The 134,455-nt window shown below is 46.9% G+C and overlaps 2 protein-coding genes across 4 annotated transcripts; one reads left to right on the top strand and one right to left on the bottom strand.

The window, feature by feature from the left end:
- Positions 1–7,725: 7,725 nt before the first annotated feature.
- On the top strand, positions 7,726–97,869 carry UNC5A (unc-5 netrin receptor A). Of its 3 annotated transcripts, none has more exons than XM_053377200.1 (16): positions 7,726–8,652; positions 80,930–81,151; positions 81,605–81,748; positions 82,009–82,112; positions 82,562–82,742; positions 83,644–83,811; positions 84,560–84,724; positions 86,793–86,981; positions 89,552–89,851; positions 90,417–90,504; positions 92,110–92,278; positions 93,505–93,738; positions 94,127–94,276; positions 94,630–94,794; positions 96,113–96,291; positions 96,753–97,869. In XM_053377200.1, the coding sequence occupies exons 1-16, from the start codon at positions 8,550–8,552 to the stop codon at positions 96,916–96,918; spliced, it is 2,727 nt and encodes a 908-aa protein (XP_053233175.1). In that variant the 5' UTR covers positions 7,726–8,549; the 3' UTR covers positions 96,919–97,869. The 3 variants fall into 3 exon arrangements, with proteins under 3 accessions (XP_053233175.1, XP_053233177.1, XP_053233176.1); XM_053377201.1 differs by lacking the exon at positions 7,726–8,652 and adding an exon at positions 78,344–78,753; XM_053377202.1 differs by lacking the exon at positions 83,644–83,811 and having other exon boundaries at positions 7,729–8,652.
- Positions 97,870–98,095: 226 nt separating this feature from the next.
- HK3 (hexokinase 3) lies at positions 98,096–121,613 on the bottom strand. The gene is made up of 17 exons (XM_053377198.1): positions 120,647–121,613; positions 118,591–118,739; positions 117,150–117,269; positions 115,314–115,412; positions 115,112–115,211; positions 114,528–114,711; positions 112,937–113,092; positions 111,759–111,992; positions 110,687–110,991; positions 110,011–110,159; positions 109,711–109,830; positions 108,943–109,038; positions 100,748–100,847; positions 100,166–100,349; positions 99,924–100,079; positions 98,903–99,133; positions 98,096–98,447 (listed from the first exon to the last, which is right to left on the bottom strand). Exons 1-17 carry the CDS (start codon positions 121,275–121,277, stop codon positions 98,324–98,326), a joined length of 3,138 nt encoding a protein of 1,045 aa, XP_053233173.1. The 5' UTR covers positions 121,278–121,613; the 3' UTR covers positions 98,096–98,323.
- Positions 121,614–134,455: the final 12,842 nt, after the last annotated feature.

Consider the following 134,455-nt stretch of genomic DNA (forward strand, 5'->3'; position numbering starts at 1 on the left):
GGTGGAGCAAGCTTGCTTTCTCCTGTTCTTAAGGGTAGAACCTGAACCAATGGCTCCAAGTTACAAGAAAGGAGATTCTGACTAAACACCAGGAAGAACTTTATGATAGTAAGACCTGTTCGACAGACTCCCATGAGACGTGGTGAACTCTTCTTCCTTGGAGGTTTTAAAGCAGAGGTTGGATGGTCATCTGTCATGTATGATTTAATTAAGATTCCTGCATCACAGGGGGTGGAGCTATATGACCCTCAGAATCCCTTCCAGCTCTACAGTTCTCTGATTCACGAAGATCAGATGAGGGGGGAAACAAATTTTCAGAGAAGTGTCTATTGAAGATACTAACAATTTCAATATGCAAAGAAGCAAAAACACTTTGTCAATAACTCCACAGTAAGACTGTTCTGGAATCAGGCAGTCTGTGTTTCCCATCGGCATCAGTGGGAGCTTTTCCTCTCAAGGCAAATTGCAGCAACATACCTATGCACATACCCAATCTGGATGGAGGTCCTCTCCTCCCCACATGCTACAGCTCCAGTCCCTTGCAGCTGCTATTTCAGAGAACAAAAACAGGCATGATGGGCCAGCGACATGATTTACATCCTCTCTAGCCTGGCCCTTAGTTTTGCCATTTTCGCTGTGTGCTAGAGCTTTAATATCCAATTGTCTGTGGCTTCAAGCTAAGTCTAGGTTGAAGTTTTAAAAAGAGTTTCCAGCATGAAGCTTGAAACAACTGGGGTCAGGATGCTGAAACTCAAAGGAGAGGCTGCGCAGAGGCTTTTTCAAGCTGGTTTTGGATGAGCAGCAGCTAGTCTGACCTGGAGATGGAGTACTAGGCAGACCTGTGATGGCACCAGATCCTCAGTGGGAAGGTCTAAGGTCCTCTGCTGGCGATGGAGGGGACCTGTATGGAGCATGTGTTATGATAGGGTGAAGGAAGGCAGCAGCTGGCCCAGGCCTTTTCTCGCCCACTTCAGCTTTTAAAGGCATCGGAGCATCTTGTTAATTGTTCATTTCCTGGAGCTACAAATGAAATTAGCTCTGCAGAGCATGCTGGCACATGGCAAGGAGGAGATCACCTCCCATCACAGACTGCAAGGCCTGCCTTTTCTCCTCTGCTGTCACCTGCTTCTCCTTTACCCTCTCAATTCACTGTTTCCCCCTTTTGCTGGCTTTTTGGCTTCCACCTGGCCCATATTGAACCAACAGTATGACCACTGGTCTTGCTTGCTAGGGATGATGGGAGTTGTAGTCCAAAAATAGCTGGAGACCCCAGTTTGGGAAACCCTGGTCTAGCCCCAACACTTTAACCGCTGTGCCACAGTGGCTCTTTCTCCTACTAACCCACAGTATGAGTTGCTCTCCAGCACTTGTGGCCCCAAGTAGACTCTGCTGCCCTAAATGAGCAAGAGAGATCTTCACTTGCCCTCCAACACACCAGTAATTCTAGACGGCAAGCAGATTCTCTTGAGCTACCTCAGCCTTAGCTCTGTTTCCACAGGAATCAGAGAAGCTGTTACATATTGAGTTCTTTTGGATCCAACTTCTTAGGACTCAGTTCTCTTGCTTGAGGTTTGAGACTTAATGCTATCATGGAGTCACTGCACCCAGAGTCGGCTGGTCTGCCACACTGCACTTCAAATAGAATTTATAGTGCAACATCAATACGTTTATTAAGGGAAGACATGAGGTAATCTGAGGTGGAAATGAGGTTTGTGCGAAACAAAATGGCTGTGCAGAAATAAAGTGCCAAACAATTTCTAATTTAAGATAGAGATTCCTAATTAATATTAATTTCTCAGAGATGCTCTAAGATTTCCTTGGGCGCCTTCTTGAGTTGCCTGCTGAAAGATCAACTCCTCATACTGCATGCAGTTCAGAGCTTGTTTTTGGTCCTTTGAGGATGCTCCATAAAATTCTTTGTTCTTTGCTAAAATTTGATAGGAAATCCCCCAAACGGGCTACGTCTTCATTCCATGGTCAACCACATCAGCCAGATGTGGTGAGAAACTGGTTGTACCTTAGAAGCTCTTTGAGAAGAGGAGATGCTCACTGCACAGGACCACGAGCAAGTCCCATGGTCACAACTGCTGCATCCACACACTCCCATTTGCCGACTGATGGAAGCCCTTAGGGACCACTGTTGGCCCACAAAGCCACTTGTTGCTGATTTCCACCTTAGACCCTCTATCAAAATCCTTCCTCTTTCCCCCCACAATAAATTGACAATCAGAGCCTAGTCTGATGGCGTATTAAACCAAACCATTGCCCCCCTCCCTGAAGCTAAGCAGGTCTGAGCCTGGTCAGTGCCTGGATGGGAGACCATCTGTACATTGCCCTGGGTTCTATGGTGGAATAAAAGTGGGATTTAACTATATGGAAATTTCAGTAATAAGAGGAACATAACAGAGCTTCTTTCACAGGCACTAAATGAGCTACTATAGCAAGATCAATTTTGATCAGAGAAAGGAAAACGTAAAAACTCCAGTTTCCAAAGAACCAGGCTGATACACCTCCCCTGCGGTGCATTGTGAAAACCCGTTAAAGTTTTTGACTGTGAGCTGTCAGATGAATTGCCTGCACCTATACTACCCTGGAATATTATGTTGTTATCAGAGTTTTGAGTCTGTTTTTATTTTTGTGATTCTGTTTCATTAATGACTCTATATGGTGATGGAGGGGTGATATACTTGTAGCTTTCATTGTTATAAACTACTTTGGATGGGCTTGCCTGGAAAAGTGGCACATAACTATTTTAAAAGAAAATATATTTTGAAAGAAGAAGGGGAGAGAGAGGAGGAGAGAGGGAGAGAGAGAGAATGAGGCGTGATTAATAAGCACTATCTTGCATATGACATCTTGGGATAGCTCAATTGGTACAAGACTCAAGGTTAATCTCAAGGTCATGGGTTTGGGTACCACATTGGGCAAAAAGCTTCCTGCCTCACAGGGGGCTGGACTAGATAACCCTCATGGTCCCTTCCAACTCTACGATTCTATTATTTTGACTGTCAAGTTGTTGTGACGGTATTCTGCACTGAATAAGTCCTCTTACCAGAGCTGAGAATGGGAGGCAACATGGAAGTGCCCCTTACATCTGCAGAAGCATTTCTACTGGGTCATCTGTTCTTCTGGTTCCCTCTCTGTTCTGGCAGCCAAGGCCTAAAACACAGCAAGTAGGGGAGAGGATAGTGTCATTGCTAATAGGGCACCTTGACTGCAATGTTAACTGTGTCCAGCAACTGGCTGGGACCACTCTGTTCTCCCGGGAAAGAGCTTGCCTAGGCAGCTGCATGACTGATAATAAGCCGAGCCAAGAAGGAGCAAGTGCTGCTGGGAAAGACAAGCCCAGATGTGGCATGAGCATCTCCTTTAGGACTATTTATCGGCTTCATGCAAATAGAAGAGGCTAATGAGTCTCCAACTTCACGCTGCCAAGTGGATGTAAATAAATATCCAAGGGACGGGACTAGTAAGTGGGAGCAAGTATGGCTTTGTCTCATTCTCTCGCTCTCTTGCCAGCCACCAAAGTGTTCCAGAACAGCAGGGACTGTGCCATGGCTGGGGCCTGCCACATTATTTGCAGGAGTTGATTCCTGGCAGGTATATGGCAAGGTCCCTGAGAAAGGCTTGGCAACTGTACATAATGTTGGAGGACAGGAGTGAATGGGCAGAGGAAGGGGGTTCTGGCAAACAGACACCCAGAGGGAAGACTCTGCAGCAGTTGTTGGCTAGGGAAACCCTTCTGGGGAAGAAGAGGGACTGTGGGTCCATCTGATGGTGTGTAAAGGTGTCATCTCAGTGCCCAGAATTACATGGAGACAAATTAGCACAGGAGACGCCTATCTCTGCAACCACGTTCTCTGCCAGCGTACCTCATGAAAGCCACTCTTGATCAATTGTGCCCTTGCAGCACACAGTTCCACTTTTCAACTGGTGACATCTGTGCTTATTCCAACAGTAGGGATTTGCAAAATTTGGAATAGTTTGGCAAAGAGTGGGACAGCAGAAAGGACAAAGCTAGAGGAAGGGTAAACCAGAGAGAGTAAAGCAGGCTTAAGGATAAGGGAGTAGGGTTTGATGGGGCAACACAACTAGTTTTTGAGAGCACAGAATCCCCATTTCATTCTGACCAGTGGGAGCCCTGGCCAAGGTTTCGTATATATTTTTTAAGGCAGAGCTTTGAAGCAGGCATAGTCACATCAGTTTTCACCCCTTGGGACCAAGGAAAGCTGGAGGCTTGCTCTACCATCCCCATCACACTCCCTTCAGACACACACACCAAGGTTCTCTGGAAGAAGTCAAATTCCATATCTGTGCTACTCAGTGTGGTGTGTGCACATATACGTGATGTGGGGGAAAGTGTTGCAGTCCATAATGGTTGAGCCATAGGTAGGCAAACTAGGGCCCGGGGGGCCGGATCTGGCCCAATTGGCTTCTAAATCTGGCCTGTGGATGGATCAGGAATCAATGTGTTTTTACATGAGTAGAATGCGTGCTTTTATTTAAAATGCATCTCTGGGTTATTTGTGGGGCATAGGAATTCGTTCATTTTTTCCTTCAAAATATAGTCCAGCTCTCCCACAAGGTCTGAGGGACAGTGGACCAGCCCCCTGCTGAAAAAGTTTGCTGACCCCTGGGTTGAGCCCACACTCTCTATCCTGGCAAAATAGTTTCAGAGGCCCTGACTTCCTTTCAGCCGCTAAACAGTTTTTATAAGCAACCCTCAGCCTAAGCTAAAAGATGTGTTTCCCCTAACCCTGGCCACTCTCACCTGACACCAGGCCTGTTCTGCCCAGTTGCTAGCTCAGCACAACAGTGAATGCCTGCTCCCCAAGTCTCTCTCTCTCTCTCTCTCTCTCTCTCTCTCTCTTTCTCTCTCTTTCTCGTGTGTGTGTCTCATCCTATATTTCCTAAACTGCCTCTAACATTATCAGAATGTGTTTGTGTGGGGGGTGTTATCTGTCACTCTTGGGGCCATTTGCTGTCACCTTTCACTGACATCAGAAGAGCAGCCAAGTAACCAGAACATGACCACAAGCAGGGATCAGTTGTGCATTCACATTTACTTGATACCGCTCAGTACCTGAAATTCCTCTCCTCGTCAAAACCATTCAGGGGATGATGAACACCTGCTGGCTCATGGCCAGATCTTCCCCTCAGCCTCCCATCAGCTCTGGTCAATCTGTGTTGAAAAGAGGGGGGTGTTTCTATGGAAACCCCAGTGCTGGGCAGTGATGTCACTACCAAGGCAATGCCTCATGGAAGGGGGGGGCTGTGGCTGCCAGGATGGGCATCCCCTCAGAGAGCATCACCCCTTTTTTCCCTCTGACATTTAAAGTGTTTGTGTGCTGCTGCATGCTCTTTGTAGGGTGCTGAGACCCGTGGTGGCAGAGGTCAGGCAGTACTGACAAAACAGAGCAGGCTCAGGCTGGGATCTGTGGTGGGGAAAGCACCCTCCAGCGAGACTCTGGGGGTAGGGCATGGGCCTGGCAAAAAAGCTCTCAAGATAAACACACACACAGCACAAGAGCATTCTGTAGGAGGCTGCAGCAGGAGCAGATTTATTCAAAGTTCTATAACAGACAATTCCATTCAAAAAGCCCAATGCATTCTGGGCCACAGGGGAGTTGTGTGTGTTAAGAAAATGCAATCTTTAAATAAGCAGAAGAAGGTTTTCTGTGTGTGTGTGTGTGTGTGTGTGTGTGTGTATTTAAAGGTTGTGAACTTCTTAACTTTGGCTAGATCTGCTCCTGCACCTACTTCCAAATTGCTCTTAGGCAGCCCACCCTGCTTGAGGAGCAGTCGAAGGGTGAGAAATTGGGGTGGGGAAGGGGTTACCCTCAGCCATGTGTTTTGCTTATTCCTTGGAGTGATGGGATGACTGTAATACTGGCAGCAATGCCTGGCTGGCACTTGGTGCTGCAGAGAAGCTAACTGTGGCCAGCAGTTTCCCTCTCCGCAAAGTCAGGGTAAAAGATGGAAGCCCTTATGCAGCTGCCAAAGAGATTCCCGGAGGCTGGATTTGGCCCCACTTCCCAGCGCCCACAAGACACACAGCAGTGCGTGTCTTGCAGATGAGGGATGGGAGACTCGGGCACAAAGCTCACTCGTGACCTTGGGCCAGTCCTTGCCCCGCAGTCTGACCTACCTCGCGGGGTTGTTGTGAGGACGGAATGGGGACGGGGAGAACCATGCAGAACACTTTGAGCTTGGAGAAAGTGTGGAACATAACCAAAGGGTGGTATTCAGCTCCGCCCTACTCAGAGTAGACCCATAATGAATCTATGCGAGTTCGGTCCAATTCATTCCAGTGAGACTACTCTGAGTAAAACTTAGTTGCAGAGGCCACCCTAAATAAACAAACAAAGTGTAAGGGGGAGGCTCCCGCGCCCTGCCCTCCTAGTACCATGTGGTGAGCGTGGGACCTGGTGTGTTGAGCTACGAGCCCCGCTCTGTACAAAGAGGCAGCGCTGCCTGTGAGGGTTGTCGCCCTTGCATCGCGCGCGAGAGAGAGTGCCCGGGGTCTGCTCCTGTTCCGTTTGGTCTTTCTGTGCGAATTGTCTGTTGTTCTTTGTGTTGCTTTGTCTCTCCGCCTCCCTCCTTCCCTCCCTCCCGCTCCCCTCCTCCTTCGGCGCGTCTCCGTTCGCCGTGTTCATATCCTGCGTTGTGTTGACATGCGATGTGCATGCATGCATGTGGCTTGCGGTGCAACTCTCCCCGCGATGCCATGTGCCCGCCGCCCTCCGTACGTGAGCCGGAGTCTGTCCGTATTGTTCCGAGCCTGTTTTGTCCCGTCTTTTGTGTCTCTTCCTGCGAGAGCGGCGTCTCTCTCCTCTCTCTCTCCCTGTGCCTCTCCTTGTGTTGCAAGAGGCGCGGGCTTCTTCCTCGCCAGCCCCCTCGCCTGACCCTGGCGCCCTCCTTCCCCGCCCCCTCGCCGGGCAGGGTTGCCCCGCGGGCTCCTTCACACCCTGCGCCCTTCCTTCTTCCGCCCGCCCGCCTCTGCTCCCCGCCCTGCTGCGGCAGAGACGGCACCGGGAGAGCGCGGGGGTCCCAGGCAGCTCCTCAGGGGACGTTTGTCCAGAATGCCGGTGATTGGCAGTCCCTGCTCCAGACAAGCCCAGGACTGGAGTCCGGACGAGGCGGCAGCCGGACGGGACTCTCTGGACCCCTTGGGAACGACGCCTTGCGCCCTCAGAGACGTTGTGGCCGCCGGAGGGGGGCGGGAGACTGGAGCCCTTTATGAGGGGAATGGTCCACTCTCCTGGAGCTGGGGGGGGGGGGCTTCTTCCTCCCTCCTCCCCTCCTCCCTCAGCCCTTCTCCCGCTCTTTCCCTCCTTCTGCGATGTGTGAATGCTGCTCGCTCGCCTCTCAGGAGTGCTGTGGAGGTGTGATGATGTCTCCCAGAAACAGCAGAGATGGCTAAGGGGGCGGCGGCAGCGGGATCGCTGCGGGGGGGGGGGCTGAGAGACCTTTGGCCCCGACCTGTGTGAAGAGGGGGCTGGGGGGCAGGCTGGCCGTCGGCTGGGGGGCGGAACTGGAGGCTTCCTTCGAGGAAGCCTGCTCGCCTCGCGCTGCTGCTGCTGCTGCCGCCTGTTGCTCCTCCGGGGGCGGGTAGGGAAGCCTCGGGCCCGCGGGGAGGGAAAGTGCTGTGAGGCCGGCCAGTCGAGAGGATTCAGCCTCCTGCCCCCCCCCCGCCGTCCCTACCACGCCATATAAAAAGAAGAGACTAGCAAGCGCCGGGCGCCGTTGGCCCCCGAGCCCACCTCCCTCTCCGAGCCGGCGGCGGGCTTTCCCTCCCTCCCTCCCTCGCCGGCGATGCCGAGCGAGCCCGGCGCGGGAGGTAGGTGTGCTGGGCTCCGCCTGGCGGCTGCGGCTCCCTCTCCCTCCCAGAGGAGGGCTTGTTTGCGTCTCCGGAGCTTGTCAGTCTGGAACCAGCTGTTGCTCCGTCCCTTCCCGTGGCGGAATCCAGTCCGGGTTTTGCAGCCCCTCGCTGGCTCTTTCTTCTTTCTCTTCTGCATTGCCGCGGACAAGGTGCTTGCAGCCAGCCCGGCGCTGCCTGGCAGTGAGTGGCAACGAGGGTGAGACAGGCAGAGAGAGAGGCAGAGAGAGATTGGCATACGCGCAGAGAGAGAGAGAGAGGCGCGCACACATACACACACACACGCAAGACGCACTGTCGCGCCGCCGCGACCGGCCGGCGAGGGGGTCTCTGCGGCTGCCCGGCACGGAGCTCCAGTGCTGGCTGCCGGATCGAGCCCCCTTCTCCTGCCGCCGCCCCCTGCCAGCTGCCCCTCGAAGCCCTGGCGGCGGGTCCGTCCGGCCATGAGCAGCAGATGGAGCGCGCAGGGAGCCCGCAGCGGGCTGGGGTGCTAAGTGCCCCCGGGGTGCCTTGAGGAGTTGTTGCGGCGGCGCGGAGCAGACTCCAGCTGGGACATCCCCCCTCCAGTGCTCCCTGGGACGTCCCCATCCCCTCCTCCTCTCTCCTTTCCTCTCTCCCTGGGCCGGATCCTGCCCCGTCCTCACACGACGACCCTCTCTCCTGCCGAAGGATGGCTTTATGGCAGCAGCTGGGAGCCGGTGCCCGCCTGGGCACAAGGCTATGGCATGTCCTGCTGGCTGGCACGATCCTCACTAGCCACATTCATCCCAACGGTGAGTCAGAGCGCTCTTTACGCGCGGTGGCGTCGGTCTGGTTGGAGCAGCGTGAGCGGCTCTCGCGCTCTGCTCGGGTGCCTTCCTTGACGGGTGGCAGCCTCGGGGACGGCGGGGGGGGGGGTGGCGGCGGCGTGAGGGGGCGGCTGGAGCGGAAGATGCATCTGAGTTCGGTTCGACGGGGAGTACGGTGGGCACTGGCGGAGGATGCGGCGCCGTGGCTTCAACCAAGAGGGCACTGGAGCCGCCAGGTGGCATCGTCGTAGGAGTGGGCACGAGGTGTGTGTTATGGGAGCCAGGGGCTCGGCAAGCGGGAGTGGGCGCGGGTCGTCGAGGTGCGCGGGAACCCTGGACTCGACAGGGAGCCACTCGGCATCACCAAGTGTAATCACAAACTTTCCAGCCCGACTGCACCCCCTGCTCTGTCTAAAGCAGCCATTGGGCTCGGTGCCATGTGCAACGCTGCCTCCGCCACCCGCTGCCCTGGCACTGCCAAAGTGTGTCTTGTGTCTGCAGCAGAAGGACCCTCTTTCCCGGGGCTCCGTCCTGATCTCTCAATGCTTGCGTTTCTGCCCATTGCTCCTGCCCTTTGATTGAGTTAAAACAAGAGCTGGGGAGCATGGGGGTGTCTGGCTGCATCTCTGCCCCCTCCCCACCCACCTCTTGCCAATCCTCTTGGCTTCAGTGGAGCTCACAGTCTTATTTGTCTTGCTTCTCAGATCTGGCAGGCAGCTCTTTTTTTTGCAAGGTGACCGAAAGGGTTTTGTAGGAAGGATTTGAAACAGAGACTGCTGGACTGCTCTGGCCTCAGCAGGATAACTGGGACCTCTCCGTACAGGAGGAATACTGGAAGTGGGACTTCCAACAACTACGGGGGCAGTTGTGCCTAGAGGTTGGCAGGGGAAGTTTGTGGTTGGGGTAAGGGGAGAAGATTATGGTACATATATTTAACCTGAAAAGCCCTGGGTCTGTGATGGGAACCCCAAGCTGAGGATTTGACGAAAGGCATGGGGCCTAGTGGTGCATCTGCGTTCAGTTTGCCCTGTGCCAAAGAGAGGAATATTGATGTGGGAAGGGGTGTGTGTGTGTGTGTGTGTTAATAGGATGACAAAGGGTGTCTTCAGAGGGTTGGCTAATTGTTTCACATTCCTCTCCAACAAAGACACCCATCTGCTCACCCAGAGTTCACTGTCCGGCTGGGCTCAGAGGCAGTTAGTTTCCTGATCAGAGCAGCAACCAAGGCTTGAACAAAAAACAACAACAGTGCATGAGGCCTGGCAGGGCTTTGATTCCCAAACTAAACTGTGGCGAACTGAGGCCCAGAGCCTTAGGGACATTGCCAAGGTCAGCCAGCAGGTCAGTAGCAGAGCGTGGAACCGAAGAAGGACAGCCATTCTCATTCCTACCACCCTCCTTCTCTAAGCAGGGTCTCGGGGAAGCTAACCTGGCATGCACAGGTGTGTCTCTGGAATTGCTTCTGGCGCCTCATCAGCAGAAGGATTTCCAAGCTACAACCCCAGCCACTCCGTCATAATGCACCAAAGATACACACACATGCACTCATGGACGCACGCTTTTCAGGATCTCTTGAGGATTAGAAGGGTCCTTTGCAAATTGTTTGCAGCTCCCACCGACCCCATACAGCAAGAGGTTTGAACATATGCTAGGCACTCATGTGCACGCACGACAAGCACAGACACAGACACATTCACAAATGCAAAAGATAGTGTGCACATACACAAACACACACACACACACACACACACACACACACACACACACACACAGAGGGTGATTGCATTGTCAGCAAACAACCACACAGTCACACAACTGCACACATGTTATGCTGCCTTTGATCATAACAACTCCTCTCTAGGCAACACGCCTCCTGGCCGCACACTTGTATGTCACAGAGCCCTTCAGTTACGCACCTAGCCAGAACACCTGGCAATGAGAAATACATGCCCTCTACAGAGCAGCCACTACCAACTGCACAAACAAGCTGCCTATTGTAGAGCTGCACAGTGATTCTTTGAAAACCCACACATGCCACAGGCTGCTTTGAAGGATGAGGACCTGGACCTGGCAGCAGAGAGGAGCATGAGTGGATACTGTTTTGTCTTTTCACTCCGCTCTTCCCACTGATCTCAGTGCCAGCCTGCAGGGAGACAGCCAACTTTCAAGCCAAGCAGGGGGTAAGTCTTCCCGTCTAGAGGCACAGTCACAAAAGGGGCCCACATAGAGGGGGGCCTCTTCCCTGCTGAAGATGGTGGGTGTTCCACCTGCCTGGAGGCTGCGGCTCATCCTGGCAGCATAGGAAGCCTTTTGCCTATGGATGAGGGCAATTTGACCCCTTTGCACAAAGCGGGCAGGCAATTCCAGAATGCAGACAGTTTGTTCTGTGCTTTTCCAAATCTACAAGAGCACAAGCCAATTGCATCACCCCACATGCCCCAAGTTATTGTGCTGTTCTGAGGACTCAGGGAGCCACGGCGGTATCAGCTGTAGCCAGGCACAGAGCTGAAACAAGCATTGAAAAACTGCTGGACTAATTGCCTCTCCCCCCTACCAATGCTCCATAATCCTGACTTTCTCAGCCCTCTCTCTTAGGATCACACAACTACCTTTTTCATCTCAGATTGTCTTTGTCCCTTAGCTCTCTTTTTGCTCCCATGCATTTCCCCCAAATTCATGTCTCTTGGTTTTCCTCACTGGCTTCTTAAGATGAATGGCCCTCAGTTCAGCTCTATGATCCTCCACTGCCTTGATGCCAATTTCCCTCCACAGTTGTGTTTGTGGGGAGTGAGCAAGGAGATCATATGGGGAGAGGTGATCCAATCACTATCAACACATAATACAATATCACCCCATCTTATACTGCTAGCCTATGGTTGGGTGCATTCCCTGCACAGCACCAAAGTGAACTAAAATCTCCTTTTCCTCCATTTCATTTCCTCCAGAACATGGAAGGGGTCCACCCATTGACTCTCTTGGGAAGTAGTATGGGGTAACTGATCTCTATTGAAATTGATCTTGTGACCCCAGCATGTGCTCCAATGGAGGGTTGATTGGAAAACTCACAGTGGACTAAGATGTCAGAAATCAACCGCTGTAGATGAAGGATGCCTCTGAGCTGTGCCTGGGGTGGGACATAAGGGGCCAGTGGATGTAAGTAGGAGGGATCTGAAGCCTGCATTTCTGTTGGTGTATTACTGAACTGCCTCTCCATTAGGCATCCAGGTCTGTGGTTTGCCCTGCCTATATGCCAGTGGTGAGATAAGACAAGGCATCATCTGTTTATTTTCACAACTTCATGGTGCCCCCAGAGTGCTCCTTGCCTAAGTTAAGCTACAAGTTAAGGAAGCATACAACCCCACTTCCTTTTGATAAGCAAAAGGAAAGGACAGGGTTGTCAGATCAAAATAAAAACAAAGGACACCCTGGAGATGTGCCTTGTGCTCCACAGAGTTATGCGGAGGTGAAATGTTCTTAGATAAAAGGGGTGACCTGTCTGCTTGGTGTTCTTGATTTGCTTGGATGTGAGGTGCAACCCTCTATAAAGCCTGAGATTTGGAACAAGTGAGCTAGTGACAAAAGACAACCCTGGGAGAATCCCATGGCAAATGTCATACGCTAGCGGGTCTGGCGTGAGAAGGTATGTTCTCTCATTCACTCACTAGAAGATGCTGTCTTCATAAGGACCTTTGAGTCTGGACTCTGCAAAGGTAGAGAGAAGGATGTAGGTGGGGGAATTCTCTTGGCAGAACTAGGAAGGTGAAGGATTGGCAAGGTAAAAGAAAAGACTGTGGCGCCAGGTCCCTATGTTCCCATAATTACATAATTAAATACTAATGCAGGGATGTGGAACCTGTGGACCTCCAGATGTTATTGTACTATAATTTCCATTATCCCTGATCACTGTTCATGCTGGCTGGGGCTGATGGGAGCTGGAGTCCACAGCAGCATCCCAACCCTGGTACAAACAGCACACAGTGGCCATGGGATGCTGATGGACTGTTGGAGGGAAGGAGAAAGAGCAACAACAAAAAAACAGGGGTAGGGAAATGGAATGGAGTAACCAGGGAGAGAGCAGGGCTCTAGTCAGCCAGCCAGCCATGAACAGGTGCACTCCATGCTGCAATATTTTATTGTCAATCTCTCCATGGGTCATTCTTATGGACATAGGGTGGTCATACTTAGAAGCTGAGTCATGAACCAAGGGCCCTACTGTATAAGTCCTCAGCAATCAGATGCTACCCCAGCCCAGCCAGAAAACCTCAGAGGCATGCTTTGTAGAAAGAAAGGGGGAGCCCAAGAAGATTCCTGATCTAGGGACTGGTCTCAGTGCACCAGCTGTCCCTCCACAGTCTTTCACATGCCTTATATAAGCACCTCTGAACTGCAGTGGTTTGCAGGATTTCCCAACCTAGCCCTCCAGGGAAGTCTTGGTTGGACCACGACTCTTGCTATCCTTGACCATTGGTTGAGCCAGCAAAGAATTATGGGAGTTGATACTCAAACATTTGGAGGGAACCAGATTGTGGATGCCAGAGCTGTTGTGCCCATGAATACCAGTTGCTGGCAACTGCAGGTGGGCAGAGTGCTGTTGTGCTCAAGTCCAGCTTTCAGGCTTCACCATCTGGTTGGCCATTGTGAGAACAGGAAATTGGACTAGTTGGCCCCTTTGGCTTGATCCGGCAGGGCTCTCTTCTTATGTGGAAGGCAGGGGCTTCAGGTGTGGCACAATATATTCATTTTCTCCATGCCACAGAAACAGGGGCAAGCTCCAGAAGGGCTGATTGCAGCCAGGAGCCATTTCTAACCACTATGGTGGTTTCCACAGTTTTGGAAGCCTTGGTTTTGATAATGTCAGTATAGCTTAGGTAGGACGGGGCAGCTATTGCAATGTGAGAATTGTCAAATTTGCACCTTTCTGGAGCAGGAGGGCGATAGCAGTCCAAAACCAGGGTGGGCTTTGAGAAGCCTTTCCTAGGCTGACTCCCTCCCATTGCCTAGATGAACCTCTATGGGTTTTTGTCACCTCCACCCCTTCTTCCAGCAGTCTTGGTGGATCACCAGCATATAACCTTTCTGCCCCCACAGCTCCAAATTAAAACCAGCCAGCCTACTCAGACTGACAGCTGAATGTCACCTTTCCCAGAGATGGAACTTGGTTGAGAGTTCTCTATGAGTCTCTCTGAGAAATACATATAAAGATAATTTAGGGGAGCTGTCATAAAGTAACACATTTTTATTCCCAATTAATCACAGTCACCAATGTGGATTAGCATCACCACTCTAGCTTTTAATGCAGACGTGAGGAAACTACCTCTGTCCAATGGCCACATTCCTTCCAAAGGGCCACATGCCGGTGGTTTGCGGGGCCAGGGGCAAAAGTGGGAGGAGCAAGGGATGTAAATTTTGCCTTTGCAGACCTGGACAATTTCTAAATACACTCACACACCCAGGCACCCAAGAGGCATGATCAAAGCTCAAGGACACATTCCAGCCAGGCACAAACATTCAAGGAGGGTGTGGAGCAGGGGAGAATCCTGAGGGCCATATAGAGGGGTTTGAAGGGCCTGAGGTTGCCCACCTCTGTTTTATTGTGTGTTCTCAAGATTACTTAATGTGTGTTTAGTCATCCTTTTGCTTTGCGTAATTGCAGAAGCTAAAGCATAGTAAGTTGATGGACTCCCACCTCCTTCTCATTCAGTGCATCTTCTGGGGAGGGTACTCCCAATTCCGTGCTAATCTGTGTTTTTGATTCTGGGTTAATTAACACAGAGTGTTCCTTTATAATCCTCAACAGGTAGTACAATCACCTTTCCATTCTTGGAACACTCTTTGGAAGAGAAAAGAGGGGTGGTCCACCTTTTTGCTAGTCTTCAAGCATTCTGGTTATAGAGTGGTTTTTCATGCGTTTTAAAGTGTGTGGAAGGTTAGCCTTATATTATCTTGTAAACAACCCCTTAAATAAGCAGGGGTCATTGCAGCAGGAATGGGAAGACGGTGACGTTACCTTTGTGTGAATCGTGAAGACGAACATTGCTAAAACCTGAGTCCTGAGCCCTGCTTATATTGCAGTTTTTTATTTTTTTTAAAAAACGTGTCAGTAAAAATGTGTTCATAAATCAGAGGAAGTAGGGAGAAGCTGTAAGAATAACTGGAGGGCAGGGAGCCCTGCCTACCAAAGCAGTTCGATCTGTTTAGTCTCTCCAAGAGAAGGGTAAAGGGTGACTTGATCACAATCTCTAAGTACCTACATGGTACGGAAGGAGATTTCTGACGGCAGGCGGCTCTTTAATGCAGCAGACAAAGGCAGAATGAGAGCCCCCGGCTGAAAGCTGAAGGCAGACAAATTCAGACAAGAAATTAGGTGCAGATAAGCTGCACCCTCTTAGCATGGGGAAGAAAGAAAGTAACCACTGGAACAATCTAGCTAGGGAATTGCCAGACTCGCCTTGCTGCTGCTGCTGCTTTTTGGGGCGGGGGAGCCCTCCTTCACAATAGCCCCTTACGGCAGAACGAGGTATGTGCAAGATCTTTCATTATCTCTGCGTTCCAAGCAATGTGAACACCAAACGCTTCCTGGTGACTTTGGGATGACATCAGCTGGGCAACTTGCACTGAGCCGTTTCATTTTGTTTCTTACCAGCTCATGCTGGGGTCAGGTGCGTTCAGCTCCTTCCTTCAATATTGCAGGAGAAGGAGACGGGAGGGGCACTTTCTTCTTTTCTTGAACCAGAGAGGCGTTCGTGTGAAGTGAGGCTAAATGCCACCCAACCTTTCCAGGAGCTATATGCCAAAGTCCCTTTGAATGTTTGGGTAAGAATCTCCGGCCCAGCAGGTGCAGAAACTCACAAAGGACACTTCCAATGTTCTGATATTGGGGTCAGAGCTCAGTGGTAAAGCTTTGCATACAGAAAACCCTGGGTTCAATCCCTGGTGTCTCCATGTAGGACTAGGAAAGACTCTGGAAAGCCACTTCCATTCAGGGTTTTCACAATATTGAGTTAGCTGGAGCAATTGTGTGGCTTGGAATAAGGCAGCTTCTAAGCTTATACCTATGTCCCTACAGTTTTCTACAGTTCCAGGGTTTGAGATCGAATGACTTTCATCCTACCTGCAGTTCCTTGAGAATGCTCGGATGAGGAGCTTCAAGTCTTTTTTGCCTGTTATGTAGTTCTCAGCTCCTGGTGAAAGGAGAGAGAGAGAAATGCAGGAATTAGTTCCCCGTGGTATGGTAGGGGGCCTCTGTATGTGTCCGTGTGTGTATGAGAGAGAGAGAAGCAATATCACAACTACGTGGACAGGACCAATCATGCATCTCTTTCCCATGATACTGAAACTGGCCTGCTACTGGAGTCATAAGCAATGGGGAAAGACCCAAACAATCAGCTCTACCTGCGTGCTTTTTCTTGCTGTTGGCATGGCTGGTCCACCCATGAGGCAAAATGAGACAACTGCCCCAGGTGGCAGGATCCACAGGGGTAGCAGATCCAGCCTCCAAGGAATGCATGTTGATTGATTGACCCACAACAGTAGGAACATGGGAACCCCAATAGATCAGACCACTATTGTCCACACCAAGGATGGCCACATTGGCTTTCCCAAAATTGTTGTTGGACTACTGCTCCTATAATCTTCAAGTATTGGTCATGCTGGCTGGGGCTTATGGGAGTTGGGAGTCCAAAAATATCTGGAGTGTTACAGTCTCCACCCTTGGTCTACCCTGACTGGCAGGAGATCTTCGGTGATTCAGGCAGCTATATCTAGAGAGACTGCAAATTGAACTTATGCAAGGGCTTTGTTTTTGCACACCAGGTTTTCCTTGTCCAGGTAGATAGAGGAAAACAATACTGAGTGAACAACCCCTGCAACAACTGCAGGCACTCGTGTTAATATAATCACACCAATATAAGAATAACAGAGATCCTGAAGTGCATCTAAATATGAGAATTTTGCCAGTGGTGTGACCCTCAGTCCCTGCCAGCATCTGCTAGTGTCTCCATTTAAGATTCCTCCTATTCAGGCCTTTCTTGTACTGCCACCCCAAGTCTGACCCCCCCCGGGGTTGTTCTGATTCTGCACACACCCCCAATAGCCTACTAATTAATTATCCATAGTTGTAGCTCCCCCACTTCTGCTGTACCCGAACTGAGCTTCAAATGTGACCACAAGAGCATAAGCAAAGACCCACTGTCCCTAACGCTGGAAACTCAAATGACCTTTGGATCATCACAGGCAGGTCATGATGAAGATTTGTTTGTCCCCAGCATGTGTTAATTAGAAGTAAACTGTTCCTGAATATAGAATTCCTTTATTCATTCTCATGGCTAAGACACATTGATCAAACTATCCACCATTAATTTGACTGATCCTCATGGCCTCCACCACATCTTGTGGCAATAAATTCCACATGCTAATGATGTACTGCATGGCTATATACTTAAGTATCCTGAGTCTGCTGCCAATCAATTTTTATTTGGATGATCCAGAGGTCCAGTATTTTGAGAGAGAAATCTCTCTATTCATCCTATTCACGCCATTCAAAATTTTATAAACCTCTATTATGTTCTTTCTAAGTCATCATTTTTCCTAAACTAAGAAGCATCTCCCTTTTTAGCATTTCCTTTTAGGGAAGATTCTCCAACTTCCTGATTTGTTCAGTTGACTTTTGCTGCATCTCCTCCAGCTGTGCTGAGGATGTCCCTCATCAAGTCCTCCCTATTTAGACCAAGTAGGCTGTCAGAAATTAGGGCATGTCCCCCCCCCCCTTGTAAGCAAATATTGATTAAGGACTTTTTTCACTCATGACTCAACAGTACATGTATGTTCAGATACACCGGAGTTTCCCAAACTTGGGTCTCCAGCTGTTTTTGGACTACAGTTCCCATCATTCCTGACCCCTGGCACTGCTAGCTAGGGATGATGGGAATAAAAGTCCAAAAATAGCTAGAGACCGTAGTTTGGGAAACCATGATATACACAGACACACAATGTATTCAAATGGGGGAAAGGCTCTTTCTGCAAAGTTAATTCTACCTCATACTCCCTCATAAGAGCAGCTCTACTGGATCAAACCAAAGGGCCATCTGGTCCAGCATCCTATCTTCACAGTTGCTGACCTGATGTCTATGGGAAGCCCACAACGAAGACCTTGTACCTACTGATAGCCTCATCCTCCATGAATTTGTCTAAGCCTCTTTTAAAGCCATTCCAGGTTGGTGGCTGTCACTGCCTCTTGTGGGAGAAAATTTCCAAGTTTGCCTCTGTGCTGTATGAAGAAGTACCTGTCCTGAACCTTCTAACATACTGTAATTGTTTGTATTTGTTTATTGCATTTATATACCACCTTTTCCTCCAAGGAGATCTAAGCGGCATGCATGTGAGGTAGGTTAGAATGAGAGGCAGTGACTGGCCCAAGGTCACCCAGTGACCTTTAGGGCCAGGTGGGGATTTGAACTCTGGACTCCAAGATTCTAGTCTGACCCCTCTTAACCACTACACCACACTGGTTCTCCATTAGGGACAGGTTGCCTTATACTGAGTCAGGCAATTAGCTCAGTGTTGTCCACACAGGTTGGCCACAGTTCTCTAGGGTTTCAGATGAGACTTTGTCCTGCTGTCCCAGCCCTACCTGAAGATGTAAAGGACTGAATCTGGAGCCTTTGCCATGGGCCAGGTGTCAGCTTTGCCTGCTGAAAAGCAGCCTGAAGGGGGAGAAAGGGGAGTGACTCCACCTGCATCTGATCAACCTTCAAGGACTTAAGAGGAGAATGTGCTGATGAGAACCAGCTGGCTTCAGCCTTCTTAAGCAGAGCTTCAAGCAGCAGGTGGATGCTGGTAGCAATGCTAGTAGCTCCTGGCCCTACCTTGCTGTTTCCTGCTTGTTGTGACCCTTGGCCCCGTGATCAACAGGTTCCCTGACCCATGAACCATCTGACCCCATGGATCATCCAGCTGTAGGACTGGACCTGACTTTGGATGCTGCCTCTGCCTCCAGGCAAGTACACTTCAGAGACTCTTCTTGTAAAAAGACCATGGCAACCTTCTGTAGGCAATACAGATTCTCCGTGGTGGAGCAAGGGCCATAACCTAAACATTCAGCTTCACTGATAGCCAGGGTTCTACTATTATGAGAAAATGAGAAAAGCTGCTCTCTATCTGCTTCTTCCACACCTTGCATAATTTTGTGTGCCTCTGTTATGTCTCCCCTAACTTACTTGCTCTCTACTCAAGTTTAGGAACAAAGGCAAATCATTCCACAAATACAAATGGTACTGGTCGCTTGGGACTGAACCACCACTTCAGAATGCAGGACAATATTGTGTTTCGATGCCCTCCACCCAACACGCAATCTCTTCTTGCACATAGAAAATGAGGAACATAAGCACATACAGAAGAGCCCTGCTAATTTAAATGGTGTTCTAACCTTTGGGAAAGACACAAGCAGAGCGTAAAAGCAGCAGCCCATTTTGTATCCCCCACAAGGAGTATTCAGGGGCTTCTGATCTGTACCATTCAGAGACTGAGGGGAAAGCTTGCGAGAATCCTCTCTGGCATCCCCCCCCACAGGCAAGAGATGCTTGGTGTTTTTTGTTTTGTTTTGATGATGTGGAGCTTTCCCTCCTATGAGCCCCTCACCTGCATTCCAAAGTGGTACACTCCTAGGACAGCAGCACCATGTGCTATTTCTGGAGGTGTAGTTCAGCTTGGAACTCTTTCCCGGTCTTTCTTAGGCTGGATCGATCTTACTGCCTGAGGGCCCTTTCAAGTGCTAATCCTGTCTGAGTCTTGGATTTTCCTTCATTTGTCCCTGTATTACAAAACTAGTCCCATGGGTTGTGGGGCTTTGCATAATAGGCGGCTATGGGGGGTCTCTATAGGAGAATATAGGAAGTCAGACCATTGGTCCACCTCACTCAGCATTGTCCCTGCTGACTGGCAGCAGATCTCCAGGGTTTCAGGCAGGGTTGCAAGGTGGTAAACGGTTATCTAATGCTTCCTGGGAGTGCCCTGGGAGCAGCAGAGCTCCTTTCTCGGACAACCTGACCATCGATCCTCATATAGACGTGGCAAGCCCAGCCCCAGGACAGACTGGGCTCCCAGGAGGGAACTCCTAGGCAGCTTGCCCTCTGATTTCTGGCTTCCATATGAGAAACCACAGATGTGCATGCAGGCCCAAATGTATTGAACAAGGCAAGTTGGTGTGTTTTGATGTGCATCAGAATAAGGGGTGTGTGTGTGTGTTTGTGTTGGTATGGTGCCTGGGGGTCTGTAGCAGCTTGTGCTTATATCTCTGAACTGGGCTATGGATTAGCTTGCGGTGCTGAACGTCAGCCCAGGAGCAGGGACTGAGAAATGGATACTGCTCCAGAAGGGGGGGCTCTATAATTTCCAGAAGATACACCTCCCTCAGTAGCTGACCCACACGGTAGCAACCTAGATGCCCCACAGCCTCTAGAGTAAACCTAAGCGGCCGTGAGAGAGTCCCACATCTATAGCTGTTCTCCGGGCAAGGTGGTTGGTTGTGCGCACATGTTTTTGAACTCCAGCTTGCGTCAGCCAACAGGGCCAACGTTCAGGGGTGATGAGCACTGTCATCTGACAGCAGGGTGGCTCGTCCCCCCCCCCCATCCCTGCTAAGTGTGCATGCATGGTGGAAGCAAGGGCCAGGGAGGAAGGATCAGTGACGTTTGAGAAAGTTTCCTGCGGCTGTAATTATGTGCTTGGGTCATCAGACAAGCGCTGGAGCCAACCCAGCCATTTCGTGGAACGAAGCAAGGAGACCCCCTACTGGGCAACTCTAGACTAACTGGCCTGGAGCTCTCTCTACTCAACCTTTAGGAGTTTCCCCCAAATGTCACTCAAAGCCATTATGCTGCTATTTGTGTGCACATGCGGGCACTGTTTATGCAGGCTTGAAAGCGAAAAAGAAGCATTAACACCCCCCAACAACATCTAAGTAGAAATTGCATTTGAATTCCAGAAGAGATAAATACGCACACATCAGATGTGTGAAAAGGGCCACAGAAGAGGCTGGCTGGCTTTTGCCCTGGAATGGAAAAGGAATTGTATGTTAGGTCCGTGGCTGGTCATGCCCGTGTCAGAGATCTATCAGAGCTTGACAAGCCCCAGCCACACATAATAGATCTGTATGGTTTTGCGTTTTTGTTACTGTGACAATCACTATGGCTCACAGAAGCGGCAGGGCTGGAGCAGACCACAGAGACAGAACAGCTGAGGAAGGTGCTAATTGTGCAAGGCCTTACCTGCCAACATTTCCCTACTTCACAAGTCTGCTTGCTAAATAATTGCCCCATCTCCACATGGATGCATTTTGTGAAGGAGGCCAGGAGACAGGAAATGTGTGAGGAGCTGGAAATCTCCCTATCTTGTGGGACACACCAGAGGCTGAACTGGGAGAGGGATTGCAGGGGGGATGGGTTTGTGGTGGTGGTGTGGGGGCACCACCACCTCTCAAAATTACATCTCTCCTTCCAGGCAGTGCAAGTTGCATTGCACCACACACAATTTGCCTCCAGGGAGGAATAGGCAGAGGCACTCTGTGCAGGGCGAGAAGAGCCAAAAGCCCTCTTCCCTCATTGCATGTTCCTTCTAATGTGGGGCAAGCTTGGGATCCCACTGCTGGGCACTGGCTGTGCGTATGTGGGGAGTATACAGTGGCTGCCTCTGCCTGCTGCATCGCCCCCTTCCTCCTCAAGGCCTCTGTCTCCTCCTCCACTCTGCAGCTGGAGGGACCAGGGCTCAGGGTGACCTTGAGGCTCCAGCAGGAACGTTATTGAATCCAAGCGTTTGATCCTCAGTTGCAATTAAAGGAGAGGCAAAGAATTTGCTTGGCCTCCTGGAGCCACCGTGACACTCCCTGCTGGAGCAGCTGCTGTATGTAGTCTTGCCCCGGAGGGTTGAGAGGAAAGGAGAGAAGGGGTTCACAGGAATTTTCAGTAGTGTGGTCCCTTCCTACCCAGAACCTCAGTTTCTCCTCCTCCCCCAGCCCGACAAATGCCCCACAGACCCCAGCAGGCACACCCCTATAGCTTCTCTTCTTCCACCTAGTCTTGCTTTCATCCTTCTGTCTGAACCTGGCCCTCTCCCGCTCTGCCACCACGGTGATTCCGACTCCGAGCTCCATCCCCCTCCTCATCTCCAACTCTGCAGCGGCCCCTAAATCTGGGACAGGTGGAAGTGGCTGTGGCAAGCGGTTGCTGAGGTGAGTGGTTGCTACGGCAGCACGGCTGATGCCTGACGACCGGGGAAGCATCTGCCATTAATCAGGGCAATAAGTGGGTCTCTCAAGGCAGGATGCTTGGTGCAGATCAGCAATTAGCAAGGGCAGCCTCCCTGTAATGAGCAATTGTGGTAACAAGGGGGTGGGTGGGGAGAGGCAGGAGAGAGGCAGCAGGAGGAGAGTACCCGGCAGCCCCTTTCCCTCCCCTCCACCACCCCATGAAATGCCTCTGTGCTGCAAGGGAGCTGTTAGCGGCTTCTGTGCTGAGCTGGTTGGAGCCCAGCTGCCTCTGCCCCAATTAGCCCAGTGCCCTTTCTGCTATAAGTCGATGTTACCAATGTCGGGTTTGTAGTCTGGCCTTTCAAAGAAGCCGCTTTAATGTATTCAGTGACAACTGGGGAGCTGTGTTAAGATATCGCTGTCAGAGCAGGAACGCAAGCTCTGGATCTTTGTTGACCTAGACACGGTCTTGCACCCCTGGCAAAATAGCAGAGAGGTGAGCTGGTGTGTGAGCGAGGCTGGCAGGCTTATAGATGCTCTTATCTGTTCATCCTTCCTTATGTCCAGGCTCCACTGCTTTCTGCTGCTATTCTTGATGCACACTCCCTCCAACATATGCTCTGCCCCAGGATTCAACAATGAGTTGGTCAGACTGTTGAAGTGCTGTCCATGTCCGAAATACTGCCAGGTTTCTGATCCTAATTTAACATGACATGTGTTAATTCTTGGGCCTCATTCTCTTCCTCAGTCAGGTGATAAATTTGTGTTTACTTCAGGCTTCCTCAACCTCAGCCCTCCAGATGTTTTGAGACTACAGTTCCCATCATCCCTGATCACTGGTCCTGCTAGCTAAGGATCATGGGAGTTGTAAGCCAAAAACATCTGGAGGGCCAAGGTTCAGGAAGCCTGGTCTACTTCAAACTGCAGGTGGGAACTTGAGCAACTGAGTGTCACTATTCCATACAAAATACTCCCTGCACATAGAAAACAAGCTGTCAAGTAGAGAAGTGTTCTAGCCTAGACTTTTCTGCCTGGCTTCCAGCCCCCCCCCTCTAATGTGCAGGCAATGTTAGGAAAACACTCCACAATTTAAGTTCCCCCCTGCAATTTGAAGTGGTATAGTCTAGGAACATGTTCACCATCTTGGTGAGAATTAGTCCTAAGAAAGGTTAGTAAGAAAAAATCAACAGAAAATGGAGTATGGCTGTTCCTTGGGCACAAGCATAGGAAGGAACGATGGGTTAAAAATGGGAAATGACGGCCTCTACTACCACAGCTGTGTCGCTTCAAAGTGTAGACCAGGGCTCCCACAATGAAATGCTATTCCACACAAACAAAAACTCCCTGTGTATAAAATGGTAGTATGTAAGGGAGATTCCTGTCCTTAGTAGACCTGTTGCCTCTGGCAAGCTGGCTGGCCCCAGTTGTGTGATTGGTTTTTTCCTTTGATAGCTTTTCTAGGATCCAGTTACTAGATCCACACCACTTGGGATGATCATATGGGACTTGGCTTCCCAAGATGCAGAACTAACTCAGTAATTCCTATAAGACAGGAGCTCAGTCATCGTCACCATCACATTCCATAATGATGCAGATGCATTGTTGGGCCCTAACTCTTGTTAGTATCAACCAGCATATCCAGTGCTTGGGGATGATGGAAGTTGTTGTCTTGGTCAAGATAGCAAATTTAATTTAAAAAAAAATTTAAACAACATTTGGAGGGCCACAGGTTTGCTACTCTTACGCCATACATACCCCCAGCAATGCATGTTCTCTTATTTTGCCCTGGTATTGGGGAATGGGGTGGGATCTGATTATGCTACAACACAAGCGTCAAGGATTTCTGAGCAATACACCCTCCATTTTGGGATTCTGGGTGGTCTTTGTAGCCCAGCCCTAGCCCTGGGGATGTGCTTGTTGGCTGGAGGGGCGGCAGCAGAGATCTTTGCAGCCTCTAGTGCTTTGCTAATTGCATGTAATGGGAGAAGTGTTATCAGCTGAAATACTTAATTAGCTAAATTCCATTGTGATGCAAAACCGCCACTGACAAATTCATTTATAACAATCACTGACTTAATCAGCACTTGGCCCTACCGTTTATTGCGAGTACAACATGAGGCTGGGAACTGGGAACCAACTTCAGTCTCATGAGCGCAACTCCGTTTGGCTTTCCAGCCGAGAGCCTGGCGGCAGGGAGTGTGCTAGAAGCTGTGTGTGAGAGAGAGGCACTGGCTGAGGAAGGAGCTCCTATCCTCCTCAGGTGGCATGGCAAACATTATACCTTTGAAACACATCCTTTCCCTCAGAGAATTCTGGGCACTGTAGTTTACCCTGCACAGAACCACAATTCCTGGCAACCTTAACAAACTCCAGTGCCCAGAATCCTTTGAGGGAAAGAACATCCTTTGAATGAGCTTCAAGAGGCATAGAATGTACAGAGCCAAAGTTACAGCATCCCAAATTATGACAGTTGGGTCTGGGGAAAAAATAATATAAGGCTGGTGGTAAGACAGAATCAGATACAGTTCTATGATGCTGGGTAAACCATGAACTGCTGGGTTTTTAACCATGGTTTTAGGGCAGTTTCCCCCAGCCTGGTGCCCTCCAGATGTATTTCGACTCCTAACTCACATCAACCTCAGCTAGCATAGATAGGTGTGATAGAAGCTAATGTTTAATAACATCTGGAGGACACTAGGCATGGGGAGGTAGATTTAAATGGGCATCTGGTGCCCACTGAGACTGGTATCGTGAAAGGCAGGGAGGCCAACAGCAGGTGGCACTAGAGTCAATGAGAGGCAGAGCCAACACCGTATTTTTCGCTCTATAAGACGCACCAGACCACAAGACGCACCTAGTTTTTGGGGGAGGAAAACAAGAAAAAAAAATTCTGAATCTCACAAGCCAGAACAGCAAGAGGGATCGCTGTGCAGTGAAATCAGCATCCCTCTTGCTGTTCTGGCTTCTGGGATAGCTGTGCAGCCTGTACTCACTCCATAAGACGCACACACATTTCCCCTTACTTTTTAGGAGGGAAAAAGTGAGTTTTATAGAGCAAAAAATACGGTAATTCCAGTAACTTCCTCTTCCCTGCTGAATTCTATAATAGCAACACTAATGGTTTACCCACACTTGCCCTACTCTTTCCAGACACAGGGCCACTCTTTAATGCTACATGCATTGAAGCATTTTCTTTTTTGCCCCAAACTTTCCCCGCAAAACCATACTCTTAAAGCTGAATCGGAGCAAAAGTCAGTTCAGGTTTTCCATGGATTGATATTTCCTCTGATTGAGCTTTAAAGAGCAGGTTTTTGGCAGGGAATGCTCTGGAGCAAACAAAAGGGTGCTTTAACACAGAGCTTTAAACCATGGACTATATCTGGAAAGAGCAGAGGAAAGGCAAGTGCAGTGGCACCTCAGGTTACAGACGCTTCAGGTTACAGACTCTGCTAACCCAGAAATAGTACCTCAGGTTAAGAACTTTGCTTCAGGATGAGAACAGAAATTGCGCGGCAGGAGGCCCCATTAGCTAAAGCGGTTCTTCAGGTTAAGAACAGTTTCAGGTTAAGAACGGACCTCCAGAATGAATTAAGTTCTTAACCCGAGGTACCACTGTATGGATAAGTCCTGAGACTAAGGAGGAAGCTGACAGCCAAGGCTACCCCCTGGATTGGATGCAAGAAACGCATAAGACTTTCCCAATCTGGGTTCCTTTAGAACAGGCATGGCCAAACTTGGCCCTCTAGCTGTTTTGGGACTACAACTCCCATCATCCCTAGCTAACAGGACCAGTGGTCAGGGATGATGGGAATTGTAGTCCCAAAACAGCTGGCGGGCCAAGTTTGGCCACGCCTGCTTTAGGAGGAAGCTAAGGACATAAAATCAGTAACAACAGCAGCAACAGCAACAATAATTATTTAAAAGGCAGGCAAGTGGAGGCTGCTTAGGGCAGATTGAGATTGCTGGGGCAAACCAGCCTCCATTGCTGATTTATGATATGACTCCCAAATATAGGCTGTAGCCGGGGTTAATTTATGTCAGGACCCAGCCCTCCCTCTCAATAAATGTTCAGCACCATGGTTGAATAATAAGCATTTCTTGAGCATGTGCAGAGTGCCTCCTCCCCATCTCTCTCACCCACCCCAAGGTGTAAAAGATAAGGAGCTGCTTCAGCCCCGACCTCTCTGTTTCCAGAAATGAAGCACCTGCTCTTGCCTGGTTCCATCCTGGGTGGGCCACGCTCACTCTTGACAAGCCCCTCATGGGAAGCTATATTTTGGAAATGGCACATCTTATCCTGTCAGTGATATTTCTGGCTTGATTTTGATAAGAGTGGGAACTCTGGCCTGTTTTGCATCCGACCTCTACTGTATGGCTGCTGCAAAGCCCCCCCTCTGCGGCTGCTTCTTACGAAGCATGGGTCACATGTCAAAGTGCCACTCAGTTGGACTGGCCCAGGCACCATAGGCACCACACGTGCCAGGAATCACCCCCTGATCAGGGCTGCAGGTGCCTGGGACTTTTACATATTTCTAAAAGATTTCAAGGACCAGCCACAAGGAAGCTGCTTTGTGATGGCAATCGCACCTCACAGGGACTTCCTGATGACAGTGACTGCAGCAGTGGGTCTTGGGTAACTCAGACACTGTCAGTTTTGGAGTTGTTTGGCACTGGGATTCTCAGGGATTCCTCCAGGCAGGAAAGAGGTGGAGGTGGGTGAGGGAGAGAGCAGCTTTCTGTAAACCTCTTCATGGCTGACATGTCCTCCCACCCCTTTGATGCTCCTGGCTTCAGCCTGGCTGGTGGGCACAGTTCCAGTTCCACCAGCCAGGACCTCCTGCCAGATCAGCTTGGCCCAGGTGTGGTGGATGGAGCTTGCTGCTCATGCAGAGCCAGTGACACAAGCAGTGCATGGATCTTGCAGAATGAGGTTCAGCCTGCCCAGTGCTCAGTGCGTAAAAGGACTTGGGGGAACCCAAAGGACCAGGAAGAGGCCCCAGAAGTAGAAAGATTTTAGATCTTTCTCAATTTTTTCAAAGGAAGACCTGTGTGTTTGTGTGTGTGTGTGTGTGTGTGTGTGTGTAACAGAAGCAAGGAACTTGTTGGGAGGTGCTCACGTCGGCAGCTGGGTAACCCCTGTAAGCAATGTCTTGCACCTCTCTGTTCTGTTTATGTCCAATTTTGCAGAGTGTTCGTCGCCTAAGTAAGTCTTTTAAAAAATAGTAATAGTCCAGATATTGTTTTTCAATCTCACCCAGTTATGACTTCCTAACCTACCTCTACTCATTGGGGTGGTGGCATCAAGTTGATGAAATCTTATGTAGAGAAGATCCACTTTTGCACAGAGCATGATTGCAACACTGTTTACAAAGAATTAGGAAATGAGTTATCAAGTTCTTTTCTTTTTGCAAAGGCATATAATAGCGTTTACAAATAGCATTAGAGAAACCAACTGTCCTAGAGGCTACCAGTTACCAACCAGTGCAAGCTCATCCCACTTCCACTTTATGGGACTGGAATATCCAGAAACCAGCTTGCCCTAATACTGCCCTGATATATCCCAACAGTGTCATCAGGTGTAGTCTCTTTAGCTCCAGTACATAAGGAACCAAGGACCTACCATCAATATCCTGTGTGAAATGAAAGCCTTGGAGATAGCAGAAATGTTGCCCGTGGACTGCTTCTCTCCTTTTGCATGAGGATCATGCCCAGTGCAGAGTCAGGTCCCCTCCTGGGTTCTCTCCTAGTTCTGGGAGTGTTTGTTCTGCAGAGATCAGTAACCTGGCTTTTGTTTGCTTCGTAAACCATCTAATGCCTTTCTCATTGATGTACAAACAAGAAATCAGTCTAGAGGTCAGCACAGTGGGGACTAGATGTCAGGACTCCTGGGTTCTTTCTCTGGACATGGATGGATGAAAATAAAGAGGGGAAGGTCTCTTTCTTACCTTTGGCCATTTTCTGTTATGTGGCTTACTTTCTTTGCTTAGGTTGGGAACGGGTTGTGCACTGGATCTAACTGTGTGTGATTTTGTGTGTGGCTTCTGACTCATTGTGGGGAGAGCATACATGTTTCTGGAGTTTTATAAAGCTGAACTTCTTGCTTTGGGGCACTTAATTTCCCTGATGTATCCAACTAAAAATCACTTGCCCAATGATTGGCTAAGATTTGTCTCAGTCAACAGGGAGGTTAACATTTTTATCGGGTAAGCCACAAAATGCTGAGATTTAGACATTAGTTTTAGGTCCTGTGGCTCCTGGCCAACTGGTGTCCTCTGATACTGCCCCTTCCCATGAGCAGGCACCTACTTTCATCTCAACCTCCCTCCCCAACTTGAGTTTCCTTCTCCAAAGGAGCACAGGTGATCCCACAAAGGTACCTCATTTCAAATAAATTCGTCCAGAGCCAACATGTCTCAGCAGTGAAAATTGCCAGTCCTTGTTGGCTGGCCCAGCTAGCCTTTCCTAACCTCACTTCCCAGTGGTCTAGAGACACCAGCCACAGCTTGCCAGGCCTAGCCTGTCTTTGGCTGCTAACTCACTGGAGCTCAGCCCAGGTAGAATTGGTGCTTGACAACTCCAGCTGGCATATCCCAGTTTTCTAGTATTTGCCCAGCTGGATAGCCATCAATATTGCATTCCAGTGTCATTAACAATAATGAATCGGACTTCCTTCCTGACAGTATGTATCTCAGGATATATCTTCTCAACTGTCGTGCAGATTTCACTCCAGGTGCTCTACAAATGATCTGTCTTGGGGTTGGTATTATTGTGGGGCGGTGTGGAATTGGCTGCATGAACGTGGAAAGGCATATATTGGCTAGTGACCATGTCATCATTAATGATTAGCAACACTACTCCATTCCTCATGCCATACAATAGTTGTAAGTACATTTAAACGCACCCTTTAGAGAAGGGATACTTACAATTGTATAGTAGCAGTGAAAAGCCCTCACTCTGGGCCTGTGAAGTGGCAAAGAGCAGCATGGCAAAAAAAACCAACAACCTAATTCCACATATACATTCACAGAGTCTGAACTGGTGGTGACTGAACAGGAAGGAGAACCAGGTTGTAGTGAATAGCTCAATGGCGATATTGTGCATCAGTGTGCATCAGCTGTGGAAAAAGTGAATTCTGTGCTAAAGGATCGTTAGGAAAGGGATTGCAAACACACACACACACACACACACACAATCTGCCAATATCATAATGCCTTTACTGTATACAAATCTCTGGTGTTACTGCACTTGCAATACCGTGAACAGTTCTGTTTGCCTAACCTCAAAAGGGATAGTGTAGAACTGGAAAAGGTTCAGAAGAGAGCAACCAAAATGATCAAAGGGATGGAGCAACTCCCCTTTGTAGAAAGGTAGATTTGGATCTTTCTACTTTAGAGTAAGAGGTGACATGATAGAGGTATGTAGAATCATGCATGGTGTGGACAAAGTGGACAGGGAGAAAGGAGAAGTTTTTTGCCATCGCTCCCAATACTATGACTTGGGGCCATCCAATGAAACTGAGTGGTGGAAGATTCAGGATAGACGAAAGAGTACTATGACCCACAAGAGAGCAATGGCCATAGACTTGGATGGTCGTTTTTTTTTTAAAGAAATATTTATTGAAGTTTTACAAAAACATAAATACAAGAACACATAATAAAAGAAAAAAGAAAAATAAAGATACAACATACAAAAGCAAAGAAAAAATAAGAAAAATTAAAAACAATTCCATTTTTCATAACTTAAAACTCATTTGCTTGTTTCTTTGACCTCCTCACACCTCCCCTTCTTGTATTCCCATTTAAATAATCAAATCAGCAAATCCTTACCCTCTTTCATTTATCTTAACTTTATATCTTAACATTTTATAACTCTATATTTTCATCCATTATCAATTCATTTTTGCATATTCTTATTAACTTTGTTGCTAGTTCCACTTATTTTTAATCCAACATCATTTTAACATTCACTAATTTTACAATGTTTCTGCAGATAATCTTTAAATTTCTTCCAATCTTCTTCCACCAACTCTTCTCCCAGGTCTCGGATTCTGCCAGTCATTTCCGCCAATTCCATAAAGTCCATCACTTTCATCTGCCACTTTTCCAGGGTGGGTAGATCTTGTGTCTTCCAATACTTTGCAATAAGTATTCTTGCTGCTGTTGTTGCATACATAAAGAACGTTCTATCCTTCTTTGGCACCAATTGGCCAACTATGCCCAGGAGAAAGGCCTCTGGCTTCTTCAGAAAGGTATATTTAAATACCTTTTTCATTTCATTATAGATCATCTCCCAGAAAGCCTTAATCTTTGGGCACGTCCACCAAAGGTGAAAGAATGTACCTTCATTCTCTTTACATTTCCAACATTTATTATCGGGCAGATGATATATTTTTGCAAGCTTGACTGGTGTCATGTACCACCTATATATCATTTTCATAATATTCTCTCTCAAGGCATTACATGCCGTAAATTTCATACCGGTGGTCCACAACTGTTCCCAGTCAGCAAACATAATGTTATGACCAATGTCTTGTGCCCATTTAATCATAGCAGATTTAACCGTTTCATCCTGCGTATTCCATTTTAACAGCAAGTTATACATTCTTGAAAGTATCTTAGTTTTGGGATCTAACAGTTCTGTTTCCAATTTTGATTTTTCCACCTGGAAGCCAATTTTTTTATCCAAGTTATAGGCCTCTCTTATTTGATAATAATGCAGCCAATCTCGCACTTTATCTTTTAATTTCTCAAAACTCTGCAATTTCAATTTGTCTCCATCTTGTTCCAATATTTCCCAATATTTCGGCCATTTGGCCTCCATATTGAGCTTTTTCTGAGCCTTGGCTTCCATTGGTGACAACCACCTTGGGGTTTTATTTTCCAGTAAGTCTTTGTATCTTATCCAGACATTAAACAATGCTTTCCTGACAATATGGTTTTTAAATGCTTTATGTGCTTTAACCTTGTCGTACCACAAATATGCATGCCACCCAAAAACATTGTTGAAACCTTCTAGGTCCAAAATGTCTGTGTTCTCAAGAAGGAGCCAGTCTTTCAACCAGCAGAATGCTGTTGATTCATAGTAAAGTTTAAAGTCTGGCAGGGCAAATCCACCTCTTTCCTTTGCATCAGTTAGTATTTTAAATTTTATTCTGGGCTTCTTGGCCTGCCAGACAAATCTAGAAATATCTTTCTGCCACTTCTTGAAACAGTCCATCTTGTCCAGAATTTGCAATGACTGAAACAGAAATAACATTTTTGGCAATACATTCATCTTTATAGCTGCAATTCGACCCAACAAGGAAAGCTTCAAATTTGACCATATTTCCAAATCTTTTTTCACTTCTGTCCAACATTTCTCATAATTATCTTTAAATAAATTTAAATTCTTAGCAGTCATATTAACCCCCAAGTATTTTACTTTCTTAACTAATGTTAAACCTGTCTCCTTCTGAAACCTCTCTTTCTCAATTGGTGTAAAATTTTTCTCTAAAACTTTGGTTTTTAGCTTATTCAACTTAAATCCTGCCACATGACCAAATTCTTGAATCAGTTCTAATACTCTTTTCGTACTAGATTCTGGCTCCTGTAACGTCAAAACTAGGTCATCTGCAAAAGCTTTCAATTTATATTGTTTGGCTCCGACCTGAATACCTTTAATCAGACGGTCCCTTCTAATCATATTTAGGAGAACCTCCAGGACCGAAATAAAAAGCAATGGGGAAATTGGGCAGCCTTGTCGTGTCCCTTTCTCTATCTTAAATTCCTCTGTCATCACATTATTGACTATTAACTTAACCTTTTGTTCTGAGTAAATTGCACTTATACCATTTTCAAACCCTTGACCCACCCCCATTCCCTGAAGATTTTTCTTCATAAAATTCCAAGAAATATTGTCAAAGGCTTTTTCCGCATCTATAAAAATTAAAACTGTTTTGGTATTAATGTTCACTTGCAACTTCTCCAAAATGTTAATTATATTCCTCGTGTTGTCAGACAAGTGTCTACCTGGGAGAAAGCCAGCTTGGTCCTTATGTATCTCTTCAACTAGTACCTTTTTTAATCTATTAGCCAAAATATCAGCAAAAATTTTGTAATCCACATTGAGCAGGGATATGGGGCGGTAGTTCCTAAATTGTGTCTTTTCAGGCTCAGTTTCATACTGACATAGACCAGTTTTTAAAAACAAATGGATTACAAAAAATCTCTCAAGAAAACAAGATAATGCTGAACCACAAAATTACAGAACAGGAGGTAGAAGGTGCCATTCAGAATATGCAGTTGGGTAAATCTCCAGGGCCGGATGGCTTAACCTCAAAATACTATAGATCTTTGAAAGATTGGTTAATTCAGCCACTAAAGGAGGTTTGTAATGAAATTTTGGAGGGGAAAAAGGCGCCAGAGTCGTGGAAGGAAGCTTACATTACACTTATACCGAAGACTTGGATGGTTTTAAAAGAGGATTAGACAAATTCATGGAGGACATCAAAAACAACTATCCACAATGGCTCTGTTCCACCTCCACTGTCAGAGGCAGCATGTCTCTGAGTACTAATTGTTGAGAATCACTAGTGCGGAGAACCCTGCTGCACTTTGGTCCTGCTTGTGGGCTTCCCATAGGCACCTGGTTGGGCACTGTGGGAACAGGTTGCTGCTGTGGGTCCTTCTCTTGATTCAGCAGGGCTGTTCATATGATCCAGATGGTACTACTCTTTCTTTCTGCACTCCAGTGATTCGGTTACTTGTTCTTTAGTAAGGTCCCGTCCCCCGCCATCTCCTTGATTATGTTAGAAAGGGATATGATGTGGTTGAGTCTGAATCGTAACAAGCCACAAACGTCCACTCAAAATGCAAAACTTTTAATTCTCTAGGTTTATAGATTGTTCACAAGAAAGCTCAAGGTATCCTTGTGTGCTGTTCTCTGTTTCTTACATACCGTACTCTAGATTTTGTGGGTAAGCCTTTGGGAGGTGGGAAATCAAGTGTGGATTTCTACCTCTATTAAAGGTAGGAAATGGGTGTATTTCTTGCCTCTTCCAGTCCTAGAATGCTATGCTTAATATAAATTATGCAAAGCAGTAATATGTATGCAATAATATGTATGCAAATACCTTTAATTAACATAACTTGCTCAATTGGCATATTTTCTTCTTAACCAAATATTTGAGTATTAGGAGAATTTACAGTTCTTTTGGCAGAGAGTGGTGGAATGGCTGGATGGAATGCATGCATGGGTGGCAATAGGAGAGCAAAGATGAAGGGCACAAAGGTGGACCAGGAGGCTAGGAAGAGCCACCCAAACTTGCTCCCCTAAGAAGTGTAGCCTTCTGGAGATAAGTGCTCCAACGCAGAAATTTATTATGGGTGCAGGAAACCTGGCACTCCCATGGGTTGGCATGTTCTCTTGAGCACATTGATCTTTTCTCTCTACTGAAATTAGTGGGGCAACCTGTGCTTATTCGAGTTCTCTGTGTGCATCATATCTCCAGGCTGTGGCTCAGTGGCAAAGCATCTGCTTTGCATGCAGAAGGTCCCAGGTTCAATCCCCAGCTTCTCAAGGTATAACTGGGAGAGACTTTCCACCTGAAATCCTGCAGAAGAGCCACTGCTCTGTAAGCAATACTGAGCTAGATTGACAATAGTCTGACTAGGTCTAAGGCAGCTTCTTGTGGTCTGGATGGGTATTTCTGGATATTCTCTATGAGAACTAGACACACGTTTTAGGGGGGGAAAGCTAAATTATGCACCTGATGCCATACATACTTCTGTCCATGCATAACTAATGATGTTGATGATGATGGAGTCATATTTATAGTGGATCACAAACTGCATGTGCCAGAAAGTGTCATGTGCGATTGCACTGACTGCTAGAGCACCAAGCCTTAGATAATATCACTTCACTTGGCACCGGATAGGTTGCAGCTGGAGGATGGTATGTCCAGTTTCAGTCACCAGATTTTAAGAATGCTGCAAAGAAACTGGAGGGAGTTCAAAGAAGGGTAGCTAAGATGATAAATGGTTTGGAATGCGAGACGTATGGGGAAAGGTTGAAGGAATTGGGGATGTTCAGCTTAGAGAAAAGAAGATTAAGAACATGATAACAGTCTTCAAATATTTAAAAGCCTGCTACAAAGAAAATGGGAAACAGTTGTTTTCCCTCACGACAGAGCAGGACAGCAGAAAATGGCTTTAAGATGCAGGGAGGAAGATTTGAGTCAAATAGTAGGGGAAATGTCTAAGTTGGGCAATTGAGTACTCCCGAGGAAATAACAGAACATTAAGTCCCTATGTAGGGAAGTCATGGAACTGCTTTCATTTGTGATTTATAGAAAGTGGCTAGATAAACACCAATCAAATATGATATATTGGATTTAGATTGCCAATTGTGGCTGATTTCCCCCCCAAGAATAACAACTAACACCCTTATTCTGAAAGATCACAGCTCCATTAAGCTTAATGGATGTGCCTTAAGTTATTCCAGAACACCTCTATGCATCTCTTAGGAAAGAAACCCAGAACTCCACATGCCTCCTCCTTTTTTAGACTCGCATCTGGCAAGTGTAAAATACGCTCTCCTTCGTTGTGACAGGTGGAGCATAGACTGAGTCAAACAGTAGGCTGATCCTTGAGGTTCTTTGCAGCCCATTGAGTCTGTGAAGCTGTATGTAGGAGCCCACCTCTCCCCAAAAGTGTTTGTGAAGCTGGTGGGGAGAAGGGAATCTCCAAGGCCTTCTTTCCTTGTCAGATCAGTTGTAGGGAAGGGGAAGCATAACACTTTCCATCTGGTATTGAAGGTGGTGCTGCAGTTTAGCAGATACCAAATGCTGGACCTCCCCTTCTCCAGCTTCATAGGTCACATAAGAGGTAATTTGTGTATTCAAGAGGAAAAGAAGGTTGGTCCATGTGCATTGCCTCAAAAAGATGGTCTATTTGTAACAGACTGTGCGAGGCCTGCCTCAAAATAAGGCTGCCTCATATGCCCCAATATTCATCATCTTTTCTAAAACATCTTCCAATGTGCTTATACTTAACCCCTCTAGGTTACCAGCTGATTAGAAAAAGGTTTGTTCTTGTACCTTCAGGAGCAGCTTGATCTGCAGAAATCAGGAGAAGCGAGGAGGTGCTTTTTGATGGTACAGAAATAAGCACCATCACCCTAATGCCTGTAGATGAAGCTGATGTTAAAGGCAGAGGAACACAGGATGGTAAAAAAAGTTGATAACCTTATCCCCCCACCATTGCCTATGGCTTTTCTACCTGCCACAGCAGGTGAGCACATCTCAGACAAGACTATTTCCCAGCCTTGGAAGTTTGCTTTGTTTCTTGATCCCTGCAGAAATATGTAAATCTGCAATATGTGCAGATATGGTGCCTCAATATAGCATTTTAATCACATCTGAGAAGACAATTGGGGATGGGGAAGAAAAGTGCAAAACACAGAGCTGCCTTTTTTGGCAGGGGATAACCTGCTGCAGCGTAAACACTGGATGCATCTTTAATTTGGCAGCAGTTAAATGAGTCAGTGGCTGGATGCAAGAGCAGAAGAAGCCCTTCAGAACAAACTCATGTCCAACTGTGTTTTTTCTTTAGGAAAGTAAGGTGAAGATATTTCCTAAGCATCCTCTTGGGGCTTCAGTGCTGAGGGATGACAGGAAAAAAGGTAAAGCATATGAGCTTGCTAGGTGAAGCCACTGAGTGACTGAAGCTTACAGGGGTCTCCTTGGGCCAATCTGTATTCCTTATCAGCCCAGCCTACCTCACAAGGTTGTTATGTGGATACAAAGAGAGTAACCACTAGGCCACCTTGAAGGAAGAGATGGCTCAAAATGGAATACATAAGTAAATAGAACAATAGAGCAACTTTTTGTTGTTGAGTCGTGTCCGACTCTTCGTGACCCCATGGACCAGAGCACGCCAGGCACTCCTGTCTTCACTGCCTCCCGCAGTTTGGTCAAACTCATGCTGGTAGCTTCGAGAACACTGTCCAACCACCTCGTCCTCTGTCGTCCCCTTCTCCTTGTGCCCTCCACCTTTCCCAACATCAGGGTCTTTTCCAGGGAGCCTTCTCTTCTCATGAGGTGGCCAAAGTACTGGAGCCTCAGCTTCAGGATCTGTCCTTCCAGTGAGCACTCAGAGCTGATTTCCTTAAGAATGGAGAGGTTTGATCTTCTTGCAGTCCATGGGACTCTCAAGCGTCTCATCCAGTACCATAATTCAAAAGCATCAATTCTTCAGCGATCAGCCTTTTTATGGTCCAGCTCTCACTTCCATACATCACTACTGGGAAACTTTAGTTAGGCCAAATTACCCGTCAGGAGTGGGGGCAGCAGGGCTTTCTTGTGATAGTCAAAATTTGGCATTTACTGTATTTTTTAAATATAATGTCACTTGCACACATCTTACACATTCATTTTAAACGCAATGTTTATAAAGGCAAGCTTTGGGCGGCGGGGGTGTGATATGCAGTTTGTCTCACATATAAAATAAAACGTATGCTGTAACACATACGTTGCTCAGACATCACTGTCATTCAAAATAGAACGGTTTTCGCGTAGATGGAAGAACACACACACATTGCACTTTTTAAAAATATAATCCTAGAGACTCGCGAGCCAGGTTAGGATCCCGCGGAGCCACCGTGGGGGCGGAGCCCTCGCATTTCCAACCTCCTCCCCTCCCGGGTGACTTGGCCAACCCCTTCCCCCACCCACAGCCTTTTCGCTCTGCAGGGTTAACACCAAAGTTTCCTCGTTTAGGAAGCGCCATCAGAAGCAATTATTGCTTTAATTACCTGCTGTCGGCGCGGGCCGGGGAGGTTGTAAAGTGCGCTAAAATCTTTCATTGTAATGGAGTGCCAGCCCCGCGGCGGGAACTCGATTTATAAGGCTCCAGATGGTATCTTTAACTCCGCCGTGAAAACCCGCAGATTCTTAAAGGGGCCCCCGGGAGTGGGCGGGCCCGATCCGGGGGGCGAGGAGGGAGGGAAGGTGGCGGGTCCGGCAGAGTTAGCCAGAGGCGTAGCTCGGGGCGGGGGGGTAGAGGCAGGGGGCGCTGGGCGCCACACCGCAGGGGATGGCGCTTACCTCGGGGCCTGCAGCGCGCCCCAGTCACGCGTCTCTCCTGGGAGTGACGCGGTGGCTCGGGCGCCTGTAGGCTCTACGTTGCCCGAAAAAGCAACGAGGGCCTGCAGACAGGGCGCCGGAGCGGAGCACGGCTCGGGTTCTGGGATTCTGGCGCGCCCTGCCCCGTCCCATCCCGCGGGCACCTTGCCCCACGTCCTGTGCGCGCCGAAGCGGCTACCAGCTACGCCGCTGGAGTTAGCGGCATCGGGGTAAGAAGAGCCAGGCTGGAGCTGGGGGTGGGGAGGGGATGGGAAAGCGGGAGGGAATCCCGTTGCATTACGCTGACCAATGCTTTAACTTCTAACCTAGAGAGAAGGCTGCTTCAAAGCCTTTCTCCGCAACCCCTAATAAAAGCCTGCAGCCTGGTTATTTATTGGTAAGGTAAATAAATGCACCGCAAGTTTTCAGAGTTGATTCCCCTGATTTATTCTTTCGCCGGTATCCATCCAAATAAAGGGTTATAAATGCTTGTGAATCTTGGTCTCAGTTATGCCCCATAGTCAGCGCTTCTTCTCCACCCAAACATGCCAAGCGCAGCCAGCTGTCAAAAGTAGGAAGGTGAGGTGCAGGCCCCAAAATGTTCACATTCAAGAGTGTGTGGAAAAGGCAGAGAGAGATTTCTAGAAGCCAGCCGTCGGGGAGCTTCTGCTGCCCAGAAATGGGAAGGAAGGGAAATGATCAAGGTCATACTGATCAAAGCAGGAGGGGTGCCAGAGAGAAGGAAGTTTGGGGTATTTGGCCAGGAAGAGGAGCACAGGCCCCATAAGTAAGTGTTGCTGTGAGGTGAGGAGGTGCACCTCCCCATCAAGGATGAAGGGGTGAATGAACTACACTGGGAACAAGGGTGCGAGGAAACCAGTAGTACTTCCTATTCAAAGAAGAGGCCGCTAGAGGTAGCAGTGAGGGGAACTGCTGAGGAGGAAGCAGATCCGGCCTCCAAGGAGTGCTGCTGCAGTTGCCAGTGCCACCTTGACAGCAGGAGCGGGTAATGCCTTCCATGGAGGCCAGATCTTCTGCCCCTGTGGATCCTGCCTCATCTTGACTTATGGGTGGGCAAGCCCTGGGTATAGCATCCAAGGTTCAGTCCCAAGCATCTCCAGGTGGGGCTGAGAGATCCATCTGATATTTTGTGGAGAGCTGCTGCCAATCATAGTCAACCTGTGGGTCCCCAGATGTTGTTGGACTAAAACTCCCATCATCCCTGAGCTCTGGCCTTGCTAGCTAGGGGCGATGGGAGTTGTAGTTCAACAACATCTGGGGACCCACAGGTTGAGAAAGGCTGGCTGAGCTAGATGGACCAATGGACTGATTCATTAAAGGCAGAACCTATACTCCTAATGTAGTTTATACTTCACTGAAGGCTCAAAAGGCACTCTGGGCTACTATTTCTGTGCTGGGAAACGCAAAAAAGGTGGCCTTTGTTCCTCCTAGGAGGTGGTAGGAACTGGGGGTGTGAGTGGAGTAGGACATGGGGTCACCCCAACAAGGAAACCTGTTACATTCCCTGCTTTCCATCCTTGGGCATAGCCAGGATTTTTCTAGGGGGCAGGCCTTTTGTTGGGGGGGGGCAGAACCTCAGTTAGCTATGGATTTCTGTTGATTTAGAGGGGGCAGCTGCCCCCCTGGCTATGCCCATGTTTCCATCCCCAGAGAGTCTCCCCACACCCATAGGGTTTCCTATCTGGTTACTGAGTGATGTGAGGTTGGAGGGGTGGTGAATAAGCCTGCCCACCACTTAAGGCCTTGGTGTGCTGCAAGGGAAGTCAGTGTTTTGTTACTCAAGTGGATCGGTCTCACTTTATATTAATGAACAAGACAGTCAGGCACTGGGTATAACTTCCTAAGATCACTAGGTAAATTGCACTACAGAAACAGCTAACCATTTTTTTCTACCTATGGCCTTTTGTAGAATAAACGAAGGGGGGTTTCAGGCCATTGCTGGACATATGAAAATGACCTTTGCAAATTTGGAAATGAACAGCTGAAATGCATTGTTTAAACTATGTGTCCAACTACAGGATACTCTTTTATTCTATGCTTTCTTGAACCAAAGCCATGAAACAGATAAAATGACACATATTAGTAGTCCAACATCTAGTCCAACACATCCTTTTGGAAGGACACATAATTCTTCCTCAAGCAGCTCCTTTCCTTTCCCATCTGAGTTTTGTGGTTGAATATTCTTACACTAATGAAACTTGATATGAACTGGATCTACTGGAAGAAAGGTACTGTATAGCTCAGCAGCTTGCATATTGCCACATCAACATACTGTAGAGTATTTTATGTGGCATCGATTCTGCATCTTATTCTCTGATTCTCTGAGACTAACAGAGCAATCAGCAACAATACCAGTCATAGTATTATGTCACCAGTAGCATAAACAACCACTTTGCATCATACTGTCAAGTTGTGAGTTGCACAGTTCAGGCTCTATGTTCTCTCTCCTGCCACCACATTTGGAGGCTGGCCCAGTGCCTATCTGGAATCTCGGCCATGGATCTTGGATTCTTTGGTGCATTCCATTGGAGGCACTATTGATTTATTGCTTGTGAATCACTATTGTCAAAGAACAATGGCATCTTATCTTATCCATTCTTTATAAACAGGTGTCCACAGATCTTTCTAGCTGTAAACTCCACTTACTGAGAAATCTTGGACTGTACTTCAAAGTCAGAGGCAATGTTATTTGTCTACCTTTAGATTTTAATTAATAACGAGCTGAACCCCTCAGGGCTGTTTCAAGCCTTATTTTTTGCCAGCAGAAAAGGACTTTGTGATGGAGGTGGAGGAGGTGGATGCTGAGAACATAAGTCTTCATAATGTCATAGTAGTAAGGCACGCATCTGAAAAAACGGATGTTTATGCGATGTGCAGGTTTTCTTTTTGTTTTTTAGTCATATGAATTTATTCTCTCTGCTGGAATTTTTTATTGCAAGTTGTTCTTTTATTATATTGGTATTTTATGACATTGTATTTTAATTGTATTTTCTCACTTTATGTTTGTGAGATACCCAGGGAACAATGTTATTGGGTGGTCTCTTATACATACAGTAAATAAATCAAATCAATTAAGCTGCAAGCCAGATCTGGGGTGCTTCTGTTTGTAGACCTACCTTACAGTGTTGTTGTGGAAGCAAGCAGGATAAAGACAGTATAGTGCTTGTGCAAACTAGAAGTCCTTAAATAGGAGCAGTGGCATAGGTCATTTGTTCGAACCACAGATTATATCTAAAGCAACAAGTTAATCTCCAGGAAACAATCATAATGTGTAATAACTAAAACTGCAGTTCCTTCCTTAAAGCTATTATACATCATAATGCTGAAACAATAAAAATGATAACCACAAATACAGTCAACAAAATTTAAACTGAAAGGCATCAAGTTACAATTTTCCACATACTGTGCCTTTGCTTTAGGTGCAGCAGCAAATGCCACCCAATAAACAATTTTCTGATCCACAGCAATAAGCAGCTACTTGATTATTTGAATCCCTGCCAGATGCTGCTTGCCTTTTTTTTAAAAAAAAACAAACCCAAACAACCAGCCTCCCAACTAAAACAGGAGTAGCAGGCTTTGTAAGATCTGCTAGTTCTATGTCAGTTTGACATTTAACTGCTTGAACATTACAAAATCTCATGCCCACTTTCCCCCATTCTCTATGTCCAGATGAGAGTGGGGAAAGCTACTAGCTGGAGAAATGGATATAGAAGTCCACATACCTGGTTGTTGTTTTTTAAATTAAAATGGTAGCAGCAGGGTATGACTGTACAATGCCTTACTCTAATAATAGATTGGCCTCAAGGCTTAATTTGTGCCAAGGCCAGAATCTATTTCTAACCCTAGGATCCAAGAATACACAAAACAATTAGAAAGCAGTCTGATTCTGAGCATGTGCAGTGCGCCAAACCCTAATCTGTCCTCACATTCTTAGGCTTGAGGACCAAGGTGGGGACTTTCTTTCCAAAAAGCAAGCACCCGCATCATAAGAGCCTAGGATAATTTTAAAATAAACCCACATTTAAAGTGAGGGAAGGCCTGGAAGACACTGGGATGGGGAGGACATCATCCTCTTCATACATTTTGCTTCGGTGTAGAGAAACTTCCTGGCATTCAGAGAGGCACGGGCCTCCAAAACCAGACTACAGCAATGGACATAATGACTCGAAGTACACTTGAAAGCGTTCACACGGCCTTCCAAAACCCAGCTCCAGTTTCCACGTAGAGAAGCGCGGTAGGAAGCAGGCCCGGCCCGGCAGGCCCCGTTCCCGGGCAGGGCGCCCTCGCTGGCTTCCCGCCCGGAGCAGGGCCGCGTTTTCCTGCCACTCCATCACCCTTCCGCAGCTCGACACTCCGGCGCGCTAAGAGATTCCCGCGCGCTTGTTAGGGGGCAATTAATTAAAAGCGTCTGGCCCGCGGGGCTGTCCCCGCGAGGGCGCTGGCGGGAGAGGAAGAAAGCGACCGGGGAAGGGCGGGAGGAGGGGGGTGGGCGCTGCGTGTCAGCTCCCCGCTTCTGGTCCCGCGGGAGGCTGCGGCTGCGCTAATGGGCTTCCCAGCTCCAATGTCTCCGCTTCCTTCTACCTGTCTGTGCGCATCGCATCAGCCCGTCTCCCCAGGTCACAGGGGTGGGGAGGGGAGGAGCGGCTGCTTTTCTTCTCTCCCCCCTCCCCTCGCTTCCTGCAGGTGGCAGCGGGATCTTGCTGAGCCTCCAGTTCCCGGCGTGACTCCGCCTCGCGAATGTTTTGGGAATGGACCTGGCCAGCAGGGGCCACCCTCTCAGTAATTCAGCAAAAGGGGGAGCCGGCAGAGAAGCCCCGGAAGCATCTTCGGAGCGAGTTTCTCCTCAGTTCGTGGCCCCCCCCCCACGTTCAGCGGCCACGGCCTGCATGAGGAGGGCTCGTCTTAGGGGTGACCCGGGTGTCAGGATGCATGCGAGAGGCCCCAGAGGAACCGAGTGGACCCGCCTGGGCAGGAAAGGAAAGGGGAAAGAGGAGCGTGAACGGCAGGCGGGCAGAAGCGCCTTCGCCCTCATCTCCTGAGCAGCAGGCTTTTCTCTCCGAAGCGGCGGCGGAGCTTAGAGTCTACGAACTGCAGGGACTGGGGAAGAGGCAGGCAGCTGCAGCGCGCGGCGGCTCCGGGGCCTCCCTCGTGGCTCACGCCGGAGAAAGCCACGTGCCAACATGGCGCTGAGCGGCCACGTGCGCGTCTAGACGGTGGGCCATTTGTTATCGGTGGTACAGAGGGAGGAAGAGCGAGTTAGGAAAGTGCGCCTGGTGGAAATCATTTGAACTAGATTCGGGCTCATCCTCCAGTGAAGGACGACTCTCCGTTTAAACGCAAGACGAGCTTGAGAGGGGAAGCGGGGCGATTCAAGGACGCCAGACAGGGCGAGCCTCAGGAGGACGCAGCCAGGCAATTGCTTCCACTTCAGAGGGGAGAAAAGAACTTATCTTCGGCCTTGTCAGTATGCTCACCTTAGTTACCCAATTAAGCTGTGCTGAATGTTGGGCCCAGGCAGAGCTGAGTGAACAGGAAAGGGCCAAGCAGCATATTTGAGCCCTACAACCAGAAATTTGTGAGCCACGGGGAGGACTTTGGAAATATGGAGCCCTGAACGAGGACAAAAATTGACGCCTTCCCAAAAATATGTATTATTTTCACAATAGTTCCTTTATTTTAGTATTTTGCGCTGCTTTAAATCCAGTGCTGGTGGCTGTCGGGGACTAGGTAGAAGTCTAGGGCAGCTTTTTCACTGTGGGGGAGCAAGTGCAAAGAGCTTTGCCAGTCCACTAGTATGGAGCAAAGAATCTGAGAGAGAGCCTGATGGGAGATGGAGCTGAGGAAACATTGGCAGACAGGAACAGAAAGGGATGATGTATCAGGAAAACAATCAAATTTGGGGGAGTAGGGGCACCAAAGGATTAGCTATCATTTATATCCCCATTTTATCCTCACTACAATTTTATAATATATAGTCCCTGAGCCACATCACCAAAATGACAAATTCTTACCATATGAGATGGAAAATACTGAATGTAATTTTGGTAAGGAAATAGGTAGTAGACTTAATCACAAATTATATACATCCATCCCATTTCCCCCCAGTATAAAAAGAAAGGTCAATGCTGTAGAGGCAAGTCAGTGACAGGAGAAGGAGATGGGAGGAATTCAGTAATCTGGGAGTGAAACCTCAAGCACCTCTCACTAAGACATGGGAACAGGAGCAAACTACAGTGGTACCTCAGGTTACATACGCTTCAGGTTACAGACTCCACTAACCCAGAAATCATGCTTCAGGTTAAGAACTTTGCTTCAGAATGAGAACAGAAATTGTGCTCCGGCAGCAGCAGAAGGCCCCATTAGCTAAAGTGGTGCTTCAGGTTAAGAACAGTTTCAGGTTAAGAACAGACCTCCGGAACGAATTAAGTACTTAACCCGAGGTACCACTGTAGTCTCTTGCAGGAAACAACTGTCTGGGTATGGCTGTGGGAACATCATCAGGGCTCACAGAGCCTGGTGAGGTGACCCAAGGAGTCCAGTGGTTCCAGGAAGTAGTACACAGAATAGATTTTAACATTTCAGCTTGGTGAAACTTAAGACTGGTGCCAACCTCAAACCTTGCATAACCATTAAGTTTCCTCTAGTGCTAAGATCCTGTCTGTATTCCACAGAATAAAAGTAAGAGTTTTTGTTTGTTCAGGCACGCTAGTACATGCTTTAGTACTTTCCAAGTAGAGAGCAGGAGTCAAGATTTATCTTGCCTGAGGTGCCTATAGGACAAAGAATATGATTGTAACCACCACTCTATGTAAGACTTAAGTGGCTAATGCACTTGCCTACTTGATAATGTTTTGTGTTACGACAGCCATGTGTGTAATTCATGCTTCACTTGGCAGTTAGCTGGAATTTGTTTACCTGTTCCCTGTCTCCCAGAATCTTTTTGTCACACACCCATATATTCTTGGTTTCCCCTAGCTCTCCTTGTGTCCTCGCTGTTCCCCTATTAATATCTAACTTGGTGGTCTTTTATGCTGTTCTACATCCTTCTGAGACATCCTTGTGGCTTTCCCAATTCTCCCTCTCAAACATTAGGTGTACTAGTATTGAGGGGACTCTAATCAAGATCTCTGTAACAGAATACTCTATAGCCCATTTATTAGTTTCCTTCTTGTTACAGAAGCACAGCTTTGGATTGGAGTGGTTACACAAGAACATAGCAAGTGGTTATGCTGAATCAGACCATTGTCCATCTAGCTCAGTATTGCCTACACGGAATGGCAGCAGCTCCCCACGGTATCAAGCTGAGAATATCTACCTGGAGATGTTGGGGATTTATTCTGGGACCTTCACCATACAAATCAAATGTTCTGCCACTGAGCTATGGCTGTTTTGTCAACAGCCAGCTCGTTTCATCAAAAATTTTCAGAGTTTTTCAGACAGTTTAGATGCCATACATCATTGGTTCACGGTCTTGCTTCCTTCCACCTCACCTGCTCTCTGGTTTGGCCAGGCAATGTGCAGTCCACCAGGGGAACCCATTTCAGGAAGATCAACACAGATGGTGAACCTCACCTGTGGACAGCTCACTTCATCCATCCACTGTTGGCTGCTAGTAACTGGTGTTTGCTTGGTTCTGTGTTTTAGTGATGAACTGCAAACAGCTTGAACCAAGCTCCATAGAGGCATGGCTTGGAAGCCTCTTTTTCTGCTGCTCAGCCAGCATGCCTGAGCCATAACCTAGAGGGACATCCCCTCTGTGTGTTCTTGGCTGGGCTTACTGTGTATGTCCAGTTGGCTGCTTCCTTTGTCACTGGAGCTGTCATGTGCTGGGGATCTAGAGGTCTCAGCAAGCCACTTAGAGGACAATGGCCCAATCACATAGATACAGTGTGGAGCCTGAACACTGCCAGACCATATGTGCCTGTTGGGGACAATAGCCCTCCAGTTAATATCCCTGCCAGACGGGCCTCTCCTTTCAGAGAAAATGTTTCATCTCCCTTTATCAACAAATTCAGAGCATAACTGAAAGGGCTGGAGTCTAAAATAAAGATTGCACCAAAGAGAGCACACTTGGAATGTGGCAGCTGGCTTCTCCGCCAGCTGAGACTTCACTTGTGTGGGCAGAGGCCAAAAGAGCCCCAGTTAAATGCACCATGAGCCAGCGACCCATAGCTAGAGTAATGAGAGCCATATCAGCACCATGGACAGGTCAGTATGCAATTCCTAGTTTAAAGCAGCTTTCTATGAACAAGAGTCTGGGCATGCGAAATCCCTAGGCCAGGGGAAGGCAGAAGGTAGATAGAAACTGACTGGTAAAACTCTGGATGGTCTGAAGTAGATTGGCAAGGCTTTCAAACTCCCAATTTATTACACTGCTTAAATTAAGGAAGCCTGGGAAGGGGTTTGCCAGGAGTAGAATTTGTGTGTGTGGAAGTACCATAAGCTCAGTTCAATTCTGGTATTCAAAACCAATCACTTCGGCTCGGATTTAATTTTTTTCTAAGTGAATATATCTCTGGTTGGTGGATCTTGAGTTTCTAGAACACAGCAAAATAGATCTTCCCTTTTTCTAGGTGGAATAGGCGGCTTCCTAGGAAAATACAAGGATTCAGTGCTGAGTGCAGTCAGGGTTCAAAGCTGGTGCAGCTCGCCTGAAATTCACTGAAAACTAGAGGGCTGGCAGTAAGGCACCCTAGAAACCTTATTGAGCTCTTCGAAAGGAACTGTACTCTGTGAACACTTTCACACTCCACTGCCCATGGCAAGAGAGTGCCAAAAACCCTTTCCCCTGACTGGGGAAATCATAATCTTAAGCAGTCAAGGGTGATTTTGAGAGAGAGAACCAAGTGTTGCAGGATGTGTCATGAATGAAGTGTGAGAGTGAGCTGCTTCAAGCAAGGATTCCGGAAATGTTTTTTGGAAAAGAAGTCCAGTGGCCCAGGACACTCTTCTGTTCTGCATCTGCATGACCCCACTTTACATGGACAGAAATTTGGTGTTTGGTACACTAAATAGCATCCAGAGAATCTCTGTTTATATTTTAAAAGCATGTTTCTAGTCCTTAACAGACAAGAGATTTGCAAGTGTGGGAGTTATTTCGGAACCCTCAGAAATCAAGGGCTTTGTAGAATTCCCAGTCATCAGAATGCAAGGCCTTTCCATAGCTCCTTGGGATGGATAGAAACAAATAAATTATGCAAAGTAAGCAAATTGGTGCAGATTTGCTCAGCTTGCAAAACTGATATAGGATGCAAAAGTCAGCTTTACTTGACACAGAATTGGGGGCAATTTGGCACTGAATGTTGAACCCTTCTAATATACACAACCTTACCTATGAACTATATGGTAGAGTGATGAACCTTTTCTCCGTTTTGGCTGCAGTGTGTTACTACTTGGAAAACCTCCTGGGAAATTAAGAATAGCTACTGCTTTGCTTAGATGGCCTTGTGACACGGGCAATGTCCTTTCTTCCTGGGCTTGAGTGATGTCAGCTTGGGCACAAGAGAATAATAGGTTCCATTTGAGGGTTGAAGCTTTTCTCCACCCCCTCCATTCAGCTCCTCCAACCCATCCCAAAACAGGCTCCCAAGGCAGGGCTTCCTAGCATCTCCTTTTACCCAGCACATCAAAAGTGGCGTAAGAGGAGCTGTCTGTCCATTCATAAATGGAACATTCCCGCAGTGCTTAATTAGGCTCAGCAGCCGAGGCGAGCAGTGTGTTCCAGGCCTGATCTTTTGTTAACAAAGTCTGAGGGGACAGTAACTGTGGAGTGAGTGATGGCCACATGCCTTCAGACAGCGGAATTTAGAGATGCTGCAACTGCTGTCTACATCAGGGACAGGCTTTGGAGGGGCTAGAGAGGCAATTTGCTTTGGAACAGGTAAAGCGCCAGATTTGTAATTTTGCCTTTCTTTTAATGTCTCTGACTCCTCCTCAATGGACACACACAGAGAAATAGTCCTTAGCAAGCATGGTAACTGCAAACTGACTTGGGAAGTGGATAGGATTGGCTTCATAAATCTCTTCTGCCGATGATGCTATAAAAGGATGCATCACATGTTCAGGTCCCTCCCCCCCTCCCCACACACATGCACGCCAGTAGCTCCACAGCACTGGCAGAAGAAACAAAACACCACTCTGCTGTCTCGGCCACATCATAGTCCTATACTGAGCAATATTACCAGGGTCTTGCTTGCAGCAGAAAGGGCTTGATAAATGGTCTGTGTCAGAGTCGCTCAGCTCTGTGCGCTAACATTGTCACTGGAGTGGACACATTGGGCTCGTATGCTGATCTAACCCATCAGAGTAAAGCCCAACATGGTGTCAAGGCCTGTCTGCTCCCAGAAGCCTCACATGGCAAGATCCTCCCTCCCTGCTGGAGAAGTAGGAGGCTTGTTAGTCCATTGTTTAAGTGAAATCCCAGGAAGCTTGTTCTTGGTGAGCTCTGGCCACACATACTAAAACCCCTTTTGTGTTCTCAGACCAGAGGTAACAAGTTTGTTCACATTTTGCTGCATTTATAACTCTTTGGAGTTTCATTTCTGGCTTCTCCCTGGATGAACACTACCTGAGTTCTGGGCTCATGGGGAGAGGGAAGGAGTGAGGGACACATTCTGCTTGTTACAAGTTCCTTGCAGGTGAACTGGGACAGTCTTTTCATTCTCTACTGCTACTCCCCCTTAGATGAGAGGACAGGGCAGTACACTCTCCTGCTCTTTCTCAGATCAGTGGGAGAGTTGCTGCCTTGACTCCTCATGGCTTTTTTCTTTGTCTTGGTGGTGCTGGGCCCCTAGCCGAATAGTGTCCTGTAGCCCATGAGCATTATGCAGGTGGGACATACCTTTTGGGGCAAATCATCGTGCTTGCTGTGCCTACCGTAGTGGTCTTTGGAAAGTAAAGAGAACAACAGCTAGATTTTCAGTGCAGACTTTTATCAGGAGAGATCTGTTGACAACACTGGATGATGGATGGTGGGTTTATAGTAGTAAGGGATGAAACCCTCCCAGAATTCCACTTCTTAGGCACTCAGATGTGCCTCTGGAGTAACGGTATGTGTGCAGTATTTCAACCCTTGTTGCTAAAGATTATTTTCAGTTCTGGAGCACATGTTAACATAATAGCCCTGCTGGATGAGGTCAGTGATCTATCCAGTCCAGCATCCTTTTCTCAGTGGCCAACCGGATGCACCAGCAGGACCCAAGCGCATATCCTGCCCTCTTGCAGTTTTCATCCATTGGTATTCAGAAGTATCCTTCCTCTGACTGTAGGAGCAGAGTATAGCTATCATGGGTAGCAGCCTTACCCACCATGAATTTGTCTAATCCATGGGATCTGGAGAAGGGGATAGAGCGGTTGTAGTATCGTGGTTAAGAGCCTGAGCTGTGAACCAGGAAATCTCACCTATGGCAAACCACTCTAGCCCTTTTCATGCATTACTTGCAGGTAGAGGCATTACCACGATTACTCTAGAGTGGGTTTGTGCTTTTAGCCCTCCCTTGGTCAGTGTTGCCCATGGTTGTGAAAGTCTACCATGTGAGATCTTGCTCAAGTATGGGGCTCTGTTGATGTAAGGGTTGCTGAGGCAAATATATCTGAAGTGCTTTGGACTCTCCCAAGCACAAGCTGGTTGGTGCAGAGGAACTTTGTGGTGCCACTATTGGAAAGGTCCAACCACACAGGGGCAGCTGTGACACAAATGGGTATATGAAGAGTGAGTTGTAGATGGTTCTATTCTGCCCTATGCTGACAGCAGAAGGTCCTATCTTGAAAAGGCTTCCCTTCTCCAGGGATCAATGGGCTGCACATCTTCTTTAAGGGGCAGAGGACATTGTTCTGGGCTGTAGTGACTACTGTGTCAGGTTAATGTGCTTCTGGTTTGTTAAATCTCATGAGTACAGCTTGGTGGGATCCAGCTGGTGTAGAGTAATAAGCCAAAGCAGCCGCTGGGTCTGGAGCGCACACATTCATCACCCTTATCCATCCTCCCCCCCAACCCCTGGTCTCTTCCAAATGCTCAGCAGCTCTTTGAAAATTGGCTGCTGCACTGGCTGCAAGCGGGATGTTTCTGAGGATCTGTGGCATTGTGCCTCTTGTCAGAACTGTTGCTATGCGCTACCTTGATTCTGTCAGATCCCTCATTATTGTGACTGACAGCAAGCGATTGGCCTCTCCTGTCTTTCATTTGCCCCACTGCAGGGGGAGACATACACATGCCTACAAAAGCAGCGGCCACTCACCTGAAGGTGGGGTTAGTTCCAGAGGGTCTCAGTCTCTTTCTGCCATGATAGCTGCAGTTCTTTTGCTTTGCTAGCCAAAGCCTCTACGCTTCTATCAGATTAAGAATGTGTGTGTGTGTGCACATGTGTGCGTAAATGTTTGCTTAAGTGTGTGTGCGCCTGGCAGGACCCTCCCGCAGTGTGTAGCTGCAGATAATATTTGTGCCTCTCTCACAATGCATCCATTTCCCTAAATGAGCTCACACTCTGGATGGCAGTTCTCTCCCCCTGTCAGGGCTGTAATAATAACTAACTGGGCTGGGAAGAGGTGAGCTTTTTGATGCTTGTCTCCCTTGCTCAGATACATACATTACCATAGCCAGAAATAGCCATGTTAAGCAGCCCCTGAAGTGGCAGGATCTCCAGCAGTCTCTGGGGGTTCAATTCCTGAGCCATCAGGAGGGCATAGCAGAGGCCTGTTGAACCCAGATGTGCTTGGACAGTGTCTCTCCTGATTCTGAGACTGAAATTGCATCTTAGATGAGCATTACTACTACTACTACCACCCTATTATTATTATTTTCACTCATGAATCATTTCCCATGAGACAACCTGAAGCAATTTGATATATCTGTTAAAGCAACTGCATATATAAATACAATTTAAAAAGACATATATAAACGACAACACATACATAAAATCAATTCAAATCAGAAACAGATACCAATTGGGATAAATATCTCCATTCAGAAGGCTGGTTGAAAGAGGAACGTCCTTAGCAGTTGAGAAGGTACCTGTCTGATTTATAATGGGAAGGACACACTAAAGGCTTGATTCTGACATCATGTGGGACAGAACTGAAAGGATGGGTCATAGCCTCAGCGTAGGGCCACAATGCCCGTGGCTTGTTCTTTTCCTCCTAGAATTGGTGTGTTTGTGTGTGTTGGAGCAGCTTTATTGGCACCATGACATTAGGCTGTCAAACTTGAGATGATCTGGTTCAGATCTGAGCTGGGTCTTAACTGTAGCATGAGAGAGGCAAACAAGTCGGTCCTTTCTATGCCCCTGCAATGCAGCCGTCTACTTTCCAAAGTATCTGAGAGGCTGGCACAGATGCCTTGTCTTTCCCATTGTGCAATGGTGTGCAAAGGGGAGGGGGTGATGGATGATGCAAGTAGGATGGCAAGGATGGCAGACAATGGTGCATGCCTGATTGGATCCTGCCACCATCAATCCAGATTTTGTTCTGGAGCTAATCAGTGGGTCACCAGGCTACTAACCTAGGAACATGCACCAGGTCAACTGGTCTCTAAATACAGTGGTACCTTGGTTTATGAACTTAATCCATTCCGGAAGTCTGTTCTTAAACCAAAGTGTTCTTAAACCAAGGCATGCTTTCCCATAGCAGCGGGGGACTCACTTTACAAATGGAACACACTCAGCAGGAAGCGGAACATGTTCTGCTTCCAAGGCAGTGTTCACAAACCAATACACCTACTTCTGGGTTTGCAGCGTTCTTAATCCAAGTTGTTCATAAACTAAGCTGTTCTTAAACCAAGGTACCACTGTATCTCTACCACCAGAGCACCTGCATATAAGAAAGAGTCCCCACCACCACCACCACAAAGCTTTCTATCTGCACTATGCATTTAAAGTATCATACCACTTTAAATAGTCATGGCTTCCCCCCAAGAGTGCTGGGAACTGTGTTAAGGGTGCTGAGAGTTCTTAGGACATGCCTTTCCCCTTCAGAGTTACAATTCGCAGAGCTCCCCATAAAGAGGGATTGTCTATTAAACCATATTTGTAGCTCCGTGAGGGGAATCAGGGTACCAAGTACCAAGGCAAACAATGTACCATAAGGGTGGGCGGCAGAGAGCAGTCTTTGAGGGTGCAGAGCTGCAGTGAGCACTCTCTTCACTCATGATTTAAAAACAACAACATGAAAATTAATGTTTTCTTGGACTTGAAGTCTGGTGGGGAGGCATATGATTAAGCGACACCCCCCCCCCAGTTTTGTCCCAAACAGTGAGGGCCAGAAACCTCTTTTCTGCTGGAAGTGATGAGCACATTCAGGGGATGCCAAGAGCTAGCATCCTACAAATAACAAATGCCAGTCAGCATCTCCATGAAGTTGCCAGAAGAGGCAGCTGTGAGACTCTCAGACACCCACCCGCTTCACTGGGCTCAGCACCCTGGAACCATCAGCAGTAAACGCATTTGGGCCATGCTGTTCCCCTTGCTCACCGCTACAAAACGCATAAATGAAATGGGCTGAATACAGAGCAAACAGCAGTGTTGACGCTACACTCCTGGTGCTCATCAAAGTGCTATAAGTGGAATCATGTGCTTTCCTAGGGAAGGTTTGTTTGGGGGAAATGAGTTCTTTAAGAGCAGGGATAGTCAACAAGGTGCCCTTGAGATGTTATTGAACTCTAGTTCCTATCAGCCCCAGCCAGCAGCAAATCATCAAAGGCGTTGTAGTCCAGAAACCAGTGGTGATGGGACCATATTGGCTGCCTCTGAATTAGGGCAACTGGTCGCCATTTGCAAGGTGTTTTTGTTCTAAAGTACAAATACCTGAGTGCAAAATAGATGCATATCTGCATGTTCTGTTTATTGTTTTCATATTGTATAATGCTTAGAATTTTTTGAAATATTAAGTGGTTTATAAATGCTTTTTAAGTTAAATAAAACATGTGTTTTAGGACCATCCCAAGCATTTTTGGCACTTTCAAAGGACCCAACCTTTCTGTAGCTCATTATTCACAATCCTTTATGGTGCCTCAGATTATTGCCAAAGGAGTAGGGGCTTGTGCTGTATTGGATCTGTTGTGTTGGCTGCTTGCTGAAGGTAGGCGCTGCTATTGCATCCCGGCTTGCGTTGTAGGCCCTGTGGCTTGCTTTTGAGATGATGCAAATTGAACTAAGTTGGCCAAAGCAGATGTCAAAATGGAAGATTGCTCAAAATGGCTGATTGTGGGAGCTCTGTGAGAGAGAAACTCCGATCAGAGGCAATGCTGAAGGGTGACGCAAGCAAGAGAGACATAAAGGAAGGACAGACACCTGCTTAAGCTGGGAATTTTGCCCAGTCAGTTGTGGTTAGATTGTGGTAAGATGTTCTGAACTTTGCTATTTGGAGAGATTGCAAAATATATTAGTGGTTTGGCTGTAAAACAAAGGCCCTCTACGAGGACACTTTGAGATGGTGTGGACTTTGACGGGAATAAGGGTGGCCCCTCTCTTGGCAGAAGGACCGCCTCAAGATAAGGTAGCATAATGATGGTTTGGCCTATGTAAGTGTTTCTGTGTTTTATTCTCATCTTTTGGCTGTTTCCCCCCCCCTGCCTAAAAGAACCGTATATTTGTATAGCTGCTCCCAAACCACACTGTTCTCTGGTAACCGGAGCAACTTCAAGAGGTGATGAACTTGTACCAAGGAAGTAGAGATGGGGAGATGTGCTTACCCAAAATTTGCATGTTAATTGAGACTTACTTCAGCGAGATTTGTAAGAACCGGTGTCATCAATTATGGAGGAAGGAGCTATCAAGTGCTCCAAGCCCTAATGAGGGATCTTTACACTCAAAAGGCTGTCTGAGAGGACCCTTAATGGGAAAGTTAGCCCCTCTCCACCCTTCCTGCCCCCTCCTCAACACCCTGCCTCTAATATCTACTTATACAAAAGAAGCAGCCTGTTAGCAGATGTGCTTACGTAAAATTTGCATATTAATTTGAGTTGTGGTTCTTGAGGTAATTAGTTTTAATATCCACCTGACCCTGTGCCAAGATTAGCTCACGAAGGAAGACGCCTTCTAGTGAGTTGGGCAATTGGTCCCTCTGGCTCAGAATTGTCCCCACTGGCTCTCTGGAGTCCCCCCAGCCCCACCTGGAGATTCTGGGGAGTGAACCTGGGCCCTTCTGCATGCAGAACACATATTCTACTACTGAGAAGCACAGTTTATGGAGCCACCGCCATAAGCTCTGCATGCACTGCCTTTAAAAAGAAATGGTTTTCATAATATTGTAGTATGAGTTTGTCAGTGATCTTCGACCTATGTGAGCGTGTATATATATATATATATATATATATATATATATATATATACACACAGTACTTGTCTAATCCTGTTCCTGACACAACTAAGCACGTCTGCTGCGCTTGGCGTAGCAGCCCAAATCTAGCTAGGGTAGGTTTCATCATCAGTAGATATATTTTGTTTGTTGGCTTGTTTTCTTCTCATCCTAGTATATATGTGTAGTGAACTGCTCTCTATTGTGCCTGCATCTGGTAAAATTCAAACATTCCGACCTTCTCTGAAATCTCATTTAATTGCTGGCTTCTGCGATAGGCAGGAAGCTCCAAACCCCCTGGTGGCTATGGCTAGTGGTGCAGCAGTAAAACTGCTAGCACATTTGCAAAGCTAAGCAAATTGGATGGGGAACGGTTTGTTGAGATTCTTGCATTGCAGGAGGTTGGACTAGATGACGCTTGGGGTCCCTTCCAACTCTACAATTCTAAGATGAGCTTCTCTTGATATGCCCACATCCCCAGCTCTCTTTTACAGGTCTCTTACCAGCCAATGTATTTGTAATAATAATAAAAGCTGTTGTACCATAAGCGTTAATCAAAATTATGATGCAGCAATAATATTTATTATTTATAATCATTATGATTTGCATTTCTTTGCCACTTTGTTTTTTTTTTAATAAATATTTATTGAAATTTTCAAAAAATAAAGAAAAAACAAAAAAACAATTAAAAACACATAAAATTTACATTTCTTACTGTCAATGACCAATTTCCTTGACTTCCCCACACCTCCCCTTCTTGTATTCCAATTCCAATTTTTAGCTCAGCAAGTTCTTGTCCCCAAACTTTACCTTATTTTCTTTAATTCATTTTAGTTAACCAATTTTAACTTATAAACCTCAATCTTTATACATCAATACTTATTCTTAAAAATCTTTTTCTAAGGTCGGCCCCAATTCCCTTCCCCGAATTCCCCATTTTTATGTTAGTGGCAAAACAAAATTAAATGAAACAGAATATAATTGTACACCCTTTGGATTCCCAAAGCCCCACCCACCCCTTTCCCGGTTTCGAACCCCAACAAAAGTCCCTCAGTCCATCTGCTGTCAGCCTGGCGACCTCACGTCCGAGGCTCTTAATTCTCTCTCCATTCCTCTCTGCCGGTTTTTTTGATAGTCCTTTATATTGAACACCAAATCTCGAAGAAGCTCTGTCCCGATAAGGTCCATGTTTCTTGCAGCCAGGCCTCCATATTTAAAAGTGGAGCCAAAATCTTGTTTCTTGCTTCTCTTAAGTCCAAATGTCCCAAAAGCTCCAGTTTCCACTTTAGCCAGGTTTGTATTCCATAGGTCTTCAGATCTCCACATAGGGGGATCTCTCCATTCTCCATTCTTCAATTCAAACCAGATTTTCATCATCCTGATCTTATTTTCCTTTATATCCATCTTAACCGGCCTCTGGCTCTCCTCAATCATCTGTGGCATTATAGCTCCTCCTTCTTTTTCCTTCAAATCATCATGTTCCTCTTTCATCACATTCTCAGATTTCTCAGATTTCTTTTCTTGTTCAGCTGCAAAAATTTTTAGTTCAACTGCAAAACTTTCCTGTTCAGCTGCAAAGACTTGAGTCAAGTCCCTCCCAGGCTCAGTAACTTTATTTACTGTTCCATTCAATATTGTAACATTTGTAGCCAAAACATCACTCTGTTCCTGCAACTTTCCCAAGAGAAAAAAAGTCCTCTCCAGTTCAGCCAGTGTTTTTCCACTTACAGCCATTTTTGTAATGTCCTAAACCCCCTCTAGAGGGATTCTGGTTTCTTAGTATCTTCCAGTTCCAACCCAAAAGTCAAGTTAGCCTTTTCTTCTTTATTTTTAACAATTTGTTACCAAATTGTAACGAATATAACCAGCAAAGACAACAGAAACAAAGTTCTCCTTTTTTCCCAACTTTGACAGCTAGTTTGACAGCTGTCAATGTCTTTATGTCTCTTCCGCAGGCTCTCTCACCGATCGCTCCCGGGTCTTGGGGGAGGGGTGAATTCCGCTCTCAATGTTAGCTCTTATCCTCCAGCACAATCACTTATATTGCCAAAACGTGGAGTTGATTGCTTTTATCCACAAAAAAGAAAGGTATTCTCTCAACCTTAGTTATAAAATCCTTGCTTTAAGATGTTTACAAGGCGGGTAGGCGGACTTCCTCTTTACACCTTACCCAGTCGTGCCTAATTCCCAAAAAAAATTCCCTTTTAAGTCCAATTTCCGTATTACTCACGGGTTGTTACTTTTAGTCCAAATGTTCAGAGAAAGAAGTCAGCGCTCTCCGTCCATGGCATGCGGCTTCACTCAGTAGGGGAAGCAGTCGACTCACAGCACCGCACCGCTCTCCGTCCCCCGTTCCGGAGCCTTTAAAAAGGCTCCTTCGCGGGTCGGGGGGCGCAAATGGTGCCCGCCGAGTCACCAGGTCCACAGGCTTCAGCGCCTGTGGTTTCTGAGGGTCCCCGCGTCGCCGCCGCGGCAGGACCCGACCCCTACTAAGCCGATTCCCTCCAGAGCTCGGAGGGAATCCGCCATTAGGCGATGGCGCTAACCCGGAAGTCCTCTGCATTTGTTTGCCACTTTGAAGCAACTTAACAGAAAGAAGAAATACAAAACAGGTAAAATCAATGAAAAACTTAGTAAGAAAAGGAAAACAATGTACAATACAAAATTCCTAAAATGCCCATCTGACAATACAGTATGAAGGAAATGTTCCATCCCATGCATTCTGCAATGGCATGCCTGATTTTGCCACTGTGGGAAACAGAATGCTGGACTAGATGAAGCTTTGACACTGGGCCTCAAATGGTAGCTGGCTATAATTTTGGTTGGTTCAAGGAAGAATAGGTATGAAATTAGGAATTCCTGGGTACCAAGATCCAGGTTTGGAGTAAGTACTCTTTGGTGAGAAAACCCAAGCAGAGATTTAAAATCACAAAACATGCAGTAAAGTAGTGTGTGGAAATATAGCCTGTTAGACCTTTAAAATATGCCCTTCTGAGTTTCCTCGAAAGTTTCCCTCTTCCCTCAGCACAGGAAAAGACCACACATTTGGTAAATTAAAAATTGGTTTACTTACAAACTCCTCAAAGGTCTGGTTCATGTGCTTTTCCATATATCTGAACAGAAAGGTTGCACAGGCAGTAAAAGTTTGGCAAACGTTCCTAAATTATTGGTATAGGAACTTGAGTGGTTTGTGAGAGGCATGTGGCTAAGCCGAAGCAACCAGCTTTAGTCTCTTCACACTCTGAGCTTCTGGAGGGGAATAATGACTTGATGACCTAGTCACTCCCAAGGTGAGCTAAGCCTGGCAGGACAGCTTACTATAGAGTCTATAGTATTAACCCAGGCATAGGCAAACTTGGCCCTCCAGATGTTTTGGGACTACAACTCCCATCATCCCTGACCACTTGTCCTGTTAGCTAGGGATGATTGGAGTTGTAGTCCCAAAACATCTGGAGGGCCAAGTTTGCCTATGCCTGTATTAACCCCTTCATGTATCAATTAGACTTAAGTGTATTGCTTATATGAGGCTGGTAAGCACACAGTCTTTTTCTCACCACTGACCCTGACCCTTGTGGCATAATTTCTGATCACCTTCAGGCCCTAGAGCAGGGGTGTTTCCCATGGGCATCTGGTTAGCCACTGAGCGAAAGGGATGCAGGACTAGATGGAACTTTGGCCTGACCCAACAAAGCTTTGGCCCTTTGCCCGATGTTATGCCACTTTTATGGCCGACTTTCAAAGTCCCTTTGCAAACCACCAGTTTCAATCTTCGGCAAGAGCATTCTCTTTCTTCCTTGGCAGCCCACTAAGCAGGCATGGGGGAAAACCTCTGGCCCCCAGATGTTGCTGAGCTACAACTCCCATCACTCCTAGCCATTGGCCATGCTTGCTAAGTCTGATGGGAGTTTTAGTTCCATAAAATCCAGAAGGTTAGAAAGGTTCTCCCCACACACACCTGCACCAGAGGAAGAGGAAAAGCGAGGGGGAGAGAAAGAAGGGAAGGAGGTGTCAGGAAGAGAAAGGGCAGAGAGAGAGAGAGAGAGAGGGAAGGGGTGGCTGGCTTTGGACCTGAACGCAGTCAGTACGCAGCCACCAACGGGGTACCCCTAAGGGAATGGGGCATTGACAGGAAAAAGAGAAAAGGTTGGTCTAGTGCAGCCTTTCTCAGCCGGTGGGTCCCCAGGTGTTGTTGAACTACAACTCCCATCACCCCTAGCTAGCACAGCCAGAGCTCAGGGATGATGGGAGTTGTAGTCCAACAACATCTGGGAACCCACAGGTTGAGAACCGCTAGTCTAGTGCAATTGCAAGGGCAAGCTCTGATTCTCCCTACCCTGCAAATCCAAGCTGGGTAAGAGCATCAGGGACCCTTCCTGCTGCACTGAGGGAGTTGCACAAAGCAGTAAAATGCCTCTCTGCTTTCTGAGTGGCTCCCTGTGTCAGATGAGGGAGACTTCCCCATTCTCCTCCTGAGCCTAGAGGAGGGCAGCAGAGTTTATTGAAGCCCATGCTGGGTTTGGGAAGGCTCGTAAAGGGCTGAGACCCCTCTCTGCTTTCCTGTCCATTCTCAAACCAGCACTAGGTCCATGAGGTCCGTTATCTTTCTCCAGGCTTGCGAGAAGGAGCAAGGAAAAATGTGCTCACCAGCAGTGGCAGGTGAGTGAGCTCATTTGTGGGGTGCTTGACTTTTTATCTAAGAGGACCCTATTCAGTTTCTTACATTGGTATGGACCAGAGTGCGATGGGTAAGAATCCTCCCTCCTCTGCAGCCTAGTAAGCTGAAGCGAAATGATACATTTCCCAGGTGATTGTGTGTCTTGGGTTTTTCCTTTTCTTTTAGAAATAGCTGTGGGGGCTTGATCCAGATCACTAAAATAGTACCTCAGGAGAAGGGATTTACCCCTGAAGGTGACATTTCCTTCAATAGCACCTTTGAGCCAAATTATAGTTTCAGGGGGATTATTTTTTTTGGGGGGGCTGCATTTACTGCAGCTCCAATCCATTCCACCCCCTCCTGCCCATGGCTATTTCTGAAAGAAAAACAAGCCTGGAATAAATGATCACATGCCAAGCGTATTGTCTAGTCCAGGACTTAAATTTCCCTGTGGGTTGAAAAGATTTTAATCTTTCTCTCTCTCGTACAGATTTGCTCACTGATAATTTCTGAATTATAACACACCTGTCTTCCATATCAATATATCTGTACGCTTGCTATCTTTGGAGATAATTAGTTGGATTCAGACTCAGGTAGGTAGCCAAATTGAGGCCCAGTTGAAATCTGTTTGGAAAGTTAATAATGACTCATTATGTCCAATGGACTTCAGTGAGATCTAACTAACTTAGTCTCGATCCAACCCAATATCTCTTCCTGATTGTGAAACCTCCTTAATAAGTGATTCCCATTCCAGAGCTGGTCTTCTACCAGAACACGGCTGTAGGAACAAAAGCAAATGAGAGAACATCTATACCTTACTATTGTTTTTGGTAAGGGAGATGTCCTCTGGAACCACCAGTTTTATCACCAAGGCCTTCATGACCAGTTGTGATAGCGAGTTTGTCGGACAGCATTTCTCCACACAACTGATTCTAGTTGTGCACAGCCCCTCTTCTCCCTTCATTCACCAGACAAGGGTGTACAAGTTGCAAATTCTGGAGCATCCTGGGAGATAATGGAAGCCAATGTCTGGCAGGTGGCAATAAATAACCATTTGGAAGAGTGGAGTCGTATGTGTGAGTTGCACAGTCAATACCCTAGGAGAGTAATAGTCTACACCAGGCATGGCCAAACCTGGCCCTCCAGCTGTTTTGGGACTACAACTCCCATCATCCCTAGCTAGCAGGACCCAGTGGTCAAGGATGATGGGAATTATAGTCCCAAAACAGCTGGAGGGCCAAGTTTGGCCATGCCTGGTCTACACAGACTCCATGTTAACTTTGAGAATTCCCAGCTTGTTGGGCTGATGGGAGTTGTAGTCCAAACTAGCGCTATTCAGATAACCAGTCCTGTCTCTGCCTCCCTCCCTCCCTCCCTCACCCTGGAACATAGGTCTCTCTCAGAATTACAAAAGCAAAGATGAAATGTTTGAGAATTGGTGTGTCGTGGTTAAAGTGGTAGAGTAGGACTTGAGAGACCAGGGTTCGAATCCCCACACAATCATGAAGCGCGGTTAGGTGCTTCATGGGTCATTGACTGAACCTCAGCCTATCCTATCATGCAGGATTGGATTTGAGGATAAAATGGGGAGTGGGGTGAGAATTGCCTGCCCTGAACTCCTTGAAGGAAAGGACAAATACACATGTAAAATGAAAATAGCTTGCATGCATCATGGTGATTAAAACAATTAATTGGAAAGTCCAAGAGGACATGGGGGTGATGCCCTAATGCAAAGCAAGACAGCAGGGCATGGATTTTGCTAACAACTTCCTCCCATCTGGGAAGAGAGTCAGAATGAGTGCAGTGGACATCAATATCCGTGAAGGTGAGGAGGAAGAACAATTGGTGTTGCTTTATGGATTAGTGTCTGGTGACTACTGGGGATAAGCTTGGTCCTAGTGCAGAGAAACCCAGCAAACGTAACCTCAGTCATATAGTGTCTCATCTGCACAATATATGCAGCCTCTATGAGGACTGGATGCTATCCATTTATGGCATGCTGAGCAGAGCCTGATATCAAAATGGAAAGGCTGACGCCCAGCTGGAAGTTACACCAGCTGACCTTGAAACCTCTCCATCTCTGTTCGCGGGCTGATTATGGGCTTGTTCAGTGGTGAGAGGAAGGCTCTCTATACATGCTCAAAAGCACACTCTCATTTCAGGAGTTTCCATCTTCCTGGCTCTAGAGGCAAGCAGTATATTGGACTACTAAAATAAACAATCCAGTTTTCACAGCCTGATCAAGTTGCTGGTCTGCCACTGAGGCTGCTCCCCCAGCTTTTACCACCACCCCTGCCCTTGAATGCCTGCCTCACTGGCAATATCCCTGTTCTTGTGTTCCTGGGGAAAGTTCTTGCCCTTGGGCTGCTCCCTCCCTCGTTCCACCTGAGGCTTGGGGCAAGAACAGCCAGAACTCTCTCTGCCCGCACCCCACCCTGCAACACTTAAAGGCATCACTTTCTCTATTCAACACTGCTGGGAGGGATAATTGATACTAAAGCCCTAGTTAATGCACTGGCTTTGCTGGGGGATTTATCGCTGCCGATAGCGTCTCCTGCTCCCAATTACCCATTTAGCTGCTGAGATAACAGGCTGCTCAATCAGCCCCATCCCCATGGTTATATACTGCAGCTCGATGCTCATAAATACTGTCCAAGCACAGCTGCAGGCACCTCCTTGCAGGGTCATGGTAGGAGCTGCTGGCATCCATTCTGCAGAGTCTTGCCTCCCTTCCACCTGGCTCAGCCCTTGCCCTCCCCCAAGGCCTCACCTCCCTTTCCTGCTCCTTGTCTGGGAAATGTGGCTCAGATCCATCACCTAGGTGACTTCAAAAGCATTGAGCCTGTTTCCATGACAATCCTGATGCAGGTGAGCAGGGCAGCAAAGGCAAGAGGGCAATCTGAGCCTGCCTCCCACTGCTCCCAGGGGTGCAGGCCTCCATTGAGGGTGCCAACCCTCTGTCCTGGGAAGTCTGGGGCACTGTCTCAACTTGGCAGAGGCTGCAGTGCTGGAGCAAGTCTGTTATAATGCTACTTTGATGTTGCAGGGTTCCCTCCCTGTTTAACACCCCCCTGAACACCACTGGCACAGTCTCAACCCCATCATCTGTAAAATGGGGATGATTGCACTGATCCCCCCTTGAATGATCTAATAAACAAATACAAAGGTTTTCTTAAACACCACAGGAAATGCTGCACAAAAGCAAGGGCATAAAATTATTGCTGAAACACTGCCTGCCCCGAATTAAAACTGGAGGTACCCTTCAATCTTATAGCCAAATATATTTATTTTTAAAGTGTGGAAGTGTAAGCATTGCTCACCTGCTGAAGCCTACATCTCATGTAGGAAACTACGGTACTGTACCTTCAACCAGGTCTGGCTATTTGCTTATCTAGCTCAGTATTGTCTCCTCCGATTACCAGCCGATCTGCAGAGTCTCGGGGCACAGGCTTTTGCCCCATTGCATGCTCCTGATTGTTTTCAAACCGAAAATGGCAAGAGAAGAACCCGGGACCTCCAGCACACAAACGTGGGAAGTGCTATGGAACGGTGGTCCCCTTCCTCTCTGTTTCTGCATGAGTCACTAGGATGAGAGCGACTCCTGGTGGGATGAAAGCACAGGAGCTGAGGGCAGTCACGCAGACAGCTTCTTCTGAGAGCAGGTAACTCTGCTGAGTCTCTGCATCAGGAGCGATTGGATGAACCAGTCACATGCGATGCCAAACTATACCCCTGCCCTGCCAGTGGAGAATGATCGAAATGAGGTGTGACTGGAGCAGTAAATTGTTGCAAGATGCGGCAGGTAACGAATGAATGAAGGCTTTGGGCTCACAAGTGACTGTATTTCCCATGGTACATTGTTTGGGGATCACAATGCTAAGGATAGTGGGTTATATCCAATGCCAGTCCTACTCAGAGTAGACCCATTGAAATGAATGGGTATGACTATCTTGGGCCTATTCATTTCAACTGGTCTGTTTTTAGGAGAACTTGGCTGGATGCTGCCCAGTGACAACAGCTACTGTATACCTGCTACCCAGTTCCTTGCAGCATGTTGTCCCACAGAGCTAATTCAGGGGCCTTTTCCCCTCATGGCAACGAGTCTTTCCTGCTGCCCCAGCAAATGCCAGCTCACCCAAAATGGCAGGCTCCTCTGCAGCAGAAGGGCTTGGATTTTGCATGTTTCCCTGCCATGTGTTCGTCGCTGTGTCAAGTGGTACAAAAGGAGGAGTTCACTATTACAACCATTAGTGTAATGAAAGGTGGCAGCCCCTTGATGTTGCAGCAGCCTGGCATAAGGAAGGGATTCGCTGAGCTCCCACTCTCTGCCTCCACAATCTGTGCCCCCAACAACACACACACATACACACAGCCACACGGCCACATCCCCAGCTATTAAAGGGGCTGGGAAGATAATGAGCTGACAGGGAAACACAAAATCAAGGCAGCCCCCAAGCTCCCGTTGTGCTCATAGAAAGAAACAAGATTGTAATTACAGGGACAGCGGGCAATTAAGTGGGTTGAGGGCTAATTAGTACCATCAGGTGGAGGCCTGCCACAAGGGACTTTCCCCACCAGCTCTGCAGGGATATCTGTGATCAGGGCAGTTTACTAGGGGCAGGAGGGGAGGCAGGGGGCTGCACTCCGGCTTGTGCTCAAGAGCCAGCCCCAGAGAGGTCCCTATCCCAGCCCTATTGCTGCAAGAATAAGCCAAGGTCATAGAATCTTTGAATTTGTAGAGTTGGATAGGGCCACAAGGGTCATGTAGTCCAACCCTTTGCATGGCAGAAATATTATGCCCTACGTGGGGCTTGAACACATGACCCTGGGATTAAGAGTCTCATGCTCTCCTGACTGAGTCATACAAATCTTTTGCCAAGTTAATATCAGGGTGTAGGTATGGACCCAGTCATTAGAGCTCCTATATGCAGGTGTACCCTACACGGGTGGCGGGACGTGGGTGGCACTGTGGGTTAAACCACAGAGCCTAGGAATTGCTGATCAGAAGGTTGGCGGTTCGAATCCCCGCGACGGGGTGAGCTCCCGTTGCTCAGTCCCTGTTCCTGCCAACCTAGCAGTTTGAAAGCATGTCAAAGTGCAAGTAGATAAATAGGTATCACTCTGGTGGGAAGGTAAACGGGGTTACCGTGCGCTGCTCTGGTTTGCCAGAAGCGGCTTAGTCATGCTGGCCACATGACCCGGAAGCTGTACGCCGGCTCCCTCGGCCAACAAAGCGAGATGAGCGCCACAACCCCAGAGTCGGTCACAACTGGACCTAATGGTCAGAGGTCCCTTTACCTTTATGCAGGTGTACCCTAGGTCTCTCTGTGTGTGTATATGTGTATGCACTAGATCCACATTTGTTGTCACTGAGGATTCTGTTTCCATGCTGGGGACAAGCTATTCATTGACATTTGAGGCACAACCTTTATGAATTCAAACCTTTAGGATGAATGTAAAGTTACTACATATGCATTCTGCCTCCTTTCCCCTAAAGACTTCAGTGTAGCAGCAACAACGCCCCTCCCCATTTTATCCTCACAAGAACCATGCAGGATAGATCAGGTTGAATGCTGTGACCTGCCCAAATCCATCCAGTAAGCTTTGTGGCTCAGTGGAGATTTAAACCTGGGTCTCCCTGGTCCTAGTCTGGCGCTCACACTCTGCTGCATTGACTATCAATGATCTGAACACAGACCTCCCCATTCTTAATCGGCCGCTCAAACTAGTACACTGCAGGTAGCCTAGCATTGTCCTGATTCCTGCCTAAAGAGCATTGGGAATGGGCCCAGAAGAACACAACTTGTTCCAAGCCAACATCCCAGTCTTACATCTGTGTTGGAATTGTGGGTTTGGCATGGATTCCTACCGGGAAATGATTGAGGAACAAAAGAAGATCCTCACAGTTAACATGAGGAGGTGTGAAGGGTGCTTGTGGAAACCTGCCGTTCTATTCATTAATAGTTTGGGGGCATGTCACTGAAATCAGGAATCCGACAGGTGTTTATACTGCAGTATCAGGTGCAAAAGTTCTGGTGGTTAAGGTCCAACTCTGCTAAAACGAAGGGTTATGAACAACCAATGTATGGTAGCATTGTCACTTGTAGGAGGCTGTCCCTAATTTCTGTACTGAAATCCTGAATTCTGCAATTGAAATGAAATCTGTGAATCCAGATCCATATATGCATATGCATGTGCATATCTGATTTTAGGCAGCTGTCCTAATCCCACTTACCTGGGAGTAAGCCCCATTGAATTCAATATGACTTACTTTTGAGCAGGCATAGTATCATGCTGTTAGTCATTGAGCTACTCTAAAAACAAACAAACTATAACTATGCAGTGTGCATCATCCTCTCCACCCAACCAGAAGTATGCCATAAGATCTGTTTAGCTGGCCAAGGGTTTCTGTGAAAAGATTTCCCGGTCTCAAAGTCCATCTGCACTGTTTTGCTGCTCCGTACCTCCTCCATTAAAACATGACTGTTGCTGCTGTCTTGTTACATTTATACCCCACCTTTCCTCCAAGGAGCTATATGGTTCTGCCTTTCCCCATGTTATCTTCACAACGACCCTGTGAGGTAGGTTAGGCAGAGAAACAGTGTCTGGCCCAAGGTCACCCAGAGAGCTCCATCTCTGGCCCAAGGTCACCCCATCTCCCAGTCCAGCACTCTGGCTCACTCAGGGTGGTCACACACAGTCTCCCTTTCAATACTATTTGTACCTGCAAAGTTTTGGGAGTGACCACATTGCTTCATTTCCAGTCAATGCATTTCCTGTAGCTTCTTGCAGAAATCCCATAACTTTTTATACCACAAATGTTCTGGTTTATTTTTGTCCAGCTTTTGGTGCGCTATAGCCCCTCTGGACAGCAATAACATGGTTGCGTTGGGGAAGCACTGCAGAACCAACCCAAGTGGGATAAATCCACTGCTATGCATTATTATTGTGTCCAGTGCTTTTTTTCTGGGGATACACAGGGGTACGCATGCCCCTAAAGACTTTGTGAATCTAATGGGAGAAGAAGCTAAGTTTCTTCTCTAGCGCGGTGAATCTTCAGTTCTGTTGAATAGCATGGTGAATCGTCAGTTTCGTTGTTACCACCTCTGATGGCGGCTTCATTTCCTTTCCCAGTGATTTTCTTGAGTCAAAATGAGAAGACCCCTAAACATTTTTAAGAAAAAAAGCACTTATTGTGTCTATAACATGTTGCAGAGGACACCTGCAATGAAACATCTGTCTTGGGGGGGGCAAGTCCCTCTCCAGGCCATGCCCCCCGCTCTCCTTAAGAACTTTCCCCTGACTCTTACTAGCCTGGATGTGCAGAGGGGTGTAGCGGGTGTGGGTGTACAAGCTGTTGACTGTGTGACTGAAGTGCAGACTAGATAATTGTAAGAATCACCTCCCTTGCTATGCCCTCTTTGGCATCTGGCCCTGCTTGTCATTGGCATGTGGCACCTGCAGGGGTGCCAACTTGAATAACATATTTTGAGGGGCAGGTAATCCCGACCCCACATAATTAATCATAAGATGCAGCACACACACACTGCATTTGAATGGCAACGCCCATTAACTTTTGGGCCCCGGCTCCCTCAAATACTTTCTTGGGGGGACTGAAGGGACCTTGGCCCCTAGGAGTTGGCTCCTATGGGTGCCTGGGAAGTCCACCACAAGAGGATGCTCCCTTGGGCTGGGAAAAGGTTTGCCACACCTGACGTAGCCCGTCGTATGTGGGAATGGTTAGCGAATTAGTCACCGAAGTACTCATCCTAGAAATTGACTAATATGTTTGAAAACATTTGATACTCTGTTTCTGTAACAGCTCAGGAGGTTGGATCTAGGATATTATCATCTTGTTAATGAAAAGGAATGGGGTGGGAACACTTCTATTATGCTTAAGAATCTCAGAGCCTTTTCAGATCATAAAAATATGGAGGATTACCTGTAGCGCTCTCTTTGCAATAGTCCTGATCCGGTGCCAGTTGCACAATCATTCACCCCCACATAATGGAGGAGGGCAGTCGTTTTGTGGCTGTTTGCCATTTGTTTTTGCTAAGTAGAAGGCTGGGCGATCACTCCAGGGCTGGCTTTGCACAGCAGGGGAGCACACAAGCAGCAAGAAAACGGGAAAAAATAGCTTCCACGCAAAGGTTCCTGAAATGGCAGTGAAAGGAGGGGGCCGTAGGGGCAGATGTCAGCTTTTGGGATGTTAAAAACAACCAAGCGAGTGCTGGATGAGCTGTTACATCAGGGCTTACTTTGTGCATTGGGGAAACACGTAGCCATCAGCAAGATAAATTATTATCTTTTAAAACAAGAAGTGCCTAAAATAGAAGTTGGCAGAAGGATCCAATCACGAGGCAGAGGAGCAGGGCATTTATTGTTCAGCACTGGCACTGGCAGAGACAGGATGACAGAAGGCAGGTTTGTAAGTAGCCACTCACCTGGTTGCCTGTGGTGAAGGCCAAAATGGATGTGGCAATAATTTACACACTTCAGAACATAATACTCGCACAAAACCAGAAAACATCACAGACAATTGGTACTAGCCTCATCAATGCATATTTTATTCCGAGCCTCCAGATTTGCACAAACCCAGAAAATACACAAGCAACTTTGCAATTCTCTGGCTGTGTGTTTTTGCACAATTCTTGGTGGTGGAGGTTGTTGTTTTAAAGTAGGGTGCATGTAGCTACACATGCCCTACTGGTACTTAATTGGCATAACAGAATCAAGAAATTAGAAGGCAGCGACACACACAAAATGGAATGCCTACTGGTATGAACAGCAAAAACAAATCAAGTATATGCAATATACAAATTCATGTGGGTGCAGACTATTCTTTTCTAGTTCAAATGGAGAAGCCCATAGTTGTATGTGGGCTCAGCCCTACTATTTGTCCCTCATTGACTGCTCAAGATTGCTTGGGAGGTCACAGTGCTGCAGAGACCATTGAAGCCATGACTGTCAGAGTACCCTGTTAGGGTTTAGAATCCACATCTAGTACCCTGAAGCTCAGGTGTGAGGAACCTGTGGACCTCCAGATGCTGCTGAGCTACAGCTCTCATAATCCTTGGCCACCAGCCATGCTTTCTGGGGCTGATGGGGCTGATCTGGAGGGCCAAAAGCCCCACACATCAGTTGTCCTCTCTTGGCCTCCTTGGTCCAGAGTCCCTATATCTCCTTCCTGCTTCCTTAACACCAACAGTGTTCAGTCCCAGTCCTGCTTTCTCCTTTCTTCTACTTGTTTGTCTTCAGCACCCTGTGGCACCCAATGTCTATGTTTGCCTTCCTTGTCTCTTCAAGGGCCTAGTCAGCCCCTTGGTTCTGCTTTCACTGCTTAGGGGCTCCCTGCACCTTAGCTTTTCGATATCTTTTCTTGTACCTCTTGATTCCCAGCCAAAGTGACGGCTTTCCTTTCCTTCGTAGAAAATGGATTGCAAATTGTTTAGTTCCCCGAGCAGGTAAGCAAACATTCTGAGTAATCTTACCCGCTCAACCAATGAGCGCCAGGTGCTTCTCCATCACAAGTGCAATTCAGTATCGATGTGTTAGTTGAAGGGGAAATGCCGTTTTCCTACAGGCAAAATGCATGCTCCGCAGTTTGGCTAGAGCAATTCTGTTTTCTGGAGCGCCGCCATTCCTAACTTCTGCGGCACATTGTTACCCCGACTTCCTCTCCCTGCCGCCTTCACCTCTGCTAACACCAGACCCGTTCCTGATCTTTCTGCACCTTTTCCTAATCCCAGGTTTGTGTTCCCATATGCACAGCACTGCAGATATTCCCCACCTTTACCCCCATCTTGCAATCCTTCCAAATGAGGATATATGGGCAATGTTTAGTGCTGCCAATGCACCTACTACCAGACAGCAGCAAACTGGTGGCTTGTATCTGGGCTCCCTCTTATTCTGCCTCACCTGCTTCCCTCCTTCTGCACTCTCCCCCCTTCCACCGTCAGCTTCTGCTAGCACCCTCAATCTTCTACCTCCACACCTCTAAACCTCCCATTTAGAGCTCCCTCTCAACAGGGACCGTTGCTTGCGCTACTTTGCTAGATTGTGTGCATTAGTTTTTGTGACAAAGCTGAATGCCCAATTTTAGAGGCTGCTAAATTCACTTCACCTGGTGGGATTAAAAGCGCAGGGCTCTGCAGCAGCAGCAGCAGCCCTCTTGCATTGCCAGGTGCTCTTTCCCTGTGCCAGGCCCAAGAGGCCTTTGGCTGGGGACGGAGAGGAGAAGAAAAGGGCACATTGCACTTTATTGCCATAATGTGGCTTAATGAGGAGTAAATGGAATAAATAAAGTGGTTTCCAATAAGATGATGTTTCTGGCCGTAGGTGGCTTGCCTGGCAATAGATGAATTGGGCAGATGCACAGGATATGTTTGTGTAAGACCATAGGAGGCTGCATAATCCAGGATTACAACCAGAGTATTTGATATGTGAGTGGAGTGGCTGTCTGGCAAACTGATGTGTATATTTTAAGACACATTTTTGAGCATCTCATGTGCATCTTGCAGAGCAGTTGCATGGCAATTGCATTTTATTTCACAAGCCTCTCACTGGCATGTATACACAGTGCTGTGTTTGTCGGTGCATAGATTCTGGGTACCATTTTTTGAGTTTGCTGCAGCTAAATGGGTATGAAGGAAGGATGCAATGGGTACTTGATGTATTTTCTGTGTGCCTCTACAAGTGCATTTGCCTGCAGGTACAGCGGCATGCTTGCTGCATGTGTACATTTTATGGCACATCTGCCTGACAGGCTTAAGTGTGCACAGTTCCTTGCACATGCAGACATACCTGTGCTAGTGTTTCTTGGACCCAGATGCCCCCCTGCTTGAGCTGCAGGCAGCTAGGCTAGGGAGTGGGGTGGGGGGTTGAGAGTTGTTAAATCAGTGAGTTATGAAATGCCTTTATATCCAGGACAGGGGTTTTAATTAAATTAATTGCCAGCAACGCCGTAAAAGTGCTGAGGGGTAATAACCGGAGCGTTATGGCGCCGTTTATCTTCCCCACGTAAATTAGCTGCTGCACCTTACTACTCTCGGCAGCCAGACGTGAGCAGGGTGCAATGCCTGGCAGGTTGAGTCTCTGGGAGCCAAGGGCAGGGAGGGGGAGTTCTCCTGCCCCCGGCTCCTCTTCCCCAGCTGCAGTAAGTGGTCTGTGCCATCGCACATCTGGCTGACATGGGGCCAGTTGTGGCGGGAGGGGGGTGCGTGTTTGACTCAGCAAAGGCATTCTCTCCGCACCAGTCCATACTGCCCTCTTCTGGCTTGCTGGGAGGCTGCAGGGCACAGAGCATCCTTCAGGCTCTCTGTGCCAGCCTGACCGAGGGGAGAAGTGGGTGAAAGGAATGCTGTTTAGACAGCGCCTGTTCACCGGCTGCTATGCCTGGGATGGGGCTTGTAGGGCTTGGTGCAGGAGCAGGTGGAAAGGGCCTTGGGACACTTTGCTCAGTAACAACAGGGGCAAGGGAGGAAAGAGGTCTCCTCAGTGTTGCAGGCAGGGCAGGAGGCCAGGGACCCCAAAGGCATGGAGCCAAGGTCCAGGGGGCATGAATGAGGCTGCCAATTGGCCTAAGACTGGACTTGGTAAAAAAAATAGGGTGGTACACCATTTTTCAGGGCTGGTAGCTGCATTCCCTTGGGTGGGGAGTAATCTAGGGCTGCATACCAGCAGTGGGGAGAGCCAAATCCAAAAACTAGCTTTCCTTATCTGTCTGTCTCCTCCATTCATGTATCATCTTATGTATTCTCTCTCTCTCTCTCTCTCTCTCTCTCTCTCTCTCTCTCTCTCTCTCTCTCTCTCTCGTACTCACACTGTTAACTTGCACCCATTTTTACACAGGCTCCCCTCACCCTGCAAGCTTGGCTCCCTCCTTCTGGGACCCTCAGCTTTCACTCACTCCTAGCCTCTCACCCATTCATTCATTCATTCATTCACTCATTCATTCTCCATCCATCCTCTCTCCACCCCGCCTCACACACACAGGTTCCCCCCTGCCCACCAGCCTCCATCCCTGCCAGGTAGGAGGAAGAAAGTAATGTTGGGCACTTTTTTGCCACAGAAAACTGTTGCTACTGAAACTCGCTAGCTTGCTGCCCCCAGATCTCAGAGGCTGGATCATTCCCAACTGCCAAGTCACCTCTAGCCTCAAACTCCACAAGGGAGGTTGATGGGGAAAGTGCAGAGCTGCTGCTCTGACTGCCTTCCCTGTGGGCAAGAGGGTTTCCTCATTGCCTTGCCCTCCATTTTGGGCGTCGTAGTTCTGATACACAGATGAGAAATCTCAGGTTAAATGTAGCCCTTAGGCCTCTTTATCTGACCCTGGGGTCTCTCTGAAGCCAACAGCCTTTCCCAAGACATGCCCCGTACAGTAGCCCTGCTTTCCACCCCCTCAGACTGTTTTTGCCTATCTGGTTTTGCTCTGCTAATGCCTCCTGTCTGACTGGATGGAGGACAGGCAGGCCCCATCCACTGCCAGCATGTGGCCCCCAGAAGGTTGCTCAATGGGGAATGTGGCTCCCAGACTGAAAATGATTCTCCACTCCTGCCGTAAAAGCATTATTTACAACAGAGTGTGAGGGCACCACAGGGGTGGAAGCTGAGGCAGCTCTGCTCTTGTGGGAGCTGGTCAAAAGGGGAAGGCCTGGGCCCTGCCCTGCCCGTGTCCCGGCCCCTTGCCTTGTCCTCCATTGTGTTCTGGGCTTGATGAAGCACTGGTGGCGGCAGGGGGCTGCGGTGGTGGGGCTGCATGCAGCTCCCTGCCATGGAAAACAAAGCCAGCGCTTGATTTGAGATGGAATTTGCCCCTTGTATATTATTCCAGCAGTTCAGAAATAATTTCCACTTACTCACAGATGATGATTCTATATTTAATCTCTCCTCTCTCGGATGAACATAAAATGCCAGTTTCTACATCTCTGCAATTTCTCTCTGTTTAGTCAGCCAGTCTTTCGGTGGCAGCGAAAGAGACTTCCTTGCCTTAGCCATGATGTTTTTTTTTCTGCTGTCAAAAGGTTTAATAAACAATTCTTACCCTCTTGGCATGCATCACTCAAATAAGCCAGAGCTTCTTATCTGCACATTTGACGGAAGGTTTTGTTGTTATATTTCCATTGTGAGTCAGACCCTCCCCCTCCAAAGCTCTAACGTTTAGCTCTTCCTCCAATGGACGGGGTTCTCTGTCTTCTTTCTAGCTCACGCTAGACTAGGGGGTTGCAAGACTTTCTCTCATTCCCTCTAGCTGGAATTCTAGGGGTTGCCAGAAGATTCTGGAAAATCTCTTACCTTTGCAGAGCCCAAGTGAGGGTGAGTTTGAGCTGACAGTTCAGTGGGATCCATGGGGCTCAGCTGTGCGGTAGGAGCTTATTTCTAGACAATGAGCTTCTTTCTTTCCCTCCAAGGGAATAACTGTTTGCTGGGGGCCACAGTTATAACTGTGTGCTACTTCCAAAATCACCATCCTCTGGATTCAGTCTCACAAAGCCATCTTTTCTTCTTTTTCTTCTTTTTCAGCCAGAAGAACTGTTAGCATATGTCAGTGGATCTGCTAATTTTGACATTATTCTGCCATTTAGATATGGATTTTCGAAGTCTACATAGAAGTTTGGTTTTGAATGCAATGCAGTGGAATGGGGGAAGTCCATGGTGATGGAGACAAAATGGTGGGAGAGGCAAGGGCTAATGAATCATGTTCATCTGAGCCATGCTGTTCTATCGTGCAAAATGGAGACAGGGCCCATCTTTGGGGGGCTTTAGTATGGCCTGGTCACTGATGGTGGACAAATGGGAAGTAACCATCAGTTTGTCTCAAAGCCCTTTGTTCCAAGCACCTGAAATGTACCTGGAGTTAGATCTTCAGCAGAAACTAGTTTTAACCTGGTAGAGTGTGTGTGAAGGAAGACCTGGCGGGGTCACCTTGTGTTTTAAGACTGACGTTGCTTTCACTTTGGGACTGGTACTACTTGCACTATGGACTTGCTTCTGCGGCCCTGTAATACCCATTCAGCCTTTACGGATTAGTAAATAAAAAATAATGATTACAACATCACAAGTCTCTGGGGCTCTTTTCTTCAAAAGAAGCTGCCTATGTAAAAGCTGCCCTGAGCATTTTTAGACAAAGAATGCTGGACTAGATAGACCTCAGTCTGATAATAGCAGGCTGGTTAAGAACCTGAGGACAAGTACAAATATTATATTTTTGTGGCGGCTTCCCTCTTTATAGCTGTCTTCAGATTGTTTATAGCTCTCTTCAGTCTCATCATTATGCTTGGGGTAGATTCCCATTTACATCTAGTTAGTTGCTTCTAGCAACAGTTTAGCTGCCTATTAATTTTTTTATATCCTACCTTTCCTCCAAAGAGCTCCAAGTGACATATTTGGTTCTCTTCCCCTCCACCGCCTTCCCCTGAGGCTAAGCTGAGCAAGAGTATCTGGCCTAAGATTACCCTGTGAGCTTCCTGGCAAATGAGGATGTGAGCCAGGGTCTTCCCAGTCCTAGCCCAACCTTTTAGCCCAGGGGTACTGGAGGAGATATCGGTATCTCCCCAACCCCTCTCTGGCCAAGTTGGACAGACGGGAAGAATCACCTATCAGTGATGGCAGGTAACCTTTTTTGCCTACAGGGGTCTTCAGAAGTCCCCATCAAAGCACTCTCTCAAGCTGCACTTTGAAAGAGCTTCAGGACATCTGACAACCAGCTGATTGTTGAGTCTCCAGAAGCTGCTTTTGAAGGGACGGGCACTTTGAAACGGACTTCTGAAGAACTGAGAAGTCAATCTAGTCTAGCACATATTTTGGTGTGGCAGTCCTAAGGAATAGCCACATGATCATTAAGGGGATCCAACAAATGCCAGAAGTAATGCCTGCAAGGTATGCAAGAGTTGGAGGTGACTTGGGGGGCATGGGGGTGTCATATGAAGGCATATAGTGAATGTGTGCGCATTCTGAAATTTGCAGGTGAGAACAGGACATAAAAGAAATGCAAGCACAACAGTTGTGTCTGCGAAGGATGTACTGGTTTAATTTGCATTTATGGCCCACCTTCCTTCTGTTCCATGATGGAAACCAAGGTGGCATACTTTGGGTTCCCAAGAGGAGTCTCCCTTCCAGGCACTGATCAAAGCCAGAACCGCTTAGCTGCAGCAAGGTGCTCACCTCATGTGCTTTTAGGCCGAATGCCAGGAGTCTGAGAGATGCTTGGGGTGGCGCATGAAGGGAGCTCAGGAAGTCATGAGCCACTGTGAGACAGGTAAGCGAGTCCAGGGATATTTGCATTGCACATGTGAAAAGTCTGGCAAGGAGAACCTGTAGGAAGCATGTAGGTGGATCGAAAATCTTGGAAGCCTGACAGGAGTGTGAGGGAAATCACTCTACTGTCAGGCTTCCAATCCCTTCCGGCACAAGTGGGCTTTCTGGCATGAGGGGTGCATGTGGGAAGCCCACAGACGAGGACTGGATATGTGGGGCGCTTTGTGGGAGGCAAACGGGTGGGTGTGGAGCATGTGGGGAAGGGGTATATGTGGGGAGCAGGTGGAAAGTGTGCAGGTGGGCGGGGAGCAGGCGGGGAGCAGGCTCGGCGTTAATTCCCCTGCATTCCATTCTGTTTAATTGCTTATTAAATTCTAAGCAGCCAATTATCAGCAGCAATTACAGCTCCGCGCAGTGACACAATCGCCGCTTTAGCATTTGTTAATCAAATGCTTATTTAGGAGTCCGCTTTATTAGCTGTTGTTGGAAGGAGAGCCCAGTCCCTGAGGCTGGGGGAAGGGAGCTTCAAGGCTCCCCCCTCCCCACATTCTCTTGCCTTCCATGATGCGCCTTGACTCTTCTCTCCCTTGGGGTTTCAAATGCCTCTTCTCCTGAGATGTGCCAGATAGGCAGGCCAATCATCCAGAGTGTGTAGAAACCAAAGCAGCAGCTGCCATTTGGTGCCTCTCCATGAAGGCATCGGTTCAGGACACTGGGAATGAAGTGTTCATGCACCCATCACTGGGGACCGTGACTTAGTGGCAGAGTCCATGTTTTGTACATAGAAGAACCCAGTTTCAATCCAGGTGGAAGAATCCGCCATGCAGCAGACTGAAGCAAGCTGATTCTGGAGGCCAAGCAGGGAGTGGGAGGAATAAATGCGGCAGGAATTTAATGTCTGCGTAGCACGACTTTTAAAAAGTGATGGCTAGGGCATCCTTTGGCATCTGCTTCAGTTAAAGTCTTGGTCGAGTGGTGAAGATCCGGTAGCAGGTGATGGGGAAAGCCATTCCTTGGAAAGCTGATGCCAGTCAATGAACAAAGAGTCTGACTTGGTATAATCCAGTTTCCTATATTCCTATGATATGGAGTAACGCACATGTGAAACTCTGCTTTATACAGCCGGAAGAAAGGGCCTCGGGGATCCCGACAGAAAACAACAACCCCTGCCCCCAGTCTAGCCAATGGCATTATTGAACATTCACTTTGAGTGCTGTAGCTGCATTGCCTTGGGGAAGGGCGCTGCCTCATTTCAGCCACATCCAGGTAGCCATAGCCAATCAGGGACAAGGAGATTGTCCCCAGTCAAGAGGCAGGAGGATGAGATAGGCAGCTACTGGCAACTAATTGGCTCCCTTTTTGCAATAACGGTACATGTTTTATGCATCTGGGCATGAAAAGAACCATTCCAGATATGAACAGGGAGATGGGCGAAATGTGCAAAGAGGTCATCCTGTGGTATAGAAATTGAGTGCATTATTTGATGGTATGTCTGTTCCAGGTCAGCATTGAAACATGTGTGTGTGGACTGAAATGTGTGTGTTCCCATGTGATTCATTTGTTTTATAATCAGAGTGATTAAATAGACTCTCACGTGAACAAAATGTCAATCTAGGAGCCTCTTAAGGGCAAGTGAAGGAAGTATATCGCTTCTTTTAAACATGCAGGAAATTTCAGTTCAATAAACAAAACTACTGCTATGTATAATTAGAGGGGAAATGTATTTCTCTTCAGTTTGGCTTGTCTGCCAAGTAATAATCCCTATGACAGCAACAACCTACAGCCAACGTGGCTTTGGAGGGGGAATTCAAGTCTCATCCATGCTAAAGACCCAAATTTTAGGAATGCATTGGCACTGATATTAGCTGATCACTACCATTTTTTGTGATTACAGTGGTACCTTGGTACTCACACTTAATCTGTTCTGGGAGTCCGTTTGACTCCTGAAACTGTTTGAAAACCGAGGCACGGCTTCTGATTGGCTGCAGCAGCTTCCTACACTCAAGCAGAAGCCACGACAGACGTTCAGTTTCCGAAAAGTGTTCACAAACCGAAACACTTACTTCCAAGTTTGCGGTGTTTGGGAGCCAATTTTTTCGACAACTAAACCATTTGAAAACCAAGGTACCACTGTACTATTAGCACTAGGTCAGGGGTGCCCAAACTTTTTTCAAAGAGGGCAGATTTGATGAAGTGAACATGCGTGAGGGCCGACTGAAATTGTTGAGCTTTTTTTTAGATTTAACCCCAAAGTTGTTGAGTTTTTTTGGATTTTACCCCAAGACATATACTGCCACAGGGGCCAGATTAAATCGACCGGCGGGCCAAATTAGGCCCCTGAAATGGACATGCCTGCACTAGGTGGAAAGGCATAGCTATGGAGGTTTTACCCTGAAACGCTAGTTTTGGATACGGACTGGAAGAATTTATTTATAAAACTTATACCCCACCATAGGAAATCAAGTCAGCTAATGAAATCAAGCAAACAAATATCATACACACCCTCGTTCAAAACAGCAAGAATAATAAACCCCGTGTTAATATAATGAGCCAAAAATAATGACTGTCATTATGTGACCGATGAATAACGTAGAATAAAAAAAATATTCTGGGAACAGCAGTCAAACTGCAAGTAGCAATATCAATTAAATCGCATAGTATTTATGAAGATCCAAGTTTCACCAACTGCTGAAAACATTATTATAGCACCTTGGGGGCCTTGGCAGAGAGGTAGTAAATAATTGCAAAAAAACAAACAAATAAGAGTGCCAGGGCCTGACTGATCTCAGCTGGCAGGGCGTTCTACAGGGTGAGTGTCACTGAAGAAAAAGCCCCATGTGCGGCAGCTAAGCTGTTTGCTTCACAGAGTCAATGAATCTGGAGCAGTGTGTCAGGTGATGACCAGAGCATGCAGGGAGAACCATATGGAAGGAGGTTGGTCCTTCAGAAAAAAACATATTGAAGGTTCTTTTTAATCAGCTTTGCTGCAGGGAGAAAGGAGTTAGTATGCTGATGTGGCTGTGTAGTGCATGTGCACTTTGCAGGTTTTCATTCAGAGATGAAGACTGTGAAACTATCCACACCCCAAGAGGGGGTGCAGCAATTGAGCCAGCATCATTCCTGTTCTACTACTCCCTTTTCACCTCCCTCTCTTCTGCTTGGCGGGGGGGCAGAAAGATCCCTGCTTCCATGTCAATAGGAAAGGAGGCTGCATCTCTCAGCCCCACCAATTAATGTTAATCTTCAATTAAAGCTTTTGTTTATTGATCAATTGATCATATTGATTTAAGCTTGCAGAACTAGATAGTGTATTGGACTGAGAGGCCTGAGGTGTGTTAGGGTCCCTCTCAGCTGCAGATTCTCTCTCTCTCTCTCTTCAGTCATAAGCAAGCTTCCCTCAGTTTATGATCTGTCCAATGGAAATTTTAAAAAATGACTACCTCACAAGGTTCTTGGATGCATAATGACCAAAAAGATTCTTGTTAGTTTTGCTTATTATGGATTTATTCCACCCTTTTAAACCAGGAATTCAGGGTGCCATACGCAGGTTCTCACAACAACCCTGTGAGGTAGGTTAGGCCGAGAGATAAAAACTTGTCCAGGTCAGCCAGTAAGCTTAGTGTCTACATAGGGATTTGGACCTGGGCCTCTCTGGTCTAAAGGTCAAAGAAGATGTGATAGCAGAAAGACCTTGGTCAGATTTCTAGCGGTCCCATCCCCCCCTTTAAGGGGGACTGATTCTGAAAAGATGATCCTCTCTTGGAATTACTACTCTCATACATACAAAACATACAAAAGTACCGTATTTTTCGCTCTATAACACGCACCTGACCATAACACGCACGTAGTTTTTAGAGGAGGAAAATCCGTAGGCATGCCATCCATAGGCATTCCCTCCATAACACGCACAGACATTTCCCCTTACTTTTTAGGAGGAAAAAAGTGAGTGTTATGGTGCAAAAAATACGGTAACATATGGTGATCAGGTGTATGAGTGCAGAATTGGGAATATTATTGCTTTATTATTTTGTTTGCTAGTTGACTAATGCCAAATGGTCTTTAGGTGACTCACAACAATTCTAAAGCTTGCAGAATTTTAGAACAACAAAGATAAAGCAACGTTATAACATTTCACCTACCCCACCCCACAACCAACAGCTCACTCCGATTTGAAATAATTATGGCGCAGGAACTGGCACATCACATGCCTGGGAAAAGAGCAGTGTGGGAGCACTGTTCCTATCCCATGTGGTGTGTGGATGATAGGTAGCAAAGGGTAGGTCAATTAAAGCGTGGGAACTACCTACATATTAGAAATAAATCTCTAGCATAGAGACACTAGGAAGCTTAGGAGGTAGTGGTGGTGGTAGATGTTGATCATGCCGCTGCAGATCCTTAAGGCCTGAGTTGGACCAGGGGAGGAGGAAAGCAGCAGACTGGCCTGGGGCCATGCAGTAGAGAAGCAAGTGGGGAGAGAGTGAATCTAAGGGTGGATCCACAACATATATTCAATGAGCATTTAAAGAACACAAGTCCCCCATGAGAATCCTGGGAACCACAGTTTGTTTGCAAAGTTTTAAAATAATTATTTCATTTTATAATATATATAAAACAAGAGAGAACAGTTATAACAACAGACAGAAATTAAAAGATGAAAGACAAAACTATAAAAAAGAAAAGTAGAAGGTGACCAGTTGCACGTGGGTTAAAATCACAAAGTCCAAGTAAAGACTATGGGGAATCGTAGTTTGTTAAGGTTGCTTAGAACGGTAGCTCGGTGAGGAGGGAAACTACCGTCCTTAGGCTTTTTGGGGGGAAGTCATGTGCTGTAAATGTGCACTGGGTGTGCTTTAAATGTACAGCAACGGGTGGGGCGGAAAGATGAGTAAGGGGAGCAGTCAAGTGCCGAGGAGGACAGGGCACTCCTGTGCCCGTCTGCAGTGGTGGTGTACAAGACGGCACTTGGGCGGCTGCAGCTTATCTCACTATTGTAGTGCTGCAGGAGTGAAAATCCGCTCTTGTTGCGCGCAAACCTGAGAGGTGCGGGAGCCTGCGCTGCGCTAAACCGGCCCTTCCTGCTGAGAAAGGGAGCAGCAGCAGCAGCAACAATGGCAGAGCTTCCGAGGGGGCTGTTGAAATAGGATGCAGAAGGGAGCGGCGGGGCAGGCGAGAAAGGAGGCCAGCTGCGAGGAAGGAGGCCTGTCCGAAAGGGGCGCGCGTGTTGCGGCTAGAGAAGCGGCCACGCGAAGTCCCCGCGTATTTTGCTCAGGCTCGCCACAATCCTGCTCCCGCCAAAGGAGCAGCGCGGGGCCTCCCTTTCGCCGCGGCCGGTTTGCCTCGACGAGCAGGCCTTGGCCGGCCTCCCCGCACGGGCCGCGGGGCCGGAGCTGGAGGCCTCGGGGTTGCCTGCGGTGGCGCTGCCCTTGCGGAGAGAGGCGCCTGGAGGCCCGGCGAAAGCGCGGCTGGGAGGCGGAGGGGAGGGAGCGGGATCAGCTCAGCGTGGCATGACGAGACGAGGCCCCCGGAGAAGTGAGCTATGTCCCTTATTGGTCACACTACATTTCTTTTTCATTAGCAGTTAAATGCAGACATGAGGGATCGGCGCAGGTTCACTGGGCGCGCGCCGTGCGGCATTTCCGGCCGTGATGGATTAGCCCCGGTGGAGGCGGCGGCGGCGGGGACGAGGGCGGGAGGGGGGAGAGCCTGCTGTCAACAGCCCCAGCTGTGGACGCCTGTCATGGGGGGAGGTTGGGGGGGGACACCGTGACACACGTCTCGGCAAATAGGAAGGACAGGGAGAAGAACCAGGGCCTCGCATTAGGGTCCAGGGATGAGGGCACAGTGGCGGATGAAGTGGGACAGGTTGGGCGGGGAGTAGGTTGGTTGTATATATCACAGGCAAGTGTACCTATTGCTATTGGCATTTCCTCGTTGTGTCTGCTAGTTGCCAGCACATTCTCCCCATGTATGTGTTCGGCTGGTGAGCACAACTGGCTTTCTTGTTTTGTGAATGAGTCTGGAACCGTCCTCAGCATACACTTGTGCTTCAGAAATTCTGGAATTGTAGCATCCAGGCACGTGGGTGAAGCAGAAGAAAATGTGGTGCTTTAAGCATTTGCATATACGTTTTAGATGATAGGGCAATTGACATTTTGAAGTGAAAGATTCCAGAATCCTTAAGTGTCAGTCAAACTGTGTGCTGACCCCCACACTGAAGTGGATTGTAATCTCTATGTTAGCATTTATGTATTCTTTTTTTTAAAAAGTGTTATCAGCATCTAGCCCACCCCATTCCCAGGACAGCCAGCAATGTGCTATTTTACTGCAAAATCGCATCGCTTTAACTTCATTTGTGCTATCCCAGCTCAACACAGGCCAGTGACAAATGGGAAGCAGTGCAAACATTGCAAAGATTTTTACCTAACACATATTGGAGGATATGTGGGTTGACTCTAGTGAGACAGAAGGCGGAGGGTTCTAGCTCTCCATATCTGGAGCAATGTGAGTTACATCTAATAGCTGGTTTTATCTGAGCCGATCATCAGATGGGGCTTCCTGTTCCTCAGGTGTAGGAAGCTGAATTTAAGGCACAAAGGAGGGAATTTAAACCTGAGCACTGTTCCTATCCATACATCACAGGCTGCCCGCTTGTCCCAGTAAGAAACTAAAAGGGTATTTTTAGACTTAAGTTTGAAGAAGGAACCCCAAGTTCATCCAGGAACAGTATTAACAAAGCAGTGATATTGGGGGGGGGGTGATTGTAGGTTAAAGCCAAAGGGCATTGCCAGTATTTTGCTTTGAAACATACAGGCAAGTATCACAATTGTTAGTAGCATCAGGCATAACCAAAAGTTATTCCATATTGTGAACAGTCAGGAGGTAAAACAAACCTACACACAATCAATGAGCATCTGCTTCGCATGCAGAAGGCCGTGGGTTCAGTCGCGGGCATCTCTACCTAGGGCTGGGAGAGTGTAAGCAGTTTTTAACTAGATGACCCAGTGGTCAGACTCAGTATAAGGCAGCTTACCACACCATCTGTAAGTGTGCATTCCTGTTGAAGGCAGTATCTAGAACTATCGCCTCTGATTATCCCTGTTAATACACAAGCGTGGGATGATGTATCGTGTGGCATTGTAATGCTCTTAACTTACTCCTCTGAAAGTGTTTTCTGACATCTCTCACCAGCCTCCTAAAATCTTAAAAGAGTTACTGGTAAATGTCAAATGATGGTGAGTTTTTGACACTTGCATACTTAATAAAGAGGAAGTACCTAGGGGGGGCTTTCTGTTGGCCCTTACCCCCAGTGGTGTTTGGTTGGATGCAGCAGGACTGAGAACATGGCCATCTGAGTTGGCTGTGGGGACAGCAGCATGGCTGAGAGCTCTTGCTGCAGTTGCTTTCATTAATGTTACAGACCAATTAACTGTGTAATTAGCCAAGATCCCCAAAGAGCTGCTGCTGCTCTGATTACAGTGAAGGAGAGTTGAAGCCTTGCCCTTTAACTGAAGAAGTTTGATCTTAGAGGACTGCGGGGTTTGGTGGCCAGCAGAGCAAAGGCGTTTTGCATGTACTGATTTAACCTTGAGGTTTGGAATGAAATCCACCTACGCAAGGCCCATGGTGGAAACCTGACTCTTCATGGCCTCTGTGAATGTTGTGGTTGCTAGTGTGCCAGTTTCTAGCCCCTCTCCTCTCTGCCCAGGTGCCCAGCAGAGTGCCACAGTGCCCATCCCTGTGCCTGGCTCTTCCTCCGACCTGCTCCCTCACTTCCTGCTGGAACCGGAGGATGTTTACATTGTCAAGAACAAACCGGTGACACTGGCCTGCAAGGCCACGCCTGCCACCCAGATCTACTTCAAGTGCAATGGCGAGTGGGTGCACCAGGGCGACCACATCATACAGCGCAGCATGAACAAAACCACGGGTGAGTGCTGGAAGGGGTGGGGCATCAAAGGGCAGCAGAGGAATCTTGTTTTGATAGCTGCAGGGCCGACACTCAGCTCCTGTCCCACTGCTGACCTGGAGTTAGGAGGCCTCATATTTATACTGTTAGCATGGCTTTTGTGCTTCTTTGGCTGCTGTGGTTTCCTGAGATTTCACTATTACTTTTAAAAGTTTTTTAAAAAGATTTCTCACATGCTTCTGAGCATATATTTGCAAGAATGAGAGCCAGAGACATGTTTGGGTCTCCTCCCCCCCCCCCACTTTTCTCATGATACTTGAGGTTCTCTGGAAACTGAACACAGCAGTGTTCTGCACACTTACTGCACTTCCACAGGATTGTGACACCCATTCATGTAGAGCTCCTCCACCCACTGATCTCTCCCCCCTTCCCTGCTTTCCACCCTTGCCTCTTTGCCCCCTGGTGTTTTGGCAGGCCTGCCCCTCATGGAAGTGCGGATCGACATCTCGCGGCAACAGGTGGAGAAGATCTTTGGTTTGGAAGAGTACTGGTGCCAGTGTGTCGCCTGGAGCACGTCTGGCACCACCAAGAGTCAAAAGGCCTACGTGCGCATTGCTTGTGAGTGGCGCCCTGCTTACCATCCTGTCTGCTCAGGGGACCCCTCTAGGACTTCAAACCACCCATCATCCCTCTCCTAGAGCCTCATTGTCATTCCCCCCACCTACAGCTGAAAATCAGAGCCTGTTCTTTCATGTCTGAATCGACTACGATCAATTGGCTGCTCAGGTTGGCAGGCAGCAGACAAGGCTGTGGCCTAGTATGACCTGGGGGGTCTTCGATGTCATCTTGACACCGCTCTAAGCCTCTCTTCTTTCTAGATCTGCGAAAGAATTTCGAGCAGGAGCCCCTGGCCAAAGAGGTCTCAATTGAGCAGGGAATTGTGCTGCCTTGCCGCCCTCCAGAGGGGATCCCACCAGCTGAAGTGAGTACAGGCCCTGCATGCTTAATCCTGGGCAGAACTGAGGGGGCCATTGGGGAGAATGGTTGAGGAAGCCCACCAGTAGCACAAAACCAAACCAAACCACTTCATGGGGACCACCCGACATTGGAACCCGCATCTCACCAGCGTTGGCTTTGCCACCCTGCAGTTCCTGCAGACGATCTAGGTTGGGTTCGTGGTAGCCCATTCGCCCTCACCCTCATTGCAGCCACTTGATTGACGCCGGCCTGTCTCTCTGCAGAGCTCATTAACGCACATTTCGGAGCCTCCCTGGGCTGCCCTGGTGCTGAGTGGCCTGTCAATCTCTGTCCCTCACTAGGTCAGTGCCAGAATGTGTTTTCTTCTGAGACAAGTTGCAGTCGCAGTGTCCTTAAAGGCTACGCGGCCTGACCCAATCCTCCTGCCCTATGTGTGGCTTGTGTCTCCCCAAGGTCGAGTGGCTGCATAACGAAGACCTCGTGGACCCAGCACTGGACCCCAACTTCTACATCACGCTGGAGCACAGCCTGGTGGTGAAACAGGCCCGCCTGGCGGACACGGGCAACTATACCTGCGTGGCCAAAAACATTGTGGCCCGTCGCCGCAGCTCCCCTGCTGCTGTCACTGTCTATGGTAGGGCCCCACCAGGCGATGGGATGGGTGGTCCCCAAGAAAAGGGGACCAATGGGTGAATAGCAGGTCTCTCCATAAGTCTTCAGGGTTGGGGGCAAGGGCAGGAATCTGGTTTCTTTGGAGGCTTGGCTGTAGCTCAGAGGGGAAGATGGAGCAGTGACAGGGCCGGCTCTACCATTAGGCAGAGTGAGGGAGTCGTCTCAGGCAGCAGATGCTGGTGCAGAGGGGAGGAGTGGCAGCCTCATGTTAGGGAACAAAGCTGGGTGTGCCTCTAAGATCACTTGCTGCCCTCAGATGGGGTGGGGGATGCTATCCCACTGCCAGCACTGAAGGAAGATTTGAACTGCCGGAGCCAGCCAGCTTTCGTAAAAGGAAACGGGAAGAATTGTGTGGATGTCAGCTTGTCCTTCCCTTTGGGCAGCACTGTTTCTTGGGCTGGCCCAACTGTTTTGGGGTGTGATGAAGAGGGGACTTTGCTAAGTACATGCACCTCAAAATGGGGGAAATATCCATCCTGGAGGGAGAGAGGGGGTGGGCGGGGGAGCCAGGCTGTGTCAACGCGACGTCGAGAAAGCGATGCTCCTGCAGAATCTCACAGGAGAAAGCGGCATGACCCCCCACCCCACCCCCTCCTCCAAGTGTCCGCCCCTCTGCTTGTGACTCCTCCTGCATCCCCCCATGTTTTCCTGTGTATTCTCCCCAAGCTGTACACACATACCAAAAGCAAGAGGGAAGCTGGCACCCCAGAGCCGGCCGTTTTGCCCCAGGAGAACCCTGGAAGCGCTCGGCTCCTTCTCTGGGCCCAGGGAGAGAGCCCCACCTCCCTCCCTGCTGCCAACGACTGGCCCTCCCAGGGTGCACCGTCTTGGGAGCTCTAGCTGATGCTGTCCCTTCCCCCCAGTGAATGGCGGCTGGTCGACGTGGACGGACTGGTCAGCCTGCAGCACCAGCTGTGGACGGGGCTGGCAGAAGCGGAGCCGGAGCTGCACCAACCCAGCACCACTCAACGGGGGGGCCTTCTGTGAGGGCCAGAATGTGCAGAAAAGTTCTTGCGCCACCCTGTGCCCAGGTACTGCCCTGCCACTGCTGCGCACCTGCTCCGGCGGCTCTCTTTTGCTGTGCTCACTCGCACCCTTGGCCCCCGCCCCACCACCCACAGCAGCGGGAAAAGACTCGAAATCTAACACATAGGAAGCCCAGAGCAGGCTGAGCCACACACGTCTCCCACTCTCAGTCCACTCCAAGCCCCCCTTTTTCTGTTTCAGCCCAGAGTTCGCTGCTCACACAGCTTTGCCTATGCACTATCCCATCACTGTTTGGTTGCCCCTTTCCCCAAAGCGACCTCGAGCCCAGAATGGTGCTGCATGTTCCTGGGACTTGTTTTTTCAGTGCCTTCAGCTCTGTTTGAGCTACTGGTCCCAAGAGAGCAGCTGGCCTTTGCCTCGCCTTCCCCTCTTTGCTCTACCTGTCTTCCCCAACCCATCCATGTGTCTGTGTTTGTCCCTTCCCATCTCTGAGCCCCTTCCAAGGCATGTTACAAATATGGGAGGGCCCCCCTTGCCCCATTAGGAGTGTCTTCTGTGGTGGCCAGCAATGGGTCAGCCCTGAGCTACTTCAGCCCGGTCCCTCCTCTCTGTAGCTGACATCGCCCAACAGTGTCCTCTCGACCCACCAAGCTGCTGCAAGCATCCGGCTAGTGAGATATCTGCTTGGGCTTGGCGGGGTGGGGAGGTAGAATTTATGCTGAGGATGAGAAACCGTTTGAGATTTGGGATTTTGGTCCCTAAGCCTCTGTACTGCCTCCTCCTGTCTGGCAGTGCCTGGCGGTTGGTCAACCTGGAGCATGTGGTCAGTGTGCGGTGCAGACTGTACACACTGGCGAAGCCGTGAATGCTCGGATCCGGCGCCCCGGAATGGTGGGGACGAGTGCCAGGGGCCTGAACTGGAGACCCGCAACTGCACCAGCGAGTTGTGCACTCATGGTGAGTTCCTGCTGCTTTTGGGGAAATATAAGACTCATGCTGTGGGTGGAGATGGAGGGGAGAGGTGCAGGTGGTGGCATGAATTTGACGAGCATCTTCTGGCACAGGCGTGCCTCTCCGGGGTGCCCGTGCACATAGGCAACTGGTGCTGCCTCCTGTTGCGTAGCTTCTTTTGAGCGACCTTCCGTTGCAGGCTGATTGAGATGTAAGGGCATTGAGGCCTGTCAGTTCTGGTCTGCCTATCTGTCCACGTAGGAACTAGCAGCCGTCTGCCCAGCACAGATGGAATCTCTGCTGCCTGGTTTAGCGTTGCCTCATAGCCACAGGCTAGAAGGCAGAAACCCACCTGGTCAGCGGCACCCCCTGGCCCATGCGTCCCGCCACAGGCTCCATCCCTTAATGAGGAGGCCCCAGAGCTCTCTCCTGAAAGATCACAACTGGTGCGCACTGGCCCAGCAAGCAGGCTGTGTGCCACCCCCACCCCAAGGCAGGAGAGCTCTGCGCTGGCCCTGCCAGGGTGGAAGAGTGAGTGACAGGCCCCATCCTGGCTCATTAACTATCCTAGCTTGTTAGGCCTCCTAGGGGTTTTCTCTTCCTTTTACATCAAATTAACCATTCTCACAGCTGAAATGAAGCAATGGCCCCCTGCCCTCCCCAGGGGGACTCAGGCTGACGGTTTGACCCAGCTGGCAGTGGGGGTGGGGAGGAGGTGCGTGAGGGATTCAGAGGGACAGCAGGGCAAAGTGCTGGTTCAAAACACACACACACACACACACACACAGCTGGTTCATTCTTCCTCCCTTACATACAATTCCCTGTACATATGTTGCCTCATAAACCAGACTAATGCTTGCTTCTGTTAACACAGAAGCCTTGTTTGTTCTCTCTCACACACCCACACCAGGCCTGCATTCTTTCTTTCCCCCTTCCCCCTTCAGCCCCCACCAACCTGCCTTCTTCTGTACAGAGGCTTCATACAAAGGACAACACACGCTCACACTCTTCTGCACAGCTGGGATTTTGGCCATGGAGCTTTGAAGGTTTCTACTTACTCAACCTTCAGAGATCATAAGCAAGATCCCAATTCTCCCAATTAAAGACTGTCTGCCTTTACTTAGAAATTATGAGACAGGAGCAGAAGGGCTCCTTTTAACCCAAGCTGCAGCCTTACTAACCCTGCCCAAACCAACCTCTGCCACAAAACTTTTCCTGCAGAAGCACCCTTTGTGTCTAGTCTGTGTCTAGTCCTCCCGGAACCACATTTCAGATCCCCTTCTGAATTATTATTTCTATGAACATAAAGATTTTTTTGATAACACACTGGTTCGACAGACAGGGTTATTGTTCTTATGAACAATTAAATGGGCTTGTGTCCCAGGCATGATCTCACACTTATGAGACCCCTTTTCTGTTTCAGTCCTGGGTTCACCATTCACCCAGCTTTGCCTGTGCCTCAGCACCCACTGTTCCCCAGAGCAGCCCTTTTCTTTGATAACATGCTGGTAACATGGCTGTAGTTATTATAAAAGGGAACCACAACAGATGCTCATAAAATACGCTGCTTGTTTTGAATGTCACCTTGCATTTATCTAAAAATGGGTTGAGAATCTTATGCTGCCACCACCACCCCGCCTAATTCAGACCCTGATTCCCAAAGGAATCTCTCATGCTTTCCACCCATTCCTCTCCAATATGGATTTTGCATCATTTTTAAGACCAGGACTTGAAGAAGGCTGCGAGTTTAATACTCTGCTCAAAAAGGAGGAGGTTGGAAATGTGACTTTGCACTGAAAGACAGGGAAAGGGCAGGGGTTTGGGGCGGGGTTTTTTAAGGGATCACAGGATTTGGTTATCAATTCCTTGATGACCCTCATTGCAAGAAGGCCAATGACATTTCATTCAGTGTCTCTTCCTTCCCTAGAGATATTGGCGGACTTCCATAGATAATTGCGCACCATGCAGATGAGCAGTGCGCTCCTTCTCCAGAAAGGGATGCCATTATTTTATACAGGGCAACAACTGGCTCAGAATTGCACACCTCTCTGTTCTCTTCTGCTTCCCCTTTTAGGAACGAATGGCTCTGAGGATGTGGCTCTGTATGTGGGCTTGATCGCTGTCGCTGTCTGCCTGGTGCTGCTGCTCCTAGTGGTAACCCTTGTCTACTGCCGCAAGAAGGAAGGGCTGGATTCTGACGTGGCTGATTCTTCTATTCTCACTGCTGGCTTCCAGCCGGTCAGCATCAAGCCAACCAAAGCAGGTGAGCATCACGCATCCCGGGGATTTTTGGAGTCCTTTGCATTGAGTGCAAGCAGCCTTCCTGGAGCCACGGTTAGCTGCCAGGTCTCGATGTGGAGACGGTGTTTGTCTCTTCCACGACTGCAGAAAGGTTAGGTAAGATACAGCTGCAGTGTGTCTTACCTTGTAGCAAAATAGGATGGTGTCTGCCACTTTAAGAGTCCCGTGACTACTGTGCCAACTCTTAATGTGTTCTTCGGGTTTCCTCCCCTACTCTGTTTCTCCTTCCTGCTGTTACAAGTGCTACAAAAAATAAATACAAAATTGTAGTATTCAACACGTACTAGCTCAAGGGGATTTCCCATCCCTCTATTCCATCTGCAATATTCTCAAATTTATTCCAGAGGGTTGGGGGAAACCCCAGAACAGATATAGAGGGTGGGGGAGAATGTTTCATTGCACACACACACACACACACATCATTTGACTGAGAGAACATTCATTGTAGTGCTACGTTGAACAAAAACCACAGATCTTAAAAGCACAATGGAACCTGGTGACAACTAAAAACAGTGGTTTAAAGAGATTCGTTGTTTAAAAAATGGCTTCCTGGAATAAGCTCAGAATAAGCTCAGCTGGTTAGAGCATGGTGCTAATAACGCCAAGACTGCAGGTTCTGTCCCCATAAGAGACAACTGCATATTCCTTCATTGCAGGGGGTTCGACTATATATGATCCTCAGGGTCCATCCCAACTCTATGATTCAATTCAAGTCAAGTGAGCAAATGGGAAAATTTCTGATAACAGAAGACTAAAACTGTTTAAACACCTGAAGGCTTCCTACAGTAGGCAGCGTAAGCAGAGGATATCTGCAGAGGACTACGTAGGAAAAACCACAGACCAAAAATCTCTTACAAAATACCGTAATTATAGCCAGAGACTCACCTCTAGCCATGCATCTCTACATCACTGAGCATTGCCTTTGCCAAAGAAAGATGCAACACCAGAGGGTTAGAAACAGGCCATCTGCATATTTTGTGAGAACCTGCTAAATTACCTTTCCAGTTACAAGGCCTTAATGCTTCCTGCCAGCCCTCACTGGGCTACAGGACGCCAACCAGTAAGGGCAGCCCAGCACTGGTCAGAACAGGAGCCTGTACAAGAAGGGTTTTCTAATCATCCCACCCCCAGCTCATCTGCCAGGCATTCTTCAAGTATTTCTGAACTAGTTAATTAAAGTTGGTTCCCCACTAATCAAGAAACATGAACTTCTAGAGGAAAAGTAGTTGCTGGAATGGAAGATGCAAGAGCTTGCTGGCACATCTCTGTCACAATGACTGTCACAGCCCCAGGAAGTTAAAAACGTAGGGAACCTATTATGTAATGTAGAAGAAGTCAGTAAAATCAAATGGCCTTGAAGTCATCATAGGCAGTTGTATAGTAAAATGACACTTGTGGATAAGCACATCTTTCATCCTAACCAATCCATTTCTGTCATTTTGGAACCGGTTTACAAAGACCCACTAGCCTGGTTGGCAAAGCCATGGCCCAAAGGTTTTAGGCCCTAAAACAGACCATGGTTTATTTTGAACACAGAGCCATGGTCTAAAATGGCTGATCATGAATGAGCAGAGTGCTAGAGTGTGCTGCTCTTCCTGCTTGCCCCCTTCCTTCCATGTGCTGCTTAGGAGCTGAAAGAAACCAGATCCCTGGCCTCATATTGCATGCAAACCAGCACTTGTGGTTTTGTTTTTCTCCAAACAAACCATGAGCAGTAACCGATGTTTTTTCTTAGCTTACTGTTTGTGGTTTGCTGGGAGGGAAACAAACCACAACTGTTAATTTGCATGTAAGACTAAGCCAATGCTCTGGTTTATTTCTACTGCAAGGCAGCCCAGGGAGGAGAGAGGGAGGCACAAAGAGCAAGGGCTGGTCTGTTTTAAACAATAGCTTCACATACACGTGGACTGGGTCATTTATGAGCATCTAGGTGTGGGTGGAAGAAGTATCCTACCATCATTCCATCAGCCGCTTAACTTTCTCATCACCTCATGATGCGACCTTTGGCCTTTGAGGCTCACCTCTTTGCACCCTGACAAGTGGTGGGGCGTTAAAACGACAACTGTGTCATGCGGCCAGCTCCCTTAGTCATTCTGCATTTGGATATCCTGCCCGGATAGGTTGTATGAATTAGTCCGGACTCCTGGGCTCTGCAAGGGAGACTGTACTGCATCTTTAGGAAGCTGTCTCTGGGAAATAAAATGCATAACCTTATTAATACAAAAAGTGATGGTTTGAACAGGGATCTTTGTTTCTCGGGTCATTGCAGCAGTCTGTTACCCCTGCTGGTTAATGTATTTTGTGCAACATTGTCTGATGAGATGATGTTTTGTGATTAGGCTGCTATCTACCTGAGGTGACTGAAAATATCTGCATTTGCATCTGTAAGCAATATAGGTCTGTATATTGTGCTAAGAATGAACTCTCTTTTCCATTCTGCCTAGAGAAGAGCTTTCAATACGTTCAAACAGCACATGTATTTTGACCGGCTCAGTTTGTTGGGTTATTGACATAAATCTCTCTCCTTTGCAGATAACTCCCACTTGCTTACTATCCAGCCTGACCTGAGCACCACCACCATGACCTACCAGGGCTCGCTCTGCCCACGCCAGGATGGACCCAGCAAGTTCCAGATTGGCAATGGGCACCTGCTGAGCCCCCTGGGCAGTGGGCGCCACACCCTGCACCACAGCTCACCCAGTGCGGACCCTGTGGACTTTGTCTCTCGGTTCTCCACCCAGAGCTTCTTCCGCTCCTTGCCCAGGGGTGGTGCCAACATGGCTTATGGAACCTTCAACTTCCTGGGTGGACGTTTAATGATCCCCAACACAGGTGAGATGGGCAGAGAAGGAAGGCTGGGGATTTGGGAGGCTGAGCTAGGTAGGGAAATGTGTAGGTTCTTTATGATGCTCGTAGTTCCCTTCTGGACCAGCATTCAAGCATACACATGCAAGAGACTGAGGCTTCCTGTTTAGCCTGTATAGGAATACGATAAGTGATCGTTTTGTGGATAAATTCCAGATATAAACTGCATATACCATTTCCCCACTTTACGGGGAAATTGTCCTGATCCTGAGCAGCCCCTTATTAATGCCCAAGGGTCAGCATGCCCAAGAGAACACGGAATGTTTCTTTCAAGCCTGGACCCATAGGAAGGTCTGACAAGGGCTAGTCCACCCACGAGGCGACTGCCCCTGGTGTCAGGATTCGCAGGGGCAGCAGATCCTGATATTGATCTTCCCCCCTTGTTCCTGGAGCTGGCTCTTCCCTCACATCTTCTTCTCTGTTGGGGAGCGGGACATCATTTTGGGGTCTGCCTAAGGTTCAAAAATGTCTTGGGCCATCCATGGACACTGTATATTGCACCCCCTTGAGCAATAATGTCTGTGTCCTTTAGGTGTCAGCTTGCTCATCCCACCTGATGCCATCCCACGAGGAAAGATCTATGAAATTTACCTGACGCTGCACAAGCAGGAAGATGTGAGGTACCCCTCTTACCCCTGAAATCCTTCAACTACCCCGTTAGTGGTCAGTGGGACCCCTAATTTCTCATATACCAATTTGACTCCAGTCCACTGTATGCCTGCCCCATCACCTGTGGCACATAAGGGCTCTCCTACAGGTTCCTGTAGAATCCACACGGAGTTCTTGGACAACTGCATCCCTGTAGACCTTGTCATGCAGATGGGCTGCAGAAATTTGCCTCCACTCATGAGGTGGAGGGAGCAGCATGAATTGAATGTCACTGTGGAAGGTCAGCTACAGCATCCAGGAAGAAAACAAAGTCTTGGCATACACATTACTCCTCTTGCTGGAAAATTCTCAGTGTAATTCTATCCCTTCAAGATCCACAACTCCAGATTATCCCATTCAACATTTCAATCTCTTACCAGGCACACACTTGCCTGAAGGAAACAAAACTGATTGGAAATAGGCAATAGGACTCATGTTCTACATGTTCTACATGTACAGAGGCTACAGGGCCAGCAGCACCCCAACCCTGAGCATTTTACATCAAAGCTCTAGTAATACCAGTCTAGCGCTTCCCACGTCATGCTCGTAAGATTGAACTATATAATCAACAGAGATCACCCGCCATTTCTAGGCAGATTTCTCTGTCGCAATCTTAACTACATCCTAAAATGCTACCGAGCATGTTTCTGATTTAATGTTTTTGTGCTGGCCCTTGACAGCCCACTCTTGCCCGCATCCCTCTGCTCACAGCTGCATCAACAGCAAATGGAGAAAGCATGCTTCTGTCATGGCACATTTAGTGTCAAGAATCCCTTTGGTGCTGGTTGAGGATTGAGGTGGGAGATTTGATTAGGACATCTAAAGCAATGTGGCCTGGAGCATGAAGGATAAGTCATGTTAGCTAAGCGGGTGAGATCTGCCAGCCAGAAAGGACCTTGCCAGGCTGCTCAATGGAGCATCACCCTCTGGCTAGTCATCCTCTAAGGAACTTGACTGCTGCACACTTGTACAATTCCTGCCCCCGCCCTGTCCCTGCTCCCTTCCAAAGAAGGATACCTAATGCAACTTATTCATCGTGCATATATTCTCAGAAACATTTTTGGAGTTCCCGCTTTGCAGATAGCTCCAATAACAGCTGTCTGCCATAACTGAGGCATTTCCACTTTTCCCATGAGCCTTATGCCAATTCACACATCTAGCTCAGCACTCAGAGTCCCATCTAGCTCAGCACTGACTACACTGATGGGCAGCAGTTCCTGGATTACCCAGAGATGCCGGGGATTGAACCTGGGACTTTCTGCAAACAGACACTGTGCTATTGAGCCATGATCCTTCCCCATTCCCTTATGTCAGCATCCATTTCCGATGCACTTACTGAAGACTGCCAGCTCCAATTCTCTGCTTGGATTGCCAGTAGTACATGCTGACTATAACCCCACCCAATTTCTCCACTCTGCTTCCACCACCCAGTGGAGAAAATGCAGATCCTGTTTGCTTTCTGTGCCCATTGGAATGATAACCAAGGGAAACTAGCTCATGGCAATAGTCAGAAGCGTCTGTGCTTGGCTTTGTATGCCCCTTCTCTTTCCAACTCATGGTTTTCTCTCTTTTTTGAGGCTGCCCCTGGCTGGCTGTCAGACCCTGCTGAGTCCCATTGTCAGCTGTGGGCCCCCTGGGGTGCTGCTCACCAGACCTGTCATCCTAGCTATGGACCACTGTGTGGAGCCAAACCCGGAGACCTGGAGTCTCCGCCTCAAGAAGCAGTCGTGTGAGGGCACATGGGAGGTGAGTGCTTGGCCTCAGGCAGTCACAAACCAACCCAAAGGCTTTAAACAAGGCTGTATTGTACTTTTTGCTTTACAAAACAAACAACCTTCCGGGCCAAAGTAACCTAAATTCTGAAACCTGCTTAAATTATGCAAATCAGTCATATTGTTCATAGTTTTTTTTTTGCTTGCTTTGCAAACTCTATACTGTTTCTGCTACTTCTGAGAAAGAGGAGGAACTATGCGTGATGCTGAAGTCTCATCCTTGGGAAACAACGGAAGTCTTATTCAGCTATCCCTGTAGCTTTCTCAGGGCTTCGCCATATACTCTCAAGCATATCTTTGCATCCAAATGTTATAGAAACATGCTTTGTAATATATATATGAAAGCTGGATTCTGCCTCCAGTATTACAATCTTACATTTCCCCCCAGAACTGTAGAATATACACTGCCCTATTTTCAACATTAGCAGAATCTGATGGACTGTTTACTGCCCAGCACTGGCACATTTGATTCTGATTTGTGTTCTACAGTGGAGGCTGTGATGGATCCCTCAGACTAGCTGAAGATAGCTCAGTCAGTAGAGCATAAGACTCTCAATCTCAGGGTTGTGGGTTTGAACCCCATGTTGGGCAAACAATTCCTGCATTGCAGGGGGTTGGACTAGATGGCCCTTGTGGTTCCTTCCAACTCTACCATTCTATGATTCCAGCTTGAATGTAGTGCAAATGTTCCTATATATGCCTAAAGAGCAACAGTCCTCCTACCCTCTCAAGCTCAGTACTTCATCCTTGGTCCTATATACCAGCTGTTTCCTGCTGATACCCCACCCATGCAGATTCATTCTCCTTGTGTGTTGGCCAGCCATTCTTGCATAATTTTTTTTCAGAATTCATAAACTGCTCTGGATTCAAGGAAATACCCAAGCACTGTACTTCTAGCGTATTAGTCAGCCTTCTCCTTCTGACACCTGTTTGTTTGCCAACAGACCTTTGCAGCTGCTTAATTTTTGATTAGCCGGTCACCTTAATGATTATTTGTTCTTTTAAAATGCAATTTAATTTTTTTAATTGATGCTTTTGCAGTGTACACCACCTTGTACGGTACAGAAATGCTTCTAAAAATAAGCCATAATCTGCACTGGCTCCCTTGTGCTGCTTCTGTGCTCATTGTGCCAGTAACTGTTGATCAGGGCGGTTTTTATCTCTCTGCCCACCCCTCCACCGCCTTTCCCGTTTCCTCAGGATGTGCTGCATCTGGGTGAGCCCGTGCCCTCGGAACTCTTCCACTGCCAGCTGGAACCCCAGGCTTGCTACATCTTCACAGAACAACTAGGCCGCTTTGCTTTGGTGGGGGAATCGCTCAGCATGGCGGCTTCAAAGCGCCTCAAATTGGTCCTTTTCGCACCCACTACCTGTACTGGGCTGGAATATGATGTCCGCGTGTATTGCCTCAGCGACACCCGTGATGCACTCAAGGTATTACCCCACAAGGCCAAAATACTGCCCTGGAAATGCCCCAAACACACACACCTTCAGCCTCTTTCCCACAAATTCCCCACCTGCTCCAGTCTCAATAGCTCATTATTTGCTCAAGAATCACGGCTGACCAGCCTTAATGCTCTAGTAGTACGGCCTATGTGTTGCTTCAGGGACACTGACCACATGCCCAGTATGTTGCTCTATAGTTTCAGGGTGTCCGGCCTCACCTAGGCCTCTCCCTTCCCCACCATCCAATGATTTTGTCACAACCCGGATCAGTCCCTTGCAACTCCACACTGTGCCTCCGCAGAAGGCGGAAGACACCAGGAAATGGGTGTTGATGGGTTCTAGTCACTCAGCCTCTGCTTTGTCCATGCAATTCCAGGAAGTGGTACAAGTAGAGAAACAGATGGGGGGGCAGCTGATTGGCGTGCCGCGGATCCTGCACTTCAAGGACAGTTACCACAACCTGCGCCTCTCCATCCATGATGTGCCCAGCTCCCTGTGGAAGAGCAAGCTTCTTGTCAGCTATCAGGCAAGTGGCCCATGGGCTCTGGGAGTGTTCTGTATCCAGAGTAGGCTCCTTCTTCTTCTGCCTGCTGTCATCGCGCTATGTCACCTCCCTTTTTCATCTCTTATTTACTGGGATTCAGTGCAAAGCCCCATCTGAAAGATGCTAAGCTCTTATGAAGCTCCACCCACTAGCTGTAGTTGTGGGAGGGGGGGCAGGTATTTATCAGTCTGCTTTTATAGTTTGTCTAGTTCCTAATTCTACTAGCAGTTGCTGACACCATGGGCCTGATCATCATGCTCCTAGGAGCCTCATTCCTTACCACTGAGGAAATCCACACCCCCCCCAACCCAAGACTGCTCTCTTTCTCTCTCCAGGAGATTCCCTTCTATCACCTTTGGAGTGGTCTGCAGCCTTACCTGCACTGCACCTTCACATTGGAGCGACTTAGCACCAGCACTTGCCAGTTGGCTTGCAAAATCTGGATCTGGCAGGTGGAGGGTGATGGGCAGAGCTTCAATATTGACTTCAACATTGCCAAGGTGAGGGCAAGGACATGGCCATGGGAGGGCTGGCCAAATGACCTCTGCAGTACCCTCCTTTTGGGTGGGAACCTATCTAGCTTTTGAACGGGTTTTTAATGCTTTATGCGCACTTGCAGTTATTGTGCCGAGCACTGTTTCATGGAATTCCCATGGAACAGAGTCAAAAGTGGAAATGCAAGGCAGGGCGGCGTCAATAGGTCTTTCCATCCTAACATGAGCATAGAAAACTATCGCAGGCTGGAATTGTGTGCATGTTCAGAAAAAGCATAGAATGGGCCAGTTCGGACATGGCTTTGTAACAAACCATAGTTTATGAAGCCAGGTGGAGTGTTGGCTCTGCATGTCCCCATCCCATTCACCTTTCCTTCCCTTGCACACAAGCTTTGGTGCAGGGGTTCTAGAACTAGGGCTGCCCGTGCCATTTGAAATTGGGGTTTACAATTGTCCTTTTTATTCTTATTGCACCCTGTCCTGGGACTTTTTGTGAAGGGCAGGTAACAGGTATTCATAATAAATAAATACTAACTAGAATATTAACCAGGGTCAGAGCTTGCTTTAATTATCCTGGTTAACAAACCAACACTAGTCCACCTCCCCATTTGAGACGTTATTAGGGAACTCTTAACTCTGATCTGTGCATCAACACCAACATGCAATGGGAGGAGGAGAGTGGCAAGGAAGAAGCATGTGGGCCCATTGCTCTGCCATGGCTTATGAGACTACATGTGAAGCAGCCCAGTGTTATGTGAGGTGTGAAATTTAACATCTTAATAACCTTCTTTCATAAAAGCAGGTTTTTTAGTTACTTTAGGGCTGTGAAAGTGTGGCCAGTGATTACTGGAATCTCAGAAGCCGGAGACGTGGCTAACTAGCAATTATGCTCAATTTCCATAATCTGTAGAAGTCACAGGATCCCATTTTTTCTCAGTGCAAAATACAGCCGGCCCTGCGCATCGCTGCTCTTTACGTCAACAAAAGCCTCCTTTCCCCCGCAGCACTGAGCCTACCCTTTAACTTTTTGTTCCCCTTCACTCCTCCTTTCCCAGTCAAGCGGGAGATATTCTTTGTGATCTTTAGGTATCCTCCTTCGCTAAACCTGTCAAGTAGACAGAATTACCCTTCTGGGGAATATCTGGGAGAAAATCATATTGTGTCAGGGAGGCCTCTCCACCTTACTTAAAGCAGTATCAAACTGAGAGAGAATATAAAGCAGAAACAGCCTTGTCTTCACGGGCACTCTCTCCTCCATTGCCTCCTCTCACCATGAAGACTTTGTTCGCCTTATAGGTCCTAATAGCTGCTCTCCTTTTCCCAGGATGCACGGTTCTCAGACTGGCTGCCCCCAGACAATGAGGCTGGCTCCCCTGCCCTCGTGGGCCCCAGTGCCTTCAAGATCCCCTTCCTCATCCGCCAGAAGATCATAAGCAGCCTGGATGCACCAGGGGCCCGTGGGGCTGACTGGAGAGCATTAGCCCAGAAACTGCACCTCGACAGGTAAAACACTATACCAGGAGAAACAAGCTGCAGCTGGCACAGACCCTACCAGGTGGATGAATCTTGCTTTAGCAGGAACAAGTGACTAAGGTGGGAGGAGGGGTTTCTGTATGGCGGGCCAGCAGGAACAGATGCAGTCACATTGTTTTTTCCTGTGACATAGTGGGGGCAAGGAAGGAGAGGAAAACTGGGGGCTCATCTGGACTTCTTTTTGTGCTGTGAAAACCCGCTCTTTACTGCTGAATTGGAGCAAACAGCAATCTGCAGAAATCCAAAATTGCCATTTGTTCTAATTCAGCATTAAAGAGTGGGGGTTTTGCTAGGGCAAAACAAAAACGCTCAGACAGAGTTTTAAAGAGCAGGCCTGTGCCTAGAAAGCATGGGGCAAAAGGTGGGTGTGAATAAGTGCTGCCTTGGGGGCTCTTTCTCCTGGGTAGTAATGGCCTCTCCTCTTTCCACAGCCATCTAAGCTTCTTTGCTTCGAAACCCAGCCCAACGGCCATGATGTTGAACTTATGGGAAGCCCGTCACTTCCCCAACGGGAACCTCAACCAGCTGGCGGCTGCTGTGGCAGAGGTGGGCAAGCAGGACAGCTCCCTCTTCATGGTGTCGGAGGCTGAGTGCTAAGGCACTTGGTAGGGGCAGCACAGGCCTTTGCTGGGGGATGGCAGAGGGCATCTCCGCTTGAAGGAGGCAGTGTTCCCACACTTGTCCTGCTTTGAATACGCCTGCGTGCTCCGTCGGAGGCATCCTAGCCTCACGCCCTCTGTTCCTTGTGCCAAATACAACTAGAAGGCAAGCACACCGGGCTCAGTCTCTAGTAGCCATGGGGTGGTGGGGGAAACTACTGAATGCCTGCCCTGCCACTGCCATGGAAGCTCTGGGACTAGCCGAGGGAGGCTTGCCCCATATTTTGCAGTAGGCTGGCAATGGATTCTGATGTACTTCTGTTGGGCTTAGTCATATACCCAGGGCCCTCTTCTTCCCCAGCATGGGAAGAAAGGGGAAGGGAGATGGCTGGGTTGGTGCTTGTGGTGCAGTGACCCAGGACAAAAAGGTAAGCTTGGTCCTGGAGCCGAGAAGCCCGTGCCTCTCGCACTGCAGCCCCCAGAGCGTCCCATGCTGCGATGAAGCAGAGCCGGGAGGGGGGATCCGATAGGTTGTTTCCAGAGCCATCTCTGTATATTTTTGCTCCAGCCCAAGAGATACCCGTGACTTGGTCATAGTGGGCTGCCCTGGGGTTGGTGCTGACACTGGGGACCCCGAGGGGACAAGGAGAGGAGATGGTCAAGGGCAGCCCAGGGAGGTGGGCCATGCTGTGCTGGATGACAGGATCTGTGCCTCCTTAGTCCTTGCCCAGTGTATATGCAAAGGGAATTGTGCGTGTGCGTGGCAGTCCAATCCGTGCAGTGAACGTGTGCTGGGCCAGGCGGGCCCATGCCGTATTGTGTAAAGATCGTTTTTTATTCTGTATTCAAGTGCATTCAAGTATTTACACTTGGCCTTATGTACATATAAGCGTCCCGCACAGGGTTTTAGCGGGCATGAATGTAAATAAATTATATATATATATTGCTACATGGGACTTCTTGTGTCTGTACTCAACACTAGGCCAATGGAAGCATTGCCAGATCTAGAAAAAAGCAGAGAGAGTCCAAAGTCTGAGCAGAGCTTCCTTGACAGCTTAGTAGGTGTAGAAATGTCCAGGGTTATTAAGAAGGTACCTCCATTTTAGCACTCTCAGTCTGTGTTATCTTTGGGCTTCGATTGTTGGGGAAAAATATATATAAATTGGAAAACCAAGTGGCAGCAGGAATTTGTTTTATTGTTTTCCTCGCTTGAACATGAATCAGAGATGGTAAAGAGAGCTATAAAGATGGAACACCACTGCTGACACAACTTGCCTTTCCTGCAGTTTGGCCACAGAGGAGGGTGAAACACATTGCTGTCGGTCAAGGTCTGGGCATTGTAGAGAATGGCTTGGTGTCCTGGTTACTGGGACATCTTTATTCAAGTCAAGTGGATGGTTTGGTTATTTATGGGCCACAGCAGCAATCAGTGCAGCCCCCTTCCCTGAACCATCCTCTGACAGCAAGAACTTGACGTTGCAGTTTGGAGCTATCAGAGCCGTCGTCTTATGAAGCTTTGTTGCAAAGCTGAGAACAGAAAGGGAGCATGTCCGTGAGGAAGAGAAAGCAATGTTCAGCCAGTATCACACCCTCCCCTGGTTACATGGTTCTTGGACATATGTTATTGCAGCTTTCCCCTCTTTCCCTCACCCAAAACAGGGGCAGCATTCAACTTTTCTAGGCAGGTGCTGCAGAACCCCATACTCCAAAGAAAACCAGGTACTGCCCATACAGCCTTACTGCAGCTTAGGAAGAACCACCCTTTACCATGCACTGTGTCTCCCAATAAGTACTAAGGTCCTCCAGCCTAGCATGGATCAGTAATGGCTGAGTTTCTCCCCATGCATCAAAACACAGTTGTCATCTCTGCCCAACCTGGTCTTGCCATCCATTGGGCAACTGAAGTTTCCATTCCCCTATTGGCACTCTGTTGGGTTGAGGCCTTGCTTGCCCCGCAGTTTAATGAAGCAAAACTGACTCACTAAGGATGCATCTTGTAGAGTGTCCCATCCACGCCAACTGTTATATCCAGCTTTGACACACGACGGTTCTCTCGGATCTTCTCCACAACTGCAGATATTCCCACTGCACACATCTTAGCGGCACGTGACGACACGGCACGGCACACATCCTTTACCACCAAGGCATCCTCCGTAGATACACTCAACCCATATTCTTCCAGAATGTTACACACGTAATGGTGACCAGGAGTGCTGCTTACAGAACATTATAATCAGCGGTGGAACTGCTTGAGGCACCTATTATATTCAACAAGAGCTGTTGCCCTCTTAGAATCTAAGCATTTCTAGTCTCTCAGTTTTGCAGATGGGATTCAATCACAAATGGGCAAATTCAGGCTGCACAATTTAACTTGATTTGGCGTTCTTGCACAACAAACCAGCTTCAATCCCAAATCAGTTTTGTTTTTGCAATATGGAAAGTGGGAGATTGTCTGGTGCAATGTTGTATAACTTCCCCACGAATAAAAACGGATTTAACCTCCCCACAAACTTTGTGCAAACAAATCATTATGGATGCTGTATAAACAGGTGGTCTGGAAGCAACCACATTCATCCTGAAAGAACCCATTGTTCCCCAAAGGGTTCATGCGGCAGATCATGAAGGTTTTTACATTCCAAAAGGGGGGGGAGGGGAATCCAGGCAATGCCAAATTACTGAGAATTCTGCATCAGCTTGATGCTCAGAATGTATTATTGAAATAAATACAATATCTAAAAATTTGCTTGCTTTCCATAAAATCATTTAAGTTTGCATGCTTGCAATATAATCTGGGACAAGGGGTACTTGCTTGTCAGAAGGTGATCCAAGCCTAGGTAAGGTGAAGTTAAGAATGAGGGGTGGACAGATAACCAAGTAGGACTTAGAGACACCTTGAACAATAGAGTCTTTTACAAGTAAAGACCAAAAGAAGCCTCAGGAATTTGATTTCTGCACCAAACCTAAATTCTACATGAAAAGAGAATGTTACGGATACACACTTACTCCTCAACATTTGTTAGGAATTTGGTGGGGAAGATGTTTTTGGTCTTGAGTACTTCTGATGGGCGACCCCTGAAGATGATCTTGCGCATTGTTAGCTCCAGCAGAATATAGCGCACAATCTCGCCCAAGTACATGCCACTGATGAGCTTTTCATACCTTTAGGGGAAATGGAAATGAGTGTCACACAAGGAGACCCTGGAGGCAGCCATCACCCCAGATCACTCCCAGGTACCCGGACTCACCTTTGCTGGCCAGCATTGATGGATTCTGCATCCACTTTCTCATCAAACTGTGTTATGTAGTGCTCAAGGCAGCCATTGTCTCCAAAGGCCCCCCATTCCATATTGATACACATTCTGCCCTCGTCCCCCTCCACAGTGCCCACATTCCTCATCTCCTCCATGTAACAGGCATTGGTACCCGTACCTGAGAGAAAGGGATGGAAATGAATCACTGATGAAAATGGACTGTCATATTTCCCCCTGCTCAGAGCAAGGAAAGTATTGGGATCAAGCCTGGAGGAAGAATCTTCAGCCCACTTGGCGGTCCATTCTAAATGTCAAAATTACAGAGAAAGGCTTACCTGTCAGGGAGCAGCCCAGATTCTGGTTATAGATCCCCCAAAGAAGGTAATAGTTTCAAGAAGAAGAGTGCAGGAGGGCATCCGCTGTTGGAAATATATTCCCTTGGAAAGCACCACCTTGCCCCTAAAAGACAGATCCCGCTCACCTATTCCCAACCACCCTAGGAATTTTATCAAAGGGCAGAGCAGTATACATTTCTAGAAAATAATAATTAAAATAATGCTGCCGCAACCATCTTACCGACGATGAGGCCAATCTCACAGTTGGGGTCCACATAGGCACATGCCATCATGGTTCCTACAGTGTCATTCACTATGGCAACCACATCTATATCAATGTCCTGGGAAGAGAAAGGGAGGGAGAGACAGAGAGCAGCAAGATGTGTTACCAGGCAACACGATTCCCTATCACCACAGTAACCAGCAGAGACCCATAGGCCCTGTCGCTTGGGAAATAGGCCCCCTCTCCCTGCCCCCCCCTTCTGAAGGCCCCTGGGGGCATCAACCTGAAGGGAGCTCTCAAGCTCTGTCACTGCCATCGGGCTGGCTTACCAAATGGTTGCTGTTACGCCTTCCACTTTCTCAGTGGGCTACGTAGCAAGTGACCCATCATCACAGAGTAGACCTAGGGGTGGGGGTGGGGACTGAGAATATGGAGCACTGTAATGCCTCAAAGACACAACACAAACTTCTTGGGCCTGCTTGACATACAAGTTAGTTCGCCTCAGAGTTGTGAGGGGCTCCTTACGCCATATCCAAACTGAGTGAACTCTGCCAGACACATGCCCCATTTCCCAGGTCTGACAAAGAATAGAGGCGAGGCCCTTTTTTACCTAATGCACACTCTCACTCGCTCACCTGGGAAAGCTGTTGTTAGATTAGAGGTAGGCATCACGCGTATGCAAGGGAAATACACATGCAATGGCTGCTTTTCCTTGGGACTGGGGAGAGCAAATGTCTGGAGGCATGCTTGACCATTTGCCTGCGGCTTCTCTGCTTCAAATCATTGCCTGCAAAGTCATTCCTTCCCAGGGTTCCACATAAGGCAAACCCAGATTTGGTGTGGGAGGCATTTGGAGCAGAGAATTAAGAGGAAAGAATGTGATTAAGCACCCATTCCTCCTCTCCAAAATCACACCCTTTTGAAGATGGATTTCCCTAAGAAAAACAGGTGCCAGGCCTGCCTTGCATGGATATGCATGGTTAGTACCTACAGTATATGTATAGTATATGCATGGTTGGTACCTAGAGCTAAGGTGAATAAAAAAAAGAGGTTCTATCATTATAAGCTTCAAAATTCTATAGCTTAATAAAAATGGTATCTGTTTGACTAATAACTTCAAAGCTGGCCTACACGATTTGCCTGATGAGGTATACAAAAGTGCCAACTTCCACATCAATCTGATAAAAATTGCCACCAAGTTTAAAGGGTTGGAAACTGACACTTTGGCCCCCTTTCCCCCAGTTAAGCATATAATATATATTCTTCCTAATTTTCACAAAAACTACTGAGAGTGGTTATTCTCTTCCAGTATTTAATACCACAATGACCCTATAAAGTAGGTCATGGGGGGGGGAGTGGATTAGCAATGCATACCAGTGAGATGCATGGCTTGTGTTTAACCAAACTACTAGAAGAGACTACACCCCATAACCACACATATACCCTGCGCTGAAAACCTCTGCCCCCACCCCATGCTGCAAGCCACCAAATGCCCAAATGAACCACACCCAAGGCCCCTTGTACACATTCTGCCCTAAGCTTGCCACACACTCCACCCAACACAAAAACCCAAGACGCACCTCACCCCTTGCACTGAACACCCCTCAACCCCCCCTCCTGGTCACATACACACCACCTCACACTGAAACCCACCCTATACCGAACCCGCTCCCACACACCCTGCCCCACAGTGAACCCGCCCAGGAGGATTACGAAGAAGACGACGGCAGTGGTTCTCTTCCATTATTTAACCTCACAGTGACCCAGGGAGATAGATTATGTCTCGAGATAGCAACAGTGGCCATGTGTTTAATAAGGCTCCTGTCCAAAACGGAGATGTGGGGTGGCGGTTGGGCTATTGGACTGGGTGAAAACAAAGAATGCATTTCACAGGGATATATCATCACAGCCGCTATCTCTGGGACAGAAAGGGTATACTTGTCTATATGCAGGTGGAAGTGGTCAGAGTGCTGGCAGAGGGGAAATGAATGCATCGAGAGTTGTTTAAGCTGGAACTGATTAGAGGGTGTCCCTTGTTTTGTGACTGGACAAGTCCGGCTCTGGCAGCCATTTTGTGCTGTTGTCTATGAGCTTTTCAGATGTCCAGATGTTCCCATGGGTCCAGAACGGCTAGTTTTTGCCAAGTTCTAGGGGCCAGGAGACAGATGTTAGAGAGCTGGGGATGTTTTCGTGAGTGTGAATTAGCCAGTAAATTGCCTAAATGTCATTGTGATTAGGTCACAGGTTATTTTTCCCTGTGGCCTCATCCCTTCAGATCAGTGGAACAGAACTAGAGCTGGCGTTTTTAGGAGTGGCAGTACTACTGGCAGTTCAAGGTAGCAAGGACCACCCCCAGTGGCGTAGCGTGGGGGGTGCAGGGGGGCCGGCCGCACCGGGTGCAACATCTGGGGGGGGGGGGCGCTTGCACTCACAGCTCTCTGCCCCTACTAAAATCCATGGGTTAGGGGGCGCAAATTACTTGCCTTGCCCCGGGTGCTGACAACCCACACTACGCCACTGCCACCCCCCATTGTGCAATGAAGTATTATGGCATACGACTTAGGCCCAAGCTATCTGAAAGACTATTCCCTCAGATGAACCTGCCCAGGTTATGAGAGCTTTGGGGGAGGCCCTTTTCTTGGTCCCACCACCCTCACAGGCATGCATGGTGGCGATGCAGGAGAAGGCCTTCTTGGTAGCTGCTCCCAGAACTTTAGAGCTCCCTCACTAGAGAAGTTAGACTAGCTCTCTCCTTGCTGTCCTACTAGCAAGTGAAGATCCTATTCCAACAGGCTTTAAGGAACTGACTGCTTTTAATTAATTGGGGTTTGGGGGGAGGGTTTAATGATGGAGGCAGTTATTTTCTATGTTTTAAGCTGTTCTTATTTTATCTGTAAGCCGCCTAGAGTCCCTGATAGTAGATTTAATAAACCAAGAGGAACAGGGATCAAGGGGGCACATGATCAAGCATATTGCTGCACACACTTTATTCATGTATTAAATAAAAGACAGCATTGGACACTTGAGTTGGAAGGACTGCAACTGCTGAACCAAAGTCTCTCTGAAGTAGTTTTGAAAATAATCCACCTGTTTCATAGATTTTAAAGAGGCAACAATAAAAGCTGCATTTTGGCAGTGTGGAGGAGGTGAATGCACTGATTCTGAGTAGGAATGAATTGTTTTCATTCATTTCATGTTATTTCAGTGAATTTGTAGGGCAGTGCCTCTTTCAAACACAAAAAATAAAAGAGCCTCCAACAGGGACTTATATAGAACATCATTAGACAATTGAGCTTACAAATCTTAGCCCACACATCTTTTCTATTACAAACTGGGGTTGGGAGGGTGCAATCTGAAGCAAAGTGGTGTGTTGGAAGATGGTGCTTAACCCTTTCCAGGCACTGGTCCAGGAATAAAAGCTCTGTGTCTGAGCATTGTTGTTGTCTGCCCTGGAGATTTCCCAACGAAAACCCGCTCTATAGCACTCAATCAGAGCAAATGTCAGTTTGGGTTTCCTGTAGATTGCTGTGTGCTCTTGTTGAACTCTAAAAGATGGGTTTTCATGGGGAAGGCACTGGAGAGAAAAAAGAAGAAGGGGGGGGAGGATGCTTGAACACAGAGCATTAAAGTGTGGGCCATGCCTGGAAAGAGCAGAGGAACAGTAAGTGTGGATATGCCCTTATTGTAGCGACAATTTTCTTGTAAATTGCTTAGAGATTTTACTACTTTGAACTGGTATATAATTTTTGATAAATGAGGTAGTCACTAAGGATGGCAGACTACCAAAGACTTTCTTTGATATGACTGACAATATGGATTTAGTTGACATTTGGAGAATAAAAAACCCTCTGGGAAGAGAGGGAACCTTCTTCCCTGAGGCCAAAATGACATGGACAAGAATTGACCAAATTTGGTGTTATGTACTGAGTTGAATAGGATCCAAACTGCAGCAGTCTGATTGGTCCTAGAACAATAGGATCCAAAAGGCAGCAGTCTGATTGGTCCTAGAACAATAGGATTCAGAATGCAGCAGTCTGATTGGTCCTAGAACAATGCAGCAGTATGATTGGTTGGCAGGAACCACCCAATCATGCTCCAGATAGAAGTGAATCCACAACCTGATTGGCTTACAGTAGAATTCCGGAATTAGCCAATCATGTGCAGCCTATTGTGTAAATAATGTATATAAAGCAGATGCTTTGAGGGGACTTTCATTCATTCCTCCTCACCACTATGAGCTGAATAAAGAGCATGAAATCACTTTGCGACTCTGAGTATATTTCATTTGGGTAACTAGAGGGCTGGCTCCAAAGACTAGAAAGGTGGAAATATGCCCTAAAACCTGCTCCGACCATAATACTGTAAAGATGGAATTGAAACTAACACCAACTGGTTCCTTCAGATGGAGGATGAATGACACATTGTTTAGGAATGAAGAAGTGACTAAGAAGGCCCAAAAAACTCTGAGAGACTATTTTGAGATAAATATGAACACCACTGTAGAAAAAAGAGTAATTTGGGACGCAAGCAAAGCGGTTATGAGAGGATTTTTGATACAACAGAATGCGATTCAAAAGAGAGTCCAAAATGAGAAAAAAGATAAGATATTGGAGAAAATAAAGGAAGGAGAGAAGAAACTGAGAGTGAAACCAAAGTCGCAGGAGATTCTGAAAGAGATAAAGCTACACCAAGTACAATATATGAAAATGATGAACCAGGAAATAGAATGGAAAATTAAACAGATGAAACAAAAGACATTTGAATCAGCAAATAAATGTGGAAAATTGCTGACTTGGCAAATGAAAAAAGACAAAAACTTAACACTATCACAAATTTGGAAGTAGAAGGAAAAAATATACAGAATCCAGTGGAGATTAGAAAGTGTTTTCAGAGGTATTTTAAACAACTATACACACAGGAAATTCTGAAACAAATGGACATTGATCGTTTCTTGAAAACAAATGGATTACAAAAAATCTCTCAAGAAAATAAGCTAATGTTGAATTACAAAATAACAGAGCAAGAGATAGAAGGGGCCATCCAGAATATGCAATTGGGTAAATCTCCAGGACCGGATGGTTTGACTTCAAGATACTATAGATCCCTGAAAGAATGGATAATACAGCCATTAAAGGAAGTTTGTAATGGAATATTGGAAGGGAAAAGGTCACCAGAGTCGCGGAAGGAAGCTTATATTACACTTATACCGAAAATAGAGTCTGAGAAGACACAGCTTAAGAATTACCGCCCCATATCTTTGCTTAATGTGGACTACAAAATCTTTGCAGACATTTTGGCTAAAAGATTAAAAAAGGTATTAGTAGAAGAAATTCATAAAGACCAAGCTGGTTTTCTCCCGGGCAGACACTTGTCTGACAACACGAGGAACATAATTAACATTCTAGAAAAGTTACAAGTGAATATTAATACTAAAGCAGTTTTGATATTTGTGGACGCGGAGAAAGCCTTTGACAATATTTCTTGGAGTTTTATGAAGAAAAATTTACAGGGGATGGGGGTTGGTCAAGGTTTTGAAAATGGTATAGGTGCAATTTATTCAGAACAAAAGGCTAAATTAATTGTGAACAATATAATGACGGAAGAATTTAAGATAGAGAAAGGAACACGACAAGGTTGCCCAATCTCTCCATTGCTTTTTATATCGGTCCTGGAGGTTCTTTTAAACATGATTAGAAGGGACCAAACAGTTAAAGGTATACAAGTTGGAGCTAAACAGTACAAACTGAAAGCATTTGCTGACGATTTGGTATTGACATTACAGGAGCCAGAATCTAGTACCAAAAGAGTACTGGAACTGATCCAAGAATTTGGACAAGTAGCGGGATTTAAGTTGAATAAGATGAAAACTAAGGTTTTAGAGAAAAATTTAACAGTGACGGAGAGAGAAAGGTTTCAGAAGGAGACAGGATTAACACTGGTTAAGAAAGTGAAATACCTAGGGGTTAACATGACTGCTAAGAATGTGAATTTATTTAAGGATAACTATGAAAAATGTTGGATGGAAGTGAAAAAGGATTTAGAAATATGGTCAAACCTGAAGCTATCATTGCTAGGCCGAATTGCTGCGATAAAAATGAATGTAGTGCCAAGGATGCTGTTTTTGTTTCAAACATTGAAAATTTTGGATAAAATGGAGTGTTTCAAGAAGTGGCAGAGAGATATCTCTAGATTTGTCTGGCAGGGCAAGAAGCCTCGAATAAAATTCAAGATATTAACTGATGCTAAAGAAAGAGATGGATTTGCCCTGCCAGACTTAAAACTTTATTATGAATCAGCCGCTTTTTGCTGGTTGAGAGAATGGATGCTTCTTGAGAACAGTGACGTGCTGGATTTAGAAGGCTTCAACAATGTTTTTGGATGGCATGCATATTTGTGGTATGATAAGGTTAAAGCACATAAAGCGTTTAAAAACCATATTGTCAGAAAAGCACTGTTTAATGTTTGGATAAGATATAAGGACTTGCTTGAAAATAAAACCCCAAGGTGGTTGTCACCAATGGAAGCGAAGGCTCAGAAAAAGCTCAATATGGAGGCCAAATGGCCAAAATATTGGGAAATTTTGGAACAAGAGGGAGACAGATTAAAACTGCAGAGTTTTGAAAAATTAAAAAATAGAGTGCAAGATTGGCTTCATTATTACCAGATAATGGAGGCATATAACTTGGATAAAAAAATAGGCTTCCAGGTGGAAAAATCAAAATTGGAAACAGAACTGCTAGATCCTAAAATTAAGAATTTGTCAAGAATGTATAACTTGCTGTTGAAATGGAATACTCAGGATGAAACGGTGAAATCTGCTATGATAAAATGGGCACAAGATGTTGGACATAATATTATGATGGCTGACTGGGAACAGTTATGGACCACAGGTATGAAGTTCACGGCATGCAATGCCTTAAGAGAGAATATAATGAAAATGATATACAGATGGTACATGACACCAGTCAAGCTTGCAAAAATCTATCATTTGCCCGATAATAAATGTTGGAAATGTAAAGAGACCGAAGGTACATTCTTTCACCTTTGGTGGACATGCCCAAAGATTAAGACTTTCTGGGAGACGATCTATAATGAAATGAAAAAGGTATTTAAATATACCTTTCTGAAAAAACCAGAGGCCTTTCTCCTGGGCATGGTCGGCCAATTGGTGCCAAAGAAGGACAGAACTTTCTTTATGTATGCCACAACAGCAGCAAGAATACTTATTGCAAAGTACTGGAAGACACAAGATCTACCCACCCTGGAAGAATGGCAGATGAAGGTGATGGACTATATGGAACTGGCGGAAATGACTGGCAGAATCCGAGACCAGGGAGAAGAGTCGGTGGAGGAAGATTGGAAGAAATTTAAAGACTATTTACAGAAACATTGTAAAATTAATGAATGTTAGAAGGATGTTGGAATGATGTTATGTGACTTTAGCAGGAATGATAAAAAGGATTTGGGAAAAATTGACTGTTAATTGGTGAAAGGAGGGAAAGTAAAGCTACATTATACTAAGATAAATTACAGGACTAAAATTTGAAAAGATGGAAAGGATTTGCTGAAATAGATAATCGATCTAGAATACAAAAAAGGGAGGTGTGAGGAGGTCAAGGAAATAAGCTAATGAAAGATAAGTAATGGGAAGATTTGTTGTATTTTTCTTTGTTTTTTCTTTATTGTTTAATGGATTTTATTTTTCTGTTTTTTCCTTTGTATTTTTTCCTTTTTTCTTTACCTATTGTGATGTGTTGTATTGTTTTTTGTTTAAAATGATGTTTTTTACTTTTTCTTTTTGTACCCCTTAAAACTTTAATAAATATTATTTAAAAAAATAAAATTTTTGATAAATGATTTTTAAATAGAATTTTTAAAACCCTCCTCCCCATCAGGATTTGGGCTTGAAAGACCAAGGAGAAGTGTGGGTACTTAGGGGTGAGTTGTACACAAGTGCAACTTGTGTCCTTGAACAACAACTTTGCTGATTATGGGGCACATCTGTTAAAGCATTAGCCTCAGCTTCCAGTTTTCTGGCTTTGTGGAGCTTGAGCCAACGTGAGATAGCCTTAACTCTGATTTTAAACCAGCGGGTTTTGTGATAATTTAAAAGCCTTTCATTTTGATAAATCAGATTAAGTCTGAATAGTCCAGCCCAAACTATAATCTCTGGCAAATCCATCCAGAGCTCGTGCCCCATATCCCACACATACCGTTTGACGCTTTACAGCCTCTCTTAGCAACTGCACGACATCTTCTCCCACACAGCCTGTGGCACTGAACCCCTTGGTCCATCTCAGCAAGATGCCCTGTGAGACCAAGAGAAACAAGGAATTGTGATAAACATGTAGGTGCAACTGGACTGCTTTCTCTGAGCTGCTTGCCCTTCACATGTTCATAGATGATTCTACTGTAGCTAAGCTGCAACAGCGAGATGGCAGTAGGAGACATGCAGATAAAGCAGGGACCTGCCTCTGCAAAAGTTCTGCAGGTCCTCTAGCTTCTGAGTTTTCTTTAGGCATTGCTCACCCAATCTCAAGTTTATCCTTGCAACAATATGGGCTAGAAACTTGCCAGTGCCAAATTGTGCAGCTTTCCTGCGCTTCCACAGAATTGTAGCATACACACTAGGACAGAGACTGGACCTATTAGAGAGAGATGCCTAACTAGTGGGGGCAGGGGGTTCAACAGGGGTTTTTCGCAATGGACAGCTGAATTTCACAATTTAGAAATCCTACAAGCTGAGCTTTCATTTCAGGTTATTTGTAAATGGTTTGAAAGCTATGTTGTTCTCATAGCGTTTGGAAATTTTTCTCTTTCTATCTTGGGGAACACAAGGTAGTTCAACCCCATTTCTCTCCCTTCCCATCTACCACAAAAATACATTCCCAGCAGGGGGCTCCACTGGCTAACCCAGGTAAGGGAGGCAGCAAAGTCCTAATTCCCAGCATCACCACATCACTTCCATAGGTGCTTCATACCTTGTCCAGGTTCGTCTGACTGCAGGGAAACGAAAAAGTGAAGCCCAGTGGCAGTGTTCGTCCCACAATGCTATGCTTGCTATGGAAATCATTAATGCATTGAACAATGTGATCAAAGAGCTGCAGGAAAATGGGAGAAAGCATGAGGCCTTATGAGGTAAAGACAACTTTGGAGAGGAAACGCCATCAATAACAGTATCGCCCATCCCCACAGTTGCCAGTGTCACAGATTTAAGACCCAGCCAGTCTGTAATAGAGGCCAGTTCAACCCAGCCATGTCTTCCCCTTTCTTGCACCTACCTCTACTGCATTACTCTGGGCCACTTCGGGTGGAATCGTGTAAGACTCAGAGACCATGTGTACACCACCCTCTTCTTTGCTTTTCACCTGCACCATAAGCACTCGGAAATTGGTTCCACCCAGATCCAATGCAAGGAACTCCCCTCTCTCTACAAAATGTATAAGGGACAAGAGCTTGAGTGACATAGACTCTCAACTACAACCCAACACAGTCATTGCAAGGGTCTCCTTCTTTGGCTTCTTTGCCTGAGGCCAACATCATTCCCACCAGTGCTGGCAACTTAAACTATAAAGCCTTGGGAAAGCATCTCACCTGCCCTCTAGAATATTGGTTGTCAACTGAGGGGTCGAGACCCACTGGCACCATACCAATATTTGCTAATAAAATAAAATGCATATTTGTGCTATAGGCGGGTGCAGGATCTGAAAAGGTTGGAGACTCCTGTTGTTACTAGCAGTGGTTATGCTGCACCCTTCTCAGTGAGATGAACGTAAGTAACAATAACAACAGCCCCATATCAATTGAAAGACTTGGGGGCCCCCAAAACTCGGAAGGTTTTCTCTGGACCAAACACAACTTCCCTGAGACTTTTTTTTAAAAGCCCCCTTGAGCTCTTCAAAGCTCTTCCCTCCCAAGATAAAGGCCATTCCCAAGAGGTTGTTCTCTGGCTCTCACCGCTGCCGTCAGGCAAATGGCGGACGTAAGTGGGCAACATGCGGACGGTGGCTGTACTGTGTGTCTCCTTTGACAGACCCTTCTCCATTTCCTGTCTCATCATGGTCCGCAGTGTGTCCATGTCGGACATAGAAAGTCGGAAAGGCGCCAGGACCTGGGCTACTCCTTCCTGTTGGTGTTTGAGCCTCAATGTCGCAGCTGCTACCCTGGCAGCCCCAAAAACACAGCCATGTTCTGATGTGGCAAAGGTGACAGTGCAATCAGGAGCCAGTGATTTCAATGTTTCTTGCAATATCTGACCATACCTGGAGGGAGAGGAAATGTCAGAGACCTTGAAGCAGGGTGACTGGAAGTAACCCTTCTGGCCTTTCTGCGCCTGTCCCCTAGCTTACTATGCCTTTGCTCCAAAAGGAATGTGAAAATTTGCTGGATGAATGAGTCTTTGGGTCTGTTTACATTATCCACATTTTCTAAAATGGCTGAACTCCCTGAAGTTAACAGCCTCCTAACTTTGGACATGTAACAGACCCCCTAGCCTGGGAAACCCCAGTAACCAATTTGAGAGATTCAGATGGATGGATGGATCCATTTATCTGAGTAGTATAGATGGGTTACTGTCCTGGAAGGAGCTGTTATGGCAAGAGAGAGGATAAAATATGCTGCCTACTGAGTTTCTGGCAACAATGAATAGCTAAGCTGACTTAATGATTCTCTGGGTTGAAGGAAAATATTTGTATATCTGGAAGAAGACACTGGAAGAAATGCTTTCTTGGCCAGTGATTTCAGTCCAGGAGAAAGCTTGCTCCAATAACCTGCTCATGAAAGGAAGTCAGGGAAAATATGGTGGTTAGTCCAGTGGTCCATAGTAAAGTGGGATTGGTGGGTTTCTTGGTTTTGATTTAGATGAGGGGCAGCCAATATGATGCTCTACAGATGTAGCTGGGCTACAGTTCCCATCATCCTTGATCATCGACCATGCTGATGGCCATTATAGTCCAACAATATCTGGAGGTCATTGCACTGGCTACTCACGACACGAACAAATATTTATATGCCTGGTACAACTCCTTACTGTGGTCGGCTCTTGTACATGTCCCCGTCCACAGCCACAATGATTTTCAGGTGTGGCAGCCCTTGACTGATCCGGATATGAGTAAGAACGCCAGCCAGTCCAGCAGCACAGAGCTTGGCAGAACGGACATAGACCGCTTGGCATATTTGCTGCACGTTGAAACAGTCTTGGTTGCTTGCCACCATTCCCAGGCGGACAAGGAAGTTCTTGGTATTGGCCAGGCCAACTTTTTCACTGCAGTTAAAGCATACATGAGTTAAAGCAGAGTGGCAGCAGCAAGAGGCATGAGGGAGACTCTGGTTAACTGTTAATTGATCTCAGCAAAGAATAATATTGATTCCAAATTGAAATCACTGAACTCTCCATCTATAATGAACTAGCACATGTGTGTGTGTGTGTGTGTGTGTGTGTGTGTGTTTAGTTTTGTTTCTACCCATGCTGACTTTTTAGAGATGGACACAAGAACTGTAACAAGATAAATATTTCAGAAAGTGGACGTTGTTAACATCTTGTTGATATTTAAGGTTTTGTTTTTAATGTCTGTTACTTGATTATGCTTTGTTTTATTTTCTTCTTTTATCTGCACTGCTGTACAGGCCCTTCTTACAGCCAAAAAGCATTATAAAAATTGTTTACAAATAAAATAATACCACAAGGGCCATAGCTCAGTAGTATAGCCTTTGTTTTGTATGCAGAAGGGGGCAGGCAGCATGGGAATGCATCTGTTGGTGCTGAATAACGCAGAGTATTAAATGATTGTACTGGGGGAACAAACAGTGACATGTCACATTTACCAGTTCTGATTCTTAGCCTTGTGACACCTTTGCTATTCCCTCTTCCTACCTGATGAGAGATATACTTAATGAATGGCCCACTATAGACACTTTTCTTTAAAGCCTTCTTCTTTTAAGACATCTTACTTGAACAAATATCTCTGGCAGTGTATCTCTGGGTCATCCTACGGTGTATTTAAATGTGCAAGTTGATTCAATCATTCATTCACCTGCTTCAGTGTTTTTGTTTTTTATGGGCTACAGATGTAATTATTTATGTGGGTCCATTCCTCTTGGCTGGTTTTCTAGGGCTAGGCTAACAAGGCATGCCAAGACACACACTGCTGCTACTGAGGATATCAGGTTGACCAGGTCTCCCAAGACGCGTTTGAGGAACTCACTTACTCTATGATGTCCACAACATCTTGGAGCTCCATTTTTCCCTTGGTAAGCAGGGTGGGAGTCAGGACACCGCTGAAGATATCACCTTTCTCAGCCAAAGTAGCCAAAGTAACACGGATAGTATCACACAGATATATGCTACTGATCAACTTCTCAAACCTGCCAGTGAGAAGAAAGAAAAAAATCAGTGCAGAAAGAGAAGGAATTGAAGTGAAAGGGTGGTTGGCAGATTACTGGTCAAGTCACCCTGTCTATAGGAGAAGTCTTGGCCATTTCTTACAACATTTGCTGCTAAGACAGACAATATCATAGGTTGCTTGTTTGTAGACCACCTGTTCTATAGGGTATTCATGCTGACTGCACAAAGTTCACATAAGGTTACACAATGTCAGCATTCATTCAGGACTTATACAGTACAGGAATGACCATTCCCAGTGGCTTCATGTCACCCTAATCTCTGAGCAGAGCACGATTCCAAAGGTACCAAGTTTGCTGATCAGGGTCTGTGTTTCCTTTCAGACAACAAGGCACAGCAGAGATGGTGTTTTCTTTATGATATATGGCTTGCTTACACATATATGCAACCTGAACCTGGGATGGAAGGGCTTCGAGCATTACTCTCCAAGCGGGTTCCATTTCTTCCACGGCTGCCACCTTAGATTCAATCTGTCAACCCACATTGCTCTGACTCCCCACCTTCTCCAGCTTGCAAACACAACCATTTTTCCTCCAGCCTACACCACGCAAACTGCAATCCTCCAACAACTGCTTGCCTTCCTTGACATTGTATTTCTAACTAATTCTGAGTTGAGAGGGAGGGGGCTTCACCCATTTCCCAGCTGGCACAGTCTTAGCTTTGCTGATTGATTTCTTATTGGGTCACCCTTCACCTTTTGCTCTTTCAATGGCCCATCTCTCCAGTGGTGTCCAAACTTTTTCAAAGAGGGCCAGATTTGATGAAGTGAAGGGCCATGGGTGCCGACCAAAGGGCCAACCAAAGGTATAAACTGCCACAGCAGGCCAGATTAGGCCCCCGAAATGGACTTTGGACATGCCTGCTCCAGACGATTACTTCATCAGGAAGCCAGCCTGGCTTATATTTTAACATGCTAAATTCAGCGCCTGACACCCAGGAATTAGAAGGGGAGTCTAGGCACCCCACAAATGTATGACAATGTTAAATAGCATTGGGGATATAACTGTGTCCTGAAGCACCCCATGGTGTAACCACCAGGGGGCTGAAAAGCACTCTCCCAGTGCTCCTCTCTGGACCCAGTACTGTAAATAGAACTGGAACCAAGGTAGCACAGGGCTCCCAATTCCCATTCCATGGTATCGAAAGCCACAGTCAGATTGAGATGCAGGAGCGAGGTGACCCTCCCCTTGTCCTGCTCTTCGTGAAGGTCATCCATCAGGTGACTGAACAAAGATGGGTACTGAACAATTGCAAACACAAATTTGGAGTTTGATTATGCAGAAAATGTGTTTTTGGACACGGAGCACGACTAAACTTGATGATTCCAGTGAATCCCGGGCACCAGTAACCAATGACTCATTTTTTAAACAGATTGTTACTTCCTTTACTGTGACTCACATGTTTTTGCCTCGGTCCATGGACTGCTTATCCATTTGCAGGTCAAACTCTGTCGTTATGTCATTCAACTCGCCCAGCTTCCCAAAAGAGCTCCATTCGGTGTTGATACACATGCATCCAGCACCATGCTCCAAGCCTGCTATATGCTGCAACTCCTCCACATAACCGCAGTTAGTGCCAGCATCTACCATATGCAGGAAGGCAGGACACAGGGAGAGAAGCTCAAAACAGGAGAAACAGCATTTTAATAAAGCCTCCGGCCGCACGGCAATGAGAAAGTGCAACTGTCCTGCAACTGTCCATCTATATGCCAGTATCCTAACTCTCACAATAGTTAGGGCCTGCCATTTTGATGAAATGCAACATCTTCCTAGAATGTGTGCTTAGAATCCAGCTCCCTAATTCTTAATCACCAGGGAATTGGTTTCTAGCCCTGTGATGTGGCTACATACTATGCTGAGATTCTTCCAATCTAGGAAGTTTCTTGGCACCCCTGCCCCCCACATCTACTATAAGGCATACGCAAGCCTTCCAGCTCAACAGCTTGCTAGCAAGTCGCCAGCACCATGCAAGGTTTTGCTTACCTATCACCAGCCCAACCTCACATGGCTCTTTCTCAGAATGGCAGCTCAACAAGGTTCCCACAGAGTCGTTTATTACAGCAATGACCTCAATCTGGTAGTTCTGGAGAGAAAAAGATTAAAGCGACTCTCTCGTTTTCTCACCAGAAGCACACCCCCCCCCCATGCATGCTTCAGTCACAGCTGACGCAGCCGCTGTCCTCACCTTGCAAGTCTGGTTAAGAGCTGTTTGGAGCAGTTGTGCCACATCATGCCCCTCCACACCTGGCCACCGGCAATCCTTGCTCCATCTGATCAGCTTACACTAAGGGGAAACCAAGCAGGAAGGCCACTGAGAAACTTCAACAAACCACTGAGAAACCCAGCCCTGCTTCCTACAAGCAAAGTATTCAAGCAAGAGGACCAACGGGGTTATTCATGAAAACATGTCCTGTGATCTTTGAAAAGTAGAAGAATCCAAATCTGAGAATGACTGACAATTCATTTACTCTATATATTCATTCAGTAACAAGCTCTATATTGGTTTAATCAGCTGCCACCAGTTTTGTATTTGGATAATGGGTTTGTGTATTTTCTAAAGAGCTGTGTTATGTTTTATTCTTTTTATGTGGGCTGCCTTGGGAGGATTTTCCCTCCAAGGCAGCGTACAAGTTCTGAAATAAATGAATAAAACAAATAGCGCAAAATCAGTATGCTGATGACACCCAGCTCTATCTCTCTGTTCCATTTGAATTTGGAGAGGCAGGACAGGTGCTGAGCCAGTTTGGAGTTGGCAGCAAACTGGATGTGGGCCAATAAATTGAAAATGAATCCAGACAAGAACAAGGTGCTGTTTCTTCCAGGTTATTGAGATCTGGATGGGGATCCACTCTCCCTAAAGGAGCTGGTACTTTGCCCGGAGGTGCTCCTGGACTCAGCACCACCAAAGGAGGACCAGGTGACTTCAGTGGCAAGAAGCACCTATTTTCAGCTCTGGCTTGTTTGCCAGCTAGTCCTTCCTGGACAAGGAAAATGTGGCCACAGTTACGTGTGTTCCGGTAATTTCCACCCACCCAGGTGGACTACTGTGATGTACTGTGCATGTGGCTTCCCCTGAAGGTGGCCCAGAAGCTGAAACTGCTGGAGAATGTGGCGGCCTTGCTACTGACAGGTATCACTGGCCAGATGCACATTTTATCAGTTTTGAAAGATCTGCAGTGATAGCCAGTTTGCTTCCAGGCTCAATTCAATGTGCTTCTGTTAACACAGAAAACCCTAAATTACTTGGGTCCCAGATATCTGATGGAGTGCTTCTTCCAATGTCAATCTGCATGAGCATTAATATTTGCATGGGAGACTCTAGTCATGCTGCTGTTATGGAATGTGGTTTGAGAATAAGTGGTGAGCAGAAGGACCTTTTCAGTGGCAGCCCCTAGGCTTTAAGAATGTGCACCCATCAGAGGTGCATATTGCCCAGATACTGTACAACAGCAGTGACGAACTCAATCTGGCCCATGAGTCAGTTTTCCCCAAACCCAGTGCCGGAATTAAGTATAAATTAAATAAGCTATAGCTTAGGGCCCCCAAAAAAATTAAAGGGGAAAAAAAGATATACATTTCCAAAATATGAGATAAAAAACAAATAAAATAAAAGCTACATACAGCAACAGTATTTTGGCTCCTGTCATGTAAGTAATGGACCCCGCCTGCTAGCCTGCTCCCTAAAATATCACATATAAAGGGCCTCATTACCTTCAGTAGCTTAGGGCCACATCAAACCTAAATCCGGCCCTGCCCAAACCATGCCCATATGCTGCACCCTTGACATCATGTTATGTCAGGTGTGGGGCACATGAAGACATGACTGCAAAGGGGAAATGGGGAGTCTTAAAGTGCACTCCTGACCATTCCTTGGCAAACAAAGCTTGTTCTCAATGCCGGCCAGCCGTGTGAAGTGAGTCAGGGAAGTGGGTACAAGATCATAGCTTTAAAGTTCCATTTGGATTTCCTTCCTCTCTCCAGTCTCCCGTACAGCCTGCTGCTGGGCCAACAAAGTATTCACCTGGTTCAGCGCGATATGTTCACAAGGAAAGGGAAAGCAGAAGCACAGCGGCAAATTTTTGGTGTTGAGGCTAAGTACATCTAAAAACGTGGCCACACATTTTGCAAGGAATTCAAAAAGCTGGAAAAGAAAGCACGGTATTAGGAGTACATTCCACTCGCCTCAGGGCACGATGCCAACAAATGACGACAGCAAATATTTGCTAGCAGCGTAGAACCTGAAATTTCACCAGTAGTGTGATCTCACCAAATCACCCAGTAGGGTTTTTTTTATCAACCTCTTACCAATATATTATTATTATTATTATTATTATTTAAAAAACAAATGTACACAAGATAGAAACAAATATTTTTAAAAGGGAATGGCTCTGACGATGCTTAACCAGTATAACTGAAACCAGCATCAAGACAGGTTCTGCTAGATACACCCAGAATCTGACTCAGTATAAGGCAGGTTCCGATGTACGTGGCAAAAATCTGTCTTTTTCCTATGGGGACAAATATCTGTTTTGGGTAGGGAATTTAATTCAGAAAAAATATATTTGAGGGGAGAAGGGTTAATCTGCCCATTACCCAGTATGACAGTCACAATATGATGGGGGGGCGGCTTGTAGCTACTTTCTGCATTTAAATGCAGGAGATACTGTTAACTGCCAAGGTTAAGGGAAATTGTAGGGGAAATTAATAAGGTAAAGGATCTAGAGCAGGAAGAATAAGAAAGAGCAGGAGGAAAAATAGAGGAGAGGAATCAGAATACATGTTAGCCCCTCACTGTATTCAGTGGGGCTGATTCCTGTGTGTGTGCAAGATGGCAGCTGAAGGGCCCCAGGATGAGTAAGTCAATTTTAAGGAGCCAAACAGCTGATAGGCTACAGGGAGGAAATGTGCTCTCAGGGCATTGGGCAGAGAAGAGTGCCAGAAGAGTAAAATGATCAAGGAGGGGCAGGGTGAGATGAAAGAGCAGCTAAGTGGGAGAATGAGAAAGAAAACATCTGAAAATCAATACAATAATTTTAAATTCAAGACAAAGGAAGAAGCTTGTGAAGAGAGCAGAAGGTGCATTCATGATTATTTGTGCTCATGATGGTAACTGGTTGGATATACTGCTTCATTTCCAATCAGCGCATGTCCCACAGCTTTCCGTTGTCATCCTGTAATTCGTCATACCACAAATGTTTCAGTTTTGGTTTGTCTTGCTTTTGTTATGTTATAGCTCAAGAAAGTGCCCTTCCAGGTGGCAATAATGCAGTAACAGTGCAGAAGCACTGCAGAGCAACTAGCAAAGGGGTATGGTGTGCAGACTGTCCAGTTTCAATCCAGCACTAATGCATTGCTATTCCATCAAAGACATACTACAGAAGACATCAGCAACCCAACCCAACCCATAATAACAAGGAAAATGAATTAAGTAAGCTGAAGAACTCAAGACAGAGGAATGATACCTGCTCCCCACTGCCATTGACAATATTCTCAGTAATGGGAAAGTCCTTTTTCTTCATCACCACAGGCTCATCCTTGCGATCTGATAGTTGCAAGAGCATGATCTTCACTTGATCCGGCTTCATTTCTAAACCCAAAAAATCCCCCGTCTCTGAAAAATAGATGTGAACATTAGGATATATAGTGATCAAGACTGCCCATGTCTCATTCATATGGTTGCCATATAAATTCTTTTTAAATTGCTATGGGGGGGGGAGAGCTGGAACTGAGGTGGGGGGGTGTCTGTCGCCAGGACTGTTTGTTTGTTTGTTTGTTTGTTTGTTTGTTTGTTTGTTTGTTTGTTTGTTTAGCCCAGCTTTGCTGCTAATCAATGGACAATTTTAAATTAGAATGTGAATTATTATGTAGTCAATAAACACTGATAGATTATTTTCCATGAGGGAGAGGAAGCAACTGTCCAGGGTTTCAGTGGCACACAATAACAAATACAAAATGCAGCAGGCCAATCATCACTTAGGTTCATGATCATCATATGTGACTAGGTGCTGAACGGTGATAGTAATTCAGAGTCACCAGGCTCCATGCATAGGTTTAGAAACTAAAACCAGCTCAGTTGGTTAGAGTGTGGTGTTACTGGTGCTAATAACTCCAAGGTTGCAGGTTTGATCCCTGTATGGGACAGCTGCATATTCCTGCATTGCAGGGGGTTGAACTAGATGAATTTCAGAGTCCCTTCCAACTCTGCAATTTTATGATTCTATAATTCTGTTGAAGCAGACTAGTGGCTAGTCTGTGGAAGTGATTTCAACCTAGCTGTTTCTGCTGTTGATGCAAAGGCAGGAGCTGTCACTGCATAACACATTATTATTACGATTATTATTACTATTTATATCTCACCTTTCCTCCCAAAGAGCTGGTAGTAGCACTGTACTTTAGAGGGTATCTATGTGTTTTTAAGGATTCTACTGAGCTTCTACTACAACACAGTTCTGCCCCTGAACAAGAAGGGTCATAGCTTAGTGGAAAAGCACCTGTGTTGCATGCAGGAGGTCTCAGGTTCAATTCCTGGTATTTGCAGGTAGGGTTGGGAGAGTAGGTTCCTTGTCTGAAGCCCTGGACAGCTGCTGCCAGAAAATGTAGACAATGCTGAGCTAGATGGACCAATGGGTCTGACTCAATGGTCCAAGAAATGTACAAAGGTGGCAGGTGCTGCTTGGCAATCTGTGCTCAACAAGACCGCAGTTGTATGTGTTAGCCTACCAAGCCTCACAACCCTAAGCAGAGCCCAAGCCCTTCATCCTCACTCAGATGGCTGCCTGCTGTCTCATTCCTCAGGCCACCTCTCAGCCAACACCAGCATTGTTACCACCAAGCTAGACAGGCAAACTGTGGACAGATGCAGATTACCAGATTCTGGGTCATTCTTGCACATACTGGGCAAACCAGTAAATTGCTCCTTCGCAAGGCTCTGTGCATGATATAATAGCATTTCATCTTTCTCTTTGTCCCCCCCTCCCAAAAATGTGCACCCCTGTGTGCGCTCAGAGATTCACAAGCCAATACTTGGAAGCTTTGAAGCCAAATGTGGCAATCGGGAAGCCAGGGTGTTGTGGAAAATAATGTGGAGCAGGAACAAAAGTGTGGAAAGGAATGGTATTCAAAGTACAGCTACATGGGCTGTTAAAAAAATTGGCAACCCAGTGCAAGCTGTAAAGGAGTCTGGAGTCAGCCATTGGTTTTCAACTGGTGGGTCAACTCAGGACCCACTCAGAACCCCTAATCCAAGGTGGACCACAACAGCAGCACTATCACCAGTGGGTGATATATTGGCCGGAAATTAAGAAATGGGCTCCTCAAATGCATGCTTGGGTTAAAAGTAAGTCCTAGGTCTGAAAAGGTTGAAGACTATGGGTCTAGACTAGGTCTCCAGCTGTTTTTGGACTCCAACTCCCATCATCCCTAGCTAGCTGGATTCCTAAAACAACTGGAGACCTGAGTTTGGGAAACACTGGTCTAGACAACAGTTCAGGCAAACTGCCAAAAAGAAAGCACACTTACCAGTGCCATCAGTCAAGGTACAAACGTAAGAAGGCAGCATGGGTAAAGGGAGGCCATCTTTAACCTTCTCCTTGAGGCCACTCTGCATGGCTGAATACACAGAATCCCTCACATGTTGAAGTTGCTCCTTGGGTAGATGAAAGGCCTGTACATGTTTCTGGATCTGGTCAGAAACAGGAGCGTTTTTAGAGGGAGCACGGTGGGGAAGCAGTTTGTGATCTTCCCTGCCCTCAGTACTGGACGTGCCCACAAACGAACTTCTCTTTAACCTGGGAACAAAATTCATCTCCCTGGAGCTTTGTGGTGAAGGTGAAGCTGTAGGTGTAGATGTACGTGATTGTGAAAAGGTGACAGCTAAAAAAGAGGACTCGCTGGCATCAGAGTCCCGCTGCTTGGGAAGAGGGGGAAAGCCTGAATTACGTCTGGAGTCGAAGGAACTAGGTCCTGAATTAAGAGCGAAAAATGTGTTGGAGGTCGAGCTGGAATCCAGTGAGGAATTTACCACTAAGGAAAACCTATGACGGTCCTCAGCAGCTGGATTGGGACCTGACATGGAATTTAGCAGAAACGAAACTTTAGAACACAGATCATCGTCACTGTCTCTCCGACTGGCTCGGCCCTGGTCAGACATGGTGTCATCGGTCACAAAAAGCCCTCGTCTGTCAAGTCAGCAAAGGGCGGAAAGCGCGAGGGGGGAGCGGGGGCGAGGCAGGCCAGCATGTGGGGCTGGGAGTTGAGTCCGGCTCAGGGTGGGGCGCAGAGTGAGGCCGAATGTGAGCGGGCCAGTTTTGAAGCTGCGCGAGCGAGGCATGAACAGACACACGAGGCAGGGTGCAGGAGGGAGAGGTGAAGTAGAAAGAAAGCAGAGTGGGAGGGAGGGAGGGTGGCAGAGGAGGAAAGGAGAGAGAGAAAGGAGAGGAGGGCTTGGAGCAGGAGGCAGTTGGAAGATTCCTCAAGCGAGAGAGTGGAATGGAAGCGGGGGGGGGGGAGTAGAATGTGGGGCCACAGAGTTATAAAAAGGACAGAGGAGACCATATAATTGTCTGCATAGGCCGTTTCATGGTTCATACTGAAAAGCCGTTTTTTTTAAATAGCCTCTGGAGCTGAGGGCTGGGGAGGAGAGTCCTCTGAGGGGATTTTAACCTTGCTGTGACTAGACCCCCAGCAGTGCCCACCTCCAAATAAAAGATAGCTGTGGAATTCACACACTTTCTACACTTTCTATCTTGTAGGAAGACGTTTCTTTCTTTCATTCATTTGTTTTCTCCACCATTGAAAAAATAGCCTTGCCAATGGAAATTCCAATGCGAGTGCAGACTTTTGTCCCAATTGGTTGGTGGGGCAGAGAGGCCTATGACTAGGGACAGGGGAGCAATTTTCAGTTTGCATTTAAAGCCAGATTTATCAAAGTTGCGCTTTCCAAAGCAATATGAGGACTGAAACATAGCTATCCTTCAAGCTTCACACTCATCTGAATTTTGTGATGCAGTTCTCCAGTCAAAAACGTTCACAAAAATGCATATGTTAGGGGAAAGGGTGCATAAAAAGGAATTTATATACAAAAATAACATACAAAAATAGATTCCATTAGGGGAAAATGCTTGTTAAAATGTGTACACCAGTCAAAAATGCATATAGAAATGTATTTGTTAGGAGAAATTCGCACTAGAATGATGAAGAATTTTCATGAGGGTTTTTCCTTTAAAACAACAACAAAAAACTTCACAAACTGATGCTGAAATGTGGAGATTGGAGTTTATGATTTGAAAAACAAGAAATAGAGAGAACCAAAATTGACAGATTCTTCCATTCCAAACTATGTCAGCCTTTCACTGAGGTTCACTTTGGATATCACAGGTTGAGGATCAAGATTGAGACTAAGCCTGCTTCCAGACTGTCACCATTTTGTTCCAGTGCATTCCAAAACTTTAGGCTTGCAGTATTAAAGCAGATGAAATAGTTCTGTCACAGACCACTTTTAACAATCCCTGTTTCCCCTTAGTGCAGCCCGCTCTACCATTACAGTAGCAACATCCTAAGTGCAGACCTTACTGAGCATGAAACAGTCTGCTTCAGGAGGCAGTGGGCTTTTCACCACTGGAGGCCTATAAGCAGAGTTTCCCATCCCTCAGGTGAAATGCGACTTAGCATCAAGTGGGGAATGTGCTTACTGAATGAGGTCTGATTGTGCAGCAAGATTTTCACCTCCTCTCCTCTCTCTGCACACGCCCTAAACTCATAGCTGTCAACTTTTCCCTTTTCTTGCGAGGAATCCTATTTGGAATAAGGGAAATGCCCTTAAAAAAGGGAAAACGTTGACAGCTATGCCTAAACCTGCCCTGGGGTGTTCTTCAAATCCACCAGAACAGATTTAGGAGGCATAGGGAGGAGGGATGGGGGGAAGTCATGTTGCACAAGAAGACCTTGTACCAGAGCATGCAACAACTTAGTTGAACACTGCCCAAAGCAACAAGCCCAAATTTATGGCAAGCTTTGAGAACAATGACAGAACAGCTAATCAAACAGGTCCATGCTTTTATTACCAATTGATTGGCAGATAGAGAGAAGGGCACTTACCTTAGACTCATTGCACTGGCTTCGCATAAGAGCTGCTTCCAGGAGCTTTTTCCGCTCAGAGTTCATTAGAACTGAGCACTTGGCAAAATACTCTGTAAGGAGACAATGGACTGGGATGAATTCAGCATATGCTTTGCATGCAGACAATCTCAGATTCAATCTCCAGGTAGGAATGGGAAAGGTTGAAGCCTTGTGTGGTCTAGACCTGTTCTTGGCTTCCTGCTTGTGGTTCATCTGTCCATGAGTCCAGGTTCGCCTGTCATGACCAGCCAGACTCTGATTTTTTTCAAGTTTGTTTCCTCTCCCATGGGGGATGAGCTAAATGTGCTTTAAAGAAACCACAGTTTAATGTTGTGTGCGGACCACCTTATTTCCAGTGTAGTAGACAATACTGCTAGATGGACCAATGTCTGATTAACCCAGCAGATGGCAGATTCTTCTGTGCTTCCTAGTCATCCTACCAATTCTAGATGCTGGTATCCATTTTGAACAGCTCAACAAGAGCCTTGTAAACGAGTGATTGACTCTGTGTTGGTTTTGCTGCAATTGGATAATAGCATGACTACCTCAGGAAGTTATTCCAGTTCCTTGAGTCAAGGGCCTGTTGCATTAATAACATTTTTAATTTTTAGAGATGGAAGTTAAGGCTAATTGTCCAAGTTCTGGTCACAACAGAGCCATGGCAGGTCTGTATGGAGCTGTGCCACTTTGATATATGTTCACCCTTATCCGTATAGGATGCCTGATGGTAGCCAACAGTACCCTAGCTGAGATCATTTTCAAGGATGGCCACTGGTGTCAGCCAAGATCTCATCCCTGTGACTTGCACTCAGCAGGAGTGCAAAACTTCACACCTGAATGAAGCACATGGTAGTTGCAATTACCCGCTGCTCCACCAACACACTGCAATTAGAAGCAAATGCAAAACACAGCTAGACAGAGTCACGCTGCTATGCATACCTTAGGATATAGATAATGCATAGTGAAGCAGAATTATCTGGGCACACTATTGCTGGGTGATCTGGCTCATTAAAGACAGTTATGAGGTGGCTTTCTACCATAACCGGCCAATTATTAGAAGGGATGAGATGTAAAACGAGCTGCAAGGACATGAGTCTCTCCGTGACCCAGTTCACACATAATGTTAAGCGAAACCATGGCTAAGCATGATTGCACAAACGTTTCCCAAGCAAAGATTGCTGAGGTGGGACCTATCAGGCAACACTGTTCTTTCCTGATGAACCACAATAATCCAGAAAGCTGAGCGTATCATTGGTTGCCAATGCAGCTATCGTGAAGACTGAGAAACCCACAACCAGTGGCCAGTATCCAACTAAACCGTTTCACGAGTGCAAGGACTTTCAGGTGTATAATGGAACTTTCTTCTCCCCACTCAAACCCTAAATCTTTTCTGGGGAGTCCCCCAACCCTCAGGAGCATGTTTTTGGAGAAAGTAGGGAAGTTCAATTTTGCAGCTAAAGGTCACTGTGCCAGCTTAATAACGTAAGAATAGCTTGCTGGGTCAGGCCAATGGCCCATCTAGTCCAACATCCTGTTCTCGGCCTACCAGATGCCTGTGGGAAACCCAAAAGCAAGAGCCACATACAAGAGCACTCTCCCCTCCTGCGGTTTACAGCAACTGGTATTCAGAAGCCTTAGTGCCTCCTACCATGGAGGGAGAGCATAGCCATCGTGGCTAGTAGCCTCACCCTCCACAAATTTGTCCGGTCCTCATTTAAAGCCATCCAAGTTGGTGCCCATTACTGCCTCCTGTGGGAGGGAGTCCAATAATTCAACTACACACAAGAAGAAGTGCTTTTTAAAAAAAAATCTGTCCTGAATCTTCCAACATTCAGCTTCCTTGGATGTGCATGAGTTCTAGTGTTATGGAAGAGGGAGAAAACTTATCTCTATCCACTTTTCCTCTGCCATGCATAATTTTATAAACTTTCAGTGTGTCACCTCTTACTGAAATTTTCTCTAAACTAGAAGGTCCCAAATGCTGCAAACTTCATAGGGGAGTTGTTCCATCCGCTTGGTCATTTTGGTAACCCTTTTGGGTGCATTTTCCAATACTACAATATTCTTTTTGAGGTGAAGCGACCAGAACTGTATACAATACTCCAAATGCAGTTGCACCATTGATTTGTATAACCAAACAGTTGCATACCAACCAGAAATGTGAGAGCTCATTTATATGAGAATAGACACTAGGAAAGGATACAGTGGTACCTTGGGTTAAGAACTTAATTTGTTCTGGAGGTCTGTTCTTAACCTGAAACTGTTCTTAACCTGAGGTACCACTTTAGCTAATGGGGCCTCCCACTGCTGCCACTGCCGCCACCACACGATTTCTGTTCTCATCCTGAAGCAAAGTTCTTAACCCAAGGTACTATTTCTGGGTTAGCAGAGTCTGTAACCTGAAGCGTCTGTAACCCAAGGTACCACTGTATATTGTTTAGTTATTATCCTTCCTTGCTCATGACTGAGAGTACCATCCTTTGCAGCTTTAAACTTGGAAGCTAAGACAAGGTTGATTTAACCTTCTAGAAACAATAATCCCAGCTGTTTTAAGGCAGACTGGATTTTCCTTGATGTTACACCTTTTCTCCCTCTTAAGAAACAACAATCAAACATACATTGTTTTGTGAATAAATAATAGTATTATTTACTTACATAATCTAAGTCTTGAAGCAGCAATAACAGTAGCAAAATGAAAGCAGGTTTATAACTACTATCTAAATTACAAAAGTACACAATGCAAATTCAAAAATAGTGTCTGAGATGCAGAGCTCAGACATGTACCGGTGGTCAGCTTGGAAGCATAATAAAGAAAGTGAAGGCTGCCCAGACAGGAAGTATGTAGTGTTACAGCTCCCTGACAAGGCAGACAAAGGAAGTGATCTCACAGAGTTCTCTCTATCAACTTTTAAAGGAAAGGTCTGTGAGCCTCAGCCCCTTCACGTGCCTATCTAGCAAAGCATGAATTGTTGATTTGTAATAATGTCCCACAATTTAGGCTAGTGACTGAGTGAACCCTGAGTTGGGAAGCTAATGGTTTGTTTAGTCCTCAGATGAGCTACATCATCACTAGGCAAACAACTGCATTATGGGGGGAAATAACATTTGGCCTCCTTTATATGCTGTTGCAATGATTACCAAGATACTGTATGTGAAATACTATCAACATTGAAATACATTGTTGTAGTCATGTTACACTTTAAAGGTTATTTTATATTCTCTCCATGAAGAAAAGGAAAGAACCAGCCAGCAATGGATGACCAAAAATGAAGGCCTCTGAAATCTCTAAGAAAGGAAGGTGATCCTAAGAAAGACATTAGCAAAAGGCATCCGGATGGAGGAAACGTGAGACCGAGACGGGGACAAGTACAGGGTGGGCACCTCCAGCAGGAGATAGGATACTTTTTCCAGAGGGTGGGAGGTAATTTATAAGAGAGACTGTGTATACTCATCCTATCTTTGCCTCTGGTAAACAAATTTTGCAGCTTTATGTTTTTCCAAAAACTGAGAATAGGCTATAATGAACGATATTTGATTTAGTCATGTTTTTCAAACTGGGTATTGGCATCATTAAGCATTTGTTTTATTTGTTCCAAAGTACTGGAACCAGTGCTATTTGTGTGGTTTTTTAAAAAGACGTGTCAGTACTCAAATCTTGATAAAAGTGCAGTGGGAGCCAGCACAAAATAGTTGCCATGGGAAGCAAAAAGAGAGGTGACAGCACTCTGCACCGGTGAGTACTATCACAAAAAAGCTCTGATTGCAAGGTTCAGAAATCTTAGTTTACAACTGAAATTATATCTTTGCGGTAAAGGACAAAGTGACGATCAGAGGAGGGGCTGCACCTCAGTAACAGAGCCTATGCTTTGCCCCAGGTTCAATTCCTGGAAGAGACTCCTGGAAGGGTCCCTTCCCCTCCCATGATTCAGCCAGGAGCAGAGGGTCTTGATGGGTGCCAAGGTGGTGTTTGAGGAGAGGATGGTGCCCATGTTTGCCACAGTGAGGCCTCCTGTTGTATTCTGTTGTCAGGTCATTGAAAGTGCTTGACCAGAAAATAGCAAGCAACGTAACAATTAGATGAGGACTTTATGAATGCTACCTTTATATCTGACTATTCTTTTAACTGCATCTGGATTACAACTGAACCCTGTTTAGACAGCATTAGACTATCCTGCGTCAAGAGAGCTGTTCCCAGCTTTGGCAGGGTAATTTTCTTCCTTCATCCAGTCGGCAATGGTTTGACTTGTTGTCACCTCTGTAGAGGATCACTTTTATTTTTTTTTTAAAAAAAAAACTAATGGAGAAGCGCGCACTTACAAAAAACCAAAGCAAAATAAAAACATGGATAAATCTGACATGCAATTGCAGAAATCACCTTCTGCTGAAAAACCCAAGCGAACAACAAAAACACCCACCAGATGGAAACAAGTCTTGTCTGGTATGCTTGGTGGAGTAAACAAAGACAGCAGAAGAGAAAAAGAAGGGAAGACTGACAACACATGAAAAGCTTGATTGATGGTCAAGTACCATGGAGTCCACTTCCACACACTTTTGTACCTTGGAAAGAACAATAACTTTTAACAAGGCATTTGCCCTTTTGCCAAAGTGTAGTTTGAACTGTTACATACCACCCCAATCTCTGAGTGGTGAGAAAATCCAGGAGTTCCAGACACTTTCCCAGGGGTCTGTTTCCTTGGAATGATGGAGAAACCATGGTGTATTTAGGACAGGGGTCAGCAAACTTTTTCAGCAGGGGACCGGTCCACTGTCCCTCAGACGTTGTGGGGGGCCAGACTATATTTTGAAGGGAAAAATGAACAAATTCATATGCCCCACAAATAATCCAGAGATGCATTTTAAATAAAAGGACACATTCTACTCATGTAAAAACACGCTAATTCCTGGACCATCCGCGGGCCAGATTTAGAAGGCGATTGGGCTACATCTGGCCCACGGACATTAGTTTGCCTTCCCATGCTTTAGGATATATGTTTTTATTTACCCATATTTACAACCTGAGCACAAGACAGAGGGGGTCACATCATTAATACCCCAACAGATATTGCTTCTCCATTAGTCACAGCTTTGAATCCAGCACAGAGCAAACATGTCTCTGTGCCTCCAGCTTCCAGCCTGCTTCCAGCTTAGCTCTCACACTGACTATTGTTGTCCTACATAGCAACTAGCTGAAGGGGTGGAGGAAAGGCCCACCCAGCAGCCTGCAGGGCACAATCACTTAGTTGTAGCTCTTGCAACCTAACTCAAATCTTTTGGGATGTTGATGAGGGCACTTAAGCGGCCAGCTGAAGCCATTGTCTTACAAAAAAGCTTGTCTGACCTCTATTAGATTCTAATAAGGCTATTGATAGTCACAATGTTCTACCTCAACTGTCAGAGGAAATAAGCCTCTGTACGCCAGTTGCTGAGAATCCCAAGTCGGGGAGGTGCTGCATAGTTTGGGTCCTGCTTGAAGGTTTTCCTTAGGCATCTGGTTGGCATCTGGTGAGAAGAGGATGCTGCACTAGATGGACCTTCAGACAGATACAGCAGGACTTTCCTTATGTTCTTAAGGGTAAACTTCACCAAAGCCTGATGATCTAAGGGATCCCAGCCCAGGCTACAACCCTATTACCAGGAGCAAAACAACTGAGGCTAAACTACAAGATTAAGCTCATACTTGAGGATATTTATGGAAACTTTATTTTCCTGTGTACCTATCGTCCATATCTTATGAGATTTGCTGGAGCCAAACTGAAGCAGGGCTGGAACAGAAGAAGCAACGTTCTTCACAATGACTTGATGGCGCAGGTCCCTCTCTGTAACAGAATGTTCCCTGAGTGACACACACTCTCAGGAATGAAGTGTGTTTTGCCTTGAAAGGTACTTGTTTTCTGAAATAAGATTGGGGAGGGGGATTAAATAGGGAAAAAAGAGCTGCAAGTGATAGAATTCTTTGTGCATTGGCAGGAACAAGGGACATCTGGTGGGAGAGAGCGACCAGTAGTGGTGCATGAGGGAGTGTGCTGCTGCTGCACCACTGTCCCAGTGGCAGCAGTACTGATGCTGACTAGGAATGGGATGTGCTGGGGCAGGGTGGTGGTGACAGCAGAAAAGTACTGCCCACTGCTGCTGCTCACCCAGTGCTTGTGCAGCTAGCTGCCACAGCAGCCAACCATCCTGGTCCAAAGAAGTAGCTGTGCCCAGGAGGGCAGGGCAACGATGGCACTCTACTTCGCACACCATGACCGCAACGACAGAGGGAGCCATTGCTGTGGGCAGGATTAAAAGCTGCATTAAGGCTCATAAAAAGCTGCAGGTGGGGGGGGGGCAAGGATGCTTAAGCTGCTAGGTATCTTATCAAATGGTGAGCTTGCAAGAGAAATGGAATTTGGGGAGATAATTGCTGCTTGTGCAATGGAAAAGGCCAGGAAAAAACATATTGTTTTAAAGAGAATTAGTCTGTTTATAAAATGTTTGCAGCCATATTGGTCTATTAAACATATAAAATAAAAATATTGATGGGATATATATCTTAGGAACAATCAAAATGTTAAACAAAAATAGTCTCACCCAAAGTGGGTAGAGGCTTGGTAGACAAGACCCAGTATTGGCTTGGATGTCATTTCAGAAATGTAAAGAAAGTAATTTCAGAATTAAAATAGAAATTTTTCTTTCATTATTTATGAGACTATATTTATGGTATCATGACATGCGTGTAGTGTAGGAAGGGGTGCATGTTAAAAGTTTGTACTATGCTGAGGTCCTGCTTAAATCACAAAACCCCTGCTCCAGAACTTGAGAGGCTCAGTGGACCAGTGGTCTGAATCACTTTATAAGGTGGCTTCAGAGTGACTTTAAATCAGCAAAGATCCACAGTAGGGTTGTAATCATATTGCAAATGTCCCAAGGTAAGGTAAAGGGATCCCTGACCATTAGGTCCAGTCGTGACCGACTCTGGGGTTGCGGTGCTCATCTCGCTCTATTGGCCGAGGGAGCCGGCGTACAGCTTCCGGGTCATGGGGCCAGCATGATTAAGTTGCTTCTGGTGAACCAGAGCAGTGCACAGAAACACCATTTACCTATTTATCTACTTGCACTTTGATGTGCTTTCGAACTGCTAGGTTGGCAGGAGCAGGGACCGAGCAACGGGAGCTCACCCCGTTGCGGGGATTCGAACCGCCAACCTTCTGATCGGCAAGTCCTAGGCTCTGTGGTTTAACCCACAGCGCCACCTGCGTCCCTTAAGTCCCAAGGTAGTAAAAGCTAAAACACAATTTCCCCCCCAACACAACCATAATGATGAGTTCAATTGTCCTCGTATGGATTAGGCAGGTGATGCTAGAGAGAGAAAACTTCTCGAACTCGCGGAAAAAAAAGATTCCCAGAAGTCCTAGTTCTGGGACACATGCAAGGAACATTAGTTCTTGATTTAGTCTTATGTGAAGCACAGAGATTGGATCAATAAATAAATATAGCTGAGCTGCTAGGAAACAGCAATCATAACATTGTCAAATTCAACAACTTGGTGGGGGGGAGGAGAAATGCCTCTGCAAAATGAAAGAACGGGGAACTAAGCAGGAATTAGAGCCTTTAATAACGCAAAGAACGCTCTGGTGCTATTTAAAAACACTGGATCAGAGGCACCAATATAAATATGAATAAATGTGCCAAATCAAAAGGGATTAAGGTATATGGCTGAAATTAGGTGTTGATGATTTCTCTCTGGGGAGAGAGGTAAACAGCTGGGTGTTCTAGTCATCTGTATTGGGCTCTACTCCTTCCAACATATTCATTCCTGACCTGGCAAAGGGAGTGAAGATGTGGTAAAATAGGCGCATATGATGCCACAATGTCAAATCAAAATTGGAGATTTCATAACACTGTGAGAATGGTCCTGCCTTTGCCATGCTACTTAGATTAAGGCAATAATAGGTTGGCTTAGCATTACGGCCAAACCCAGGCTCATGGTTTGTCCCTCCCGAGCCAGATCACAGGTGGTAAACCAGCAATTACTAGTTTATCTGGAACAGGACAATTGCAGAAAGGCAAAGACCTCAGATTGGTGCAGAGTTATTTGGACTTAAGGTCCACTGATTTATATGGCACATAAGCAGGTCAGGCATGGCTCTTTGCTGCACCATTGCTAAAGACTTCATATGAGAGGTTGCTAAAAAAACCCCCAACTGTTCTTTGAAGCTTGTGGGAACTGGTTTAGGTTTCAGCCACACACCCCACACAAGACAAAAGCATGTAGGAGAAAAATGTGCCTCTCTATAATACTATTTTTCAGCTGTCTTTTAAACACACACATACCCCTACCTGTGCACATTCATCCTCAAACACTCTCCTGTTTTTAGCGCGCACAATGATATCCACCTCTATCCAGTGGAAGGTGGTCTATTAGGGTGAATGAAGCACTGCCCCACTGACCTCAGTCTGCTCTCAGCCAGCCCCCACTTGCTTGCCTCCTTACTTACAAACAGTCCAGGTGGCGGCACAGCCTGTCATTTCCCTTCTCTTAGCCTCAGTGCTGCACTTCTAGAACTCAGCAGGGAGAAGGAGGGAGACAAAACTATAATTAGTTGGCTTTCACTTACTCTGGCTCCACCTACTGTTGGCCTCCTGCCTTCCACCCTACCCACCGCATAGGGGCACTAGCCACCGCTGCCTCTGTTGTACTGTTTCCAGCTCTCTTAAAAACAATTGTGGGAGCCCAACCACAGACAGTCTCCTGTTCTTTTCAAAGAAGTTGCAAACTGAGACGCTGCTTCTGACTTCCACCTTCAGCATTGCCTGCCCAGTTGACTTACGGTAGGTTGTTTAACTTTCTAGGAAACGTGATCCAGACTTTAGGAACACAGGAGCCTTCTCTTGTTTATTTGGCCTTTCTGCTTCAGGAGACCAAACTGCTTCTTAATGCTGCTATTCCTCATGTCACAGGCACTTAATCCAACCTCATGCAAAACTCAGAACAGCAGTTAACTGGAATGGGCCAGCTCTGTCCTTGCTGCCCCTTGCTGTTGGCACACCTGCCTCTGGACACGTACATAACTTTCTCAGTCTCTGCTACACACTGCGGTTTTTAACAATTTGCTTAGCACCCACAGTGCACTAGGCTAACTTACCAGCAACCCACTGGTAATACGGAGGGATGAGAAAATGTCACAGTACTTCTGGGGTCAGGTAAGTTACCTCTCATGCTGCTTCACACCGTTGGAGATTGCAGATAGCGCAGGTTGTTCTTTCAGGAAGAACTTTGCATTCTAGACAACCTAATTTCCTTTCTGGCACGCAGAAGGCAAGGTGGGAGACAGCTGCTGCATCTCCATTTGCATAGATTTGGCTCTGGAGGGCAGAATACAAAAAACCTCCCTGTTACTACCCAGAGTGTGGGAACCATGAGAATTTAGGGCCAGATCCCATTTATAAGATACTACACACGTTCTTTTTGACCAAACTGCGGGAGGCAGTGGAAGACAGGAGTGCCTGACGTGCTCTGGTCCATGGGGTCACGAAGAGTTGGACACGACTAAATGACAACAACACATGTTCTTAGCCAAAAGGCTGAGAAGTCATCCAGTTCCCAGTTATAAGAAAGAATTATGATGTAGGTGTCATGCCTGCTTTTGAATAGATGTAAGATTAAAGACGTGGGTGCCGCTGTGGGTTAAACCACAGAGCCTAGGGCTTGCTGATCAGAAGGTCGGCAGTTTGAATCCCCACGACGGGGTGAGCTCCCGTTGCTCGGTCCCTGCTCCTGCCAACCTAGCAGTTCAAAAGCATGTCAAAGTTCAAGTAGATAAATAGGTACCGCTCCGGTGGGAAGGCAAACGGCATTTCCGTGCACTGCTCTGGTTTTGCCAGAAGCAGCTTAGTCATGCTGGCCACATGACCCAGAAGCTGTCTGCGGACAAACACTGGCTCCCTCGGCCTATAGAGTGAGATGAGCACCGCAACCCCAGAGTCGTCCGCGACTGGACCTAATGGTCAGGGGTCCCTTTACCTTTACCTTTAAGAGTAAAATGCAAGAAAAGCAATGTATTTAGAGAACATTTGTTTGGCTACTTTTTATATCTCATAATAACTACTGATATAGTTGCTCCAGATATCACTAGTCAGAAGCACAGGTGAAGCAACGGTCCCCCTTGTTGGCTGTTTACAGGATGGTAGCGCTGCAGAAAGCTTGCTGGGGAGACCATGCATTAAAAAGTAAAGGACTCAAAAATAACTTAAACAAGGTTTTAATAAGAAAAACAAAAACTCCTTTTACACTAAGTACATTAACAACCAAACCAGACCCAACCACCAACCCATCCCCCAGGGTAATGGGAGAGCTAGGTGCTGCTCCTTATATACTACACCCAAATGCTGACACACCTTAATCAAATACAACTCAGCAGCACCTGCTATGCTTCACAGCTGTAAAGCTGGGTCTCATTATCTTACTCTGGCCCTTGCTCTGGCCCCTTAAAGACATACACATCGGGTGCAACAATGATGAACTTTTACATTTAAATAAACCATTCAACATTTCCCCTGCGGTTCATCATTGTGGAACAAAAACATAAAGCATATTTTGTACATGTCTTTCATGTGTAACCTTTGGAAGTGCTTTAGTAAAAATGTCCGCAATTTGATTGTCACCTGGAACATATTCAAATACAATCATTTCGTCAGCAATTAGTTTCTTTACAAACTGCAAACGTAACCGTAAGACTCTAGTGCGCTGCGTATTGGTCTCTGAACACAGGATAGCAAGTCCGCTCTGGGAATCAAGGTAAACTTTTACTGGTAGTGTTACTTGCATCTGTAGGTCTGCAAATACTTGCAGATACCATTCTACATCACGAGTGGCCTGAACGCATGCACATAATTCACTCTCTGTTGTGGAAAGACAAATAATGGTTTGTGTCTGGGACTTCCATTCAAATGGACAACCGTTATAACAAAACACCATACCAGACACACCCCTGCAATTATTTTGTTCCACTGCATGAGATGCATCGCAGAAAATTTCAAAACCTTTGTCAATACATGTTGTAAACTGCAACCTATAATGTTTGGTGTGTTTAAGGTACATTACCACTCTCTTAAGAGCAGAGAAACATTGCATAGTGGACTCTTCCACATTGTGATGCATCTTTTAACAAAAGCTTAACTGTTTCATATTTTACGCTTGGTGAATAACACAAATCATAATCTTCGCCTGGA

The sequence above is a fragment of the Podarcis raffonei genome, chromosome 2 (assembly GCF_027172205.1).
Source record: "Podarcis raffonei isolate rPodRaf1 chromosome 2, rPodRaf1.pri, whole genome shotgun sequence".
Classification (NCBI taxonomy): domain Eukaryota; kingdom Metazoa; phylum Chordata; class Lepidosauria; order Squamata; family Lacertidae; genus Podarcis; species Podarcis raffonei.

Coding starts and splice junctions, on each gene's coding strand:
- HK3 (XM_053377198.1), bottom strand. CDS start 121,277: ATGTCTGACCAGGGCCGAGCCAGTCGGAGAGACAGTGACGATGATCTG. Junction 113,093..114,527: donor ATGGACCGAGGCAAAAACAT/GTGAGTCACAGT, acceptor TCTCACTGGCAG/GTTTGAGAAGTTGATCAGTA. Junction 100,350..100,747: donor TGAGATTGGCCTCATCGTCG/GTAAGATGGTTG, acceptor CCTTTCTCTCAG/GTACGGGTACCAATGCCTGT.
- UNC5A (XM_053377200.1), top strand. CDS start 8,550: ATGGCTTTATGGCAGCAGCTGGGAGCCGGTGCCCGCCTGGGCACAAGG. Junction 93,739..94,126: donor ACACCCGTGATGCACTCAAG/GTATTACCCCAC, acceptor ATGCAATTCCAG/GAAGTGGTACAAGTAGAGAA. Junction 94,277..94,629: donor AGCTTCTTGTCAGCTATCAG/GCAAGTGGCCCA, acceptor TTCTCTCTCCAG/GAGATTCCCTTCTATCACCT.